We start from the raw sequence: 126,461 nt of genomic DNA on the forward strand, positions 1-126,461 counted from the left end.
AAATATTTTGACTCCAGAAGACAATATGGATGTTTTTACAGACCATGTCAGAGGAAACAAAAATCCAACATTTCCAACACATTCTTCACAGCTTTGACCTACATTCAGTAGTTTTGAAGAAATTCATATCTCTCGTGCAGCACATCCTGTTCTCTTCAAGTGACGACTGCTTCACCTGCATGAACTTACATGCAAACGCTTGAAACCCTTTGATCTGGCACACGGAGCGTGTCTTCCAGTATGGCTCCTTAACATAAACACAAGGAACTAAAACCAGAGCAGCATTTAATAACTTAAGTCACTGTTGCCGTGAGCCAAACCTTTTATCACTGTGTAATGCAATTTTCTCCCATGTCTTGAGCATAGCAGTCTGATATTATAGTCCTCAATTCATCAATATCTTTTTGTAACTGACACACCTCTAAGAGTTTCTTTGAGAGAGTTTCTGTGCTGTGGTAATTCTCATCTTCAGATGAGCAGCTCATTGCTGAAATTACAATAAAAAGACAAGACAGTTTAGGTAAATACACAGTTCAACACATCTAGCTTTGATTTAAATATTCCAGACAAATGTTTGTTTTGGTACATTGAAAAGAAAGTATGAAAATGTGGCACTTTGCCTTCCACAAATTGCCTTGAAATAATCACTTTTTTAAAATGTGGAAGAAAATTGTGTTGTTTTTTTTAAAAAATACTGGTTTCTTGCCAACAATGCAACAAGAATGGAAACATTCAGAAAGTGATTTTGGTTACTATTTCCCCCCTCTGAATTAACAACGCTGCTGCTCTAAATGTGAAGTATCCCTCTTAAGGACAAGGTTTACTCTACTTCAGATGTGGGTCAGAATCAATGTTGCGCCGACAGATGCAAAGGCACTCCCCTTCCTCACAGCCACCCAACCAATCTGCTTGAGAGGGTCCCCCAACCCTCTGTAGCAGATTCTTGGTTGTGTGCGTGTAAGGGTAAGTCCCATTTGCAGAAGCAAAAATCAGTTGTTCAGGTGAGGCACAACACCTGACTGCTTAGAGGCCACAAAGAGTTTTATGCACATTTGGTATGCTGTTGAAAAGCTTCAGGGGGCTTAAGTGAATACAGTGGTACCTCGGGTTAAGTACTTAATTCGTTCCGGAGGTCCATTCTTACTTAACCTGAAGTGTACTTAACCTGAAGCACCACTTTAGCTAATGGGACCTCCTGCTCCTGCTGCCCCGCCAGAGCACGATTTCTGTTCTTAAGCGGAGTTCTTAACCTGAAGTGTACTTAACCTGAAGCGTACTTAACCCGAGGTACCGCTGTAAGAGGATCAGCTTCTGAAAAGCTATTTTCCATGCACTGTTTTTAGCTCACCAATGTAGAACACCAGCATTTAGCCTACACAGTTGCTCTTACAATTTCAGTTGCTTTCTTTGAGATGAGCTGCTCTGCATACATCATCATCATCATCATTACACTGCTGTACTTCATTTACAAGGGCTGCAAGCTTTATTGGCATTAGTAGGTGAGGCTCATTTCCGAAGATTTTAGCTCCAGTGTGTAATAGTGAATGGAATAATAATCATGATGTATGAATCTGATTTCTTGAATTGCTTGTGTAAATGGAACTGGACTTTACCTTATATTTGCAGAGCTGTTCACTGCATCCATTGCTAGTCACCGCCAACCTTCCTCCATTTTATTATTTATGAATGTGTTAAATTTATACCCCACCCTTCCATAAAAAATGTACAAGGTGGCCAAAATAAACACACAAAAAACTAATCCACAAACAAATAAGCAATATAAAAATCACATAAGAGCAGACAAAAATAACAGCAAGTTTAAAATATAACTAATTAGGAATGCAGGGTGAAATACAGAGCAGCAAAGCAAATAAAACCAGTAGGCCAAACATCTGTATAAATTAAAAGGGTTGCCTGTTGGCAGAAGGCCATCAACAAGTGAGCCAAGCAAGACTAGTACTGAGACAGCAGGAAGGCGGCTTGTAGGGGAGTTATAAGGAGACAACCATTGTAATACGCCCTCCCGCGGATTCTGGAAGTACAGAAAAGTCTAATAATTCCCGCATTCTTTTTACCACCCATAAATGTAACCTGTCTTGTTTTATTTTACTGTTACAGTAAGTTCTAATCTTCAGTAGGTAAGAAGCAATTTTTAAAAAATATTGTGGTTACCAAATGCCAAACTGGAAGGTTTCTGTTTGGTTGTCAACATTATAACTATAAAGTACAAGTCACACCCTGCAAACTTGCTCTTTCTCCCTGGCCAAATTCCTGGATTTTACTTGTATAGATATGTCTTCTCAAAGTCAAATGAACGCATCATGTTATCTTTGTTCAAATCACTTACATCTGATTCCCAGCAGTAAGGACAGGTTAGGCTCCTTGCCCTGAGCTCTGTGGGTAAGAATACTGCAAAGTGCTTTCAAGTCAAATAAACAGTGAGACATTTCCTTGAACAACTGATCAGCCACAGGTAGTTTTTCAGCCACTGGCTGTCTGGACAGCTCCATCTGATGAATCTGTTCCCTCAAAGATGCATTTTCTTCCATAAATCTTTGGTTCTTAATTAGAGAGATAGAAAATAAAAAATGCAGACATTTATTCACTGGTTTTATTTATTAGAAAAATTATATAAATAACAGGCATAAGTTATTTCAGAAGCTATTTAATATCAAAGTCTTAAGTATGCATTCCAAAAGTTCAAGAACTTGCTATAGGATATAAAATATAGAAAAGCCTTCATTATTTAAACTTTAGAAACAACTTATCCAGATCCAGAAAGTGTGCACAGGGTCATATTTTTAGATGTAGATTTCATTTATAGATAAGTCTATTACTGGGATTCAAAGAGTGACACTGGGTACACCCAAAGATTTGGCTTATTAGTGGAATTTCTGACATTCCCCCTCCCCTTCAGCAGCAACACACAATGCTATAACATAAATTGCCTCCCTCTAAAAGTGAGTTGTCATATAGTCCTGTGGTGTGGGAAACACAACTCCTCTGTGAACAAGCAGGACTATCTGTCCAGTTTTTTGGTTCCTAGCCTAAATGTGTAAAAAGGCTGTTGCTGCTACATGTGTTGCAAGTCCTTGTATCCATCATCTTATGGTAAGCAACTGGTTGTCATTCTCCATCACCAGACTAGTGATCAGTGAGAACAGTGCCAATCACCTGTTAGGACTGGAATGTGAACACCATATCCAGACAGTATTTCTCCTTCAGGCGCAGATCAGCTGTTTGTGACAATGATTGTTATACTGAGAATATCACCACTTACCTTGTAGTGTCCAGAGTTTCTTATCTTTAAGAGAAATTATTGTTTCTCGTATTGTTACACCTCATCCCTTCTCAGGAATGCAATTTTCTGATGTACTTATAGAATAGAACAAAATGGTGACATGGTAGACAACTGGTTCAATAGATTTGATCTCAAAAACTTACTTCAAGTAGCGTCTTTTGTAACTGCTGTACACTCTTATCCTTTTCTTCAAGTTCACTTTTCTGTTTTTGAATTGTCACTTTTCCTTGCAAAAGCTTATCTTGCATAGACTAGGGGGCAAAAAAAGAGAAAATCACCTTAAAGCATGTAGTACAAGTAAGCTGATAGCTCAAACACTGTCAGCTGCATTTGCTTCTGCTTGTAACTTCAGTCTTCTAGGAGCACTTTAGGCAAATTTATGCTGGCTATTGTGCTGACCACTTTCTGGAGCTGAGAAGGCCATTTAGTCTAAGATGTGCAATTTGGGGGCCTTCCCTGCCAAGTGTAAAAATTTGATCTACTGGATTCCTGTCCCCTGCTGGCTTCATGGAGGCAGATGCTGATGCCTCTATTCAGCAGCAAAAAAGTCCCAACAACTTTTCTTGTGGGGAAGATGGAGGGGGAGCATTTTAGCTTCAACCAACACTAAATAAAGCTGGGGCAGAACCAGCAGTGGCTGCAAAAGTAGCCCTTTGCCTTTACTTCTATGGGATAGAGAGGCAGGGGATGTAAGGGCTTTAGTGACTGCTCAGGAAGGGCCATAGCTCAGTGGTCTTGCATGCAAAATGCCAGAGGTTTAACCGCCAGCTTCTCTAGGTGGGCTGGGAATGTCAGGAATCCTGGAGCACTGCTGCTAGTCAGCGTAGATAATACTGAGTTAGATGGACCAATGTTGTGACTTGCAACACAATGGTGTGAGGCAGATTCCTATGTTCTATGTACAGCAGTGAGGCTTCTGCTTCTCTTGTGAACGACAGCCAAAGAAACATGCACACACCCTCTCCCCAGTATCTTAAAACCAGTTTCCTTCCACAAACTTATTGGATGTACCTAGGCATGTACTTAAATAACCAGTAACAAGTGAACTTTAGTGATGTGCCTAAGCTGAATCATTTTATGCTTGGAGACCTGATTCATCAGAATGCGCATCCCGTAATAAGGATTCAATCTAGCTCTATCCCCAAGGTCTGCTAGATACCCATGAGTTTCACTTAGCCCTCTACAGTGTTTAGCATAGGGGAATAAGAATGGGAACTGCTTGGGTTCTATGGATGGGAGTGTTTATCCTTAACAGTTGTGGGATTTGTCATTAATACTACCCTATCAAGGAACGTCTTTGGCTTTACTTATGTAATAGCTACACAAAACATGCCTTCAAAGAAAAACAAATACAGGGAAATAAAAGAACTGGGCACAAATAACATCTAATTTTATTTTACACGTTCTTTTTGCATCTAAATTTACAATTGCCAAATGAGAAACTGAATGATGGGGAGTGAGAGGTCCTCTCAGTCAAGCACTGAAGGTCCAGTACCCATAGAGGATCCCTTAGGGTGAGATGGTCCTTTATGGCGGGTCAGCTTTCCACTCCCACCCTCAGTTTTTACTTCTGCAGTGCTCAAAAGGAACCAGGGCAGTCTCTGAAATCCCCAAAAGTGGGCTTAGTTTGCAAAGCCCCCTGGACACCTGGCAGGTAAAGGCTTTGCCTGATGAAGAGCACTTCTCCCTCACATTTGCAGCAGCCGTGTGCGTGTGGTATCTATCAATCATCTCTTGAAATCCAGGACAGAAAGTCTCAGAAGACAAAAGATCCACTCATCTGTCCAAATCATACTTTTTGAGAGGTTCAAATTAGCTGGAAAAATACCACCAATGAATTTTAAATAGAATTATTCTGCACTGTGTCTCAAATTATTGTTCAACACAATCTGTTCCAAACTTTTTTATTACATATCTTAACCACAAAATGTCAAATTTATGCTAATTTAATCCATGACTAGCAGGATGGAATTCTTTTCAAGTTTAGTTTCCCATTATTTAAAACAGAGCAAAGCTTCACACCATGGGATAGAAATACAGCTACCAATTCTACAGTTTCTGGCTTTTAACACTTTGTGTCCCCTCCCCTCCCCAATATCTCAATCTTTCTTGGCTGTGAATTAATTGTTTCATAGTCACTGACAGTTGAGCAACAATTAGTTTGGGTTCCAAGAGACTCAGTCAATCATGGTTAAGACTTCCCATCCCTACATGCTGCAGTGTCATGAGCCATGGCTGGAGTAATGCTGACCTCAACAGCCCTTGGAAAAGGAAATAGGAACTGATTTGCTTCTAGAACAAGGTCCCTCTTTCCCTTTAGTTCTTGCTTCTCTTCATGCTGTCCCTCCCTGCCCATAATTTCCTCTCAACATCTCCTGCTTGCTCTGAATTCCAGCTTCTGGCACTTGCTTGCCTACCACTGTCTGTTTAGCTATTCAGGTTCTTTCCCACAACTCTGCTCCTCTTCTCATCATTGGGCAAAGTGGCCATTTCTTTAACCCACAAATAATATAAATAACTTTTAAAAACAGCTAAACATCACTCCTACTTTGCATGAAGTGCTGACTTGATGTTTGCAATTGCTAGGTTTTGAGAAATGCATCCATGTAATATAATCATTCCTACTTTAATAGATTGACAGAAGTTATTTTTTTCTTCTGCTCAACATGTAGGTTAGTTAACTGCAATATCACATATATCCATGCTTGTGCTTTGCTGGTTTTATTTGGTTGGAATCTAGAGTGTTCAAATTGTTGCACTCTGGGCATTAATAAAAGTTAAGCTGCAAAGGATGACAAGTTCCACCTCATTCTCCTCTTGTAAAGCTTTCAAAGGGGATTTCCCCTACTTTATGTTATTCTCAATCCAAGCATGCTGTATTATTGTGCGCTGAGGTTTACCCATGATGACTGCATCCTTAAGCAAAGCCTAGCATCCATTTCCAATTGACTGCAATAAATTCCCTCTGAATAAAATTGGAGTTTTGTGCTATGATATTACTCTGTTCCAGGATACCATGTCTTGGGAAAGCATGTTCAGTTTTATGTTTCAGATTACCAAAAGGCAATGCCTGGGAGGGATTTCACATGTTACTGTAACATAATGACATTTTGGGAATATACTTTATGGGACATGCCTTATTAACTACAAACTCATACTAATTATCTGGCATTTAATAAAGGTCTACAATCATACCATAGAATTATGAAGTTCAATCTAAAAGTAAGGTGGAGCATGTACAGAAAACTTATATATGCTGTGTTATGCACAGATAACTTCACATTTAAAACAGATATGTAGGTGCTATGTGTGCAGTGCCAGCACATGGATCCCGGCATGCTAAACTGCATATTCATGCTCTCCAAATCCCATCATACTGGATAAATGTATTGTTGCAACTCAACTCCAGGGTTTCCTGGATGAAATAGATCCTTTTTTCATTTGGGTTCAATCTTAATTACAGGATACAGTGTGCCTTGGCCGTTCTACTGGACAACCTGTGTTGGAAACCAGACAGGAAGAATGCATTCCTTTTGCTTCTGCTGGACATTTCAATCACCTTCAGTACCACTGACCATGGTATGGGCTGCCTGGCTCAGGTGGGTCTTGCTTTGCTGTGCTCTAATCCTTTTGGCAGGAGAATTTCTTAGGACAGTACTAGTAGACTTCTGTTTTGCATCTTGAACATTAGCCTATGGTGTCCACAAGGGGATACATCTTCCACTATGCTGATCAACATCCATATGAAACCACTGGGAGACATGATTTGGGGATTTGGACTTCAGTATCATCAATACGTTGATGACATCTTACTCTTTCCAACAGACTCCGAGAAGACTGCTGAAGTACTCTTCCTACTAATGAAGCAACTCCAACCTGAGTCACACAGGTACATTTTTTTTAGAACAACCAGCTGGATGTTTAAATTGGTCTCATACAGGGCTGGGTGATGTATCACAAGGCAAACATTGCAGACTGGTGATACACTGTGATGTTGAAACAAGCTGCATTGGCCCCAGCCCCGCAAGGCACTTTCACCCCAATGCATTGGGGGGCTGGGGGCTGGTGCAGCTTGTTCCCAGCTTGCACACGAGGTATTGGAACTTCCTCAACTGAGGGGGGGGCGGAACAGTTTAACAGAGCCCCCACTCCAGCTCTGCTAAACTGCTTCGCTAAGGACAGCAGTTTAAAGAAGCCAAGAAATGAACAAGTTGCATCAGCTGTTGATGCAGCTTGCTCCTCTCTCTGCAGTATGAGGGGTAGGGCGTGATGGTGGTATATCGCAGGTGAAACCACCACCACTCACAAGTCCCTCTGCAGCCAGCAGAGGGACTCAGGAGCAGTGGCAGTTTCACCTGCTATATATATACCGCCAGATAAAGCTGCCATGGTGCTCTGCCCCTTATACTGGTCCTGGGTGGTATGTCACCCAGGCCTAATCTCATATCAGTGTACATGTTTCAGCTGTGCAAAGGAGCCATTTTCACAATAAATTCAACCTGAGATTACTTTCAGATTAATTGAACCTCTGAAATAATCCAAAGAAATCACACCCAAACAATTGTTCAAGGAACTTTAGTGTTTGTGTAATTTCTGAGTAAATCTTTTACTGTTTTGGGACATGGTCAATCACCAGACAGCTTCTCCACGTTGGTTTTTTCTTATTCATTTTAAAAGTAATATTTCTAACATTCCTTGTTGCATTTTATACTGCTTCCACTAAACAATTTGTAGATTATTAATTAAAGACTTGCTGATATATGCTATCGTTTGGTTTTAAAAAATCACTTGCCTCATCAAAACCTTATCATACTAACGTATTTTGCATGCATGCCTGTCTTGTCTGAAGGTTAAACCACACTTTGCCTTTATTATTTATATAATTTGTATGCCAACCTAGGACATGGGTGACACTGTGGTGTAAACCACAGAGCCTAGGGCTTGCCAATCAGAATGAGCTCCCATTGCTTGGTCCCAGCTCCTGCCCCCCTAGCAGTTCGAAAGTAGATAAATAGGTACCGCTCCGGCGGGAAGGTAAACAGCGTTTCTGTGTGCTTCTCTGGTTCACCAGAAGCGGCTTAGTCATGCTGGCCACATGACCCAGAAGCTGTCTGCAGACAAACGTCAGCTCCCTCGGCCTATAGAGCGAGATGAGTGCCGCAACCCCAGTCGTGCATGACTGTACCTAATGGTCAGGGGTCCCTTTACCTTTTTATGCCACCCTATAACCGGAGGTCTCCGGGCGGTTCACAGAACAAGATCAACATAACACAATATATATGTATATATAATCAAAATGAAACAACAACCCAATAACACCCCCCTTAATATTTTGTTCAGTTTGTAGTGTTCATACATATTTTTTCTGCTGATTTACGATTGCTGGAAGCTCTCTTGATGGTCTTATGGTATGAATAACGGGTGTATTGCTTCTGCTGCCTCAGCTTGTTTTGACAGCTGGATGAGGGCAGCAGGCCAATGGGCTCCAGTGGCAAAGAAGTGTTTCCTATGTGACACATGGTTCTACCTGCATTTTAAAGGTGGCTGAAACAAGCAAGTGCCAGATAGGCCTGGGCAATGTATGACCCAGGACCGGTATGAGGGCCAGACAGCAATGACTGTTTCACTCAGCGATATATCGCTGGTGAAACAGCAGCTGCTCCCCAGTCCCCCTGCCTCCATAGCGAATGCTGTTTCACCTGCAATATACTGCTGGGTGAAACAGCCCTCTGGCTCTCATACCGCCGGCAGACGGCTTCTTTAAACAAATTTAACAAAGCCCCACAGGAGCTTGAACAGCTGAGAAGTGGGCAATTGCAGCTTCTCAGCTGATCAACCCCCCCCCCCAACTCACACAGGCAAGCTGTCAGATAGGTAGCCCACCTGTGTAAAAGCAGAGGGAGCCCTGTGAATGGGGCCGACAGGCACTGCTGTCCAGCTGCCTTCGCCCAGGAGGGTGGGCTGCATCTTTTCTCCTGGAGCTGGGAGCCCTCCTCTCCAGCTGCATCACCACCTTGGCAGGAGTGGTGACCCAAAGCAGATTACAAATAGAAGCACAACTACCATTAAATAGTGTAGATTACTGCTGTCTCATGAAGCTCCTAAGGCCAACCCTTCTTTTCATGGAGGGGATACATCTTCATCAATAAAGGCTAAGATTGAACACCTGAAAAACACAATTCATTACCTGAATCTCTAAAGTCATCTCAGCAATCTGATTCTGTTGATTGTCTATGACCTGTTAGGAGAAGAACAAACAAAAATGCTCTTTGTATCTCTGATGTATCTGTCAAATTTTTGTGAGGTCAAGGTACCTAATTTGTTGTAAGCTTGGGAATGGATGCAAAGGACATGCACTGCTATAAAAAACACAACAACTTTGGATGCTGCAAAATCAGGAATGAAATTAGTAACAGGAAAAGCCTGGTATTATGCTGTGGGGGCAGTTATGGGGTAAGGGGAAATACGCTCAGAAATGGTTGGAAAGTGGTGGAGACAGAGTCCCCTGGGTGTGGATAATACTGAGCTAGATGGACCAATGGTCTGACTCTGTACATTACTATTTCGGGGGATATTTTATCCTCCCATCTTGACTGCCACCCAGTGGCACCTGCCCAGTGCTTCACCGGCTGCTGTTGGAAACATATATTGGGGCAGGGAGACACAACAACAGGTTGACAATATAATAACAGCGAACATCAATAAGAGCTCTTCAGACACAGGTAGATCATCTAACCAGTTTAATAAATGTACCTTGCTAGCTTTCTCATTTTTCTCTTTGAGGCTTTCGTTTTCACTCTGAAGCTGTTTTGTGTCCAACATAGGAAGGCGGACACCATCTTCCAGGCATTTTTCTACCTTCTGCTGCAGGCTGTAGTTTGGGATTTGAAAAGGCAAAAAGAAAGCAGAAATTGCATACCAAAACTCCAGAGTCAAATCCTGTGCAGGAAATAAGCTCTGCAAAAGTCAAAGATTCCATACACAGATTCATTCTCGGAAATGTTTTATGGTTAATGCATGCTATTGGAGTCGTTGACAGGTTCATTTTAAGAAATTTAAAAAATGATCCTGTAGACAGCCAATTCTTCCTCTGGCAGTGCCATCAGAACCTACAGCCCTTTATAGCAGCGATGGTACCCTCCAGATGCTGTTGAGAGTGCAACTTCTAGCATTCCTGACTACTCACCATGCTGGCTGAGGCTGATGGGAATTGGAGTCCAAAACCTTCTAGAGGGCACCATGTTGGCCACCTCAGTGTTACAAGAGATTAACTAGAATTGCAGCAAGATTTGGTGGATATCTGAAATCAGGCTTCGAAATGACTAGCTGCCTGGGGTCAGCAGAATTTCCCCAATCTCTGGTTACGCAGAGTCCTGGGTAACCTACCCCTGTCAACAACACTCAAATGCCCCGCCCCAGCACAGGGAAGAATCACAGTTCTGCTTCCCTCTGCCTCATCTTTCAAAAATGAAAACACGAATGATGACAATGACAATTGTTGTTTAAATTTAGAAACGACTCTGCTTCAAATATTTATAGACTTTCAGGAGACTGCAAAGCCACCCTGGTGGATTACACACTCACAAATGCAATAGGTACCAGATGTAAGATGGAAACAATGCACCCAGTGATCTGGCTAACTGTCCCAAATACCTAACCTTTCATCATTTGAACAAAGCTTTTGTGGCATGCACTTTTAAGCAACGCAGGGTCACGAACTGAAATGTCACATGTTTCAGACTACTGGAAATTAAATTCTAAAATGGCTTCCATTACCTTTATTGCATAATTTCAAATGAGTGCTCCTTTAGCTTTTACTTTTTAAAAGCCTTTTTATAAAACAATAGATTCTAAATAAAACAATTCTAAATAAATTAGTCTGTGCTGCAGCGACATTCTCTCATTTTAAACATCCATCTGGAATTGTTATCCTCCTTTCTGTTTCTTTGTAAATACAAATCCATTGTGGAACAGTTGCAGTTATAAAGGCAGCTCAGAGACAGTAACGTATCCAAAGCCATTCAACGAGTTAACAACTAAGTAAGGATTTGATCCCCAAGGCAAAACTAACTTATAGTAACCAGACTGCATTCTTTCTACCCATCAACCAGAATGGAATGTTCATTCCTTTGATTTCGCATTCACCAACCAAGTGGTCAGTGGGTTAATGCATGTCATGGTGTCTCTGCCCTCCTGATGCTAACTGGGGAAACATGCCACAAATGACACCTGAATGCTCCTTTGGTACTTGTTATGGTAAGGAAGAATGTTTCCAATGCACCATTAACTTTGGCTAGAAAGTCGTAGGGCATCTGCCTAAGACTATGTCAGTTGTAGGGACTGTTCATTCGGGAAACTGCATATGTGGTTGCTTGGTGTGATTCCCTTTAACCAGGAAACAGTAATGGATGTCTGTGTGCTCCTAAGCTACTGTGCAGACAAGTCCCCCTTATTTCCTCGTTTGTAGTTCAAACAGCAAAACTACACTTTGAATTTACACGACAGCTTTGACACGCCAAAAATTAAGATATAAGTGGTGGCAGGAATAGTACCTGAAGTATTTCTAATACCTTCAACAAGATTTCTGTGGCCAGATGGCATCTTTCTATGAGATTGATTTGATCCACAAGTTAACAGTTCAAGGTCCCTACTCTAGAAAAGTACATGATTAGTTAAGAAGACCTGAATCCTCAGAAACCAGGCAGGCTTTCTGTTACATCTTTCTCAGCTCAACCTCATCTTTCTCATTTTCAACCCTCCTTCACTAAAAGCATCAATTCAACAATGCCCAAGTATTAAAAATGATACTGCTGTAGTCTGACACGTCTTAATTGTGCTTTGCAACATACTGCATCATTGCCTTCTGTGTAGTGCAGTCTGGCATTTGACATCACAACAGAGTTCACGTGAGACTCTTCACCAAAACTGAATTGGCACAGAAGGGAACATAAAGATCCTAGAGAGTCATAAACGACAGATCATGTTAATTATTCATACCTCTGCACTGCTGTTACCAATTCTTTTTCTTTCTTCTTCTGACAAACTAGCTGCAAATCTTGTTCTTTACACTGTGTTTTGGACTCTTGTAGATCCTTTTCGAGCTCAGCCAAAGTAGCTTTCAGCTGCTTGTTCTTTTCTTCAAGAACTTGAAGCTAGAGAGTAGCCAAAATATTTTTTATATAGAAGCATATATAAATATTTTTATATAGAAGCATGTTTACTGTAGATCAAATAACCAACCAAGTGTTGTTGTTGTTAATTCATTCATACAATGCTTTCAAACAAAGTAATACAATACCGGGTTAATAGAACAGAATATAACTGAACTTCCTGATGTGTATAACAAGACACTGAATTGCCAGGTGCTTTGCAACCATATGTTGCTCTTCAGTAGCAAGTATTATAATAGGCAATGGGGTGCATTTTGTTTCTATGTGGATGGATATTCCACCGATGTATGATTTGAAGTATAGTAGATGCTTGGACACCTTTATCAGAGTATTTTTCATCCAGACCCACTGATGATTGGAAGATTTTATTTTTTTTAATCATATGCATAAGCCCTGATATAAACAAGACTTAAATACTACATAATCTGAATCCAGCTTTACAGTATTTGATTAGCAACTCAAAGTGCTGTTTGTCCATATCAGGTCGCTTAGTTGTATTTCCTCCAACCTTTCATTCAAGACTGTATTTTTTTGTTATTTTAAAATGATCCGTGTACTATGATACATTGAGTTATATTTGCAGTTCTTTTATTGTGTCTCAGTGCTAAATGATCATGAACTATTTCTTTTCCTATTTCTTGTCATATGGTATTCTTTAACATGCTTCAAGAATCATATTGTTTGCAAATTGGAGATTTCACAAAGGGTGGAGGTAGAGACTGAGGCAAGCAATGTTTCCATGACCTCTGAAGGTCATGGATCAATCACACTTTACCATTCTCAAGAGGTTTGCTTCGAGAAGCAGAAACAAACAAAAAGGGAGTCAAAGCTTCAACATGATGTTAGAAATGGAACAGTTTAAAATTTATTAGAAAATGGAACATTGTCAATGTGTTTCGGAATATAACTTTATTCAGGAGCAAAACCATTTAAAAATTGTATTCCACGTATTGCAGTCATTTGTTCAAAACAGGTTTCATCAAAATGGAGGGAATAGATCAAAATGCAGTAGGCACACTGAACTTTCAATAAATGGTTCCACTTTAAGCATGTTTCTGAAGCTTCATCTCCATTTTTTTGTTTCCAAGGTGTTCCTTTTTTGGGCTCTCGTTTTATAAAACATCTGCAATCATGGGTCAAACCAACACTCTCCTTGAATTTATTAATTACATTGCATTTTGATTTCTTAATTATGCACAACAATATTAGATATGTGTCTTATTATTATTATTAAAAAATCTTAATGTAAACATTGCAGCAGTGTATTACTATGCCAGTCAAGAACAAAAGATACCAGATATTGTTCTTCATAATTATTTGTTCCCTTAACAGAAAAGGAACAGAATATAGATGAAGAGCAACAAACTTAGAGTTCTGGCAACTGCAAATTTCTTATTAAATCATTGAGCACAATTCACTAGAACATTATGAGATCTGTGTAGGAGCTTTGGGGCAGCACTCAATCTACAGGGCTTATGCAGAGGGCTACAGGGCTTATGCAGAGATGTTACAGGCGGTCATGACCTTTTAATGTTTACCCAAGGACATTGTGAGCAAGTATTATGTTCTGCAATTCATAATATGCATTTAGCAAAAGCTCTAGATGAAACGCAGGTTACCTGTTTACTTTGACTTTCAACATCATCCAGCGTTGGCAGGTCAGCCAGGTACTTTTCAAGAGTTTCAATTCTTCTCTGTTTCTCTTTGTTTTGCTCTGATTCTTTTTGGCATTTCTTTTTCAGGCTGCTTATGTACCTGTCTCTAGTTTTGAGCTAGAAAGAGAGTAATATTGCATCTCATTCTTTGAGGTAGGAATCAAATATGCACAAGGTAATTTGAAAGATTTCTTTGATACTTAAAACTCAGCAGATTCTGAAAATTATTTTCTCAGCAGGGAGTAGAAGTGTTTTTATTTAAAAGATAAATGGATTGTTATAGGTCATTTATCTTTTTAAAAGCTAAGAGCTCTTGCTGACTATTTCCAAAGCTAAACATTTCTTTTCTGTTTAAAAGTAGTTAGATGCGTGTTTATCTAAAGATGCTTTTCCTTTATTTAAGCCAGCAGTTCGGAAACCACAAAACATATATATAAACACAAGTGATTGGTTTGCTTTGTTCTTTCTTCCAAAATAGAGCAATTAAAATTTTTGCTTCTGTGAATGTATGGATTTGAGCATTAGACCCATGGGCAGTTTCACACATAATCGCTACCAGTATCTTGTACATACAGCAGTCAACCAGTTTTTTGTGTCCCCCCCCCCCATATGTGGAAATGTGAGCAAGATCCTCTGTGAGAAAATGTCTACAGGATAAGTAAGCTCTGCTCATGTTATTCATTTGCTACTGCAAAAGTCTTGTAGACTTTTGGTTACTAGTCACTATGAGTTTGAAAATTGCTTCCATATTCTGTAGCTTGTATCATATTATATAAGCAAGGCCGCATGTGCAATATCCATGCTAGGCATGGCCTTTGAATGCATACATAAATACCTTTCCAGGAGTGGGGTTCAGCCAGGAATAGAAGTGAGAGAATAAATAGGGAGGAACTAAGGAATTGTAATGGCTACTAATGAGGCTCACAAACTTCTCCAAAATATGTTCTATGGGCCTATTTCTTGGGTGTATGACTGCCATAGATATAAGAAAAGTTTCAAATCTATACTCTTATCTAAACAGCACATGATCCAAAACTAACAACCATCAGAAGATTTCATAATAGCTGTTTTCTTAAGTTACACTTCATAAAGCACTCTTTAAGTCTTTAAAAATCATGTCTTCATTATACCTGATAATCAGCACCAGCAGATGTACATGTGCTGTTATAATGTAATGTTAACAAGGATAATGTTTAATGAATACAATTTAAAACACACACTCTAAAATTAATGCAACTGCATATAATTCTGATCCAGGAGCTTAGCAATTTTAGAAATGAGGCATTAATTTCATCATGAATGTGTGTGTAGAATATCTTTTTTCATACTTTAAAATGCAATATATATTTTGTGCCTATTATTTGTTACACAGAAGCATCCTTCATACTCAATATCAGCAGTGATTCAAACTAGTGAATGTGCAAAACAGCTTATTAGGTGATATCTGGAGGGCATAGGGAGTTAAGAAAAGCCAAGAACATGAAAACAAAGTAGGTTTTTTTGGGGGGGGGGGATTGTGCAGTGCATAACTCCTTTTCTTCTTCCACAGCTTGGGAGAACAACATTAGCAATTATTTGCTTCATTTTCATAATGTGCAGAACTGATCTAGTCTTGGTTCCAAAGGCTGTTCCATTAACCGCCATTGTGGCTTTTTTTAGTAGTAGTGTGGTGGTGAAAGAGGCTCCAATAGATAAGGTGAAATGTACTACAATTGGCACTGCTCTAAAATCTCTCAAATTGTACTTTTCATCAGTCTCTATGATTGCTGTGACCTAACGATTAAAAAACTAAGAACAATTGTAACATTGAAGGGATTAAGGTGCAAGTAAATTAAATACACACATTCACCCTGTCCCATCCTCCAAGATAATGCAGTGCAGCTGTAGTAAAAAAAAAAAAAAAGGAAAAAAGGTGCTTTCCCTCCAGAGGAATAAAGCTGTATATAATGTATATAATGTAGTATCAGCCCGGTGACTCATACAGTAAAAAAGATGCTATGGATCATTCTGAATCCTTAAGTACAGCCAGCTTGTCTGAGAAATACATGTTCTTGTCTCAACAATAAAACCATTTGGGAAAAGTCAATGCAACACTCACCTTTTCTTCCATCTTCTTTTTATCTTCATTAGATTTGTTTGCCATTTGTTTGAGAAACTCACTGAGTTGTAGCTCCTTACTCTGCACTGCTGCAAGCTTTCGTTCCAGCTCGTCCCTTTCACAGTGGGCCACAGGTCTCTCTGCAAATTGAGCCTGCATTGCTGTGCTCTCGTACTGAGGCTGCTTTGAAGAAGGAAAGGAGGGAAAGGGAACAGATGAGAAGATGCTGTTCTAAACCTTTCACCTGGATCAGAGTGGCCAACTCAGCAAGAGAACAACATATTGAATGCTATATTAAGTAATGAACATATAGAACCTGTTGTTTGTAATATTGAGCTATAGCACACATCCAGTTTCCAGCTGATATCCCAGCATATTCTTTGTATTGTTTTGTGGTATTTTATGTTTTGTTGTACTTGCATATTTTGTTGTATAGTGCACTGATATTTTATGGAGGGAACGGGGTCTATAAGTAGTTTTATAAATAAATAAAAAATATGCATCTGAGCATGAAACAAAAACGAAAATGAATTTGGCAGTTCATTTGTATGCAATTCAACATGTACAACGAACCATGTCAGGTCAACTCCCTCCCACCTTTAGTCCTTCCCTCCAAACACAGTGAAAGAAGTTTCACACAACTTAACCTTATTGGGGGGGTGTGGATAGTCATAGCCGTTTTCTCAAACCATATATCTGCTCTCAGCATTTTATAGACTGTAGTGCTCAGGCCTAATCTAGACAAAAAGGTTATCCAATGGCAAAACTGTTCATCAACAATAAAACCTCTAACCTACATTCTGAAATAGTACAGCTGCTCAGATTCTTTCATGATGCAACAAATAATTATTTCATTAATACGTTACAGATAGGTAGCCGTGTTGGTCTGCCGTAGTCGAAACAAAATAAAAAAATTCTTTCCAGTAGCACCTTAGAGACCAACTAAGTTTGTTATTGGTATGAGCTTTTGTGTGCTGGTATCTGAAGAAGTGTGCATGCACACGAAAGCTCATACCAAGAACAAATTTAGTTGGTCTCTAAGGTGCTACTGGAAGGATTTTTTTTATTTTGTTTCATTAATACGTATAACTCTTCACTTTTGTATCTGAGGTGTTTTAAATTCCAAGCTTATAAAATGTAATGAGATACTAGTTTTGAAATGCAAGGGGATAGTAACAACACATGCACTGAATTGATGTAAAACTATTATCAAAATATAAGACTGCTCCAATACGGTTATGTATTTTACCATAATTTGATTTGTCTGGAAGGCAAAAACATTTTTTTGCATTTCTCCAAATGTAATACAAGTTACTATGAAATGAATCAGGGCCTGCCCTTCATAATAACAGATGTGTGCAGACTATCCACATGATTTTTTAAAATAATAATTCATACCTGGAAACTACTCATGTAAGGGTCTTCACAATTCACAATATGCCCGAGCCTTGCTTGCTGAGCTCGGAGTTCATTCTCCCTTATTTTCTGATATAAAAGGTTAATTTGCTGGTTCTGCCTGTATTTCATAAGAGAAAGAACAGAAACAAAGAAAGAACACGTGACACTTGAATCATGCTTCCCAGTATTTCCATTTTCACCCTCTTCTCGATTCATCTCAAAGTTGTTCCACAACTTTGTATTAACTATGGAAGTTAAACTGCCATGACCTGATCAACATTCTGGTATGGGTACATTAGGTCTGGTGTGGATATAGAGGATTCCTGCCTGTGGGGACCTCCTGATTCCCTTCTGTGCATTTGGCAGCTCTTTGTGCACTGAAGCAGATCACTTGCGCCTTCTCCTTTGCCTGGTATGCCTTCACAGTGTTATTAGAATTCTAAATTGAAGACTTGGGACTGTATGTCACTTTTGTTAAAATATGATGGGCTGTATACAATCGGTGTCTATGCCAACAGAAAGCTGTTTGATTCAGTGAAGGCTTCAACCATCCCCTGTAATATGCAATGGCTCAATAAACGGTACCTGACTCTACTCCATTTTGTTATAGGTGAATTCAATGCAATATCTGCATAACCAACTGTTACTTGAACATATTAACGTATTTAGAACTATACTAAAAGTTGCTTGCAAAAAAAGAACTGCATTTATTATGCAGTTATATTTCACAGTATTATTTCTCACAGTAAATCTAACATGAGCTTTAAAAAGTTGTCAAAGTATTCGGAAAGGATGCCAAAATGGACTGCAAAAACATTCCCTACCTTACATATAATCCTATAAATCTCTGGAGTTATCTGGCAATAAAAGGCCTTGTGCCACGTACATTTCATTGCTGATAATGTTGTATGGTTGCTTTAATCCTTTGTTACTCCAACAGCTGTTGCTATTAATCCACTGTATAACCACACAATGATAGGGCTTTGCTTTTAAAAAAAGATAGCATGGTGATCTCACAAGCCTAGTCAGAGTGCAGCAATGGAAACTATATACTCGTCTGTCTGCCAGTCTGCAGGTAATTCTAACAATTTCCAAATACATTCCAGATAGTAAGACCTCAAGTCTCTGCTATGTAGTGATCTGAGTCTACATACAAAAGTGGAACCCTCATCTTGCAGTCAAAACAATATTTTTCTCTCTCTCCAACATTTGCAGTATTTCCCCTCTCTTTCTGTCTTACATTCTTCCAATTATCAGCTTCTATTCTTCCATCGTAATGGTACCTCCAGTTTTCAACCTCCTCATTTGAGCATTCTCCCATTTAACCCTCCATACTCCTACTTGTTATACAAAACCATCTTTTTTGAACTACAGTGGTGCCCGGCTAGACGAATGCCTCGCTAGACGAAAAACTTGCTAGGCGAACGGTATTCGTCTAGCGGAAGCCGCCCCGCAAGACGAAAAAGTCAATGGGGCTGCTTCGCAAGATGAAAAAATTTCGTCTTTTTTTTCCTTTTCGTTTAGCGGAACGCGGCTGTCATTGCCGCTTCGCTAGATGAAAAAATTCGTAGAACGAATTATTTTCGTCTAGCAGGGCACCACTGTATATGCTATATTTGAATTCAATATAGCATATAATTCAAAAAAGATGGTTTTGTGTAACAAGTAGTTTCTACTGTATGAGGGGTATGGAGGGTTAAATGGGAGAATGCTCCATAAATGGGAAGTCTGCCCTAAATACCGGTAGTTGGTAACAACAGCGTGGGTGCAATTGTGAACTCTCGGAATGCTTGGTTGGGTATCACTGGTCTGAATGTTTACTGGGTCATTTGATTCTCTTTCCTTTCTTCAGACATGTGTAAGGTGGCAACAACCAACAGTTAGCTTTTGTGCCCCATAATATAGTCTCATCACCAAAAGTTATACTGAATTCCTGCCAATAGTATTCACACTTTGAGTAATACTTGATCTGACAAAGTTGCAGAGTAGACTTAAGACTATGTATTTCAGTGGATCTGTTCTGAGTATAACTTAGATGCAGTCCTTTGCATCCAAATGCTTAGATTATATTTTTAAGTCAATAAATTTTTATAGTGTAAATAACAAGCCAAGCTGCGAGGAAGAATTACCCTTTTAGAAAATTAGTAAAGATAGATGAATACATAGTTCTGTATTGAATCTATGTTTAACATTGTACTCTATATTGCATTTTTTAAATCGTAAGTTGTTTCAAGACTTTTCTGAACTTTTCCTTTTACCGAACCAGTGAGCTGACAATGTGTATTGTCATTGTGGTGTGTATTCTGTCCTCTAAAAAAAACTATATTTTTCTTATCTGTATGAAAATTGACACTGAAAAATTACAGGTGGGTAGCCGTGTTGGTCTGCCATAGTCAAAACAAAATCGAAAATTCTTTCTAGTAGCACCTTAGAGACCAACTGAGTTTGTTCCTGGTATGAGCTTTCGTGTGCATACCAGGGAGTGGGGAGGGGTATTACTCAGAAGTTACCCTTCTGAGTAATACCCCTCCCCACTCCCCCACTATATTTAAGGATCTGGTGACTTCTGTTTCAGTGTATCTGAAGAAGTGTGCATGCACACGAAAGCTCATACCAGGAACAAACTCAGTTGGTCTCTAAGGTGCTACTAGAAAGAATTTTCGATTTTGTTTTGACTGAAAAATTAAACATTTAAAAATATTTAAATTGTGAAGCCATTTGTCACATTGCCTTATCTTTTTACCTATTCCAGTTTTAGTATCCCACAGCATGGGATTTACTTTAACTTTTACATATTCTTTGTAAACCACTTATCAGTTTTATGTAAAATTAAGTGGTATACAAATTCTGCTAAATAAATAAAACAGTACAATAAGCTTCAAAGGGACTCAGATTTTGTGAGACAGAGCAGTCACTCAGAAAAGATCCCCATTTTTTAAATTTGCTTTAGATATGCTTTTGATAACACTGTTCAAATGTTAGTGTAAGAACTAACATTCCTTCAGTATCCATAAACCAAAAAACTAAACAATTAAATATATGTTCAGTTCCTGTTTAGCTTCATTACCATTTTTAGACTTTCCACTTTAGTTCCAGATCACACTTTTTTTAAAAAAAAATGGTTCAGTAAAAGTTCAGCCATTTTGAATCTAATTTTGAGTCAGTTCAGAAACATTTTATATAGTCTTATTAATGTTGAACTTTTACAATTGCAGTGTAACTCCTGAAAAATAAATGCATGATAAAAGAAAGCATGTTTATACATGCAGTTTGCATGCACTAATAGCACATCTTCAATAACTCAGCCAGCCATATTTGACAGCTGTATGATCAAAATTAATTTTAGTGCCTACGTAGTCTTTCTACGTCAACTAGCATAGGAGGAACAGAAAACATAATTTTAGTTCATTTCAGGTATTTCAAGTAGATTGTCAGAAATATTTCTTCACATAGCATATAACAATATAATCCTAAATATGGTGATGGCCATGACCTTACATGGCTTTTAAGGATACAGTTGGGACACCACAACAACACATTGCAGTGCATACCTGCTTTGCATGTGCTACTTGAGCCTGAGAAGGCTGGGGAAAAAATAAGCAATGTGTGTTTTATTTCATTTGCAAAATGCATCTCTCTTTGTATCTCTCTGTGTGAATTTAAATCAGACTGACTTCTGGAATTAAGTTATACCCAGCATAAGGTTCTAACCCTTGTAATGAAACAGTATTTTGTTCATGAGACCCCAAAAGTATCCATTTCAATGGCAAGGGAATTAGTTATTAGTTAACCACAGTTCTAATAGTGGCAATAAGCCAAAGATTCAGCAGCTGTTTCAGGATTTCAAACATCATTTTGCCCCGTGGAATGAGATATCTTCCCTCAAATCCTAAGCTTTGTATTTACCTTCCCTTAAAAGCCCTTTGAGTGTCCCTAAGCTGTTTAGAAAAGAACGTAGCAATTGTTGATGAGTGTGCTATTATTTTCAGGGAGTTATGTCATACGTTTAGCATTTGGCATTTATTCACACTACCATTCTAGGCAATCCTTGCCAAACCAACACTGCCAGCCAGTACGGGCGTTGGAAATGCATAGCATGCAACGGCCAGTCAAGGTCAGAATAATCCAAGTGTTACAAGACAATAAGTTGTAATGTGTGTATGCTTTCAATAGAGTGAAGCAGCAAATATACTACATAAAACCATACAAGAATCCATTGCTCCCTCTAGTGTTAAAAATGAAGACTTGTGTTATTCAATATTTTTTAACTAATCAAAAGGAGTCACGTACAGCAAAATGAAACAAAACAAGAAATAACCCTTCGCTAGCTTAGACAGAAAGGAGTAAAATGCCTACACATTTGTTCAATTCTCTTTCTTTCTGCATTATAAAAACTGTAACTAGACTACCCCTAAAATAAAACTTAGTATTAATGTGAACTCCATATTCTTAAAGGAGCTCACTTATCCATCAAAGAGTCATGAACCTCTCTTTCACTGGACCAAAACACGTGACCAGACTGGAGTGTTAAAAATTTTATTTTATTTTACTGACAGCATTCTTATACCACCCACTAATTGTTAATTCTCTGAGTAATGCATATGCTCAGTTGCCACTCAATCCTACCTATGGGGAAACCCAGCCAGATGGGCTGGGTATAAATAAATTATTATTATTATTATTATTATTATTATTATTATTATTAATTATTGCAATTTCTGAGGTAATCATATTATTTTGGTAAGTTCTGAGGTAATCATATTCCTTTACTATGTGACTAACATGCGCAGTCGATCCAAGATGGCGGACGCGGACGACACCCCTCCCAACCGGAGCCAAAAGGTAAGCCTTTACAGCACAGCTATGGTGTGCGACGCCGCGTTTTAAAGCTGCAGCAGGCGAACAGCAGCGCTGCTCTTCGCTCGCTGCAGCCTTAAAACGCAGCGCCGCGCGGCTCCGGTGCCGGTCGGGAGGGGGCCTGGTACCTCGCCAGACAAATTCGTCTTGCGAAAAACAGCCATAGACGAATTCGTCTCGCGAGTCAACTAAAAACTCGCAAAAACCTTTCGTTTTGCGAGTTTTTTCGTTGTGCGAGGCATTCGCCTTGCGGGGTACCACTGTACTCATCTTTCATGTTTGTTTGTGCGAGGGCACATCTTCAACATTTTTGGAAATCAGTCTCTGGGACACTCACCCAATTTACAAGGCAACCGCCAAGCAACTGGAAGTAAGATAGTGTTTACTCACCGATCAATCACAATCTCTTTTTGCCTTAGCAATCCTTCTTTGATTTTCATCAGGGATTCCCAATTGTTGAAATCCTGAAAGCTTGCAGCTGGATAACTCTGATGAGATGATCCACTCAGAACCTGGGAAGAAATGTGCAAAAGAATATTGTAAAAGAGCAGAAAAACAAAACTTACCCACCCATTTATACATTTAAAAGTGCTTAGTTGAGAGAAATGTATGTTTAGAAAGCCTATTGGAAAGCGGTCCTTCCTTTGGTCTTCCTCTAGATGAAACAGAAACCTGGCAACCAGTAGTTCTGCCATTTATGAAGTCTTAATCTGCAACATTTCCTTGCTTTGTTCTTTGATGTAAGTGAAAGCTAACTGAAGTCTCACATTGGCTTCTATTTGTGTGATTTTTCACTGGTTTATTATCTAAGGGCACAAATAAAGCATCTTGCCTCACATCAGCTATGTCACTGACAGTCTCGGCTGCTTAGTAGGAGTCAGTGAAAGCAGATATTGTAGGATAATGCCATGGTGAGGCATAGTGTAAATGCACCAACAAGTCTACTGGAATTAATCTTCTGGTGCAAATGGACTGTGTCAAGTGCACCCCTTCTAGTAACTAGCAGCAACTCAGCTGCCAGGTGGTCAGGTAAGCACCTCCGCTCCACTCCACGATCAGCTGCTGCATTACAGACACCATTAAAATAATGGCCTCATTCTTCAACTTTACTTTGGTGAGAGTGATTAAAAAAGTAAATCTTGATACTTATTGAGGACATGAAGTTGCTATTTTTAGTTGCTATTTCAAAAGAATATGCTTATGCAAAAAAGTGGCCTGTAAATTGGAATTACACCACAATCCTTATTCATACAGGTTTAACTATATACAAGTGTTGTTGTTCAGTCGTGTCCAACTCTTCATGAACCCATGGACCAGAGCACGCCAGGCACGCCTATCTTTCACTGCCTCCCACAGTTTGGCCAAACTCATGCTAGTCGCTTCGAGAACACTGTCCAACCATCTCATCCTCTGCCGTCCCCTTCTCCTTGTGCCCTCCATCTTTCCCAACATCAGGGTTTTTTCTAGGGAGTCTTCTCTTCTCATGAGGTGGCCAAAGTACTGGAGCCTCAACTTCAGGATCTGTCCTTCCAGTGAGCACTCAGGGCTGATTTCTTTAAGGATGGATAAGTTTGATCTTTTTGCAGTCCATGAGACTCTCAAGAGTCTCCTCCAGCACCATAATTCAAAAGCATCAATTCTTCGGCGATCAGTCTTCTTTATGGTCCAGCTCTTACTTCCATACATTACTACGGGGAAAACCATAGCTTTAACTATACGGACCTTTGTCGGCAAGGTGACACTTCCTTATCAGTAACTGGACAAGCCACCACATGTTAAAAATCAATTCAAAACCCTTATAAAACATGTTAGTGGGAATTTTTGCTTTCAACCCAATAGGTACGTATGCTTGGAAGAAATGCCACCTGGGAACAAAAATAATGGCTTTAGGATATTAAGGAAGGGATTCAGTGAGTTTTAGGTTATTTTCTGTCCTAGGGTGAATAAAACAATATGGTTTTCTTTTAGCATATAAATGGGTAGCTATTGCTTCTCATAAAATCAACTGATGGACTGCAAGAGTTCAAAACCCCAAGATAAAATACTATTATGAATATGCAAACATGTAGAAGTTTTGGGGGAGAGGCAAGAACCCAAGAAGAAAGCGGCTGGATCAGAGCAATGGGCCATCTAGTTCCACATTCTGGGTGGGATTCACCTAAGGAGCCCCATCAGTGGAAGCCCTGCTTGACCTCTGCTTGCCAGTGGGGCTTTCCTCCCACTCCACACAATTGGATCTAGCAGGGTTGGGAGAATCCCCAGAACAGCATAGAAAGGGGGAGGAGAGAGGAGATTGTTCCATCTGGCAAGCTGAAATGTTTGTCGAGACAGAACATTCATACTAATGCAGCACTGAATTCACCACCTGTATTTGTGTTGTTTTTAAAGAAACTTTAGTGTTCAGACGTAATTGTTTTTGCTCCTTGTTCCAAAGCACACACTTGATTTTTCCACTACTTGCATCCAACTCTCCCACCCCTAGTGCTATAAATATACTTCCCTTGATACAGCCCAGAACAACAAAGGCACTCTTAATTCATATAGAACACATGGTGTTGAATACACCCAGCAGGTTCCTAAGCAGATTAAATTCTATGTTACTGAAAGACAAGAGTACCTGGTATTCTTAAATATTGATGTTAAAATTCTAAAGGATCCAATCAACTCTTTATTTATTTTTAATTGTGAAGAATTCCTAAAAAGATTACTGGAATGCTGGAAGCTACCATTCTATGTTACAAATACCCAAGTAGCAGCCAATACCACTCATAAAGAATGAAATATCACAGTCTTTGCCTCTATATAATGATAGAGAATTTGACAAACAAAACTGCCTATTTTAAGAGAAATGCAGACACTAGCGGAGTGTTCCCATCATGGGCTTCTAAATGACACAATTTTAGTGTACTGTTAATTTGTCCACCGATTCCACAAACTGAAAGAACACTGTAAATAGCTCATAGAGGCACTTGCACCTTCATTTTTGTTCAGTGTTACATAGTTACCCATTCTGCTTCTACTTTTGGGGTTAAGCAGTTTTCCAAGAAATGCCACCCCCGCCCCTCCAGAAGAAGAGTCACTGTAATCCTAGCTAAACTATGAGAGGAAAAAAATACTATTCTAATTCATCTTCTTTCATAACACCTCCTGGAGCCAGCACACTTCAGTCACAGCAGTGTCTCCAGCAGTGTGACTCATACTACATACCTATGGACCAGCTAAAAAAATTAACACATAATGTTAAAACAAAGAAAACAAAGAAAACAGTTCCTTCAAGCCAAGTAACACATTTGCCAGAAAGCGTTCCACTTATATTCTGGCCAATATTATGGACAACACTTCTAGGTGGCACTTCAGATGACGTTCAGAGCAAGTGTGTCTGGAATTTTCCAGAGATAACAGAAGGTCTGTCCTAAGTATAGAAGCACTTGTTTTAATAAGTGTTCATATTATCTTCCCATTACATTCAAATTCTCTAGTGATCATTACAAACTATCACCTTCTTTGAAATGTGTTTAGCATGTTATACAGCAAAACACCACGATCAAGGGATCTTAATAAACAAGAATGTATACCAATACTAATATTAGTAGTGATATAATAATCATCTGGTATTAGCACTACTGTTAACTCAAATATCAAGAAATGCCAACTGTTTTGGTTGACTGAAAACAAAAGAAATCTTTGGGTTGCCTGTGGCCTACATACATACATACATACATACATACATACATACATACATACATACAACATACAAATACACTTTAACGACAGCTCTTCTGTCAATTTTCTATAAGTAGTACTGTGAATGTATATGCCAGTGACATTTTAATATGTACTCATGTAATATAGCTGCCTGGTGTGCTCTGGTCCATGGGGTCATGAAGAGTCGGACACGACTAAACAACAACAACAATATAGCTGTATGATGTGTAACACAATGCCAAAGTGCAATGGAGGGCTTTCCAAGTGTTGCATGCACAATTTTGTTTTTTTAAATGACCTTAATAAAGATTCAGAATCCTTCAGATTTAGAAGTTATTTGTTGGCATCTGTGTGTCTTGGGAGACAATGGAAGAGTACCTTTCGAGGGTAAAGTCAAACCACTGGAGTTTTACAGCACCAGCTGTGGCTGTAGAGATATGGGAGAAACATGTTTTATTGCAGGTGGGGTGGATGAAGGCATCTGATTTTGCTGCAGCAGATGCACCATGGTGATTCTTCCCAGTAATCATTCCTCTGGTCACTGCTGTGGATACACAACCTGACTGTCACTAGGTACTGCGATAGTCTGTAGAGGATTCTCATAAGGCAGGGTAGATGTCAGCAGCATTCATGTCACGTTTGTAGATATTTTTGTGATGCAGACTTGGTCTGGCAACAGGCCTAGTGCCGGAAGCCATCCCTCTGTAGAACATGTCCTTGGAGATCTTGCCAGCTTCCATGGCATATTCCAGATTCTGTGGATATGACCAAGCCAGTGTAAACGTGGTGAGAATATGGGCTTGAGAGAAGACATCTTTGTTTGAGACTCTGTCCTGCTATGCGATGCCCAAAATCTTCCTAACACAGCACATATGGAAGGCATTGAGGAGTTGCTCCTGGTAGTTGTAAATTGCCCAGGATTCACTTTCATAAAGCAGGGTGCTCAACAAACAAGCCTGGTAGACCAGATACTGGTATTGGATGTTAGCATCACATTCTTCCATACCTTTTTGGAGAGGCAAGCCATTGCAATAGCTGCCTTCCCAATACCCTTGTCCAGCTTAGCATTGATGAAAAGGTGGCTGGTTTTGGTGGAGTCCAGTTAGACAAAATTGTCTACTACCTCAAGCAAAATAATAGTAACAATGTTATTATTTGTACCCCACCCATCTGACAGGATTCTGTCCTGTCCTGGGGCTTTACCACATGCCTGAGAGTTGATGGCATTCTTCAGCTCATCAAGGGAGGGAGGCATATCTAGCACTTTCAAGAGAAGGGGAGAGCCTAGATGCTGTCAATTGCAGTTACTTAAAGAGCAGGATTCTATTATAAGTATAAAGTATAAAAAGGATCCCCCAAAAAAGAAAAACACATGTCTACCATAAATTCAACAACAGCAAAGAATCAAATAAAATGTAGCGTTTTCTTAGGTAGACAGGAAAACATAATGAGGTCTTGATTACAGATTAGGCATGTGGAGCACTATGACAATCAGATGAAGTATTCCTTCAAGAACGCAGCAGGACTGGTAGGGAGCAAATGCACAAGGGGAAGGAGGACCCACCTGCTACCAATGTCACTATTACCATCTCAAAAAGCAATCAACTTCTTAGGCTCTGTAACCATTGTAATTGCAAGAAGGCCATGAAGAAAATGGAAAAATTGTCAAGTAATTTATTGTGGGGAATAAGTGAAAGGGCTTAACGATTTGGCTCTGTTCCAAAAAAAACCAACAAAAAAACCCCCCTAACCTCTACCACTTGACACCATGAAGGGTGCTTGAAAGGACACTTGACTTTTAAGTCAGCAGCTTGATAAAGGCCATCTGAGGAAAACCTGTGTCTACCATCTTTACAGGAATTCGAAGGCTGCCTTGCACGAGTAGAAGTTGTGCTCATGAATGAAAATCCATGAAAATGTAACAGTGAGCATGAGAAAACATGTAACTAGTTCAAAGACCCTTAAATGGCCAAAGTGGCTGTGTCATCCACAGGTTTTCTAAAACTGGATGCCTGTAGAGTCTCATTTTACATGTGCATGTTTGTAGACATGGATGGGAACTCTTGGTGGATTCCACTCTTAGCAGTTCTCTATACATATATAAACAAATCATCAAAATTTCACTCAAGCTGGAGTTCCGCACTGATTGTTTTAATACATAAGAAAGGTCCACGCACTGAGCCGAGTAACTTTAGGCCAATCAGCCTGTTAAATGTCATTGGGAAGATCTACTCTAGGTATTTGCTAAACAAACTATCAAACTGGATGGAGAACAATAATATCATTGCAGAGAAACAGGCGGGTTTTCGCCCTGGAAGATCTACAATAGACCAAATATTAACCCTGAATCATCTGGCTGAAAAGTATGCTGGCAAAGCCCCAAAGGTTCTCCATGTGGCCTTTATTGACTTTAAGCAGGCCTTTGACCGAATTTCTAGGAAGCAGCTATGGACAAAACTGGCAGCCACAACAATTGATCACCGTCTTCTTTACCTGATTATTAATTTGCATGCAAACACCTTTCTGAGAATCAGGCTAAATAATAACGGCCTAGTTTCTAACCCTGTTACCACCTCGAGGGGGGTAAGACAGGGCTGTCTGTTGGCACCAGCATTGTTTAATTTTTATATTAACTCCCTGGTGGCCCATATGGCCAATAATGCTTTTCACCCCCCTAAATTAGCAGGCCGAGCTCTGAACATCCTTTTGTATGCGGATGATGCCGCTCTCCTAGCTAGATCTCCCATTGGGGTGAGGAGAATGCTCCAAGCACTGTATGAATACGGTAATCAACATGAGCTTCAACTTAATTATGCCAAGACCAAGATTATGGTCTTTTCTGCCCGACCGAAATTTCACCTGTGGTCGATGAATGGTACTACTCTGGAGCAGGTTAACTCTTTCAGATATCTGGGTCAAGTAATTCAATCAAACAGGTCTTTTCTGGCTCATAGAGATTATATATCTACAAAGGCATCTAAAGCAGCCATGCTGATTAGATCTCTATATGCTAAGAAACAGGCTCAATCAGTGAAAGTAGCCTTGAGACTTTTCCAAATGAAAGTCCTTCCACTACTTTTGGTGGGCATCTCCCAGGGTTCCTGTAGGGATTTTCTGAGACTGGAATCCATCCAATCGCAATTTCTTAGAGCCATCCTCAGGATCCCCCCTTCCGTAGCGGGTGCGGTCATGAGATTAGAGGTGGGCTGCCAAGCTTTTCAGTATGTGGCCTTGAAGGCAAAGCTTTGGCTATGGCTCAAACTATGCTTTAAACCAGTGGGTATGGCCCCCTTGATACTGAGGGATGATTTCCAATCATCATGGGAAAGGGAGATCATAAATGAAGTACAGGCCTGTTGATTGTCACATCTTTACCTGGAGTCTATGACATATAGTCAAGCCAGAGCTGTGATCTCCCAGAGACTGAGTGATATTGCTAGACAAGAGGACATAGCCCTTGTGAAACCAGGGGTGTTCCTGGGGGAACAGATCTATCAGGTTACACCAGCTCCTTATCTCGCTGAAATCCACTACGTGGAATAACGTAGACTCCTCACAGTGGCTAGATTAAATGTCCTTGAATCTGCGGTATTATGGGGAATGTATAGGGGAGTCCCATACGCCCAGAGAACTTGTCATTGTGCCATGGGAGAGGTAGAGTCCACTGAACATATTCTCCTGAACTGCCCTTTCTATACAGATTTCAGGCAAACTCTTATAGCCCCACTCTTATCTCAACTTAGCTCTCTAGCCAGAGAAAGACAGGTTTTATATTTGTTGAATAATGTTACAGTAAAAACAGCTTCCTTCGTGGCCAAATTTCTTTTTCTAGTTCTTAAGTGTCGTAAGACTAAAATTGATTGCATTGACATGGGTTTATCTGTATAGCTTCATGTTAGTGTTGGCTATGTTTTATTCTAAAGTTCCTCTAGATGTTTTAGATGTTTTAATTTTGTATGGATAAATGTATTTTTTTTCCTGACTGACGGTCAAATAAAGAATGATGATGATGATGGATGGGAACTCATTAAAATGCACTCCTCATTTAAATGTGTAAGAAGCAGTTATGGTCTAGATCAGTGGTGGTGAACTGAGATCTCCAGGTGTTGCTAGACTCCAACTTCACCAGCCCCAACAGGCCTGTGTTAAGTATGATGTGATTTGTTGGAGGGCTATGGGTTGGCCATCCCTGGTTTATATAGATGTTTCTTATAATCATGCATGTTGTTGTTGTTCAGTCGTTCAGTCGTGTCCGACTCTTCGTGACCCCATGGACCAGAGCACGCCAGGCACGCCTATCCTTCACTGCCTCCCGCAGTTTGGCCAAACTCATGTTAGTAGCTTCGAGAACACTGTCCAACCATCTCATCCTCTGTCGTCCCCTTCTCCTTGTGCCCTCCATCTTTCCCAACATCAGGGTCTTTTCTAGGGAGTCTTCTCTTCTCATGAGGTGGCCAAAGTACTGGAGCCTCAACTTCAGGATCTGTCCTTCTAGTGAGCACTCAGGGCTGATTTCTTTGATACTCATCAAAGAATAATCATGCATACTAAAGGTTTTTAACATGCAACAAAAATGAGAGGAGGAAAAGAATATATTTTGTTCACTGACAGAGAACATAATCATTAATCTGTCTACTTGTGGCCAAAAAGAAGCCCAAAAGATGACATGGGAAGCAAATTAACACACATTGCTAAACCTGTCTTACCATACTGCCTCCTAGAATCCTGTCCGGATCCATTTATAACAACTGCATCAGCAGTTAATTCTGATGTTTCCAAAAATTAGACTTGATTCTCCAGTGTGCCTTTATTTATTACTATTTATATCTGAGACATCTGGGATGTGCCAACATGAAGGAATTCTGCAGAAGACACAAACACCAGAATTCCTTTGCATGGGTATTTATAGTAAATGTGGAGGAATATATTATATACTTTACTCAACATAGTTTTCACTCAAAACACAATTTATTGGAATATGCATCACTTATTTACTCCAAGTCATAAGAGAAGCAGGGAGGAATCTATGTTATTTTAGAGAGAAATTAGGAAGATTCTCCACAATACCGGGAGCCTAAAGTAAACACTCACAGTGCAAGTCTATGCACATTAACCTGACAGCTAAATCTAATTAAACGCAACAGGACTTACTTCTGAGTAGACATGCAATAGGATTGCATTGTCAGATTTTTTTTTTATTTAGCATTTTGCTGATTACTGAATGGCAGAAAGGTATGTTTGATAAAGAATGCAATCTAATGCATACTTATTTGCTAGCAAGTATACCCATGTAAATGATCGGGATGTAATTCCCACAAAACATTGTGGGACTATTATTTGCATAAACCAGCCAAAACCAAACTCTAATTGAGTTATGAAATTTCATTGCTTTCAATGGAAGAAACAAACATGTAGATCTTTTACTAAAGTAAGTGAAGCTTATAGTTTGTGTACTTTGGCCTGGATTATACCCAGCATTTAAAAGGAGATGGGAAAATTACTATGGGGTTTATTTAACTATAATGAACAGGACTTTGAGCACAGAATTCCTACCACCTGCTTGGTAAACAAGTGTTCCATGACTCTTAACTGTTATATCCATCTCTGTAGCTAGCATCGTGGACATACTGCTTCTCTGTGTAAAACTCTCTCATTTGATGATGGCCTATGAACTATTTATGGTCATTAACCAAAAATATTAATAGATCTATCATACGATTCCTTCAGAGCCAGTTTGGGATTCCATAGCTGTCTCAAACTAAACATACCTCACCACATGGGACAGACCAATACAACATGATCCACAAACCTAAACATCCTTGGAACCATCCTTTTTGTGGCATCAACAAAAGTAAGTTTGCCAAGAATACCATGCATGATTGGTGGAATTTGTCCCTCTTGGTTGCAGATACTGTAAAAGGTAAAGGGACCACTGACCGTTAGGTCGAGTCGTGGACGAATCTGGGGTTGCGGCGCTCATCTCGCTTTACTGGCCGAGGGAGCCAGCATACAGCTCTCGCGTCATGTGGCCAGCATGACTAAGCCGCTTCTGGCGAACCAGAGCAGCACACAGATACTGAACAGCCCTTTTATGAGGTCTACATGTTTATTTATATGTATTAAATGAGGCACTAGAAATTAATATACAACTGCCATTAAAAAACAACAACAACCTGTCCAAATCCACAATAAAGTATGACATATGCCCACATTGTGATGGCCTTGGCTCTAAGCAAAACATTCAAACTCATTCCCTAATCTCCTAACCAAGGAAATCCTTTGTGAAGGAGGTCTTTTCTAGCAAGATTTCATGGAGAAGAGTGCTATAAATGGCTACTAGCTATTATGGTCATGCTGTGCCTCCAGAGTTGGAGGAGGTAATGCTTCTCAATACTAGTTGCTGGAAATCAAAGGAGGGGAGAGTGCTCTTGTGCTCAATTCATGTTTATAGGCTTCCCACAGTTAACTATAAGAACAGGATGCTGGACCAGATAAGCCATTGGCCAGAACCAGCAGGCTCTTCTTATGTTATAAGATTCAAACTACTAACATAGCCTCAAACCTTTCTTTTCAAAAGAAAAAGGGAGGTGAGAGATTGAGATCTATACTTTGAATGAACCAAGAGGCAAATTGTAGGCACCCGTCTCTTCTTTTACAACAGTCAAAATAAAAAACACATTTTAAGTTTTAAAAACAACCTGTCTGTTTGTGTTAATTGGCTGATAATATAAAAACACAATTGAACCAATCCATATTATGCATGTTGTTGCTTCTCCATAATTATTTCCATTGGCGTCACATGGATTTATGCTCATTGGTAGTTTGGCTTATAGTACTCATATAGTTATAGTACAGCACTCATTCACCAACACTGAACAACAAATGAGAGGAAGAGTGACTTCATGAATGTACCAAGAGGTAGATGGGCCTGTGTCCCTGAGGTATGCTTCTTTTCACTGGTTAGCAGTGCACAGTATGCAGTGATGACATCATCGGCTTATGCCCACCTTGGGTGCTTTTAGCTGCTCCTTACCTCCACTCCCCCACAACATCTGTAAGGAAATGAAGTCTGTTTTCCAGCCGCTCGCCCTCCCACTCAGCAGCAGCTGAGCACTACAGCACCCTCACAACCTATTTTTGTAGTCACAGGCTTTCATTAATATCCCTCTTTCTCCTGACCCAAGACTAGGCAGACCAGTAGGAAAGAGTGAACTGTACATACAGAATAGACTTTAATGGGGAGATTGAGACCATTGCTGCTTAAACCTTGAAAGGCACTTTTCTAGGTAGTTAAAGTAAATTCTACTTCATTATACTTCGTACAGAGCCAGAATGCTCTCCTTGTAAAAATGTAAACTACCGTTGAAAATCTTAACAGCTTGAGTGACAAATGTAATCTTTGGCCTCTAGTCTGTAATTGCTGCTAAAGTAGAGATAATCCAGTACCAGAATTCTTGCTTACTGGAACAGTACCTCAACTGGCATTTCAGCCTTTTATCTCTCCTTCATATGCCTTTGCCTCTGCATTCATCCAGCACTCATAACATGTCAAAGAACACAGCTAATCTTGGTGCTTCTTGGAACAGTTTATCAGAAAAACACTCAGTACAGCTCCGAAGTTACAAGACTCTTAACACAAGAGCTGCTGCTGCTGTTTATGCCAAATAAGTAATGTTTTCTAAAGTAACATGTTACATGGAGGAAAAAATGATTATGAATGCACACTGTATGGTCCAACCTAACAACCTAGTTTTTAGATTTGTTTCTATAAACCTTCCAAACAGGTCAAAATGCCAAAGAAGTGGTTTCTTGCCCTTAACATTAAAGCCTGATTGACATGTTCATGACTATAGGCCTTACAGTGCATGACCAAGGAGGGAAATATAAAGGCTGACCATTAATGTTAATGACAACCCAGATATTCTCTGCTGTTGTAAAGGTTCTACTATTCCAAGAGGAAGGCCGGGGAGGGGAGAGATATTGATGGTGATTCTGTGGGCTTAAAATATTTTAGAGTTTTCTATATGATATTAAAACTAATTTTCATTCATAGGAACAATACAAATACTTGTTTTCATTTTGCCTTATTAAATACCAGTACTAGTGTTTACAAATTATTAGGACCACTTCCAGAATACATTTCAGCTCTGAATATCCGCAAGTTCATTCATGGGGACAAAGAACAGGGTACAATCAGCAGCAATTCCCAATATCATTATGGTTGAAAAAAGTACTGCCATTGCAACCAGTCTTTAATGTCTATTCCCAACTCTGCAAATCTTTTTTTATTTTGTGCAGAGGTAAGAAATGTGGTGTCCACTACATCATCGTTCAACTCCCTTGAGACCAATCCAGGGTGCAGAAGAGAAGGAACTCTCAGAACTGAATTAATAGCATTCTCATGCTCTATGTTAACATTCTAAATTTGGTCTTATTTGTTATTAGTTAAGCAAACTTTCTGGTTTTGTTCCCAGTGAATAGTTTCCTTTTTCTAAAGCAATAAATTGTTTTTAATAAGAAAAACAACTTCAAATAAGACATGGGTCCCAGCAAGAGGGCAAGTCTAAAAAAATGCCTCAAAATCAAACAAAATAACCAAACAAAATAAAACTACCCCTCCCAAAAAGCAAACTGGCTTTATAATTGCTTATCTCTTCTGAAGAATGTTTCTACAGAATATCACAACAATATACAGCTTTGGGTCAGATATTTCGTTTGTGTGCATACATACATTAGCCATTTCCATGGTATGACTTGAATGTTTTCCTCATTACAGGCATGTAGGCCATGTCCTCCTTACTGTGCTGTGTATGAGATGTAATCCCACAAAAATGCATTTATGGATATATTAAACTGTCTCATGTTGGTTCGGCCCAGTCTTGTAAGTCCACAAAAGTTTACAGTACAACACAACATAACGTAACACAAGCCTGCTGGGGACTGGCAGAAGAGGAATGGAAAGCTCCATCCCTACTCTGCTTGCCCACCCACTTCCTGTGTGGGATTCCATTGGCATGCCTGCTAGCAATCCTTTCTTGCCCAAGGCTACCTGGCTAGTGATTAAATACAAGACTGGGGTTTAGTCCATTGGTCCTTGTATCTCAGCACTGTCTGTAGCCTCTGAGAAAGAAGACTTTTTCAAGACACATTACTAGAGATTCTTTAACTGGAGATGCCAGCAATTTAAACCGGGACACTCTCCATTCAAAGCTTCCGCTCTGCTTAATGATATATGACCCCTTCCACAAGCACATAGGTTTGCAGCAGCATTATGCCTCAACCATGGCTTAAAATGTTTTTGGCAGTCTGGTTAGAAAGGCAGCTCTTAGGCATGCAGTGGCAAACCAACTGCACCATGCTAGTGCACTGTCATAGCCATGGTTGCTCATGACCTTTCAACTTATAGCCAACCTCCCCCCCAAAAAACCCCCTACCAATTAATCAGGAGGGGGGAAACCAAAGAACTCTGCCCTAAACAGGTATTAGGAGGTTACGGTGCTTGTAAGATCAGGCTGTTAAACACTTCATACAGATGAATATCTTTTTACAGTACAAATAAAGATATACTTAGAAATAAGTAGATAAGAGATCAGAATTATTTCCAAGGTATACATTTTTTAAAAAGCAAATATGTTGCTACAACAAAGTATAAAATGTTTCTCTCCTTAGATGTGAGCCCCAAATATATATATTTTTTACATCTCTATAAACAAGTAAAGAGAAACATGCTCTGGTCGTAGGTTCCTAATCCCTCTGGAGAAAACCCAGATCATTTCCATTTAAGGCCATGTAAGCAGCAGCTGCACATTTTTGTCCCCTGAAGAAAATGAAAGTCAACCCAAAGCTTAAATACATGCTTTGCTTTTTTATGTGCCAGTATTCCAAGACATCAATTATTTTCAGGTTCCTCTCATGTAACCTAGAAATTAAATAAGGTGTATTATTTCATCTGTGCATGACTGACATATGTCCAGAAGGTGCTTCAAACTGTTTTCCCTCTCTTCCCAGGACATGTGAGCATATTCACAAAGATATGTAAAACTTACAAGTATCAAATACAGGGATGGATCACTTTTATTTGCATGGCACTTAAGAAATTGTGTCTAGAAAAACCATAAAATTAGATAAGCTGGTGACAAAGCTTCTAAGATTGGATATGCAGGTGTGATCTCGAGGAATGTTCACAAACATTCCAATTCTACAGGAAACAAAACTACCATTTTTTTCAAGCCCAGGAGATAAGGAAGCAGAGGGCAAAGAAGCCACAGGAAACAGTAAGGATGGACGGCAAGTTAGCTCATAATCAAAGAAGCGAGACAACAGTAGGTGATAAAACAAGGGTCTGAGGAAAGGGGACATTGATGAGACACAAACTGAGAAAGGAGGATCATGAAAAGGGCTGTGAAAGGATATGAAAGATAAAAAGCTAGGAGCTAAATGGCACATTAAACCTAGGTTATGGGTGCAACAAAGGAATGTCTAGGCACACTTTTTAAATAACAAGAATACAAAGCTGAAAATGAATGAACTGCAGCTACAATATTATGTTCATTTTTCACATGGTCTAGTCCTTCCCCTGCCCAGCCCCCTAATATTCTTAAGAGGGTCTCTTCTCCAGTCTTCAGAGAGTAGCTGGAAGTGGGGAGGCAGAAAAGGGGCCCTCCTTTCCTTCTACTCTGCAGTTTTAATCTGAAATCTTGGGCACAGAAACTGATTGCACTAATGAAATATTTGAGAAGGTATTTCCTAGGTTCACAGTATTCTTTTCTGCACTGAAATGATTTTTTTAAATACAATTTCTTCTAGTAATTGTGGAAGAATGGTCCATAAATATTAGAACCGTCATAATACAACAGTCATAAAGCATATTTTCTAAACTCATTTCTATGCTATAAACTACATATATTTAATTATCAAAATTTCACTGTTAAAAACAAGTGGTATCTGAAGAAGTGTGCATGCACACGAAAGCTCATACCAGGAACAAACTCAGTTGGTCTCTAAGGTGCTACTAGAAAGAATTTTCGATTTTGTTTTGACTATGGCAGACCAACACGGCTACCCACCTGTAACAAAAACAAGTGTGTTAAATAAAACTCAAGATGCACCTTTCAATAGCCTGTATTCTATCCATGTGTAAGTGATCCCATTTGTAATCGCATGTGGTAAAAAAAAAGATGGCACCTTCTTTGCAATTGACAAAAGTTCTTTTTTTAACTAAAAATGTATTTTTCTTGAAAGCCTCTATCACCCCAACAATAATGAAGCTCTACACTGTTGATAAAAGGAGTGCTACTTGCATCACTCCTAAAATTGCTAATTTGATACAGTACAAGCATCATGGTATGTAAGGGGGGAAAGTCACTTGCACATGCGTGAAGTGCGCAGAACGCTTCTGCGCATGCGCGGATCGCACGCACAGCGGGTTACACTTCTGAGTTACGGGAGTACGTAACCCGAAGCGTACGTAACCCAAGGTACGGCTGTGATTTCAAAAGCAGTGTGTGGCATGAGAGAGATATGTTTAGATCAAATCCAAAGTAAGCATTACTAGGGTCCTGATCACTGGAAAAACTGATCATTAATATTCATTAGCATGTGCAAAATCAGAATCTTGTGTTTCAGTTTTTCATTTTTTGTATACAGCTTTACAAGAAAGTTACCGAAAACAGTAGTAAGTCCAGTTGGGAAACAGCAAGAGATTTTGTCATTGGAAAGTGATGTGCACTCACTGTAAACTTGTTATTGACTAAATTCACAAGTCAATAATATTTGTAGACATGTGGAGTCATCTCTAACTCTCTCCTCTTACTATATAGCTCAAGAACAAAATATCACTTCTTTAAATGATGTAAGCTGTGCAACGTCCCTGTTCTTATAAAGCCTCTTCTACAACCAATCACTAGAGTTAAATTCCTGGATGACATCATGAGCCCTGCCTATGAAACTTTTGTTATTTTTTCCCTCCACCAACTTCAGTTGTTCCCACAAACTCGGTGACGGAGAAGCCTTGTAGTTTCTCAGAGCATATCATCACATATTTCAGAAATCACTGGCTACTGAGGTAAGGGAATATGTTTGTTTTTTAAGAAAGAAAAATAAAAAATGTATAAGGGATTGTGGGTTTCTAAATTAGCTATCCTACTTGAAGAGAGGTCTGCAGCCTTTGTTGAGAAACATTAGCTTGATGCAGAACTCCAACACTGGTTGCCTTCTGCATCTTTTTAGGGTTGTTTGATAATAAATGCAGGTACAGCAAAAGCATTCGTATATAGAGGGGACAGGGCGTACGATTTGGGAAGAAACATTGTAAAATAATTCGGACAGAAACAAGCTATATTTCAGTGCTTTGTGGACAGCAAAGGATCCTGCTGTCACTGTGTTAGAAATTTTGTTATTTCCCCCTCCCTTCTAGAATCTCAATTTTCTATTGAAAATGTTACATTATTATTATTATTACTATTATTATTATTATTATTATTATTATTATTATTATTATTATTATTTTGTAAAAGTATCTTATTTGTAGTGTTTACATTGCAGATTAGCAGTTAAGCAGTTTTAGTACGAACAGGTATACTTGTACATGTATTTTTTTTACTACAGCCCAGCAAGCCACATCTAATACTAATATTCCCTGCTACCAGAGTATTTATTTAAGGAAGCCCAAGGGTTTCTGCATAGCCAGTGAGAATTACATGACACCCCATGCCATATCACAAACTGATTTTTCAAGTCCTCGGTGTTTTAAAATGGTTTGTAATGTGGCATGGAGGTGTTCCTATTTTTAAAAAACCCCACCAAAAGCCCAATGACATGTTGGGCACAAATTTAGTACCCTGATTTCTTGCATCCTAGCCAGCAGCAACAATCCTACACAGTTAAGGTCATGTAAAAACACTGGGATTTAAGAAGCCTAATCTTGTGCATGGTCGTAGCCACTGTCATTAACTAGGTGTTTATTTCAAGCAGTGTTAATTTACAAGTAACATGTAATGTTTTCAACCACTGAAGTGTTTTATTAAAGACACTCAGAATAGGCCCACTGAAATCAATGGTCTTAAGTTAGTCACCTCCATTCATTTCAGTAAGTCTACTCCAAGTATGACTTAGTTGGATCCAACCCACTGTCATGCTAACAACACACACTGAATTTAATGGGGCTTGTTAGTAATTTCAATGGGTCAGCTCTCAGCAGGACTAAATCTAGATCCAACTCACAATTGTAATCATGAGCACATATGCAAAAAGCAGAAAAAGAAGCAAATAAAATCATTTTACCGTTCGAGAGAGGAGAGAACTATTTATAGAGCTGAAGGCAAGATTTACTGTACCATTTTTTCTCCATCCACTAATCACAGTTTTAATTCAAAATGCAGTCCCCCCCATGAACTTGGAAATATGTTCTGCTGTGTTTCCCATGTAAAGGTGCCAGCAAAAACTAAAGGTGTTGTTATTGTATCAATAAAGACTTAACCTTGTTGGTAGAGGGAAGTTATATTTTCACTAGAAAGCTGTTGCTATTTGATTAAGTTTTGCATACTCAGAATTCCTTTTTAACATTGTAACAGAAATATATATTAGTGAGAACACTTATTTATACACCAAAACACTTATTTATACAGAACAGAACTCCCCATTTTCAGAGTAACTGATTTTGTAGTTTTTTAATACTACCTAATTTCTATTATAGACATTTTTCAAAGCAATCAGTTGCATTTTTATTTTTGTCCAAAAGAGGCCTTTTTTAAAACACACACACACACACACACACACACACCAACAACCCAGCAACACAGAATAACAGCCAATTCTGTTACATTATCACAGACACAAAACACTAGCTTTGGGAAGAATCTCAGAGCAATTCTGCAACATGTTAGGATAACTTCCTTCACCAACTGAAACAGCAAAACTTGATCCATTTCACTGTGTGTTCTCAAGTGGGGAAAAGGACATAATAAAACTAAGAAAACTTTTATTATTGTTGTTATTTTTTTAAAAAAATGGATGTTTGCGCTTTGTGGTTTTTTTTTTTTTTTTAAAGAACTTACACTGGAAGGAGGAAAATCTCAAAACACGCTTTAGATGCCCAGAAAGTTCTTTTCTGCTTCGTTTTCCTTGCAGGCTAGCTAAACATTTATTTATCCATTACTTTTAATATGTCAAAGTGATCAGTTCACTCTTATGTTTTTCTCTTTGAAACAGCTTTTGTCATTGGTATCAAAGTGAGCCTTTTCTCTGTGACTGAAAATATGCACTTTCTCCTAACCTTTTTTCTTAACATTCTATAATCCTGTTTCTGTTTCTCTTATTGCCTCATCTCACCATTTTCCTAGAATCTTGAGCCAATTCTATTATTATTATGCTTTATTAAATTTCTATACCGGCCTGCATGTTTATATTGGAAACCTGGTGGTTTACAATATAAAAACACAAAAATGCATACCATAGTAACAAACAAAAATAACCCAAACAGTTTAAAAGGCCACAGATTGTTTAATTAGCCAATATATATGTGCTCTTCACTTCTTTCGCTTAGCTTCTTGGGCACCACTATTCCTCCTTTTTCCACACTGTCGTTTCCTGTCCTTTCTCACCAACCACCCGTCTCCTCCTCTCAAAAAATACATTCATACCACATATATTTATCATTCTTTTCTTGTTATACCTGATGGTTGACACTGCTCATAATAAGATTATATGATGCAGATCTGCCCCCAGCCTCTTAAACGAATCCCAAGATTGATTTAAGTGGGATAATGTAAATCTCTTCACTTGCACAGAAATTACTGATTAACTGCTGCCACCAACATTATCAAAACTATTTTGGGAGAGGGACAATAGAAACTGACTCCCAGCAGAACAGACTTATTCCTCAAAAATGTTGTGATATTAATGGTCTCCCCCTCATTTATAAACTGTCCCTCCTGAATTAACTTTCAAGAAGGGGAAATCAGCAGTAAACTGATGACCTCTAGTGGACTAATGAAGCAACACTTACCATTTTCTTTTTAAAAAAATATTTAGAAAACAACGAAACAACAACTGCTACTGCTCCTCTTCCTCTTGTCTATCTAGTGGATGCTCATCTGTAATCAAAGAACCCATTTTTATTCTGAATCCTCCACTTTTTGTGTACTAACTACTTGATGTTTGAATTGACAGCAGCAAAACTTTAAATTAAATAGAATTGAGTCATTCAATTTTAAGAACTCATAATATTCTGAACAGGACAGAATATTTTTTTTAATGATTCAAATATAAATAATTATAGACCAGACTACCCCAATGAACAAAGTGGGATTTAAATGAACCTAGGCTTACCATTTTCAGGTCTAGTACAGAGATACAAAACAAAACAAAAACAAAAACAAGGAACGGAACACTGGTGTCCTTCCAATGTCTTCTCCTCCAATTTCAGAGCAATAATGACAGGCAACAGTATTCATCTAGCTATATGTATTGCAGTGAAATGAGATCACAGCTGTTTGCTTATATGTTATGATTAATCATCAAGTCTTAACTCTTTGAAAAGTCTCATGTTGACAAATGCAAGTTCTTAACTACAGAAAAAGCCACAGCCTAGCTTGCCAAAAATACTGTTCTATCAAGAAGTACGTTGCTGACACTCCCAGAGAGTGAAGTTTTTCCATCAAATAATTTCATCATATAATATTACATGCAGGAAGAGGGCATCTGTGCTTTTTTACTCAGTAACAAGAGAGTGATAACTATTTCCATCAGCTACCTTTGTGATATGTCTGTGAAGTGTCATGCCATATTTAACAAAGGTGTTTAGTACAAATCTGTTAGTATTTAATTCACTACAGCTTGCTTAGAGTAGAATAAACACTTTAGCATAAGTGAGTCCTTATTTGGCCAGAAGAAGGAACACCATTTTTACAAGGTCCCTTGAGTTGTCTTGTGCCTGCCTTGTGTTATTTTGTGTGTTTGTGTCTGTGTGTTTTAGAGTATCTACCCTTGTCAAATGTAAACCGAAAAAAGAAAAGAAAAAAAAGAACTGAACATGGAGTCAGCCAAATATTTTAATGGCTAATAGTCTATTGCCCTTCATTTATACAGAATCAAACAGAGCTAAAAAGTAATGGAAAGTCAAGCTGAGTTGCAGAGTGTATTTATATAAAACATTCCTTTGCAAATATGATCTAAGCTGAACAGAGCCCACCAACTATGCATTTTGGACTGCCAGGAGCTTGACAGCTTCACTGTTTTTGCAGTCTTGGGCAGGCATTAAAAACAGAAGGCTTAACAAGCCCTTTGTGAACCACCATACATGGCTGGTGGGCTACGTTCAGCTTTATGGGTCACAAGTCACACCTGGTACGGCAAATGAACCACATATCTCAGGATTGCTTTACAAGATATGGACGTGCTTGCAGCATGTCCACTGTATGATGAATTGCAAACATGTGTACCCAGGAGGTGTATTCCAGCCACATATTAAACACATGACTCTCTCCTTCAAATTGTTACGGTTTTAACATAAGAGTACATGGTAAACCTGCTGCAAACAGCTCTTTTCCGTATCATATGCAGTGGTCTTAAGAACAAGTTTGGTATGTGTGGTATTATTGAAAGGCAGATCTGGTCTTATTGTTAAGATTTGTTTTCTATGTATAAATGTCTCACACAGTAAAGAAATATCACATGCTTGTTTCAAACATTTTGTTTACTTGCCCTGGTCAATGCACTGTTTGTTGTATTTCTAACACTTCACTTTCCTGCTTTCTCCAGCTCCACAAAGACTCTTAAAACAAAGCAAACAAGAAGATACTAAGCACTTTGCACTGCCCTTGAAAACCACTGCTTCTTAAAAATCTGCACCCACTTCCTTAAATTTTGCGCTTTCCTGTTGCCATGGAGAAGGTCCAGTACATAACCCGCTCTGCTATGAGGAGAGCCTCAACTATTGAGGTGAACCCACAAACACGCCAAAGGCTTCAAGAGCTCTTTGTGAATTTTTGTCTTATCTTAATATGCCTCTTGCTTATCTGCATCATTGTGATGCTTCTTTGAAGTCTGGCTTCTTTGATTGATCTTCACGGCGCTGTGCAAATGAGGAAAGCAGCCAGAGGGAGAAAAGAACCAAAGAGGAAATTTCCAGCACAAGGAAATCCTTGCAAGAAAGTCCAGCATTCGGACTAAACAAATTCTAACCAGCTGCACTATTCACTTATTAGCCACTGCAACCATGTTAAAAGCTCCTGTACTGAACAGTGATTTGAAACGTATTGTTAAGTGTTAAGTGCAGACTTGTTTTACTGAATTGATGTGTTAGTAAAAATAGCTATAAAATGTCCAATAGCAAGTTTTACATATGACCATCAATAAGTTTTAACTATGGCTCTGAAATGGGTTCACATTTGAATGGGTAGGTAGAGATCGAGGCTAAATGAACTGTTAACAGGTACACTTAGATCATTACATAGTTTAGAAAATATTCTGCACAGCCTACTTTCAAATCTTGAGTACTTGGATTGTTTACTCAAACTATTATTAAGCTTGCCTTAGCGTGTTTATGACTGAAACTTTGAAATTAATGTTAAACCATTACACAGTCACCAACTTTCCGGTCTAAAAAATAAACGTATTCAATCAACCCATAGTTAAATGAAGTTAATTTTCCGCCTGATATGCCTATTGCACATTTCAGCAATGGCATTTGTCTAGAACAGCCTGAAAGAAGCACTGAGACCCAAACTGTGGCCAAATGTAAATAAACCTTCAGGCATTAGATATATTTGCAAATACTGCATATCCTCGCTTGTGTGTTAAAGTAAGGGTAATATGAAAGTGGTAGAAGACACTGGATGTAGATAGAGTATGAAAAGTAAGAGTTTTGTGCACAAAAACCCAAGTAATGAAGTAAAACTGTTATCAATACTTTTCTCAAACGTAAAGGTTGAGATTCAATGCAGCACTAAGAAGATTGTTCCATCAGTGCAAGCAAGCATTTCCTCTTGCCTGACATAATCTCCCCTCCCTTCTCTGCACACTGTTCTGAGGGTTCTCCAGAGCGGATTATGGGGAGGCACAGGGGGTGTAGTGGGGGTGGGGAGCCCTGTTGTACTAGCACTGGTTTCCTCTAGCGTGCCAGATCAGTTGAATCTAGCACTAAGTATGGGGAAAGTACAAGGTCAATGCTTTGTATTTTGGCAATGCTCAGTAATATTTAAAACAGAATAAATGCTTCCATACAGTAGTAAGGAAAAAAAAAAGTATTGATATAAGCAGTTTGTCCTTTGGTTGTGTGTGGGTTTTTTTAATTTCACGCCTTAAAATGACATTCAGAGATCTAAATATTTGCTTCAATGTACAAAAAAGCCAAAACATTATACTATGGATGTCTATATATATTATATATTGGGGGGGTATAGAGTCGAGTTTACTCATGGATTGGGCATATATGCTTTCAATTTCTTACCTTGGTTAATAATTGTGAATGGAAGAACTACAGGATTTAATACTCCCCAGGAACCTTAACCATGGTCAAAGCTTTTCTAAGCACTGACCCCACCAATGGTTAAAAATGAGTTCATAATGTTTTGAACCCAAACTTATCATTTCTATGAAGTGTACATGTGATCATTTTAGCTGAACTGGTAAGGAGCAACCATGTCTAATGACTCATTAAATTATTATAATTGTTTCATACATTGAGAATGTACTCTTCTAATTATGTTACACATGAACTGACCTTCCTGTGTTGAGAAAAACACACACATTAGGTTTGGTTCCTTCTTAAGATAAAAAATAAAGGCTAATGGATTGGTAAGACATTTTTTTGCTTATTTCTGTTTATTTCAATTTAAAACTGGTAAATAAATTTGATCAACTTGAATAAATTTAACAAAGTGAGGCCCACCTGTATTATACATTTAAAACAGTATCACACCACTTTAAATAGTCATAGCTTTCCCCCAAATGCTGAGAAATCCATATAACCAGAAATTTTGGCTGGCTTTGGCAGCTGTCAAAATGTATGGTTGGGCCCTTGCCCCTCCCATTCAGAGTAATTCTATGAATGCTTACTCAGAAAAAGGCCCATTGTGTTCAGGTGAAGCCACATGGGGTTATAGCATTAATTCCTGATCTACCACTGAGCCTCTGCAGGAAGTTGGGAACAATCCTATTGCTCTATTCTCCGATTCCAAACTTTTGTAGCTGTGGAAAGCAGCAAAAGTCAAGCCCCAATTTTGCCCCCTTGCAGCCAGGGGGAAAGGTTGGGATCATTTTGACAGAGAGCAGGAAAGGTGTTCCTTGAACTACAGCTATCTGCTGCAAAAACAGCTCTCTCAATCTTTTCCAGAGCTAGAGCCTTGTATGGCCACCAACCCCAAGACAGTCTCCAGTCTTTCCTGCTGGAGCCAGGAGAGACTAAGATTCTAAGTGGCTCAATCACTATGCATTCACATGACCCACCTCAACTTCTCTATCCTCAACTTCTCTATCTTGGAGTAGGCGACGGAGACAGTCAGATCAGTGCAGATGTGAAGATGACACAAGCCTCCTCAAAGCTCCAACTTAAGAGATGGTGGCAGAGTATCCAGGCATCCTTTCCCAAGTTTAATTACCCACTCGCCTGCCAATGACCCACTCATCAAGGTGGAAAGCTGCATATAACATACCATATTTTTCCATGTATGATGCCCCCATGTATAAGACGACCCCTATTTTTTAACCCAAAATTAAGAAAAATGAAACCCAAAAATAGAAGTGTAAATCTCGATGATTGGCGGTGGCAAGTTGTTGATCTTTTGGGGGCCATCGCCCTCAAAGTTTCCAGTATGAGGTGCATGCAGTGTACTGTGGTGCAGAAGCAAAGGCAGCGTCTGGTGCACCACACGCTCCCCTTCAGTGGCAGCTGCTGCTGCTGGAAAGCAGGCTCCCAAGCAGGATGCCAAGGAAGAGCCGGGGGAAGGCAGCGGGCGCTCTGCATCGGACCATGCTGTCGAGCAAACTGAGCTGAGGAAAGTGGTGAGCGGGCTGAGGGCAGGGTGGGAGTTTGAGAGGGAAAGAGGGGGAAAAGGAAAGAAGGGCAAGGAGAGGTAGCTGAGAGAGCTCTCAGCGGCGGCAGTGGCAGCTGCTCTCGATTCATTGGTCGAGCCAGCGGGGGCCTTTGGAGGCGAGCCAGTCGCCAGCATGCAGCCTGGGGGGGGGGGGAGAAAGGGGGAATGGCAGCAGGAGGGACCGCCTCAGCCCGCCCAAGCCAAAATCTGGGACATATGCTTAAATATTTTTAAAATTCCCCCAGATACCCATGTTCCGTGTACAAGACGACCCCCAATTTTTTTTAAGCAAAAATCCTCGTCTTATACATGGAAAAATATGGTAACTAAGATGTACTACAAACAGTAGAAGCACCCACAGTGCATAGTATAAGGACTTTTTGCAGATAAGGATTCATTGATTTATTAATATTAAATTCTAAATATGTTTTGTGAATAGATGATTTAAGAATGAGAACAGAGCCAGATGATTAGCAACTTGGAGGGCAGGGTTGTATTTTATGACTAGTTATAAAGGTAAATGTGCATTTTATTGTACAACGTCACCTGCTGTTTGGAAAAAAAATACTTTTCTACTTGGCATGATAAGACAGAAATGTCCCTTAGTCAAGTCATTCTGCGCAAACCATGCCACTTATTTAAAAATTCTCTGCATCTCCTTTCAAGGGTGTTTTGGAGGGCGGGCAGTGTGTATGTGGGACTGGTTTTTATACTTGTTGCTCATCAGCCATTTTCTCTTAGGTGCTGGACAGCAAAAGCTCACAAAAAGTCAAGAACTGAAGATGTGATATACATATGTCAACCTTAATTCACTGGAACTGAAACTGAAGAAACTCAAAACTGTGATCACAAATTCTGTTGCACACATAAAAAGTGCAAGAGATGCCTACAATGGATCTTGCAGCAAACAGAGGCCTCAACCTCCTACTCAATTTTCTACTTATTTTCCTGGTTCTTGTTCTCATGTACATCCTTGTAAAGCTCATGTGAATTTTTCATTTTGCTTGAACATTTACTATTAATCCACTATGGTTACTTGAAGCTTCAAATTTTGTGAACAGAAACACTGACACAAACAAAACCCAGAAAAATCCACAACCTAAAAAACTGAAGATCGGGGGAGTGTTGATTTTATTAGACAAATTAAGAACATGGATTTGCTGATGTGCATTATTTTTGCAACAGAACAGAGCAAGACTGTACTTCACAAAAACTACCCCCTTACAGTATAGAATAACTGCAACATGGTCACCAGCGAAAATCATCAATACTATATATTTATGTATCTACCGAAGAATGGTTAGACTGTGGACTTTTGAGATTACAGACTCTACAAGTAGGACAGAGAAAAAAACTTAGCCCAAAAGGTGCATCACAACAACCTGAAATACTGAAAATAAAAAATGACATGCATCTATTGTTTAAAGGAAGAAAATAATGATGGCACATTTATTTGAAGCAAACATGGAAGTTCCTGTGACTTTTATTTGGGGATGAGGGCAAACAATAATTAGAGGAGGTAAGGTGGCGGGGGTAGGAATACAGCCAAACTGTTTGCATGCTTATTCAGGAGTTAGTATTTAAATGTTTGATGGGCCTTACTCTACCCAAACTTACTAAGGAATAAGACCCATGAAATGCAATGGCACTTACTAGCGAACATGCATAGGTGTACACTGTTAATTATTCTGAACACTGAAAATGGGCCAATGTATTATTCCATTATAATGTGTTAGTCACAACATTTTTAGCAGACCAATATGCTCCCATTTAGTCTCTAGCTCCACTGGTCTTTCAAGCCACATAATTTCTAAAGGACACACTAGCCTATAGCAGTGGATTGATATGGCTAGAGTTCCAGAGGGATAGCCATGTCAACCTGTGGCAAGAAAAAACAAAGAAAGAGTCTTTAAGATGACACATGACTCTTAGATGCTTCTATGATTCTTTTACTTGTGATGCTCTTTGTTGTGAATATACAGTAATGTGGAATCAAATTTTTAGAGACCTTTATGAAATTCAGAATGCATACATTTCTTCTACACTAACTTTGCCTACAGATCTGTTTCACAGAATGAACGGCTGAGTGAATTTACTGTAGGAACTTTATAGGAACGTGTCCTGGGCACCTTTGTGAGATCGGTCTGTCTGTCTGCATGCCTATCAAAGGTAAAACAGTCACCTTCGGAAGCAGAATGGCTGGCAAGAACTACTACATTAAATGGAATAGCCAATGGAAGCTCAGCAATTGCAGAGATTACAGTATTCAAATGTCTGTGATACCACATATACAGTGGTACCTCTGGTTACGTACTTAATTCATTCCGGAGGTGCGTTCTTAACCTGAAACTGTTCTTAACCTGAAGCAACACTTTAGCTAATGGGACCTTCCGCTGCCACTGCGCCGCCAGAGCACAATTTCTGTTCTTAACCTGAAGCAAAGTTCTTAACCTGAAGCGTTATTTCTGGGTTAGCGGCGTATGTAACCTGAAGCGTATGTAACACGAAGTACCACTGTAATATATTAGAAAACAACTATAGATGTCTGTATACATTTCAGAAATCAGACATTGGCAATCACAACAAAAGAGATTGAACAGTCTGTTGCAATACCATTTTATTTAGATTCCCATATGTTTTCAAACTTGGAAATATTTGCAACAGAAAGACCATCCAACCCTGTAACAGTAGAATAGAACTTCTGCATACTAGTATAATACACTAAAAGCCCTAATGTCCTCCTGCCCTTAACATTGAAAGCATTTTACCTATGTGTTTAATTCTTTAAAAAAACATACTGAACTTCTATTGTCACCTTCCTGAGAATTCAATTTACCCTCATCATTCTTAGAATTCTACCACTTTGGTTCCCAAGATCTAGTTTGCAATCCAACTCTTATCTATGAAGGCACAAGCCAAAACATTTAAGTGCTCAATTTTAAGTCTCTCTTTTGCTTTACCGGTCACTTATTACAGTTTATATGCATTCTGGACAGGTCTTTCCACCTTTCTGCATACTGCTGAGGTCCTCTGAGATTGATAAAAAGTCCATATTTAGTGGGAAAGCTACACTCACATGTAATATATACAACAGATATCAGAATGTACTGATAGTATTGTATCTTACCAGTGTTAAGAATTTCACTAATTTAAATATACAGATATATGTATCAAAAGTTTAATTTTGCTAAAGAATGAAAAAAGATTGTTCTTTGTTTTTTCCTTTGTACCTAATTGAGACATACCCAATAAATCTCCAACTGTAGCCTTGTTTTTCTTTGCATCAGCACTCATTGAATAATGAATGCTCTACTATCACTGTGTCACAGAAGTGCTCTATTTTGCATTGACCTTGAGGTTGGTATTTGCTATCACAGCAAACCATAGAACTGGTTTATGATTATTTTGGATAACCGCAGTTAAGAAAACCAGGAAACTAAAACAGATAAACTCAATATACAAATACCTGAAAAAATATTTTTAAGTTGCAAAAACAAAACAAAACAAAAAACCCCACCACCTTTTGCTTTTGGAGAGCAATTCAGAACTCCCACCAAAACACATGGTTCTCACTTTTGGAGTTGCAGGCACTGCAAAGTAGTTGGCATCTGTGTACCATCTTCATGTGCTGTGGTCAGGGCACAGCTGTAATAATGAATGAACTGGTTACACAAGCGACACCTGGCTACAGAGCTGGGAAGGACGTACAACTTCCAGACTGAGCTGCATACATGGATGAGGGCAAGGAACAGTCTGGGCAAGTGTCTCGGTCACCTAAAAAAACATGTAAGGCTTAATTCCGCAACAGCAGAAAATCTATAACTAATTCAGAGCAAAATTTGACTCTAATGAATTGCTACAATCTAAGCAAAAAGAAAAGGGAAAGAAGCCTTGGTTCCACAGCATCAACAAAAACTAACATTATATAAACCACTGACTCAGGTATTCCAGACATTCAATATTCTATGAGATGCAGCACAGCATGCACGATATGTCTATCGATCAATATATATATATATATATATATATATATATATATATATATATATATGAGAGAAACTTCACCATTTTTAAGTGCAATGAACTACTCTGTCACTCAAAATGTATTCATAGCATACTCAAACAGGTGAAACAGAAAAAACATAATTGTATTCTCTCAAAGTTTATTTTAGCAAAATATGTTTTTGAAGATAGCAAGGTGTGGTAACTCAGGTAACACATCACCCCAAGAAACTGAGTTATTTACCTTAAATATGCTAATGACATACAAAGCCTGAAGTCAATGGTCCCTAATTCAACACAGAGTTAGGCATGGGTCAATTTCTTTAACTTTAATGAACCAAGTAAGCATAAATGTAAAGGTGATTATGGTCGATGTATAGAGCTAGATACAGTGATATTAATACTTAATTGACTTGCCCACCCATAAATTCCCAGTTCATTTCAATTAAAATCTTTACTATCAAAGACATCAGACACATGCTACACTATATGACTGTAGAGGACCATTGCTGTCATTTGATGTCATTTCTCTTTCAATCCACTTGGTGGCAGCAAAAACTGAATTTCTGCTCTTACCTGCACAGGATGTTCACTTCCTGTTCTAAGTTCTTCAAGCTGCTGTAACTGCCAAGGAGATAAACTGTATGGCTCTTCAGAAGGCCTGGGCTCTGGAGGGTTTGTATGAAATTGTTCTGTAAGCCATCTCTGAGTCCTCTCTGAGGGTTGAATGGGAACCCCGCTCACAGCCTGCGGTCCCAAAGTTATATATCCTTGATGAAACACCTCGCAATTGGATGTGACAGGCTTGCTTTCAGGTAAGGCACTATAGGTCATATCTAAGGCATGTCTCCTGTTTGAGGGATCAAGAACACCCAAGTCTTCCTTGCTGCAACTTTCAAATTTGTATTTGCAGTCCAAGGTAGAATTTCTTTTTTTCCCAGTTTCTCTGTCCTCCATCTTGAGTAATTCCATGCTGTTGTGCAAACAGCTCGTCCCATTTATTCTTAATTGTGGTGACACAGTGCTGTCTCTTCCTAATTTATCCATGCTTGTCCTGCACTCTGCTGAATAAACACCCCCATCCTGGCTACAGGTAATGGGTGCGCTGAGTTTAGACAAAGATGACCATTTCCTTACAGGCCTCAAGTCCTTCATGTCAAGAGAACTGTCCAGGATGCCCTGATGCCTGCTTGCGGCGGACCTCAAAAGGCTTGCACTCCATTTTGAACAGTCAGACTTCAGAGGTTCCCTATGCTGGGATAGCGAAGAGCTGGTATTAGACGGCATCACATGGGCAGTAGGAATCGAGACCAGTGACCGGCTGGGCTTAAATGACGAAGTACCACTTGAGGTGGAATGATCTGGGGAAAAAGATTTTCATCATGTGAGTGAACACAGCGCAAATAAGAATAGGTCAAGATTAAGCATCACAAAGAAATTAAACATAATGTGTTAACACAGATGAGATTATTTGACACATACATGGTTTTTAATTTGGGAGAGGCCTGTCTATATTGCAGTACACCAGACACAGGCAACCTGTGACCCTCCAAATTTGGTAAGACAGCAGCTCCCATCATCCCCTACCATTTGCTGGCTAGAGCTGATGGGAGTCAATCAAACAACATCTGCAGGGTCACAGGTTTTCTCATCCATGTAGTATACTAACAGAATTCGTGGAAGAGATACAAGATGGAAAAACTATAGTTCGCTATATACACTAAAACTACACAGGACTGAACTGATCTCTGAAATTTTCAGGAAGAGCCTGCAAAGCTGCATCAAATGTTTTGTTTTTCTTTTCTTCTGTTCCTCATGCTTAAGGCATTCTAACGTAGAGGACTTATAAGGGGACAAAAACCGCACATGCATGACCAACACAGACCCCCAACAAACACCTGCCTGGCCGCACCCTATATATATGTTTTAATGACCTTAATATGTAGTCATTTCCCAAAAACAATTCTGGGATAATAAGGAAGTTACACTAAACACTAATGAAGAAATAAAGGTTTATTAGTTTCCTATTTAGAATATCCACTAGTAAATCACATGGTTTTGCTAATAAAATCACTGTACACCTTCAAACATACAGGTAGATAATACTGTATACTGGAACCAAATGTGCAATTGCACAAAAGAAAGGCATGTTTATTTATGCAAGGAGGTGGGATCCCCAATTTTGGACAGTTTTCCTTTGGTGTTGTGGCCCCCTGCAACATATGCCATGCTGCTCAAAAGAACCCCATAACTCCCAGAATAGGCTTTTTTGGGGGGAGGGGGGTGTTCATGCAGAGAGATGTGGGAGGTAGAAAATCTGGCTGATGGAACAAGAAGTTAAGATTCACGCGTTTGTATACTGAAAAATAACACAGTATATAGCAATGGTATATTGCTACTGCCTCGCCTCTTCCATTCTGGCTCTATTCACCATCGGAAATATCAGTAGGCGTATAGAAAATGCCAATGTGCCAATGTTTCTAGACAGACAAGCAAGTTAAAATTAACAAAGGTGAGGCAGAGGTTACTGGAATCTGAGTAGCAGCTCTCCTATGCCTAGCAACTGCTGCTTTGCATCAAAGCCTGCAGACTACCAAAAATAAGCAGCTAATCCTGGCATTAGAATCTTAGCCTTTACAACGTCACGTGGCTCAACCTTCCCCCAAGCTGTTCACGTTGCTGTTACACGGGAGGCTTTTTAAAAAGTCTTACTATTTGTTCTTAATCATCGTGATCTGCTACAGTTACAATGTATGGCTTTGGGGGAAAGAACAAAACAATTCCAAGACTTCTGAGTGCTCCATGCCATTATGGTTTTCCAGGAGAGTAATGCTTAGCAGAATTCAGGTAAATCACGTTAAAGGCAATTTAATCCTGTTCGGCAGCTCTCCTCTTATGGTGGCACAGAGGATCAGACACACAGATCTCAGGAAGGAGCGGGGAAGGTGTCATTAAATATGTCATTAAAAAGCCATATTGTACACAATTGTGTTATGGAAGGTACAGTGCTCCAGAGACCAGACTGTATTTGACTTGCAAAAGTATGTTACTTCTCGCATCACATTTCATTGCCGTCTCTCTTAACTACGATGGCCATAGTCCAAAGATGTATGAAAAATCTACCATACTGAATCATATACAAATAAATGTACATACTCCAAAATGTTGATAGATCCTTTTTGAGGACTTTGAAAGAAGCTGGGCAATTCCTTTTATATTTATGACAACTTGCAAATTAATAAATAAAGCTACATGTCACAGTGAAGGAAAGAATGACAATATTTAATACAGTGGTACCTCGGTTTTCAAAGGCCGAAAACCCGAAAGTAACTGCTTCTGTTTTTTAATGTGTCTCGGAAGTCGAACAGGAAATGTGGCTTCCGCTGAGTGCAAGGCCCTGAAGCCTAGCTGTTGGCTATTGAGTTTCGGTTTTCGAATGTTTCGGAAGTCGAACTGTCTTGGTTTGAAAACCAAGGTACCACTGTATTTTCTTTTTTGTTGGTTCTGGGCCTATAGAACATTCTAAATTGGAGTAAATTCTGAAGCCATATTGTACACAATTGTGCTATGGAAGGTTTAACAGTGCAATGCTATATAAATCTACTCAAAAGGCTGTAATCCTATGCCTGCAGATGTTACGCTGTGCACACTTACTTGCTAGTAAATCCCATTGAATTCAATAGGACTTACATCTGAGCAAAATACACACTGGATTGCACTGCAGAAAATGTACTGACACTGACTTCAGCTTAACACTGACACCTTCAGCTTCCTGTGGCTATTCCTGTAAGAGGAGTAACCATAGCAGTTTCACTCTGAATGCCAAACTATTCTGGTAGCTTTGCATGCAAACTGAAAGAAAAGGTCATCTTTCAAGTTTCTTCTTAAATCAAAACTCTGGGAAAGGAAGGGTTGTGCTTCTGTGTCTCCTACATGGTACTGGGCTCTTTCAGAGTCCAAGGTCCTGAAATCTTTACTGATGATCATCATTTTCACCAATTAAGCAGGGTGAAACATGGAATGTTAATCTTTAATTAAAGTTTTAGTTGATTAACCACAGTGATTAATCAATTAAAGCTAGCATCTTGTGCTCCCAATTTATAGCATAGTCAAATCTTGTCTGCTGAAACAAATAATAAAAGGTGGTTTGCCACGTGCATTGTTCAGAAGTTCTGTTACCGGGTTATTGCCATCTATTCAGCCGTAATTAAATGAATACCCCTGAGAAAAGAATGAGTAAATGCACACTTGACTGGTTTCATTCTAACTGAACTGTACACACAACAAGACAGTGAAACCATTTTTACTCAAGGAGTTGTCTGCCAACTTATAACTGTCTACAAGTTATTTTTTTCTATTTGAAATAAATATTTGCTTGCAGATTTTATTTTTCTTCCCAAACCCTGAGATTGGGTGTGGGTTCCTTTTTAACTTGTGCCATTGCTTTTCAGTGGGTGGCATTCAACCAAGTTTTACTTGGAGAAAATGCACTAAAATTAAGCGGCATGACTAAGAGCTCATCCACACAGCCACTTGTCCTGTGCCTAGAAAGAATGGATGTGAGTAGTTTTCCACTTGGCCCACGCTTTCTGCTTCTTTCCCTGGGAAAACCCACTCTTTTGCTCTAAATTGGAACAAACGACAATCCACAGAAAACCCAAAATGCTGTTTGCAGTGACTGAGTGCTAGAGAGCAGTTTTCCCCAGGGGAAAGCAGCAGGACAAGAGGAAGTGTGGATAAGCCCTAAGTTGGGTCCATTAATTTTTATTGGTATCCCAACCAATGTTTTCAAATTCTTTACAAGAGGTTTCACAGCAAAATGTGCTGATGATTTCAAATTAAACAGTACAGTGCTTTTTAAACAGTACAAGCTCTCTTGTGTTTCCACAGCTATAAGAAAAAACAGTATACTGTGATGGCAACTTTTAAAGGCTACAAAAGACAGACGCCAAAGCAGCTGCCATGGTACTATGCTGCACTTCTTCAGCCTAGGAAACAACACAGCACCATGGCAGGACCTGTTCCTGGTAGCCCCTCTAGACCAGTGTTTTTCAACCTTTTTGGGGCAAAGGCACACTTTTTTCATGAAAAAAATCACGAGGCACACCACCATTAGAAAATGTTAAAAAAAATTAACTCTGTGCCTATATTGACTATATATAAAGTAATTTTTCAATTTTTTCCACGGCACACCAGGCAACATCTCGCGGCACACTAGTGTGCCGCGGAACAGTGGTTGAAAAACACTGCTCTAGACAACCTATTCGCTGAGCACTCATCTTGATTTGCTTGCACAAAGTTTATGCGGAGGGTAGATTATATCCAGCCTTTACTGAGCATTCGTTCCAATTTGGTTATATGACAATGAGCATTGACCCTGCATTCATCCTGATTTGCTTGTGGGGAGTTTATATCCTTTCCCATAATTCATTTGTTCATCCCTGTTTAAAGTAGGTTTGTTGCAGTAGGATGCAAGCCTCATTTTCCAATGTGCCTGAATCCCTCCCGCGAAACACTGACAGTCTGGATAAACCCTAACCCACTTGCTTGGCTGAAATGGCAACTTGCATAGCATAAGCACTGCTCTGCTCTGCTGGATCAGATGAATGCTTCCAGGGAGTTCACAATCAGCCCTCCTCTGTTGTCTGTTCCCCAGCAATTGGGAATTCAGAGGCATATTGCCTCTGAACATTTAAGTCCTATTGTCTTCTATTTTTGACTCCTTTTAACTTCTGTATGAACCTTGCAACAAAAGCAGCAATGAACTGACTCTTTCAAAACATGGGAGAAATTTACAAGAGCAAGAAATATTGCAATTACCCTAGCTGTACGCCTTCTACAAACCCTTGCGACTGTGATCCTGAAATTCCCCGATTTTACGATTTGCATTGTTTGTCTACAATGTGATTTACAATTCTACATGTCTTAGGCAGGATTTAATGCCAGTTCTTCTGGCCCCTTTTCATCTTCTCTCCACTCTACAGCAGATATCTTTGTATATCACTACCACACACATGGTCAGTTTTGGTAGTGACCACATGTGGGGTGCCTAGAATCAAAAGGAGGTGCTCAGAACCCCTTTCTACAGCACTGTGACAAATGCCACACAGAACCATAGTTGGGAATGCAAGCTACTTCATCCTTTGCAATGTATACTTCTGCACATGTAGAACCTGATATATAAAAGATATAAAAGAATGATTCTGAACTAGAAACCAGCTTCCACATACAGTGCTTCCTTGCTAGATCAAGACAACTATATTCTCTGAAACAGCTGATAAATCTTGCAAAGGTTGAGGGAATTTGTCTGGGGTTATAGTTCATTGCAGTTCTAATTTTGCATTATCAAGAAACAGTTAAGACTTCAAGTGCAGAATGAAGACAAGTTAATAAATTACTACCCAAAATGCAACCCATTGTTTTGCTGGCATAATGCAATTGAAAGTACCATATTTTTCCATGTATAAGACTAGGTTTCCCCCCCTAAAACATAATGTCAAAAATTAGGGGGGCGTCTTATACACGGATAGTGCCGAGGGTGGACTGGCGACAATCTGAGTCCCCAAAATAGGGAGCATCTTATACATGGGGGACGTCTTATAGATGGAAAAAATACAGTATTTTACTCTATCTGCTTTTATTTTCACTGAAATTCCTACTGCCTATGGATACAGTCAAGTCACACAGTAAGACTGATCAGAAAATACTGGGGCCAAAATCAGCAGAACATAGCTTTATTGGGTATAAAGTCCACAACAATCCAGCTGCAAATTCCCCAACAATCCATTCCATATGCTTATGGGGGTTTTTTAGGTGCCTTTTTCCTTTTTTTCCTTTTTTAAATTTAGAATACACTGGAATAATCTCCCCACACCCCTAGAGCCACATGGGCTGCCAATCTTATTTAGAAATGTGAATTCAAAATTGAGAACTTTCACCATTGCTTTGGTAGCAATTCCATTAAACTCCAAGATGCAATGACATAACAACATTGTGTTGACTACTTCAAGAGCTGGAATAACAATGCAAAAGGAACATCCAGAAGTAGCATGAGAACAGCTGACAATCCACTCAGGAAGCCCAAAGAATCAGTTTTTATTCTGAATTTATAAAGCTTTTGTGTTCTAGGAATATAAGAATAACAAAGTCCTTCATGTGAGATTAGCTTTGACTTTCAGCTCAGGTTGTTCAAACCCCTTCAGTATGTTTAATTTTTTGAAGAGTTACTTAAATTAAGTGAGGGGAGAATGAAGGGTAAAACAATGTATTTGGGCAGTTTGCCAGTAAGTGTACCACATAGCTGATGAGCCAGCAAAAGGATCCACAGCCATGGATGAATTGTGCCCCGCAGCAAGACAGAATGTCATTTGAGAGCAGAATAAGGTGTCAGAAAACTAGTAAGTGGGGTGATTGTGTGGATGACATGTTTATTCAGATTTATACTGAGAGCATCACCTCTTACATGGGTGGAAAAAGGCCACATCAAATCAGTTTTTAACTACTTTTAACCTTGCCTACTCTCCCCTACACCCGCCATCCAACTCCCGTACTATGTGGGACCATTATTTAACTTTGGGATTATTCTCACACTACATTTCATTTGTGATGCTGTTACTTTACCACACCGCCAATCTATCATTAGGGAACAGTTCAAACCACAAAACTATTTACCATGTGAATTACTGCAGGATATGTGTTGTGTTTTTCTCTCTCCAACTCATTTGGAGGAAAAATGCAGCTACCTAGTCCAGATGAATTGCATTTAGGACAACTTCTGAAATATAATGCTGGTTATTCTAGAACTTTCCATTTACCTCACATACAAAATGACCTGGGCTTGGAGATCAAGGAGGGGAAATAAGATTCTAGTATAATAATAATAATAATAACAATAACAATAATAATAATAATCTAAATAAAGCATCTCGTGCATATCCATGCAGAGCAGGGGGCCCTCAGAGGGCTAAGATGTTCAGGGGCATCCGACAGGGACTGGCTATTTTTTTGTTTGAGTTTATAACTTTATTCTAACAAGATTCCTGCCCTGGGCCTCAGACAAACTCTGCACAGGCCTGATCTCATGACTGTTACAATGAATTTTTGAAAACAAAGATTCAAGGCAGACTGGATGCTTCCAGAAATGAGTTTATTGTTGCATCAGTGTTGCTAATGCACAAGTTTTTTGCCGTGTTGACAAAGTGTTGTCATTATCCAAATGCCTAAACGTACTTATTTTACATTTAATCCATATTTCTATTTACGACAGAAAACCCAGTAAGTAAAATGGCCCATTATTTATACAGTCAAAACTGGTGTAGAAGCTTGTTGAAACATTTATTTGGTTTGTGGGTGGTTTGTCACATGTCACTTTGGTGGGTGGTCTCTGACACCCCTTCTATTTTCTCTTCACCTAAGCACAACCTAGTCATTTTGTTTCTGGTAACCTAAATATTACAAGCCAGGCTATTTCGACCAGTTGCTACATGCTGAATGCACATCCAAATGTTAATGACCCAGTTAGGAGTTGTTCTCTGAAGATGTCCACAAAATACACAAGGATAATTATCACATAGATTGTAATAACAATACATACAAGCAGGGTTTGGCTATCAACAGCAACAGCAAAAGGCTTTGGGGGGGGGGGAATGCATGGCTGATTTGTTAATGGATACGGGGTACTTTTAACTGGAGGGAGGATATTGTCACCCAAACACATTCCTGACAAATCAAACAGCTCATATAGCTATGACACTTGTGTAAGATCTCAGTATTATTATTTTTTAAAAGGCCTACGGTGAAACACAATTAAGGGCTATTAACGTATGTTCTTGTGCTCCTGTGCACTTTCAATGGGATTCTTTTCTAAATCTGGTTTCATACGAGTACAGAAATGTCTGTGCACATGCTCAGAGTGGAAAAGGTCAGTGGAGTGACTGAAGGGGAAATACAAAACACACCAGAGCACAGATCTATTCAACCAAGCTCCGCCCACTGGTGTGAATGGCAAAAGGATGAATAATAATCAATATGCACAAATGAAGAAATGGAATGTGTAGAAGCTTATTTGTGCACACATCCAAACCAGATATGAATAACCCATATGCAGTATCAAGTCCCCATGTGGAAGCACCCCTAGTACCAAAAAAGTGTAAGATTATTTGCACAACTAAGGCAGACACATTATTCTTGAATTTAACACAATGCCTAGATAAACCACAAGTTCTTGCACCCCCCTCTTCTTCTGAAATAGTTGAAAACTTTCACTTGTTTTTGCTTAACTACAGCTTATTGTGTCATCCAAACCAACCAATTGTTAATACCCAGGTATCATAGTGACTGATTACAACTATGGCTTGTTTGAAACAAACCAACTCAAAGCCAAGATGGAAATTACAAAATTCTTAGGCAGTGTGCTCACTGTTGTATGTTTCCTAATGTGAAACCATACGTTTTAGGGCACAGGAATCTGCTACGGATAAAAAGTAATTGCCTATAAAGCCAGATGGTAAACTGAAATCCCAATATTATTTATACACCTTTATTATGGGCGGCAGTATAGCCTGACATTTTCATTTGATTAAAATACTGGCAATAAAACTTAAATTCAAGGCTGCAAGCTCCATAGGCTACACAAGAGTCTATATCTTCTATAAGTTTCTACAACACATTGCCTGTCTATTTTCCCCTAGATAATGAAATTTAATGAGACTGTTTTATCCTTCATATACCCATACATTTTCATACTGCTGATGATATAACTTCTCAGGGGTTCTTTTTATTTTTCCTCTCCAGCGATGTAGAGACTTACATTCTTATTCAAAGTTGTTATGAAACAGCAATATTGTTCTTCAGCACCCAAGCATTGCTTAACACTATACAAGATACAATGAAGGCCAGGAACAACCATCTCTGCCAAATAAACCCTTCCACAATGCCCAATGTTTCGCTAAAACATCAGTTCCTAATAAACCCTAGGAACAGAGGCAGCAGCCTGGACAAAGTTAAGCATCAGATTTTACTAAAAGCAATGTATAAAATATACCTAACTGTACATATACACAGCATTTTAAATGGAAACTGTTCTCCTTTTTTGGTAAATCTACAGCTCACAAAGGGACGCAGGTGGCGCTGTGGTCTAAACCACTGAGCCTAGGGCTTGTCAATCAGAAGGTCGGTGTTTCGAATCCCCGCAATGGGGTGAGCTCCCCTTGTTCGGTCCCTGCTCCTGCTAACCTAGCAGTTCAAAAGCACGTCAAACTGCAAGTAGATAAATAGGTACTGCTCCGACGGGAAGGTAAATGGCGTTCCCGTGCGCTGCTCTGGTTCGCCAGAAGCGGCTTAGTCATGCTGGCCACATGACCCAGAAGCTGTCTGCGGACAAACGCTGGCTCCCTTGGCCTATAGAGCGAGATGAGTGCCGCAACCCCAGAGTCCTGCGACTGGACCTAACGGTCAGGGGTACCTTTACCTTTATCGTTCACAAATTTAATGTAAAGTGTGCTATTAGCAATTCCAGAAAAAAACCTGTCTAAACGAACACAAGAAGGTTACTAATAAAAGCTTTTCTGACTTTCATTAGTGCTTGACCTAATACTACTCTGTTTTAGGGGGGAAACATATATATCAGCAATAGGCGCTGGCTCCAGGGGGCAGAGGCCTAGCGCGGAACAATATAGGGACATTGTGCGCCATCACACTGGACATTGATTGGACCCCCTCAATGTTCTTTGTAGGATGGAGCCTGTAATGGCATTCTTAATCTCCGTCACATTCAGCAGAAGTGAATTATATGTGTTCCCCTACCCTCCTTATGTTTTCCTCCGAGTCAGGAATGAGACATAGATATAAGACAGCACAATTTTCAATATGGCTGCATCAGAGGAAAAGAACACAGTAAATCACACTCCATCAGATCAGCTGGGACTAACTGCCATTTTGCCTCCTCCTGTCTCATAACCGTATCTGCTATGGCCATTCCAGCTAGATAAGATCTAGTATGTAACTTTAAGAATTGGTTTGGTTTTCTCTTCCTTCACCATTCTTTTTCTCCTTTGTATTGTGTCTATTTGACTGCAAGTCTGGACTTACTTATTTTTAAATCTATTTACAGCAATCAGATTTTTTTAAAAGCTTATTACAAATTAATACATCATCAATACAGTAATATTATTATTAAAAACCTCTGTGTGTTTTTCCTACCCTCTACTGTCAAGTTCACCAATAGCCTCAAACACCACATATCCTACATCTCTGATACATACTGAACACCATTTGCCAGCCTCGCATGATAGATCTGTTGCTGGATGACCACTTTAGACTGCAGGTATGGGTTTAAATCAGGCACCCCCAAAACTTGGCCCTCCAGATGTTTTGGGACTACAACTCCCATCATCCCTAGCTAACAGGACCAGTGGTCAGGGATGATGGGAATTGTAGTCCCAGAACATCTGGAGGGCAGAGTTTGGGAGGTGCCTGGTTTAAATATTTGAATGCTCCCCACATCTTAAAAAACAGAAACTATTTTAAAAAACATATCTTGCATATTCAAGCTAGCACACCAGGGTTCTAGCCTACACTAGCCTTTCCTTGACATGCTGGCTTTGAATGCTCAAAATGTGAAATAATTCAAACCTTCTATCCCATTTGGTCTGAGAAGCTGCTGACCATGTTTAAAGTGCCTCCACTGAAAGAAGTGCGACAGGTAACAAACCAGGCAGAAAGCCTTTTCAGTAGTAGTACACTACTAGTTATGCAACATTATTCTCAAAAAGGTATGTCTCGTGTCATCTTGGGGTCTTAACAGCTCCAACTGAAGACTTTTCTGTTCACTCAGATTGTTTTTTTTTTACATGACTCATGAAGTCTGGTCTTAGTTTTTATATCTTTATTTAACTTTGGGGCTGTGGAAAGTTTTTATTATTGTTTGCTTTGTATTTATATTGGCTTTATTTATATAGTTTATGCTTTATTTTTATTTATATTCTTGTATTCTTCTATACTATAAGCTAACAAGAGAATACTATGTTCAAATGTTACCAATAATAAAATTAAATTTCATGCCATTATTTTTTAAGGAAAGTAAGAGTGGTGAAATTCTCATGCAGTGCAATAATAAACATGTTTACTCAGAGGTAAGTCTCCCAGAGCTCAACAGGGCTGGCTTCCTAGTAATTAGGTATCTCCTTAGGACAGTCATCCCTAAAACTAATTTTGAGTTTGGTGCGTCTTAACAGAAATCAACTAGGTAAGCTATAAACACGTAAGCAGCTTCAGAATGAAGGAGAGAAAATATCAAATACAAATACGAAAACCACCTCCTCAGATAACCTATCCAGAGGTACTTAAAATTATTCTGCCTCCTGCACCAAGTTCACTAAAACAAGCTATTTCAGGCTGGTTTACTGACATTAATGATTTAAAGTGTTCTGGACCCCTAGGGGAAGGACAAGGACAAGACAGAAAACATACAGGGAGCTATTTTGCGCACTGCAGCTTCTTATGTATTTTTATGTGTCACCAATAATAACAGCAAATCCCATTTGCAATGGCATCTGACCACAGCAATGCTACTGGGGTGAAATGTGAAACCTAGCACGTGCACACCGTTACACATCAACACACACAGATACACAAACACGCCCACACCCTAGTGATTTTTAGAAGCCACACAAACAGTATTTTATATCATCAATCGGGAAGAGAGGTGGGTACTGAGTCTCAATGTTTTGTTATGGCAACAAAAGGGTATGAAAGTGGGCTGATAAACCAAACTAAGAAGCTTACAGAAAGAAGGACTGAAATTTTAAAGTACCGAATTGTTGGTAGAAATGTAAAAATATATACGGTATATATTTAAGAGAAATAACTATTCTATAGGTAAATATGGAAAGTTTTTAAAAAAACTATTCTGGTGTTTATGCTGTTAGCAATACACGTGTGCAGATACACACATTTTCCTTCAGTTTGAGTGCACACTTCCATTAAAAATAAAATGAGCTGGTATGAGACTGTTATGCTCATAAACAGAGAAAGCCTGTAACACTTCCGATGCCAGTGTGTTTCTGGTGAAATACATTAATTATTGTCTCCATGAAGTACCACAAAGCGTGCTTATATATACTGTGCGTGTGTGTGTGTGTGTGTGTGTGAGAGAGAGAGAGAGAGAGAGAGCACATTACATCTTGCTTCTATGATGGAATTCCAAGGCAGCATATCTAAGTTCTCAGCCTTCCATCCAGACACTGATTAGACCAAGACCTGCTTAGTTTCAGGGCAGCTGACTGCATCTCTATATACAGGGGCAGGCAGAAGGTAGATTGCCATCCACGGGTAGATTAGCAAGTGTGTATTAGAGTCCCATGGACTGCAAGAAGATCAAACCTATCCATTCTCAAAGAAATCAGCCCTGAGTGCTCACTAGAAGGACAGATCCTGAAGTTGAGGCTCCAGTACTTTGGCCACCTCATGAGAAGAGAAGACTCCCTAGAAAAGACCCTGATGTTGGGAAAGATGGAGGGCACAAGGAGAAGGGGACGACAGAGGATGAGATGGTTGGACAGTGTTCTCGAAGCTACTAACATGAGTTTGGCCAAACTGCGAGAGGCAGTGAAGGATAGGCGTGCCTGGCGTGCTCTGGTCCATGGGGTCACGAAGAGTCGGACACGACTGAACGACTGAACAACAACAATTACTCCCAATAATTTCAGAATGGCAATAGCAAAAAGGCTCCTCCCTCCCTCAAACTTGATTTCTGACACAAGGAAAACTGTCAAGAAACTAGGGCCAGATGTTTGTATGACTGGAATGTGAGTTCAGTTCCTGTATCGAAAACTAATTCCTCAGCTGAGCACAGAATTAGTTTCCTGCTCAGAGACAAACTGTTTCTTAATTCTGAGGACATATCTGTCCCCCTGACCCACTACTGTGCAGCTGATTCTGAGTGGTAGACCTCAGGATTCTACTAAAAAACAAAGCAGACTCGACAAGTCTAAAATTTGCAAGCCTTTCACCTAAATGTAGCATGAGTGTAACATCTGTCCTGCACCGACACTGGGCTGGTACTGAGGTAGAATTTCTCAAAATAAGGGAACACTTTTAATTTGTTATTTGAAAACAGTAAATAAAGTAATCCAGATCAAGAATATTCAGTTCTAATCTGGGACTTGTTTCTGTTCCCACTTACACTAATGGATTGCTGCAACTAGTAATAATTTGCCTCCACACACTGATGCAACATTCACAGAGCATCAAGCATCTCCTTAAAATGCCAAAACCTTTATTTATTTATTTTTAAGCAGTTAACATAATAAAACATACGAAGTGCATAAGCACTGAAAGTGCTGACCATTTATAAGCTTTGCTGCAGAGGACAAGAAAACAAGTCATAGCTGGTTTTGCCAATCTTGTTATAAAACTATGTAAATCAAATTTCAACTCAAATTTTATTAGGAGAACATTAGCTGGCATCAAGAATTCCACTGCTTTATATAGCCTAGTGTCTGGACTTGGACAGTGTAAGAATTTTAACCCAGTGATGACTAGTGGATAATGACCCTCTGCAGTTGTAAGGGTAACGACTATAAAGTGCTCCACACATCAAGTACTGTACTATGAACATGTCAAAACCGACACCTTATCTTATTGAAATGCCTTCAAATGAAATATCCAGCTGTCACGAGTCTCACAGTGTCAAAGGGATCAGGTTTGAATGGGTAAACTCTGGCACAGGAGGAGAGAGCGAGAGAGGTGGGAGGAGAGGTTAAATAGTGAAAACTTGGGCTGGAGGAGTGGGGTGCAGGGGCGTCGCTAAGGGGGTGCGCCGGGGGTGGTACGCCCCAAGCGACAGGGGTGACAAGCGGCGGCCCCTCCCGCCACTCCCCACGCAACGCCGGTCACCCTGGGAGGAGCAGTGCTGCACGGACGGGGTGCTCCCTCGGCCGTGCGCTGTTGCTCCCCGGGGCGACGGAGCGAGCGGCAGCGCATGGGGGTGACAAGCGGCAGCCCCTCCCGCCATTCCCAAGTGCTGCCGCTCCCTCCGTCACCCCAGGAGCAACAGCGCACGGCCGAGCGAGCACCCCGTTTGTGCAGCGCTGCTGCTCCCGAGGTGACCGGCAGTGTGAGGAGTGGCAGGAGAGGCCGGTGCTTGACACCCCCATGCGCCGCCGCTCACTCAGTCACTCCAGGAGCAGCAGCGCACGGCCGAGGGAGCACCCTGTCCGTGCAGCGCTGCTGCTCCCGGGGTGACTGGCCATGCGTGGGGAGTGGCGGGAGGGGCTGCCGCTTGTCGCCCCCACACGCTCCGTCCCCCCGGGAGCAGCAGCGCACGGTGTGTGCGGTGCTGCTGCTCCCGGGGCAACAGAGCGAACGGCGGCGCGTGGGGGTGACAAGCGGCAGCCCCTCCCACCATTCCCACGTGCTGCCGCTCCCTCCGTCACCCTGGGAGCGGCAGCACACAGCCCAACGGTGGAGTGCGCCTGCGCAACATTTCGCACAGGCGCACTCTGTTGCCGGACCGCTTCCACAGCCTCCTTTTGAGCCACAGAGCTTAAAAGGGCGCTCTTCGGCTTAAAAGGGGGCTGCAGAAGTGGCGGCGGCACTCCCGGAAACGCCCCGGGGGCATTTCCTTTGCCGCCCCGGGTACCGCGGAGCCTTACTCTGCCACTGGTGGGGTGACAGACCTCCCCTTTCTGCACCAACTTCAGCTACTTCAGGAGGAGGAGCAGGGATGCCACTTCCCCATCCTGCAGAATGTAGACGGGGGGGGAGGCTTTGAGCAGCTGCGGCGAGAGATGGAACACAAGGCAACAGCGACTGAACAGGAACGAGAACAGGAGGGTGCAGTCTTGTTGCCTAGAACCAGGTACCACCTTCACAGATGGGCACAGAGCCACCAACCCCAAAGGAGCATGTGCTTGCAATGCCAACATTCCTGCAAAGTGAATACTGTGGGTGAGTATGCCATGCAGCGTTAGAAACTCAGATATGTAAGTTAACCACCAAATGCCACCTTAAACCCAGGTTACGGTCATAGAATCATAGAACTGTAGAGCTGAAAGGTACCCCCAAAGGGTCATCTAGGCCAACCCCCTGCAATGCTGGAATCAACGGAATGTCTAGGAACCTTTTTGCGGGAGTATATCATCATCTTCTCTATACCACTTAATAAGTAAAAAAAATCTCAAAGTGGTTTACAACACATTAAAAAATCAAATAAAAAAATCCAGAATAAAACAAATTCAAGCTTCTAAGAAAATATTTCAGATCCTTCTCTGACATTCTGCTTTTATTTACCTACTTAATTTATATCGCTGCTCCATAGCAGAAGTACTCTAGGAAGCCAGTGTGGTTGGACTAGGGATCAGACTTCAAATCCCCACTCAGTCATGAAGCTCACTGGGATGGCAGCCTGGACACCAGCTCTACATATTTCCCCTCCTTCTATTGAGTGAATGGCTTCCAACATCATTAGTATTCATCCTTCCAATGGAAGCTTAATTAATTAATGGTTCTTGCCACTGCTAAAATTCTGATATATCACTAGAGGTACATTTGCCAAACAACCCAAAGGCCTTGATATGAAACAAAAGCAGCAACATATTTTGTTACTAGATTGCAGTCACTTTTGAATTCCAGAGTTAAAAACACAATTATGAGGAAATGATAAAAAAGCATACAGAGCATAAAGTCAGAAGAGGCTGTTAATGAGAAGAGGTGCAGAATGGAAAGAAGCAATGAATTTCAAGTATTGTTTTTAAAAAATTCTTTTCCTGTAGGTCTCCAATCAAAGGGAGGGTGCTAATAGGGAGGGTGCTAATAAACACATTTCTGTGTGGTTTTCAGTTCTCTTAATGCAGCTCCTTACATAAAGTACAGAGAAGAGATAACTTTAACATATATGGCAGATATCATGTTATCAACTATTACCCTGAATTGGTACAACAACAGAACACAGAGAGAAACAAACCTTTATAAAATAAAACAAATGGGTTTAATATGCTGCTCTGTATTTCATTCATGAGAGCTTTCCCCTGGCCTGCAGAGAGTAGTAAATGCAGCTGCAGACCACACAAAACAGGCAGCCAGCTACCATGCAATAGGTTATACAGATTTTTAAATTGACGGTTATTTCTGTGCTCTTGTAAAACTGTGTTTCTGCTTACCTTCTCTAATCTATGTTCCAAATTGTTTTCAGTGGGATGCTAGTCTTTATTTAATAGCCAGAGCCCAAGGAGCCAAAGCAAAAAATTGTTAGTCTCCTGATGAAGAACTTAACCTTTGCTTAGTAAGAAGAGATCAGTCCTCCTTCCCTCATCTGACCCTTGCAATAAAGGCAGTCACTTTAACACTTTGGTTCAGTGTATGAAATATTGCAGGAACCACCCTCAAGCGCATTTACTATTCTTAGGTATAATAAAAATTGCTCAAAATACATAATAAAATTCACATTTGCTAAACACTTGCCCTCTGTTTTGATCTGTCCATTGAAGTTTCCACTTCTAGTTGAAAAATTTTAAATAATACAAATCCCTAATATCTGAGTACATACTCATTGACAAGGTGTGATCATGTGTTAAAAGCATTCCTATTTGCTCTGACGTGTGTACTCTAAAAACTGGGCACTGGTTTTAAGACTGGAAATTCTTTCTTTTTTTCCTCCAAAGAAACTGTAATTGACCCAATATAACCCTGATCTCTTAATGAATTTACTGTCAAGTTAAGAGCACAAAAACTGCAAGTTCATTAGCTGTAAATGCAGAAAGCCAATGGATTATCCTAAGGATTAGAGGCTTTTTCACTGGAGGGTCGTTCCAACTTCAGAAAACTGTGAAATTAATCTTGCTGCATTAGGGTGCCTGGAGTTGTTGTAACCGTAAACCTTCAATTACATCAACTACTCTTCCAGAGACGCCACCTAACTAGTCTGTTGTAGAAACAACTATAGTGACAAATAAATATTTAGTCAATACCAGTGACATGACTTTGTAAACACTGAACTAAGTGTGGGCAGTCCTACACAATCTAATAATAATAATAATAATAATAATAATAATAATAATAATAATAATAATAATAAATTATTTATACCCTGCCCATCTGGCCGGGTCTCCCCAGCCACTCTAGACTTGGGAAACAAAATTAGGACATTTAATAGGACTGCCTGCTTAACATTCAGGTACTATGTGGCAAACCTTGAGTCTAAAGTAAAGTGGAGCTTATCTTATTACCAGTATACACTAGCCCTGGGATTCTACAGCTTCAAATCCGAGCATTCCAGCTGCTAACTGGGCATGGGTATTAAATGTTCCTGCTCAACTAGGCTTGCTCAACCATAGCAACTATTTTAGTGGGCCTTCTGAATGAATATATTATCTACTATAACTCTCCCAGACATTGCTGGCTGCAAAATTTATTAGTGGCAAACCAAAGGATCACTGACATCACAACCCACATGCACTGAGTATTGGGGGGGGGGTATACTGACGGTTGAAGAGCCCTGCATGAGACATCAGGCCAAATGAGTTGACGAGACTTTTGTGCTCACCTACTTCCACTCAAAGAGAGCATTTATCAGAAGGGCAAGTTTGACATGAGGGTTTTTTGGGATGCTTTCAATGACAAAGGCATAAACCCAATTTTCATGGGGACCTTTCATGGTTTGCCACTAATAAATTTTGCAGCCAGCAATGTCTGGGAGAGTTATAGTACATAATATATTCATTCAGAAGGCCCACGAAAATACTTGCTATGGTCGAGCAAGCCTAGTTGAGCAGGAATTTACTGAAATTTACTGTGATATAAGGAATTTGTTAGTCTTTAAGGTGCCACAACTCTATTGTTTTTGCTTAACTCAGTGGGACCTCAAAGTACTTAACTTCGGCTGGGTCATGCCCCAAATTTGAGGCCCTTTATTGTCCAAGCCTCAGCCTCACATCAAGTATATGGAGACCAACAAATCTATGTATTTCTTTGTATTTCTATTTTACATTTAGACACAGAAAAGGAAGATTTTCCAAGAGGCACAAATGAAAGCTGGATGTCCAAACCAACCTGATCAATCTCTCTGTTTTCAAAATCTCCCACTAAACTATCAATATTTGATTAGGCTTATAACAAGTTAAATTATTTTCTTTTTCTCTTCTATGCCTTAAAAAAATGCCTTGGTAGCCTTAAATATGATATGCAGACATATATTTGTATAATTCTCTTTAATGCTCCGTTGCTTAGCAACACTTAAAAGCAATGCAAGAAATGGGAGGCATCTATAAATTCAATCTAATCCAAAATGAGCAGGTTGGTCTACAAAGACATTTTTGATTTACAGCCAGCTCATTTTCCAACTAATTGCAGTCTTCTGTTACAGAATCCTAGAGACTTGCGGTCTCCAACCTAAAAATCAATACAATATGCTGCCAGGAGAATCGTCTCCTGAACCAAGTGCATTAGTTGGAAGGAAGAAATCTGGCTACAAGCTTTTTGCTTTTCTCCATGGAATTCCACCCGACATCAGGATACTCTACTTTCCTGCTCTCACATCATTCATCTGCCTTCTTGCCATCTTACCTTGCTACTATCATTCAAACTATACCGGCCAATTACAGTTTGAGCACTTAATGCCACTAGATAACTAACATATTATGTAACCACTAGTAGATAATCAATATACCCTTTGAACAGATCAGATAAACTTTTATTAGGGAAACTTCCTACCAGCTCCCTCAAATCATCCTGTGAACCCCAAAAACCAGAGGCATCTTGATCAGGGCTGCTTAATCAGCAGTTCTATAATTTTTATTTTTCACGGGGATCCACAGTAATTATCATGTTTAGTCTTGAATAAACTCTTCCAAAAGTAGTTCAATAGTTTACAATATATTTAGTTGTGAAACTGCGACTAAGGCAGTGTTTTTCAACCACTGTTCCGCGGCACACTAGTGTGCCGCGAGATGTTGCCTGGTGTGCCGTGGGAAAAATTGAAAAATTACTTTATATATAGTCAATATAGGCACAGAGTTAATTTTTTTAAACATTTTCTAATGCTGGTGTGCCTCGTGATTTTTTTCATGAAACAAGTGTGCCTTTGCCCAAAAAAGGTTGAAAAACACTGGACTAAGGGACAGTGACTTGTCCAAAGCTTAGTCCTTGGCTAAAGCAGGCAGGATTTGAAACCAGGATTCCATTCTCCATTCATATACTTGCTTTTTGAATTGGAGAAGGGGGTGCTGGGAGTTAAGATCAGCATAAAGAAAATATTTCTGTTTTGGAGATGCATCTTAAGACATATGTTGCTTCTTTTGCAGGATTCCTCTTCGTTCAGCACCTCAGATTCCCACAGGCAACACAACATGCATGCAAAATCTTTGCTGGAAAAATTCTCAACTCAGATAAATGATCTTTTATCATGCTATTTACACCTAATGGCAAAATGTGAGGACCCAAATCAGCCAGCAAAGGACATTGCTTGTATTTTAAGAGTATCCGTACCATTATATAAAAACAAAACTTTCTTGTAATTTTTAAGCACTTGAAATACTGACAAGATACTTGATAGAAAGAAACTTTTTTCCATTAGCAGAGTAACTGTTGGCACACCTCTCTGCAACTTTTGCTTTCACAAGGGAAGGGAGCGACTTAAGCTTCACTTCCTCTCCTGGCAGTTTAAACACTGCTTACATTGTTTTACGGTTTCCATGGGAAAACAAATCTCAAGCAAGACCCAATTCATGGTCTGGGAGTACTTGAGGCTGAAGTGCACTGTTGAACCTAAGCAGGTGGGGATTTGATCGGAACTTTGGATGGGGGACCAGACTACTGGATGCCCCCTGTAAGAGCAGGCATTGGTACATTAAAAAAGCAAATAAGAAAACAAATCTCAAGCAACAAATTTAAGTGAAATCTTTTCCACATCTGGCCATCAACTGCAGATCATATAGTGTACCCTGACATTTTTAAAAAAATGTAAGCAAGAACAACTGGGCAAACTGTAGTATGCACGAGAACAGAACTACTAGATGTCCAAGCCCTTGCTATGCAAACACAGTGAGGAAACACAAAACACATCGCATAAGCATGCTTCCCATACACATTGTGCCAAATTAGGAGCAGTAATCTATAAGCTGCATCCACACACTCATCACCAAGGGCTGCCTTCTGAGCTGTGCAAACATCAAAACTGAATCAGTGATTGTTAGAAGCAGACAAGAGGTATGGGGAAGGAAGAAGGGAAAACAGCACTGCCCTCTGCCCACTGTCTCCTGAAAGGCATTATTGCAATGACACAAGGGGCTGGGGGCAACAGCAATAGCTCTCATACAATAGTGACTCATTTCTCAACTTGGGCTGCCACAGAACCTGTGAGGAGACAGGATTCAGCTGAAAGCTTACCGCCTTTTATTCAATGGGTCCTATGTCTCCTCACTAGACAGCATCTTAAAAAGCAGAGGCATCGCCTTGCCGACAAAGGTCCGTATAGTTAAAGCTATGGTTTTCCCAGTAGTGATGTAGCTGGACCATAAAGAAGGCTGATCACCGAAGAATTGATGCTTTTGAATTATGGTGCTGGAGGAGACTCTTGAGAGTCCCATGGACTGCAAGATCAAATGTATACATTCTGAAGGAAATCAGTCCTGAATGCTCACTGGAAGGACAGATCCGGAAGCTGAGGCTCCAATACTTTGGCCACCTCATGAGAAGAGAAGACTCCCTGGAAAAGACCCTGATGTTGGGAAAGATGGAGGGCACAAGGAGAAGGTGACGACAGAGGACAAGATGGTTGGACAGTGTTCTCGAAACTACCAACATGAGTTTGACCAAACTGCGGGAGGCAGTGGAAGACAGGAGTGCCTGGCATGTTCTGGTCCATGGGGTCACGAAGAGTCAGACATGACTAAACAACAACAAAATGTCTCCTTACAGGCTCATTCAAAGAGATGTAAGCATGCAAGAAATATCAAGGCTGCATACACTGATGTTTAATCCTTGAAACTGCAGCAGCAAATGGGTTTATCAATAATTTATAAATACCTCTAATGCAGAACATTTCATAGCCTTGCCTTTTCATTCATGAATATTTAATAAATCATGCCCCACAGAGAAAGGGGTCATGTTAGGTATACAGAGGGGTTTGAGGTCATTGTTTACAAAGGGCTCACGGACTAAACTCAAGCCAACTTGGCCCAGTAATCATAATGTGGTAATCTGTGAACTGCCCCAAGACCTCTGGGTATAGGACAGTAAATAAATTCAATTAACAATAATCCTCATGATCTTCTTCATCCAATTCTTGTGAGGGTCAGGTAGATTGCACATTAAAGATACTACATACACTGTCAAGAGCAACCAAGCATTTGTGAATGAGTGTTCTAGTAGGTTGGAGAGAGACAATGCTCCCTTGTCTCCAGCTCATGATTTCTACATTCTACTTCCAGATTTTGACACTGCCCTCTGTGCAAGGCCCTATGGGTACATATAAACACAGGTAAAATGTTCCTTATGCCACTACATACAAGAATGCTTACAAGGAATTGTTGAAAATTAAAAGTCCAGGGGCACCAGTATCATAATGCACTGGCAATAGCTATAATGATACAGCAAACATCATAAATAAAGATTATTTATGACTGGCATTTTATTTCACTGATTCCTTCCTTTCAGAACTGTTGGCTATGATATGATACTTTCTAATAGGGCATTCTTCTTGCATAAATGAAAGAAAACACAATAGACACTGGAACTGGTGGCATCTTGGGACAAGTCTGCTTTTAATGAAAGGAGCTACTTCATTCCTTCCTTGCATATTCTGAAATTGCCAAGCAAGAGGAAGAACAGGATGGTGCAGAGAGAGAGGAGGGGTGAGAAGGGCAGCAGTAAAGGGAAGAATTCTCCTCTCACTTAGCTGCTCTTCACACTTGAGCCACTCTTGGTATATCTGGCAATATACCCCCCATGCTGCTTGAACTGTCCTGTGGGAGTGGAAAGAGACACAGGGGTGTGTGAGCAAGACAGCTCATTCCTTTTGCTCTTCCTCCTGAATATCGTCAATACATTTCAGAAACACTGGGGGGGGGGTTGTTTGCTTGATTTGCTGGGTGAGGGAAACGCAGAACCACACCTGACAACATATTGATCCACCAACAACACTAACGGTATTACTAACAGGAGCCCATTACATGACTTAAAATAAATGGCAATGTCCTTCTGCCTGTCTCTTCTTTCTAAGCTATCTCACCCAAAGATACATTTCTAGTTGCACACAGATTTCTCTCAGGTGTTTGGAAAGAGACAAATTAGTACATGAATTAAAAACTAATACCATTTTTTTCATTAAAAGAGAATAGTTAATTGCTCTAAAATCAGACATAGACGAAAGCAAAAGAGACAGCTCTTCAGCATCCATTCCTTTATTGCAGTTTTCATTGGTTGCAATGACCATTCACTTATTTAAAAGCAGTTTACTGTGACAGACTATTTTATTCCTTTCATGTTGGCAGCGTAAATCTGTGTCTGTCTGGCTGACTGCAGAGCACATATTTATGTAACTGACATGCATGAAAAAAGCATAGTAGCAACATTTTCCCAGTTTGCTCTGTAAATCACAGCAATATTTTTATTTTGTTTGTTGCAAATATAGTTTATCATTTGACTCAGTAAAACACCATTCAGAAGGAGATTAATACATTTCCTACCACGTACAAATGAACTGCAGCACTCACATTAAAATTCCTGTCTTCTGTTAGGTCCCATAAAACAGTTATACTTATTGGTATCTGTTATTTGAGAGTGATTCACATAAAGACACAATTCTGAGTGCCGGTTCCTGGCTTAATATTAGCAGAGAACCTTCTAGATCTCACAATTAGGGATGCTTCACACATTAATTTGTACATGTAAAGCATTTTATCTGAAACTTTAAAAAAAACCCAACACAAACATGTTCACACAGCAGAACCATATTTCCACAGCTTATCTGCTGCTGACCTTTAAATATGAGTTACAAGTAAGCTTTGAGATGGAAGCAGGAAGGGACTGTGACTGCGACTGCATGTGAACCACTTGCACAGGCAAACAACCATTTCCTCCTTCAAGGGCCATATCTCAGTTTTGAGTGACTAGCAAGCTTCCTCATAGGCAAGTACGACTATCGTGTAGCATTCCCCAACCTGAGGCCAACCAGACACTTCGGACTACAACTCCCAACAGCCTGAGCCAGCATGGCCAATGATCAGGGATAATGGGAGTTTCAGTCCAAAACATGGACTACATGGTCCAAAACAGGGAAGGAAAGTGTATTGTGTTCCTTTTACAGCAGCAGTGGGGTGTGGGATGGAGTGCAGCCACCGTCCCAAGACTGGTGTTTCTGCTGTTGAAGCAAGGCAAAGTTGGGGCTGCATGGTCATCCTGCCCCAGCCTGGGTAAGCAGCAGCAACAGGAGGGCAGCTCTGCCCCACCATATGTGCCACTATTGCTTTATTGATGAACAGGAACTGCTAGAATCTCATTTAGGAAGAGCAACACTACTGTTAAGTATCAACGGAGCAAGCTCAAGTGGACCTAACTTAGATATACAGTAATTGATCTAAACTGAATTTGGAATCACCTAACCTGGCCAATAATTTTCCTTTTGGATATGAGGGAACAATATACCTTTTCAATGGTTGCCTAGGGAGTATTTATTTATATTATCAATCTACTTGCATTCATTATTTACCATGAGACATTTAAAGATGCTTGAAACAAGTACAGTTTATTTCTGCAGACTGAAAACCAAGCAGAAAAGTCACTAAGTGCACATATGAGTCCAATTGTGGCGAAGATGCTGTAGTTCTTGTATTGGGAGACTGCCAATGGGGGGGGGAGGAGAGAGAACTATGATTTTTGTGATGATTACAATGTTGGACAATTGCAATTTTATAGTATATGCTTTCAGGCTAAACATATAGTTGTATTCCTGGCCAGAACTATGGGGAAAGAGTCTCTCTCAGCTGTTGCGTGTCGAGACCCCAAAGCCGCCCTCCCGGGGATGAAATAAAAGCACCTAGACACAGAATATAAGGTTAATGTTATTGGGCAAAATTTGGCCACAACTTTATTGGTTACAGAATGTGAGCGGTATTGGCTTAGGCTCGTGCCTCTCCTTTTGAAGGGGAGCCCCCCCCCCCCGGCCACGTCAGCAAACAGCCGGCCAATCAGACTCCTCCGAGCGGCGAAGGACAAAGTCCCCGCCCAACCGGAAGTGGGGAGAGCGGCTCCGCAGCCCACCGCAACTCCTCCCCACAGGGAAGTGGAGCGGACTTATCATTGTTACTTGTTTTTGTTTCATCTGTCCTCTCCCACCCTTGGAGTTTTCAGTTGTAATAAAATATTTTGAATTGACACGGAAGCGAACACTCCCATAAGCATTCGTGGAATTTTGAATAGGCAAAAACTTTTTGGTTACTTACTAAGCAACAAGAGGCAATGCTCTTACATTACTGCAAATCTTTAAGAGGCCTGCACATGTAGCCTAACTTCACTTACAGCAAAATCTGTACTTTCATCTTAATGAGAAAGGAGAAGAAATTCTCTCCAACAATGCTGAAAATCTTAAGAAATGTAGGAAAGCCATCAAACTACAAAGAGCTTTATAGGTCAAGTAAGAAGAGTATCAGAGTCAGATTGCAATCCAATGACACTTACATGGAAATAACTCTGATGGAAAATAGTGGTACTTGATTTCAAATAATGATGCACTGTGGAGTCAGATAGATAAATATGTGATTATACAATATCTCAAATTCTACAGTAATTGGCAACAGTCTTTGGGCTAGTCATAAAAAGAAAGACAAAGAAAAGATTTTTCTGTGGCACAGACACCTTGGTGGTCTAGAATAGTTCACAACCCTGATTTTGCTAGTTTCTGCCAATCTATTCAAATAACCTGGGCATGTACCCTGTATGTAATCATTTATCAAGTCTACATACCAGTTTGCTAGAGGGAAGAACATTAAAGCAATTCTATGTGAAGACATATTACATAGCAAAGGCTTAGTTTTAAATATTGATAATTAAGAATGGGAAAGTACAATAAGAATCAGACTGGTTCAGTGCTGAAGCTGACAGGAACTTCATTATATTTATTAAGCTTGGAAAATGCCCCTTGCTCAACATCATTTTCTACCATCAGTTATGTAAGACCTGCCTTCTCAGCATTGCAACCGAGAACAGGCTAAGGACCAGCTTGAAAATAAAGTTCTTCTTGGCAGCCTACCTAGATTTCGTCATGAATTATGCTGCATCCTAACATTTTCTTTAAAAAAAAGAAGTCTTGCCTAAAGTCTAGCCAGTACTGACAAAAATGCAATCCAATGAGTTCAGAGCGAGGTTCCTGTTTTGCTTCATAAAATTTTCCTCTTCCCTTGAAAAACAGCCTCGTGCATGAATTTCAGACAGGAAAACAGCAAGATGATTTAGAACAACAGTGTGAAAACAATGTAGATAAGTGACATCAGCAGATCTAATAACATGTCTTTTATTTCCAATAAATACAGGGCAAGGAAAAACAGAACAAAGGGAGTGCTAACAAATAAAAGTAGGTACAACAATGCTATCAGCTAGAGCTATGTAGCCCAACCTTGTATTTAGCGACCCGCCTGATGGCCAAGGTAAGGGCAATCAAGAATTTGATGTAGGCACATGAGCAGGCTGGCAAAGGAGGGATTGCTCCACCACCAGTCCATGGAAGAAGTAAACAAATTGCAGGCCAGATCTAGGAAGAGCCATAACTGGGAAACCAGGCAGAGCGGGACACGGGCACTACTCCCCTATGCAAATTTAAGTTTTTCTGTTGCTATAAGTGTTCTTCCAAATTAAGATTTTTACTCATTTAGGTATAGTGGAAGGGGAAAAACAAAGAAACACTCTTGAACATCAGCATCTCATGAAGGGTATACTCAGTAGGTCTTACATATTTAACATTAAAAAATTCCTTCCAGTAGCACCTTAGAGACCAACTAAGTTTGTTATTGGTAGGAGCTTTCGTGTGCATGCACACTTTTTCAGATACACACGAAAGCTCATACCAATAACAAACTTAGTTGGTCTCTAAGGTGCTACTGGAATGAATTTTTTTATTTTGTTTCGACTACGGCAGACCAACACGGCTACCTACCTGTAACTATATTTAACATAAGTTACCTTTGACCAAATAAAAAATAAGGCTGCAATTGTATGAGCACTCACTTGTGAATAAGCCCCATTGAATATGGTGGGAATTACTTCTGGAAAAAAACATGAATCTCTCACGTCAACGGGGGGTGGGGGGGGTTAACTTGTTCTCTGAACAAGTCACATGCTTCTCTGTATTTTATAGAAACTCCGTCTCAATGTTTCAAGACCACCTCTTGCCTCTGCATTCCATGAAAGCATCAATGCCTTATATTAAGCAACTCTACTCACCTTCCACACTATCAGAACAGGAGGTTCCGATTCCAGTGTCCCCACTGTCAGAAGCTATGCTGTGTCTTCTCAGGTGGGTACTCCGACCGCTCGATGAACCAGTTGTGGCTTGCCACAGTGGATCAGTACCAGGTAACCATCCCGACGAAGAATATTCTGCGCCTACCAAGAAAAAAGTATATTTATTCAAAGTCATCACCACACAGTTCAACAACAAACTGGATTTTAAGGATAACATCCACAGAATAAAATTAGGAAACATCAAAATCTGTAGCAATTTGTTCTATGGTAATCTAATGATGTAGTTTATCACAGAAGTTGCATATGAATGCATTCAAACAAATGTCAGTCTCTTGTTAAGAAGATATTGCAAAATACAGTTTATTTTTTGCTATGTAAGCTGGAAGTCATCATACATTCTGACACACAGAAAATTTCGCTCAGGATTCTAAAAAGCTAGTTTTCCCTAGTTTTTATTTTACTTAAAATGACCCTTAAGAGAAGTGTAATTAATATTATATGAGAGCTCGACACCAAACCACAATGTCCTCAAAAGGGTTTTCAACAGCTTCCTTCCAGCAGACAAAGTTCCATTTGTCTGACACAAAAGACCCTTGGCTAGAGGGCAACTTTTAGCAACCACTTCAACCAAAGACACTAAACAACTGCATGCTATCTGATATAACAGAACAGAAATACTGTATAGTAAATATAGTTCAGCTCAAGTCATCAATGGATTTCATGACCTTACAGCATGTCACAAGCCATATATTCAGGTCAGATCCTGAACGAAAAGCCTTAAAAGCCATGAAGAAATACAGATTATATTAGTTGTGACATAGCGTAGGAGAGGCCAACATTCGGAAAGTGCAAGATGCACCCAATTCCAAAAAGTAAATTAATTAAATAAAATCACAATTTAACAATCAGCTAAAGGGGAACCTTGAATAATGCCAGATGCACACGTGCATGCACACTCGCATCGATAGACACTCATTGTGATTTACTACATCATAACTAAACCAAGCAAAGCAGCAGAAACCACACTTTAAATTCACCTAATAAGGCATTTGTACTTTGTGCCAACCACATCTATTCAGGTTCCTTGATTCCCATCCTCTATACTGCTGTCGCTACTTATTACATCTTTACACTTTCAATTCAGTTTGTGGATTCCAGTCTATGGAAGGATAGACATTTCCACTCAAGCTGCCCCCTCTTCTATGTCTGCACACAGCCAATCAGCTATGCTGGTGCTACTGCTAACACACACTTCAGATACAGTAATAAGCTCTTTTAGTAAATTACAAATGACATGCAGTGTGGCAGGACAAACCTGACCCACTTGCATTGCAGAGGAAGCTCATACCTTGCTTGAAGTATTCATGTGTGCATGTCTGTAGTGCTCAAATTTTAAAAAGAACTGCAGAACGTAATTTCGCCAATTGGTATGCACCAATCCCATCAGAGTTTTGCTAATTCCCATCCCACTTCAAAGTCCTTCTTTTACAATGCAAATATCAAATGTATGTAAAAGTCAGGGGACTGAGCCAAGTATAACATGGGCAGATGATGCACAAGCATGTCCATTATGTCCTGCCAGGTTGCCCTCATTATCCTGCTGTTCTTTCTTCATTTTTGCCAATCAGAACAGACTGCCAGGCCTACCCAGTTTGTGAGGAGCGGGGGAATAGTAGAGCAATACATATGGATGACAGGAGACATTGGAGCAAATCATGCAACCTGTGCCAAGGCTTGAAATGGGCAAATTCCCATTTTTCTTAAAGGATCAGGAAATTACAACTAAAATTTTAGTTGCATGTAAAATGGACTCTGTGATTACCAATGAATTGTATTATTCCCCTAAGTTTTATTAAATCAAAATATGGACACAATACTTTTTTTACCAGCAAGTGTAGTAAAATGATGGCACAGAAAACTTTCATTCTAAAGTAAACTAACATTCACTGAGATATGCATTCTGCACATTAGCATTTACAAAACAAAATTCATTAAGCATGACAATCAGAGGAGACCGCTTTGAGGCAGCAGCTACACTTAATTATAGCAGAATCTATGGATTTTATGCAGCTACACATAAAGCAAAATCTGGTAAAATTTTAGACACGCAGCAGCGGAGAAGAGAGTCACGCAAAAGATTGCCTCTTTAAATTTTCTCGATGCCCTGAATCCTGCAGACTTACAAAATGTATTCTTCATCATCATCATCATCTGCCCTTTGCCATGAAGTCTCAAGATGGGTAACAACAATTTAAAAATAAAATATTGAAATAATTTAAAACAAATGATGGTTAAACAAATAGGTCGGGTCTTGAAATACAGACCTTGGGTGTCAAAGACCAGGTTAAATTCAACATAGGACAAAAACTACTTAGTAAAGGTGACAGACACACCTCAGTGGGAAGGAAATTCCATAGCTTAAGGGCTGACAAAGAGAATGCTCTCTCCTGGAACACCACCACCCAGAACTTTAGGGCAGTGGAACTACCAAGAGTGCATAATGTATGTATAGTCCGATATAAGGAAGACATAATATGAAAGAAGGGAAGTGAATGGAACTGAAATTTGAATGATTTGTGTGATATAACTTTTTCTATTATAATTTTTATTTGTAAAATTTATTGTTATAACTTTGGTTTGTACCTAGTCAAAATCAATAAAAATTATTTACAAAAATAAATAAATAAATAAATAAAAAATGTATAGTCCACTGTTACAGTTAAGCAGTATAAAATCCTTCAATATCCTGCCTGTAGAAAATCGAAATGATGTAAGGGGAGGAACTCAGAATAAAAAAATGGTAGACAAGATGTAAGACTATAAACCTTGGATTTCCATCTTCCAGATTTGAGGACTGGCGTAACAACTCCATTAAGGCAGTATTTATATTTTTTTAATAGAAATTTATTGGATTTTCCAAATTAAACCAATTACAAATACCCACACCACATATAAAACAACACAATACACCCAATACACACAAAACAACACAGTTACTTAAAAATCTTTCACTTCTTTTAAATCCTAAGCTTGGGACCTCCTCACGCCCTCTCTTGTGCGTTCATTTCTATTCTTCTTCAGTAACTTTGTAACATTGTAAAATTTAGTTCCTTACAACTAATCTTAATCTTGCAATTATAATCAACAAATCTTAAATCATACAGCTTATTCTTATCAAATAAAACATCACATTCCAAACCTTAGCTTCTTATATCCTTTCTTCTCTTAACTCAGTAAAACTGTTGCTCTTATTACTTCTAATTCCAACTTCAAAAATATTTTAATCAACACATTTTAATAGTAACCTAAATATTTCTTCCATTCTCCAAATGCTAAGGCAGTATTTATAATATGGTAACTATAAAAAAGGTAAAGGTAAAGGACCCCGACAGTTAAGTCCAGTCGCAGACGACTCTGGAGTTGAAGCGCTCATCTCGCTTTACAGGCTGAGGGAGCCGGCATTTGTCCGCAGAGTTTTTCCGGGTCATGTGGCCGGCATAACTAAGCCGCTTCTGGCGCAACCAAACACCGAAACCAGAGCAGCACATGGAAACGCCATATACCTTCCCGCCAGAGCAGTACCTAATTATCTACTTGCACCTTTTGGGGGGCATGCTTTTGAACTGCTAGGTTGGCAGGAGTATATACTACATAGTATAGTATATACTATATACTATACTATATGGTATATACTATAGGTAGTATTAATTTACTGTCCTACTTGTAAATAACTTCTACACTGACTGCATCTTATACTGTAATTCTAAATTCATAGCTGTAATTGTCTCTAACAGCTGGTGAAATAGCTGACTTATACTTTTTTACAAGGCAATTACTTATCTTCAATGGATCAGCAGTAGGCCACAACAATTTCTAAAACATAAAAATACATAAAATGGGACTTCACTAAATTAATGATATTCAATGTAAGCAAGAAGAGAAGAGCACAGGGGTATTCTGAGAACCAGGCAGAGCTGTGTAGGTATATACACATAGACGCACGCAAGAATGGAAGGAAGAGGAAGGTAAGCAAAAGTTTCTCTTTGAACTTTTCACTCAGCACTTGCAACAAGCAGTCGTCATCATTTCCGTAGTGGCACATGGCTGCTGCATAGTAAGTTACAGCCCTAGAGGGCTTCAACTGTAATTAGAGTGACACAAGTGAGACAAAGACAGCCTATAAACAATCTACTTTAGCACAATAAGCTCTTAAAGCTCATGTTTTCATTCAAATGCATTGTGTAACACATAAAACCAGCATGGATATCAACTAACAAACTTTCAGGGCCTTTGTGGATTTCATTTTAATCAGGGACTATGGAAACCTGCATGACTCCAATTGCATGGAATATGGCAACTAAAATTTATTCCTTTGCACACAATCTGTTTTCATTTTAATGTTGCAAGTCTCTATCCTACATATTACCTGAGCAGGCCGGAATATAAAAAAGGGAATGACCATTTTTCCTTTAATAGGAATTCCAGTAACCAGAGAAAGGTCCATTTGCTAAGTGCAACCAGCAGCCATTTCTCATGGCAAAATCACATTTTCTTGGCCTTAAAATCCATTTTCTTCCTTTACACACATACAAATTGAATGAAACATTCCAAATTCTGGAAAACAAAAATTCCTCACAGAAACCATATGTGAAATTGTACAAATTGTATGAACTATGTAAAGTTCATTTATTCTAGTTATTCCACTTGCAAAACCAAATCCTAGTATTAAAAAATTGGACAAGGGGAGTTTAGAGCTGAGTTGTACAGCCCTGCCGATTAGCTATTTTGCTCCTATAAAGTCTGTTAATACACAACAGAAACAGAAAACTGAGCTACAGATGTTTCTTATTTCTACTTTGGCACGCAAATGCAATGCATTAGCTCATGCCTTCTATTGCTGGCTCACCTCCCCATCCTCCTAACCAATGCACTCTTCACCTATAGTAACTATTCCTCTTTTACACTCTCTATTCAACCAAATTATTCCATCTGGGGAGATTTTGTTTTTAAACAACAGCCAGAGTATAGTAGATTTACACTGCTTTGTTCTAAGTTGTTTTCAGATCAGAGTTTTACATTGGTTTGCAAACAATTTTACTGCTTATAATCAAAATATAGTGTTCGCATGAGTTATGCAGCAACCACCAAAAAAAAGTTTTTTAAAAAGAGAAATTTAACTAACAACAGTCGAGCCTGCTCTGCATAACGAAAGGACTGTAGAACATAAGGCAGGGCTTGGCCACACAGTAAAGCAGAGGTGCAGGTTTGTAACAGTCAGGCCTTAGGGTGGAATGACAGGGATATGTGTTGACATATTCCTGCAACCACTTGGAATCTAAACGCCATTTGTTGTACAAAAATGCATTTTACATTGTCATTAAAAATAGCATTTCCTGTGATCATTTCAATGATTTTTTTCCCCAGCTATACAGCCGTACCTTGGATCCCGAACACCTTGCGACTCGAACGTTGTGGCTTTCGAACGATGCAAACCCGGAAGTGAGTGTTCCGGGTTACGAACGTTCTTTGGAACCCGAACATCCAACACAGCTTCCGATTGAGTACAGGAAGCTCCTGCAGCCAATCAGAAGCCACACCTTGGTTGTCAAAAATTTACGGAAGTCGAACAGATTTCTGGAATGGATTCCATTCAACAACCAAGGTACAGCTGTACCATGAACTTGAAGTAAGAAAACTGTGATCTTGGAAATTTTGGTAAGCAGGAGCAGGAAGATGCTTGATTTACTGAGTAATAGGAAAATGTAGCTAGCAAGGTATCCATACAATTAGAGCTGGGTAGGGTCAATACTGCTTCATTAAGTAAGGGAAGGCAGTATCATCAAAGTCACATTGTCATTTCCCTCTCCAACACTGCACCCACCCACTGCCAAAGTAATGTCACAAAAACAAGTACATGTGATCCAACCTTCTATGTGTTATGAATATTTTTTTCAGCAGCTACACTGTGCAATAATATATGAATTGAGCAACAGAGAGAAACTGTTATCTGTGTAATATTGTGTAATATTTAAGTAGCCCTTTAAATTAACAGTGAAAGAAAACTTAAGGCAAGAGGGAGCAGATTTATGTACTTATGCACAAGGTAATTATGGAAAAATTCAGCAGAGGACTCTTGAGATAGCCCTTCATGACTTCACTTGCCAAGGTCCTCTAGCCAGTGATAAAAATGGGAAATGTTTGCACCTTTGTTCATGGGGATGTAGCTGAAGTTTAGACAACCAGCATATGTAAGACACATCAGTTTCCAACAGAAGCAAATACAGCAGTAGTACAATGGGTCAAACAGTGGCCAAGAGGAAGGAAGCTCCATGCTACTAACTGGTGGAGCGATTGCTCCTTCCAGTCATTGCTCAGCATCAGTCTCTTCCTATACATCACACTCCCTAGCCACTGCTGTCAGTTTCCATTGCCTACAGAGGCGCACAAAGCTTCCTTTTGGTAAAGAAGAAAGACATGCATAACAACCCCCGTCTTTCAGTATAACACTAAGCAACTTGCAGAAATGTGGTGTAGAAAGCAAGGTAAGATTGACAAAGAGGCAGTCCTGATTGCTGCAACAAACCCAAAGCTTGAGCACCATGGCCTACTGTGGAGCAGGCAATAGTAAATAAAAATACTGTATGATGTGTGTAACTCCAATCTCTTTTCCACCCTTCCTCCCAAAGGATCCCAGCTTATATATATAAGCTTAGAAGAGGAAACAAATTGAACTACCTTCATAACTATATTCTTCTGACATCTTTTGGAGAATGGTCACTATTACTCCCATTTTACAAGTAGGAACCTGAAGCTGCAAGACAGTGATTTTCTCAGGGCCACCCTGCTCAGCCATGTACTTAACAGGGAGCTGAACCCTGAAACAAAAATAAAATTTAAAATGTAGTAATCTTGCATGTTCAACAAATGTAAGTATCATTCTCTATTTAGCTTAAGCTTACTTAAAAAACAGCCAAAGTGTTTGCAACTTCTAGCTACAGTAAAAACTACAAGTGTCAGAAAATTCTGTTTAAAATGTCTTCTGTTGTCATTCTCAGGTCATGTAACAGAAATTTCAGAGTGCATATGTCACTACATAGCAGTCATTCATTTCTCCTCAAACAAATAGATGGAACCAGGAGAGCTGACCCAGTACCACAAATTAAAAAGCACAGCCTTCCACACCATGCAGGAGAATCATAGCGTAAAGTTAGGTATACAGTAAACGAAATGATTCCCCCGCCCCCAACTCTGTAACAATGTTCTTCTGAAGCCTAAGAATGCTTGCTGCTTGGGAACTGGAAGCTTGGAAATAATCAGAGAGCAAATTTCTATTAAATGTTTCTCACACTCATGGAACAATGCTTTCACCTAAGACTAGTAAATCCCAACAAAGAAACTATATGCAAGCAGTCCTTGGGCTATTCACAATCATACAAAGATTGCCCAAAGAGAGAAAAAGACATGTTGCATGAACAGACACAAAACTACCTGTAGGCAATTAAAAGTTTCAGAAAACTCAACTTATGAAAATCCTAGTCATAAATTACCAATCCCTTTGACTCATTGAAATTCTCATACTTGGACTGCAACCAAGAGATCAGAAACATTTACAGTGACCTAGACATGGTTCACCATCTACTTCTGCATTTTTTCTAGTCCTAATTACAAATATATGGTAAGCAGATGCTTATGCGGCCATAATGTATTCAATGTGACTATCCTGTGGCTAAACAGAAGTTCCTAATCATGGATGCATGAGGACTATTCCTGTAATTGTGCACTAGTTAAGATAAAGGAAAACATACTAAATTGGGCTTATTAAATAAGTACAATTTAAAGTTTGTTCATCAACAGTATGTTTTTATTTTTGTTTCTGAGCAACGAAGCTTCACTTGTTCAAAAAGTAAGCAACAACAAGACAGCACACATTCTGCAAAATACACACAGCAGCACCCCAATCCTAGTCACAATTATATGGGAAAAGTTCACATTGCCTACAACTGTGCTTAAACAAACTGTGCAAAAGAGGAGCAGAAGCTTTCAGAGTGGGACTTAGTTGCTCACATAAGTTTTCAGAACATGGAATATAGACCTTTTATAAGAATCAAAATGTCTTCATATGTAAAGTTGTACAGTAAAGGATACCACTGTAATTAACAAATAGCTTGTAAGCTCCTGAAACTCAGGTTACAAACCAAATATAGGATTCTAAAGTTATGTGGAAGAGGCAGAACAGTTGATACTGGAGACAAGTGTAGAAGCAGCCTTCCTCCTATTATAGCTTATCAGCAACAAATGGGTTTTTCTTCAACAATAGCTGCTAAGACATCTGCCACACACATTAAACCATTTCAGGATCTTGAGGACTCCCAAGCAATTGCAGAGATTTGTCATCTGCTCAATTGGTTTACTACTGTGCACAGAATATGAAAAATGTGTACATTAAACTTAATATTATCAATGAGTATGCACAAATAAATGCTTACTCAGATAGACTCTTAAGAGCAGAGGTAGGCAACCTAAGGCCCGTGAGCCGGATGCGGCCCAATCGCTTTCTCAATCCGGCCCACGGATGGTCCAGGAATCAGTGTGTTTTTACATGAGTAGAATGTGTCCTTTTATTTAAAATGCATCTCTGGGTTATTTGTTGGGCCTGCCTGGTGTTTTTACACGAGTAGAATGTGTGCTTTTATTTAAAATGCATCTCTGAGTTATTTGTGGGGCATAGGAATTCGTTCATTTTTTTTCCCAAAATATAGTCCGGCCCACATGGTCTGAGGGACGGTGGACCAGCCCACGGCTGAAAAAGGTTGCTGACCCCTGCTTAAGAGTAACTTCCATTACCAAGTAAGTGGCATGCAATTGAGAAGAGCGTAGTCTTTGTTGGTTCATATTGCATAATGAATGCCCTTTTCATTCATTGCTATTTCATAACAATCCTGATTTTAATTTGCAATAAACATTTTAAGAATGCATCTTTACCTTTTTTATAGTTCTGGATTATGGATTATGAAATCTCTTCATCTGCTCCTTACTGTAACATAACCAATTGAGTGAAGATTGCAATTTCACATAAACTTCAGAAACCACCCATTCATTATAACAGTTAGGTGAGAATAGAGCCAGCAGTATTTTTGTTCCCTCCCTTTATGCTATTCCTTGGTACGAAAGGTGGTGCTTCACGTGAGCCTCCATCTGTTGTGAGATTTATTTTCTCTCTTGCTTGTTCATTATCCAATTGTGCACCCATGCATATTTGTTACAGCATGCCCGAGAGCACAATCCCCAAAAGAAATTAAAAAGGTCAAATGTAAAGACAGAAAAGCCATCTCACAAAGGGACATTACAGCAACCCCATATCACAATGGAAATGAAACAAATAGGAAGATAAGATATAGGAAGAACAGGAAAGGGAGCTGCTAACAAAAGGCAGAGGTGCTATATAAGCCTTGAAAATCAAGGTCACACAAACCAAAAAGAGAGAAAAGGCAGTATAGCCTACTGAGTTCATCCCTGAAGGCTCTAGGGATGCCAGTGCTACTACACAGACAATTCAGAAACTCACCATTACTTCCCCTTTCAAAGTCACACCCGCATCCTTGGAGGCAAGTACCACCATTGCATTCTCATATTCAGGGCTCCAATTACTGTTTTGAGCTCCAAACAGATATAAAACTACTTGATCTTTCTCCCCTCCCCACCCCAACCCATCCCACACCTAAAAGGCAAAGAGAGCTTAGGTTATCCTAGCCAGTTCTTCACCTATAGTATGAATTCAACATTTGTTTCATGTTTTAACATAACCAACCAATTCAGGAGACCCCCCCCCAAAGCTCATAATAAGATTGTGATCTCACCACACTTGTTTAAAATTCAATTGTGACATTGCCTGTGAGGCTGATCACTCTCATACCACCTAAGGTTAACATTTAGCAACCTTGTTCAGGGAAACACAGATGTTGTCAACAGATCAAATTTGTCCTATATTAATTCAAGACCATGTCTCAGGAAATTATTATTAGACAAGAAATAACTATAACAGCCTAAAGCTTGCCTTCGAGTAAGTTAGTGAATCAAGGAACAAAAGATCGCTCTACTATTAATTATCCTGCTTGGGATCATAGGAAGATGCCTTATACTGAGTCAGATGAATTGTCAATATAGCTCAATGTGGTCTATATTAACTAACAGCAGCTCTCTGAAGTTTCAGACTGGGGACATTCACAGGAATACATGAAGAGGCCTGGGACTGAATATGTGCTCTGGTCCATGGGGTCACGAAGAGTCAGACACGACTAAACAACAACAACAACAACAACAATTGTGCAATCAGAACTAAACTAATCTCATATTGGGTCAGATAATGGTTCCATTCAGAGGCTTCAACCAATCAAACTACAGTATCAAATAGTCAATAATGGTACACTCAAAAGCAGCCCTAGTATTCTAGCACTTGGCAGGCATAATCACTGCTTCAAGTGGATGGTATAGATTTTAGTAAACATACTAAACTGAAATGAAAAAACATAATGGCGCAAAGATTTCCAGGTTTGACAATACTGTAAGGGTGTCACATTTTGTCCAGCAGCAGGATACTATTATAACTAGCAACATTCTTTTAAATCAATCTATTTTATTATTCACTTCTGTATTAGCCTAGCAAACTAAGTATACAAACAATATTGATTTAACAGAAGAACATGCTGGGAAGCACTTGTCGATTCTTAATCACATGTGTGCATTTCTCACATGTTTCTATCCAGATCTGCTGAAAGTTCTGAAAGACTTGAAGTTGATTATCTTCCCCACTTGTTTTTCTGTGCATTTTCTTACAGAAATGGGTAACTGTTGTTGTTTCTGGACAGTGGGTTCACCTCTCAACCACTCTCCTCAGTAATACTGTCTAACACGTGAAAAGCCATAAAAATACTTACAGTATGGCAGGTGTGTTCTTTTTAGATATTACAACCCTATTCTTTAAAGCACATACTATTGCTTCATTTTACTATGGATACAGTGCAGGCAAACAATATTTAAAAAGCTAAGCATACTTTGCTAATGTTTGTGTGATGCAAATAAATTAATAGTTAATTGTAAAAATTAAAAAAGCCCTCAAGCTCAGTAGTAAAGCACATTCATTACAGGCAAAAGGTCTCAGTTTCAGTCACTGGCATCTCCAAACATGGTTGGCAAAGACCCCTATCTAAAACCCTGGAGAGCCCAGCCTTGCCAGTTAGTGTCAACAATAATGAGCAAGATGGGCCAAAGCACTGACTTGCTCTAAGGTAGATTCCTATTTTCTTTTCACTTTACAGCAAATGGCATACATACAAAACGGAATAGGCAGCTGTAAGTCTTGTACCAACAGTGCCTTGGGGGGGTAGGGGGTGGGAATCAGTGCTGTGCTTATCCTAGACTAGGAGAATAAGGTAGAGTTATCTTCTAGAGAAACAACAGGGTTGGTTCATACTTGAGTCGTATACAATTATTTTAGTAAACCAGTCACAAATTCTGGATTTTGTTTCTGGAACTGCCAAATTTAATCTGTTGCTTCAACTTCTGGGTGGATTAAGGAATAGGAAATTATTTATGTACAGCAAGCCCTGATCATTAATTTAAAAGTTAGCAAATGAATGGTATGCACATTAAACAACAGAATCTGCGCAGTCTATTTAATAGTTCTCCCCTAGAACAGCTGGCAACTTAAAGCTATAAGCCATTCCTCACATGTAACAAACAGTTCAGTAATTCATAGTGTTACCAAAGAATGGTAATTTATTCTAAAGTGCTGTGCAGACAAGTACAGTTTGTTCTCAGGCACTGCAAGAGAACTACTGTACAGTATTCAGTATCAGTAACAGGAGCTGATGGCTAAACACTACCTAGTTTGGGGCCATCGGTGCAAGAATATTCAACCTAATCCTATATTGCAAGGTTTAATTATGGAGATAACTGTATGGTTTGATTAATTAATCAATCAATCAATCAAGGATGTGCAAGCTACACAGGCCCAACTGAATTCCACCCGTTTTAACATGCCTATTTCAACAGCAGCATCACACTAGAAGCCTCGACAGATATACACAGTATCGCACTACTGAGCTTTAAACCTTTCCTTCCAAAATAAAGCCCTAACCCTGAGCTATCACTACTTCCCGGAAGCAGAGCATACGCGTTCTCTCTTGAGGAAATTGGGCTCCATGACTGGGAGACGAGACAAGCACACATTTATTTATTCCAGGGCCATGTGCAAAACCGGGCAGCATTAAGGTCTTCTCCCCACCCACACCCACCCCAAACTCGTATCTGGGAGCTTCCAAAGAGAAAGAGAAAAGCAAGTGTGGTTGGTGATTTTGTTTAGTTTGTTTCCCGCAGGGGTTTGCTTTTCTTTTCCTCTTTGGATTAAGCCGCGTTCACCAATCCTGCCAGGTTTAAGGGTGATTAGGGGAGAAAGCTCTAAATATAGCCGCGTAGTAACTAATTGCATTGCTTTCGGCAGCTTTAATGGCTCCCTGAAGCGGCGGCGCCCCGCTTCCTTTCCCACCCAGGCTGGGCTGCAATCTGCATCGCCGGGCGGGCGGATTTGTTGCAGTGACCTTCTTCTTCTTCCTCCGCTCCTCTCCCCGCAACTCTCCCCGACACCCGCCCCGTCTCCTCCTCCCAAATCACTAAACCAGATGGCGACGCGCGTTAACGAACATCTGAAGCAGCTGTAGGGAAAGGGGAAGAAGCCAGGCACAAACTGAGGAGAGAAGAGACCTTCACCGAGAGCGCCAAAACAGAGGGGAGAAATCTGGCCTGGAAACTGAAACAAGCGAGTGACGCGAAGAGAGAGGGGGGCACACTTTGTGGAGGCTGGGCGCTACAAAACCCAAACCCGGTTCGCTTTCACACGTTTGCTACCCGAAGAGATGGGGCCGGCCTCCCCCCCCCCCGCCCCGGGCCGCTACCTGCTCTGTAGTCGCCGTTTTGGCCGATCTCGGAAAGGAGTCTCCCCCACATGGCGGGGCCTCCGCGGGCGGAGAGAGGGCCGTCGAGGAGGAGAAGCTCCGGGGGTCCGCACGGAGACCCGCGCCCGCGCGCGGCCTGGACGGCAGAGGCTGGAAAGGGCAGCTGCTGGTGGTCGCTCATTGCCGGCCCTCCGCCGCTGCTGCTGCTGCTGCTCCTGCCCTTCGCGCTTGGCAACCCGACTCTGGCCTGAGAGGAGCCGAGGCCATGGTTGCTGCCGGCCAGTTCCTTCGCAGGACTAGCAACGGAAAGGACAAAACTCGCCTCCTTCCTTCGCTGCTGCTGCTGCTGCCCACACACTGCAGCTTCCCGTCTCTTTTCTTCTTCCTCCGCCTCCTCCCGCTGCTCGGTGCCGGGCGGGGACAGAGGCGGGAACTCAGCAGATGCTGCCGCTACTCTCTGAAGAGAGGGGAGTTGGCAGTAGAAGCGGGAGGGGGGCGGCAGTCAGCACGGAGCCCGCCAGGGGTAACTGGAGAAGCGGGCGAGGAGGAGAGGGAGGAGTGGTGAGGGCTGTTTCTTGGAAAGTAGCAGGAGGCAGCCCGGGAACGTGGGAGGTGGATCCGGCCGGGAGCACATGCGAAAGGGCCTCTGAGCACGTGCAGAGAAGCCAGTGGGCCGGACCCCGTGCGTCTGACATCGTTAGGAGGAGAGAGCACGCGCGCACACACCTGCGAGCCGTTGATAGCGTGGTCACCAACGGTGAACTTTGTAAAGATATGGTGGTCCCACTCATAAGGCAGTTTTGAGAACACACTGGTTGGTTAACCCTGGACTAAACCCTATGGGAGTTACTGTACTTTACACAGGGCATAATAAGGCATGGAGGCTGCCAAGAAATGAAAACCTAAGCACTTAAATGCTTAACCTGGATAGCTCAGTTGGTTAGGATGTGGTGCTGATAATGTGGGTGCTGAACGTGGTTTGCAGGTTTGATCCCTGCATGGGGCACCTGCATATTCCCGCACTGCAGGGGGCTGGACTAAATGATCCTCAAGACCGCTTCCAACAATTCTATGATATGGTGGTAATGTCTGTATCTGAAGGCCTTTTGTTCAGAAGGATCACATGGCACTTCCTTGTGCAAATGCAGTATCTAGCTGTAGCTCTGTAGCTGTAGCAATGTGGTGCTCTTTGATGTGATGTTGTGGATTGCAGCGCCCATCAATCCCCACTAGCATGGCCAGCAGGAGAGATGGGCACTGCAGTCCACACTAAATGGAGGGCGCCATGAAGGCTGTCCCTGCCAATGTGTTTAAATGATTGATTTTGGGGGGGGGGGGGCTGGAACTGAGCCAAAAATCCACCTATATCTGTAATCAATAAAGTTGTGGCCATTTCTAATCCAGTCATGGTCTGCTTGAGTTGATTAATTACATCCTGGAGTGTGTGTATGGCACTGCGACTGGGCCCGCAATAAACTAACTAACTTTGTGTTGAGTTCCCCCACCTTTCTTCCAGAAAGAAAGCACTGGTCACAAGGATAATATGAGAATCAGGCCACAAATGGCTTCCCACAGAGGTGGATTTAGGACAACGCAACTGGGCATAGTGCACATGCAGAATGGAAGGCAAGAGGCAGGGGGGCACCAAATTTTGGCCTCTCACAGGACGCCACTGAAATTCAAAAGACCAAAGTCCACCCCTGCTTCCTTCATAGATAGGCTCCCTCACCACAATGTTTGTCTTTTCTGCAAATTACAAGTAAAGCTGTCCTTATACTGTACAACTAGTTTCTACTTGTTTTACATCTTTGTCTCAGGACTTTTAACTAAATTTTAACCTCTTTTGGATTCGTAAACATATTAATAGAGATCAGTGCACCAAATATAAGACTTGATGTACGGTATATGGTTTCTAGATCATGCTAGGACCTGTCTAGATACATCCAAAGTTTGGTATTTGCCCAAAGCAGGAACATTGATCTATACTAGATATACACCTCTCTCAAAAAAAGTTAGTCAACCTATTAATCACCAGCACACCTGCAGACATATATAATTTGTAAAGTACAAGCTACATTTACTACTGTGGATTTCTGTGTTCTGAATACACACCACATAGAAGCATGACTATGTTGAACTTGAGAGACTAACTGCTGAAATCGTGTATATGATGCAATGACAATCACTCTCATATTGTCAATCATGAGCTTATGGTGTTTTTTTCTTAAGCATGTTAAGTCTGAGAGATATTTTGATTAACAAGCTATCATTCAAGATAGAAAAGGAGTATTCTTACAAAATCTATAAGAAACAAAAACATCAATTGTGTAAGACTCAGTTTTCCCCCACTTGGTGTAAGTGTAAAAATACCATTTTCAGACATAACATTGCAGGTCATTTGCATTTTGTGCATCTTGAGTACAAGAGTATATGTCTTGAGTACATTTTGTGCATCTTCAGGTGTTCTAGACAAGTGTGCACTAGTGGAAAACATTACAGCATCACTGTAGCTGCTATGTGCATAAGCAGCAATAAGCTTCAGAGTTACACAATTCCCCCCTCACCTTTCATTCGCTAGCTTGACTATAATAAACAGATAGAAAGCTTTCATATTTAAACTATACAAAGTTATTCACTATGCCTAAACTCAGATAAACATTTTCAGCTCATTTAAACTATGATTTGTTCAAACAACTCAGAATCAAACTGGTTTATGAGCTACCTTATTAACAAAACAGACTAACAAGAGTTCACCCTAGTTTGTATATAACAATTTAGAAGCAAATGCTTCCAGTTGCTGCTTGTGCATTTAATGCTGAACCATAGTTTACTGTTATGTCCAAAAAGGATCCGTAACTTACTGAAAGGTGGTGTTTGAGTCTGTAGCAGTGAAAACAACATAATGTATTACTTTTTTTAAGTTGCAGATTTATTCTGATACGATGAATTTTCATCAGTTGACTGGTGTGTGTGTGTATGTAAAGGAAGAAGTTGTAAACTTCAGTAAAATGGTAGTTAAATGGAAAAAGCAAGTCTGAGAGGCTTAGAAAGTGACCATTCCCTACAACAGTAACTGATGATAATATAATCATATGATATCTGTAAAGGGACAGGAAATCATTCTCTTGATTCAAGAATAAACATAAACATCTTGATAAGTTCTAATTCAATAATTTCACAATGGAGTTTCCCTCTGAAATCCCTTTGTTGGCAAATGGCATTATAGAAATTGGCCCTTATCTTGATTTGTCATTCTCTTCTGTTTCACAAGTGTCTGATAAACACTGCATTACATTATTCATTGAGTTACAGCCTCTCCAAGACTGATGCACACTCCTGGTAAACAGTGTGCAACATTTATAGTTTGAATTTCCATTTATAAATCCTGCAGTCTTCTTAAAGCAACTACAGAATAAACAAACTGAATAGCAGCAAGCATATCAGTCCCTAGACAAGTTTAATTGGGATAGAACCAATGGAAGGCAACTGACCCAGAAAAGCAAAATTATAGAATTTTGTATGCTTTGCTGCACCGTGTATTTCACTGAGCAGAGGGAACAGTTCACGCCATTGACACAAACACAAATTTCTTAATTATGTATTGTCCTTGATTGTGAGCAGAAATTAAATTTACCCCATGACGTGTTAATTTAAAATACAGTCATGCCGTGGTTATAGAACTGAGGCTTCATTATCTCCTGTTTCTTAAGCCACACACAATAAATCTAACTGGAAAAACAACAATAATTTATTAGAAATATGCTTTACAGTTCTTCACAAGATCAAAATATTGAAAAGTAATGGAAATGAATAGAGAATAGATATTTTCAAGGACATAACATAATCCCTTCCCCCCCCCCCAAAGTCTGCTGCACTTACTCTTGATCTGCTTCAGGATGCAAAACTTTTTGTTTACGCAAACTATTTAGGGTGAGCAGGGGATTTACCGGTAATAGCTGCCTTTTAAAAGGCTGTGTTACACTGTATTTCTATATTGCTTTCATATGTTGATAATAGGGTCAGGTAGGCCTAAGCAAGTGGACCAGAGTCAAAGATTGCGTTTTCAGTATTTTGAATATAATACATAAATAAAATCCGGCAATATCTAACCATTAAATTAAAAAAAATAAAATGTTAACTGGATGTTGTCATTCATGAAAAAGTATAGTTTAGCTGAAAGTTCCATAATCTCCTTGATCTTCTGAGATGATTGTGAAATAAAGGATCCAAGTTTGGATCTGCACTGCAGGTGTTTCTTGGTTAACATACATTTTTGTCTTACTCTGTACTATCTTGGAGCGAATGATCATGTCAATTATAGTCTATAGTTATCTCAGGAACGCAGAGGTGGATGGAATTCAAAATTCACTGCATTGTTCGTGGGAGGCTTGAAACAGTCTTTTAATATCACATTTGTTGCAAAGTTAAGCAGAACATGTGCAAAGTGTCTATAGCTCAGATACTAAGCTAATTGATCCAAAGAAATAAGGTGTGCATCTCCCCTTTCAAGCTTTAGAAGTTCGTGTATTTTGCACAGCTTGCAAAGGGCCAGATTCAAAGCCAGCATGTGGCTCCTGCCAGCGCAGGAGGTCCCCCACCTTTCTCCCCTGGATGTGCCACTGCAACTCCCCCAAATCTGCTCTGGAGGGTCAGGAGATTCCATACCCTCCCTGAACAAGCCTGGAGGCAGGGCAGGAATATAATTCTGCCAGGCAATCAGAAATACCTGCATTGAAGTAGTGATCTTAGCACTACAGTGAATATAACCCTAAATTATCCTTTAAACTCAGCTTAATATATTGCACCATTATTGAAGCAAATTGACTAAAATGGGGTGTTTTTCCTAGAAAAAAATTATTTACAGTTGCTGCTAATTTGCATATGTTAAGACACATATATTATTCCAGGTCAGACTATTTCTTCATCTAACCAACTATGATCTAATAATAAGCCTTCTGATATGAAATTAACTGAAGTTAAGAATTGGCCCCAAGGATACTGCTGGACCAGGCAGCTGCAAGAGAGATATTAAAGGCAGGAGAAACAGGATCAAGCATATTTGGACTGTAGGAAACAAAACTGCACTCATTTTCTTGCAGCAGGTCACCAAGAAAATGTACAGGACCAGCGCTGACCTGACCAGGAAGCAGTAGATAAGAGTTGCAAATCATGAATTAAAATGGGTTTTTTTAATATTCATGACTGCTTTTAGAGAGGTTGTGTAAAAGATAGGGGCCTCTATTTTTATTGGGATGGCCAGCTGAACAAATTGCATTAAAAGTGAAATTGTTTCACTGTTGCGTATTTCATTTGGTTTTAAATTGCTTTTGTATGTTGTGAGTTACCATGGGAAGACAGTATTTTGAAAGGCGATGCAGTCAGTAAGCAAGCAAGCAAGCAAGCAAACATTGCCCCCCTTTAAGTAGCCACTTAAAACACACTTGTTTGAAAGCAGTTCCAGTTGCAAAGCCATTTGTGTGCATGTAGCTCTGGGGACATCAGTTAAACCATCACAAACCCCTCTTTGCTCTTTGCATTGCTGCGATTTAAGGAGAGCCACATGGGGAGCTAGCATATACACACATTTTGCCACATGGAGTTGTTTTCAAGCAGCCGCCACACTTGAGAGAGCGAGCAAGTATCAAATAGATCAGTGACATCCTCCCCCCCCCCCCCCGAGGAAGCAGAGATGGTTGTATGATTTTACTGCTTCTTAATCCTTCCATTCTAACGGAAACACTTCTTCCTCTAGACCTGGGCTCATCTCATGCTTGGCTTCTGAGTCCTTGGTTGTGCTGAGCTAGTAGCTGTCCCTGATTGGGTCAATGCAATGCTAGTGCTAGCTTGATAGATAAATATGTGTGCTTGCTTCATATTACATATTACCAGTCCTTTTTTTTCTTGGGGTACGCACACCCCTAAACATTTTGTGAATCTAGGTTTGGCCTCATTGAGGGGCAGTATTTCAATATGAGTATGAGAGTACCTCTAAAGATTTTTTAAGAAAAGAAGCACTGCCTATTACAGTTCGAATGTTTCCACACTTTCCAGTTACTGTCTTGTAAGCCTGTGAGGGGCATGCCACGTGTGTTCATTAGCATAGCAGGACAGTATCCTAGTTATCTGACAGTTTGTCCTGTTTTATTGCAGGTACATCAAGTGGTCTTCAGTCGTGTCCGACTCTTCGTGACCCCATGGACCAGAGCACGCCAGGCACACCTATCCTTCACTGCCTCTCGCAGTTTGGCCAAACTCATGTTAGTAGCTGTCCAACCATCTCATCCTCTGTCATCCCCTTCTCCTTGTGTCCTCCATCTTTCCCAACATCAGGGTCTTTTCCAGGGAGTCTTCTCTTCTCATGAGGTGGCCAAAGTACTGGAGCCTCAACTTCAGGATCTGTCCTTCTAGTGAGCACTCAGGGCTGATTTCTTTGAGAATGGATAGGTTTGATCTTCTTGCAGTCCATGGGACTCTCAAGAGTCTCCTCCAGCACCATAATTCAAAAGCATCAATTCTTCGGCGATCAGCCTTCTGACACAGTGTACTGTTATATGGTACACTGTGTTATTTTTCTTACATCTTTATTGACATGCTGCTGTCTCCTGTTTCATTTGCTATGGCTGCTATATTTATTCTTATGAGGCCTAAAAGTAGCCGAGAGAAACTTTTTTTGGGCACTCAGTCATGAGGATTTTGGAATAGCACAGAAGGGATGGCTATATATGTTTTGGAAGTGCTAAAAGGGATCCATCTTCTCTTTCTCACACGCTACTCCTAAGCATATTACCTGGAAGTGAATCACGACTGGTTTCAGTCAGGCCTACTGCCAAATAAACAGGGTGGGGATGTGTCACAATATAGAGACAGAGAAAGAAGGAGAGAGAGTTTGAACCAAGTTTTCACTAATCTTTGGCTATGGATTTCATATACAGTGGTACCTCGGTTTAAGAACAGCCCTGTTTATGAACTACTAGTGCTTTAAACCCATTAAATTAACGGGCGCTAGAACATTCCTTCCGGCATGTCTTCTCTCTCCTCCGCCGCTTCGCTTCCGCCCGTGTTCCCTCGGCTACCTTCCGGTCTTCCGCCCGGCCACGCTCACTGCCGCCATGGGTCCCCCCAGCTCCCTCGTCGCGCAGCCTTTCCATTCCGCCTGCCGGCTCCCTCTCTGCCTCGCCTGCCATGCTTCGTGGCTGGGCCGCCCCCAGGAAAGAGCCGCCTGGGGGTTTCTGCTGGATCCCTCGGAGATCCCGGGGCCCCTGCGCTCCCTTGCTCCCACCTGGTAGGCGCCGTAGTTGCTCTCGGGGTCGCTGAGCGGCACGCAGCGCCCGAAGTCTCTGCGTTCCAAGTCCCAACGGCTGTCCGTGGGGCACATGCATAGTAGCGCAATCCCACGGACACAGGGACTGGACGCAGAGACACTTGCACTTTATTAGTGTAGATGGTACGTATTCGGTTTATGAACACTGCAAAACCAGAAGTAGTGTCCCGGTTTGCGAACTTTACCTTGGTCTAAGAACAGAATCCGAACGGCGGAAGAGCACCAGTTGCAGAAGGCCTCATTAGGGAAAGCCAGCTTCGGGTTTAAGAACGGACTTCCAGAACAGATTAAGTTCGTAAACCTAGGTACCACTGTATTGGGACAAGCTGCTAGCTGCATGAACAAATAAAGGGGGAGAGTTTTTGATCAGGCAGGAACTGCTCCTTTTTTTCTTCCTTCACTTGGTAATCTGCTCAGCAGGTAAGATAAGGACAGGCCTCTATGCTGATAACCACCACCAAGAGATAAGCTGCAGAAATTCTCTCCTCCCACTCTCTCAATTATAATATCGGCAAAGCTAATATAAATTGAGCTCCCCTGGTTTCCACCTCTAGAAGGTCTGAGTTGACACATAAAGGATTGCGTTATTAGAAACAGTAACGGTATTGTTCATAATCCAGCAAAATTCAGTTGTGATGTACTATTGAAATCATTAAGGCAGGGTAGTCACAGCTAAAACTTATTCCACTACTGTTACTAATACTTAGTTGTGAGTAACAGTGGTTGAATTCTGCCAATTCATCTATTCCAGCTGCGGTCTATAAAATAAAATCCCACTGAGTTCAATGTGGTCTACTCCCAAGTAAACGTGCCTAGAATTGCAGCAGTTTCTGCTTGCTAGAAAATGATACCCTGCTCCCCTGGGCAGAGGAGAAGGGTACGTGATGTACCACCATAGGAATGACAACTCCCACTAGTCAGCTTATAATGCAGTGTTGACATATAACCTGAGGAGATTGCTTATTATGACAGAGTAAGTGCTTCTAAAGCTGTTCAAATGGCCTTATATTTCAAAAAGTTGACGGAGGAAACAAGAATGACATGACAAGGATTGCATCATAATAGAGCCTAGCTCTTTATTTCTAGCTAGCTACCGGTAGCTAAGCAATAAAGGGGGTAAATGGAGGTTTAACATAACAGATGGCTGTAATGTTTTTGCTTAAGAACACTTTCAGATACACACACACCCATGATAATCAAAAGATTTTTTAAAAATCTCACAAATACATTGGTATTAGTATTTATGTCTTTTGCAATTCCAGTGGAATTGCTGTTGGTTCTGTCTATGTGATGAGAAACCAGAAAACACATCAACAGGGAGTCGATTGTATTTGAGTTCTAGTTTCTGCTTGGAGCCAGACCTGGGAACTGGAACCAAATCCTTGGTATCACATGTTACATGTTGACATCACAGCAGTCATACTTAAGGTGGAACCAGCCTCATCACTGTTAAAGCAGAGAAACAAGAGACGCATGAAGCATTGCTTTCATGTTTCTCTGGCTAACCACAGGGATTTAAAAAAAGATCCAAAAATAGTGCTCATATCCTTCTAATCTCAAAGGAGGCTGGGCACAGTTCCACTGTAGTTTATTATGATCCGCTCCCAAAATAACCAAGGGTTGTTCTTAAAAATTAAGCTATTACGGCATAAGCTTTCATGGACAAGTTCACTTCATCAGATGTATGAAGTATAATCCTCAATTGCAGCTATTCAGTATATTCACAATGGGGATTGGTGGGTGGAGGAATTATAAGCAGATCAGAGAGAAATTAAATCCCCAAAATTACAGAGACTATTCTATAAGAGCTAAAATGTATGCAAAACAAGAACAGTGACGCTTTACAACAACAGTGATAGGTGATAGGAAACAGCTTTGCAATGTTGCATTAATTAACCCAGTGTAATGGGATGGGAAACCATAGACCCAAATGAACAGAATCAAACGTCTTAGAAAATTGCAATTCAGCAGGAGCCGCTTTGCCGCCTGGGGCGGAAAACGCGGGGGCACCCCCTGGGGGCGGGGCATTGCTCCCTAGCGCGTGCACGCCCTGACATCACGGCGCGTGCGCAGCATAACTATTAACTTCCCAAGTCTTCTGAGTGTCCATCTCCCCCAAACCTATAAACATCCCTGGGTACAGTCTCCAGACCAATTCCTACACTGCTGCAATAAGAGCAACCCAGAAATGAAAGAAACATTCCTTGCATGAGCATACAGGAGGAAAACAGGGAGCATATTACTCTGCAGCAGGGCTCCCTTTTTCATAACCATGGTTTGGAGGATTATTTGAATGGAGCTTGTGTATTCTATTATATAAGAGAACTGTGGTCAGTGAAATTTCTTGTTGAAATGTGAGTTATGAAATAAATCATTTAACTGTAACTCTGGCATGTTTTTGACAGGTCTGGGTAGTTGCTAAGTGTTTTATTTCAGTCAGCTCCACAAACTGGCTATCCCTTCCTGATAACATCATCTGTCTCTATTCCTGGACAGAAGATTAGCCCTATCTACTATGAAGGTACAGTGGTACCTTGGTTCTCAAACACCTTGGTTCTCAAATGTCGAAAACTTGGAAGTAAGTGTTCCGGTTTTCAAATGTTTGTCAGAAGCTGAACGTCTAATGTGGCTGTCGGCTATTGTTTCCGGGGCATCTGCACCAATCAGAAGCTGCGCCTTGGTTTTTGAACATTTCAGAAGTCAAACGAACTTCCGGAATGGATTAAGTTTGGCGCTTTTGTTTCTGCTATTTATTTTGCGTTTTTGTTTTTGAGGCTTTTTCAGTTAATTTGTTTTTGTGACTGTGTGGAACCCAGTTCAACTACTGATTGATTGATTGATTGATTGTGTCCAAACAGTGACTATCATCAGTGCAGGTAAGAAAACAATTTAATTTTAATTTTCATCATCTACAATACTGTCTTATTTTATAGTACAGTAGATTATTGCTTTCATTTTATGGATCAATGGTCTCGTTAGATAGTAGAATTCATGTTAAATTGCTGTTTTAGGGGTTGTGTTTAAAAGTCTGGAATGGATTAATCCATTTTGCATTACTTTCTATGGGAAAGCGCACCTTGGTTTTGGAACGCTTTGGTTTTGGAACAGACTTCTGGAACGGATTAAGTTTGGGAACCAAGGTACCACTGTATTTCAAACAACAACAAAAACCCCTTGCTGCAGTTTCTGCAGATTGAAATCACAATTCAAGCAACATAAGCCGGACTGCAGCAAACAGTGGTAGGTTTAAGTCAAATTCATGCAATGGGAATCAGAAAGATAACAACTGGCTTGCAGCATTTTTCACTGCGGCTTGTTTGAAAACTCAGCTGTCCCTTTCTTTCAAAAATGCTTCTTGATTTCTCCACGCTTTGCAGTTTTCCTACCAGCTTTCACCCTTTAGAACACAAATTATTTTGGTCACAATAAACAGAGACACAGATCTACTGAAAGCACAACAGCTGACTCTCATCATCACTGGCAACAGCATGTATTTCTCAGAAAGAGGAGAAACAATGATTAAAGCAAAAGGACTCTGATTCAATAGTCCAATTTCCCTCTTTGGCCCCTGCTCTTTCCCCCTTCTATACGTATTGTATGTTTGATCCCTTTCCTTCCATGCAATTAATTGCAGGTTTTAAAATAAGGAACAATAGAAAACAGCTGTGAAATACACTGGAGGTTTCTTTTTGGGTATTATTACTATAATGGCACCTACTTTCATTACTGCACTCCAGGATCTAATCGGCACTGAGTGCACTATAAACCCATTTCCAGACATTTACAACTCCAGCTGCGCAAAGTCTCCCTGGACCGAAACTTCCAACACAGCAAATCTCAGCCTGGAAATATATTATTTATTTATCGCTCAGAAAGGACCCGTGGGCCACCATCGATTAGGCCTTGGAGGCTTATGAAGGGAGGCCCATATGGAAAGAAGCCATTGTTTCTCTCTCACTTTTGAACACAGGACTACTCGGTGTTTGTGTGACTTATCGATCCCCCAGAAGTCTCTACTGAAATGGTTGGGTTGCAGGGATAGCAGGAAGTGAGCGAGGCATCCTTGTTATAGAACAACTGTGTGGGGCTGTTTTCAATCAACTGCTGATCCCCAACGCGCTTATCTAATGGTCCTAAATCTACTTGTGCTTCATTTCTAGGGGCTCAATAGAAAAACATTATTTAGATTGGAAACATTGTTTGATGAGGACGAGAACCTCTGTCCCAGTGTTATACAGGAAATGGAAGGTGCTCAGATAGGAACGCAGGATGGGCTGGAGCGTTTCAACTAAAGATATGCTAAGAAGACAGGATTGTCCATGAACTTTGGGGGGGGGGGGGTTGGTCTTTAGGCAGAAAATAGCCTTCTGGCTGTTTGACTAAATGGTTCTTTCCAATGCCACAATAACATTGTGTCTGTTTTTGCCTGTTTGTTGGTGCCCAGGATCTCAGAAAAAGGTCTTTCTCTATACCTGCTACAAGATACCAGGGACTGAATTGAGGAACTTGTGCATGTGTGGGCGCGCACACAGGTTATACATCTTCTGTATTATCTATTCATAATGCTTAATCATTTCTCTCTTCTGGTTATTTTGAATCCTCTTGCTCCCAAATTAGTGTGAAGCTCTTTAAAACACTAAGGTGCAAACATTTGTTTAAAATGCAAGCTGACCAAAACGCCAAGAAAACAAAACCTGAAGAAAATGTGGGGAAAGATGAACCCGAGGTTAGTTGGCTTCCTAAATCCACAGAGGGAAAATAAATTGTTTATTAATGACTAAGCATCATTTTTTGAGCAAATTATCCCGGTCTTCCTGTGGCTTATACAATGCAAGTGTTGAGCCGCACTGTTACATTTGGCATATAATCTGTTGTGGTGGCACATGAGCCTTGGTGCTCACAGCACAGCTATTGTCTGTGTGACATTTAACCACCAAAAACAAAAGCTGTGTTTAGCATTTTGCAGCCAATGGGACTTACAAGACATCTTTGCAGATTTCCTAAGACTCTCATTCAAAAAGCCGTGTGTAGAAATACAGTGCGGCGGAATCGTGCCTTGTGAATTTAAATTACCCAGACTATAGAACTGACATATATACACACACATATAATCTCCCAGATACACTCATGCACAGGCAAAACCAGCAGCCCCTACCCAAGTTAAGCCTAACTGAAACCTTCTGCAAATTGAGTGAAGCCACGTTCAGCTATTGTTTCCATTGTTTGGAAGGAAGTGATGGGAGGCCTGGGAAGGAAGAGCAGAGGCCCATTCAGTTTATCAGACAAGACAGTTCAGTTTGGAATTCTCGTTCTTTTTTTTTTTTTTTTACCCTTGGCATTGCAAGATGTTTGTAATGATAATAATGTACCGTTCAATCCTGCCCATGTTTATTTGGAAGTGTCCCTTACTGCAGCCTTCACCAACTTGCTGTCCAGCAACTTTTACTTGGTTTCGCTTCCTCAGAAATTGCCTCCTGACAGATTCCCCTTCTGCCCTCACTTCCTAATTTTAAGAGGGTTTTCATCCAGGTGTGTATGATTTTTTTACATTATCTGCATTAGGTCTCACAGGGTTTCAAACCAGCACAAGACGCACATGCAAGACCCAGGCTAAAGATCCCTTCCGCAGCCTGTACAGAAACTGAGGGCGGAGAAGACTAATTTTACTAGCGTCCCAAGATGGATTGGCTACAGATAGGAAAGGAAGGCATGAGAAAGGGGAAACCCTGTCCTCTTCCCCCCTCCTCTCTCTGTCACTCTCTCTCTTTTTCCATGAAGAGGAGCTTGTGTTGCACCGTGTTAATGCTGGTTGTCACACACAGCACGTTCCACAACATGTGCTCTGCATGGGGCAGTGTTGCCCCCCCCAAGCTTCCTGTGAAAAGCAACCCCCAAGAAACATAAGCAGCGCCAGGAGGGAGTAAACAGCTTTCTAATTATAGTGGATCTTTCCTGGGAGGAAGAGTTAGCAAAGATTTCAAGAGGTATGACATGTCCATTGGATTAGCTGTGTTTTGTCTCCTGTCGTGTCTAAGAATTGTGCACAAAAGCAATTACAGTGGTACCTCTGGTTAAGTACTTAATTTGTTCCGGAGGTCCATTCTTAACCTGAAACTGTTCTTAACCTGAAGCACCACTTTAGCTAATGGGACCTCCCGCTGCCGCCGTGCCGCCAGAGCACAATTTCTGTTCTTATCCTGAAGCAAAGTTCTTAACCTGAAGCGTTATTTCTGGGTTAGCGGAGTTGGTAACCTTAAGCGTATGTAACCTGAAGCGTATGTAACCCAAGGTACCACTGTAATGGAAAGCTGTAGTGTAGCTGAGGAGGGTCATTCAACTTTGTAATGTGCGTGTTGAGGCTCCAGTACTTTGGCCGCCTCATGAGAAGAGAAGACTCCCTGGGAAAGACCCTGATGTTGGGAAAGAAGGAGGGCACAAGGAGAAGGGGACGACAGAGGATGAGATGGTTGGACAGTGTTCTCAAAGCGACTAGCATGAGTTTGGCAAAACTGCGGGAGGCAGTGGAGAATAGGGGTGCCTGGCATGCTCTGGTCCATGGGGTCACGAAGAGTCGGACACTACTGAATGACTGAAGAACAACGTGTGTGTATGGCTATCCCAGGAGAGAACAGAGAGGAACCCCAACTAGTCTTTCAATTAAACAGCAGGGTGTTAGAATTACCCCAAGCTTCCCTCCCTTCTACCCATTATCATAAAACTGTTGTAATTCCCATTCCACCTTAACAACAGACTGAGGATGGGAGCTTGTCACATGTCTGTATAGTGTTCCAGTGTGCTGCTGGGAACTTCCGTTCCTCAGTCTGTACTTTCTCTTTCGTTTTCCGAACATGGAGGTGACTGCACGTATGCTTTCTTTTGTCCTCATGTTCGCCTAATAAATGCTTAACTATAATGCTCATACCAGCCTCTGTGGTGCATCTTCTGCTGCTAAATGGACAGAAAGAGTGCCTGGCTTTCTGAAGCTAGGTCTCTGGTTTCTGCTGCTGTTCCAGGGCTTTGAAGTTCGACCGGCAGTTCGGCCGGGGGTGTTTGGGCCAGCAGGGAGCATGCCCGTTGTTCCCGTTTCCCTGGACAAATTACAACAAAAACTGCACTCCCTCATTCAGCTGGGTAATATGTCATTAATGTATTCAAACATTTATATACTAGCTTTTATCAATAATTTCAATGGGTTTACAAGATATCTGCAGCAGCAGAGGACATTGCCAAGTTATTAGCCTTGGGTCCTAGAACGGGGATAGTTAGCTAAATGGGGAGGGGGGTGTCTACACATGAGTCTCTCGCCAAGACAACACTGTCCTGTTGTTTCTCAAAAGAGAGACTACCTCCCCCCTCTCTCCATATTCCCAATTCCATAAAGTGGGAAGTTGGGCTGTCTTGAAGAGGGTTGCATATCCCCTGGAAGAAGCAGGACCACAGCTTGGAGGTGCTCCTGGATTCAGCTTTGTCACTGGAGGCTCAGGTGGCCTCACTGGCTAGGATTGCTCCAGCTGGATACTACCCATTTTTTGACAAAGACAGTTTGTCCACAGTACTCCATGCTCCATTGACTTCCAGAGTGGGTTATTGCAATGTGCTCTATTTGGGGCTGCCCATAAAAACAACTCAGAAACTTCCAAAATACAGCAGCCCGATTAATGGCTGGGGTTCCATTTAGAACTCATATAGCCCCTGTTTTAAAACACTTGCATTGGTTGCCGGTTCATTTCTGGATTCAGTTTAAGGTGCTCATGCTGGTGTTAAAAACCCTAAACCACTTAGGCCCCAAATAGCTGAAACTGACCACCTCCTGCCCTACAAGCTCTCTTGGGTGTTAAAATCGGCACTGAGGCCCTCCTTGTGGTTCTACTATCCTCAGAGGTTTGGGGAGGGGAGAGGTGACATGAGAGAGGGCATTCTCTGAGGCAGCCCCCTAACTCATGGAACTCCCTCCCTACAGATGTGCACCTGGCATCTTCGTTGTATAGCTTTCATCATACGCTGAAGACGCACCTCTTTCCTCTGGTTTTAGACACATATTTTTAGGTCCCAATCTAGTTGTGAGTGTGATAAAGTTTTTAATGCTGTATTTTATATGCTGTAACCCACCCTAGGACTTTCTGTTGAGGGGCAAATAATAAATCTAACAACAATTGCAGTAACAATAACAATATATATAGCAATCCTCCTGCTCACTCCGCTTGCAAACTCCCACCAGCTCCATTTGGATTCACTCTGCTTTGGCCTCTCTCCTCTTTTTCAACAGCCCACTCCACATATCTCAATTTGAGCATCTCAAATGGAGGCCCGAAGAAGAACAGCTCCACCCTCCACTCCCACTCCGCTTGATCGGCTAGGAGACATGAGATCAAGAGCCCTCGTGCCCACTGGGTTTCTACCTTGCCACCCTGACCATCCACTGCCATATTTCCTACCTCCCATCAACTCCCTCAACTCTTACAGTCCAGACACAAATCCAGCCATTCCACTGCCACCACATCACCCCTCCTGCTCTGAACTACACAGGATGGAGAAGCCCCCCTGATGCCCCTCTTAGCTCCAACACTGGTATAATTCCAAGTTAAGGCCCAAGCCCAGCTCCAACCTGCACATAAAGTCTGCTGCCTGACGCAGACTAGTCCTCCCTGTCAAAAGTCTCTTATGCCCCACCCCAATCCCACTTTCCCTCAGAGGGATCCAACCTGGCATGCATTTGGCACTGCAGCCACCTCTGCTCAGTTAGAAGCCTCTGCCCACCTGTGCAGGAAGCCTGTCTTTCCCAACTAAGGTGGTAAAGGTAAAGGGACCCCTGACCATTAGGTCCAGTTGTGTCCAACTCTGGGATTGCGGCCCTCATCTCGTGTTACTGGCCAAGGGAGCCGGCGTATAGCTTCCGGGTCATGTGGCCAGCATGACAAAGCCGCTCCTGGCGAACCAGAGTAGCGCACAGAAACGCCGTTTACCTTCCCGCTGGAGCGGTACCTATTTATCTACTTGCACTTTGACGTGCTTTTGAACTGCTAGGTTGGCAGGAGCTAGGACTGAGCAACGGGAGCTCACTCCGTCGCAGGGATTTGATCCGCCGACCTTCTGATCAGCAAGCCCTAGGCTCTGTGGTTTAACCCACAGTGCCACCCGCGTCCTAAACTAAGGTGGAGGTTAGGCTAAAATTTAAAATGTACTCTCCCTCCCTCCTCCATTTCTTCATGTCGTGGCATTTCACGCAGCAGCAAGGCTTGTTTGATTCAAACCTCTAGCTCAGCTTTGTACCTATTGGCGGTGGCTGTTGTTAATCAAATCTTCCCAGTGCACTGCAAGATGACAAACTAGTGCAAATATAGTATAGCAAGAAACTCCAGCAATTAATACAAAGCTCACTTAGATAAGGTAAATTAAACATGCTTCAAAGACCTTACTGAACAATTTGAACAAAATCACTTTAAATGGAAAATCTAAAAATGCTGGATGGGTCAGAATTGTTGGTCTGGATCAGGGACATGCTGAATGCACTAGATTTCTGCCTAAAGAAGGTGCGTACTTGGCAGGTACCCTTTATTATCTCTACCTTTACCATTTTGGCTGGGGAGCAGATTTTTTAAACAGCTAATTGGAGAGGGGATAACAACCAGAGTAGCATCATCAATTAGCCAAATAGTTTAAATAAGAGCATTGAAAAGTATTAGGGAAATTTACAAAACTAATTCTGCCTTTCCTACAGTTAATACAGTAAATTTCAAAAAAGCTAGAATATTCCAAGTTTTTATCAACCAACTTCTAACATGCCGATTGACAGAGTCTAAAAAGTAACCCCGCCACACACACATACAAACAAACAACACACACATGTCTAGTTGAAAAGTTGAATATAGCATTTCCGAATGACCACACAGCACTTTTCAAGAGTCACAAAGCACTTTTTGAGTGTTACAAACTGTGTAGGATAGGCATGTCCAAAGTCTGTCTCGGGGGCCTAATCTGGCCCACTGGTCGGTTTAATCTGGCCCCTGTGGCAGTCTACCTCCTGGGGTAAAATCCTAAAAAAATCCTCACACATGTTCACTTCATCAAATCTGGCCCCTTTGAAAAAAGTTTGGGCACCCCTGGCATAGGATATGTAGATAACACTTTTATCTACAAGTGAAGAAGTAGCATTTTTTAAAGAGACAAAAAAGAAATCCCTGTTAAATAGTGGTATCTGGCAAGAGAAGTGATTATAAGAGTCTTCATGCTATTGAGTACACTTGAGCTTCAAAGCCCTGCATCATTTTGATAGCATTAATGGCTAAATTAAGTATGATTGGTCAATACTGTGCTTCTACACATGTGCAGTTTCTGCAAAATAGTGCCCTCTGCAGGTAAACCTACAGATCCTATGGACAATATGCTTGCTACTTGATTTTTTTTAAAAAAATAAGAAATTGAAAGGAACATAGAGAAGGGCATCCTTGCTTGGTCCAGTCCTACAATGCCTTCAAAATTATGGAATGCATTCACTTTTCCGTATTCCTTTTGCCACTGACTTTTTATTTTTCCTTTAAGTAAGCATGCCTAGTTAATTACTACCCTACTGCAGGTATGGGGAACCTTTGGCCCTCCAGACATTGCTGCAGAGGCAGATTTAGGGCAGTGCGGCCAATTCCGCCACACTGGCCGCCGAGACTATGGGGCGCTGTAGGGTGTTGCAACAATGACGTTGTGAATTTAGCAGAAAGGAAGAGGAGAGACAGGGAGCTGAACTAGAACTCCCACATTGGCCATGTTTGCTGGGGCTGATGGGAGTTGTAGTTCAACAACATCTGGGGAGCCAAAGGTGCCGCCCCCTACTGTTCTTTTTGTCATTAATTTTTTTATTGCTATTCAATTTCATATAGAAGAGGACTTAAAAATGAAGACTGCCTGTTCTGTCCAGAGTTTATATGAAGGAAAATGTATATAGCCTTCTCAATTAGCATATATAGAGCTAACATAGAGAGCAAATGCCATGTGTTTTGCCAAATATGTTTTCTTGATGTGTGTGTATTTGGAAACAATAGTCCTTTTTTAATTGCTACTGCAGTGGGTACAGTACTCTGAAAATTATTTCTGAAACAGCAGTAGAGAGGTTTTATGAGAATAGGACTTCTCCATCAGTTCCAAAAATATTACGCCTGGGCCATTCAGATTCTATTGTCAGATACTGATGTTTTGTTTTGTATAGAGTATCTCTTTTTCACCAGCTTTTGCAAGGATCCATGCAAATATAGTTTCACAGACAGCTATAAATAGTCATGGTGATGCCTGATTTGATGATCATTTGCTTATTCATTTGAATACTTTTTTACCCCTTGTTTTGTTGTTTGCTGTTGTTTGCCCTTGATCCTGACTGTGTTTTTTGTACACAGTATTTTCAGTATTTATATTTTCAAATGTGATTTGTTGGGTCCCTTTGAGCCTGTTTGAATTTCTGCAGAGGTTTTTGGTCCTAAGCAATAAAAGTCTGACCTGACCTGACCTGACCTGACCTGGAACTGTTATTTCCGCTGTTGCTAAAAGAACTAAAGGCAGCAGAGCTACAAGCTTTAGGGCATTTTACATTGGATGATCGACAGGGCTTCACCTTGTGATCAGGAGCATTTCACAAAAAGGTGTGTGGTGGGGAGCATGTAGGGAGCATGCAAAAGATTACAAAAAAGTTTCAAATTCCGTAAACTAAAGGCAATGAAACCATTTTTATATTTGTGCAATTATTATTCCACGAAATGACTGACTCACATTTCAGGGAAAGGTTTCGTAAACAAAAATGTATCCAATAGACATTTATCACAGACCATGCCAATGGTCATTTTCTAAATATTAAAATGCTAGGCACTTCTCCAATTTCAGTTAGTATCTACTTCCAGAAGGCTGGAGCTGCAACACTAAAAGCCCAGTTTCTAGTACATACTAAGTGCCCCTCTGGAGCATGTCCCATCTGGGACGCACAGTTGCTAGGCAGATACATATAGCACAAGGCAGCCCTTAAGGTAACTTTCTCCCAACTTATTTAGGGTTTCAAATGATGAAAGCAAAACCCTGAACCGTGCCTACTGTTAGCCAGTGTAGCTCCCTCAGCATCTCTGGAGATGGAAGTGGAGTCAGACTTACTCCCAGTGATCTCCCACAAATAGGAGGAGGTGCTGGAAGCAGCTCCATAGCAGGAGTTGTTGAGCTAGGGGTGTTTGATATCATGGAATGGGATGCACCTGCTCAGTCCGTCTGTCCCCCAGATCCATATCTCTATGCCCCAGACTGCTGGACCCCTCCAGACACTTATTATGGTCCTGATTCCACCTCCCCCATACCATCAGAGCTCTCCAAGCTCCTCTGATTCCTCCTCAGGATCCAACCATCTCCTCCATGACCTCTCCATGGGGCTCATGACAGCTTTCATCTTGCCTGGATTTAAACTCAGTTTATTGGCCCTAAGCCAGCCCACTATTGTGTTCAGACACTGGTCAGGAACCTGCATTGTCACACCTGATTCAGACGTTAAAATACAGTGGTACCTCGGGTTACATACGCTTCAGGTTACATACTCCGCTAACCCAGAAATAACGCTTCAGGTTAAAAACTTTGCTTCAGGATAAGAACAGAAATCGTGCTCTGGCGGCGTAGTAGCAGTGGGAGGTCCCATTAGCTAAAGTGGTGCTTCAGGTTAAGAACGGACCTCCGGAACGAATTAAGTACGTAACCAGAGGTACCACTGTAGAGCTGTGCGTCATCGACCGATGTTATGCATGAAACTAAACTTTCACTATATTCTGCTATATTTCTGGAAGTGGCTCTTCAGTTGTGCGAAAGCTCAAATATAATGCGAAAACTAACAATCAGGGAAACGCCAGGAAATGGAATAAACTGACGTGTGAATGCAACTAAAGTAACACCCAGCTGCCACTGGCTTCTGCCTGTGGAACAGGAGGGATAGACAATCTTGTACCTCCTCAGGCCACCCCATGTGGAATTCCGAACCTTGTTCTTCAGAGCAAAATATGGGTGAGTTGGCCTCAGAAGCAAGCAGCATGAAGAGGAAGAAGAGGAGCAAGTCAGTCCACAGAAAGGTAGCATCTGGAGCACCTTGTCTCAGGCAGTGAAATATCTTGCACTGGTTCTGAGAGAAGAGGTGGGAAAGCATCGTTATGCATTTGGACTTCTTTGCACACAACTCTAGATTCAACAGAGTGTCGCCAAAAGCCAAGTGTGATGATTGAAAATGCTCTTTCTGGACCTATCAAAGCGACTTCTTGAAGCGCAGTTCATTTTCTTGGTCTTTTGATCAAGCTTGCATTTCCAGTTCAGTGACTGAAGAGCTTACAATTTTCTGAACTGCATCAGCGTATTACCCAGGGGCTGTATTTTTCCCTCTCAGTGTTATCTCAGAAATGGAAATTAGTTCCAATTAGGGAGGCATCTGCCACAAGATTATTATGGGGTGTTTCTGAGCCCTCTCACAAACTATTAGGGAATCTCTTAGGATCCCTGCATTGCACCAGATCCAGAACTATGATTGATTTAAACTATTGTTTTGGATTTAGGAATAAAATTCATTGCAGGGCCAGTCTGCATGAATTCCTTGGCAGTTTTCAATGTGGGCTCATTGCCTTTTATGAGGATTATTGCTGTCATATGATATTCTCAAAATCAAACTAACTGTGGCGTCTTATACCTCTATCTTTCTATTATTTATGGAGCACATTTATAGCCTGCCCTTCATCATACTAGACGCCAGGGTAGAGTACAGTACACACGTTAGAACAGACAAATTACATAGAAGAATTGATGCTTTTGAATTATGGTGCTGGAGGAGACTCTTGAGAGTCCCATGGACTGCAAGATCAAACGTATACATTCTGAAGGAAATCAGCCCTGAGTGCTCACTGGAAGGACAGATCCTGAAGCTGAGGCTCCAATACTTTGGCCACCTTATGAGAAGAGAAGACTCCCTGGAAAAGACCCTGATGTTGGGAAAGATGGAGGGCACAAGGAGAAGGGGAAGACAGAGGATGAGATGGTTGGACAGTGTTCTCGAAGCGACTGGCATGAATCTGACCAAACTGCGGGAGGCAGTGGAGGATAGGGGTGCCTGGCGTGCTCTGGTCCATGGGGTCACGAAGAGTCGGACATGACTAAACGACTAAACAACAACAATGTGCTTTTAGGATGCCTCCATACCTCTCAGTATTCTATGGGATGGATTTGTGCAGTTAAAGTGGATTAAAGCACACACACGGCCTAGTGCAATAAATCCTCTTTTAAAAAGAAACAGACCTTTTTTTGCGATTGGAAAGTGAGTGAGGAGTGCATTGAAAAGTGTGGAATAAAAGAGTGGTGATCTGCAAAGCACATAAACACACCACAAGCCTTCCATGGAGGGGCTGAGCCAGCTCAAGATCTGCTGGACTACTACCCTGGCTGACATGTGGAACATGAGTCTGACCAAACTCCGGGAGGCAGTAGAAGACAGGAGTGCCTGGCGTGCTCTGGTCCATGGGGTCACAAAATGTCGGACATGATTAAACGACTAAACGACAACAACAAAACGATCAGTACATATCTCTAGACACCAGGCAACAACATTCCTCTTCTCCCAGGCCTTTGGCTAATTAAACAATCTATGGTCTTTTAAACTGTGGGGTGGTGGTGGTATTATTTTGCTTGTTTCTATGTTATGTATTTTGGGGTTTTAATGTTGTAAACCTCCTGTGATCCATGGATGAAGGGGAGTACAGAAATTTAATGAATAATATCAATAACTAAAAGTGATCAAAACTATAAATCAACAAGTTAGAATGCACAAATGATGTAACATTAGCTAAAGTAAAGCAACGGAAGATATTGGGTGAGACTGAACTCTGCATTCACATTACTTTTTGACTGACGTTTACTTTCTTGCACATCAGAAAGGCAATGGTTCACAGACCATAAAACAATATGTATTGGAAGCAGAAAATTCAGATTCTAATGTCTCCCTTACAACCGATGTTAGAGGTTTCAGACTCAGATCTTGGCTTTTCGCAGAGCCGTTGCAAAAAGAGCCACCCTGATGTCACAAAGCTTAGGGACCAGATTTGCTTCACTGTTGCATTACAACGGCACCAGCGCCACTCCAAGCACTTCTTCCTATGCACATAAAGGCAGCCTTGCAACATGAAACAGAAAACCAAGAAGTTGATCAAGATCAGGCTCAAAATGGGTATTGCTGGGACATGTGGAGGTTCCTAGTAGTAAATTACAAACCTTGGCTTCTTCACCTGGATTTATGATACCTAGATAGAATCAAATCCAGCACTCGCTTATGAAGGAAGGAGCAGCAATGTTACAAAGGCATGCAGGCATTCAAAGTTTCAGGGCCTTGCGTTTTTTCAAAAGCCAATGAAAACAGCCTTCACGTCTCCCTCTTGCCTGCCCCCCTCCCCTGCTTTCCACGTTGCCAGTGAAACAGCAGCCCAGAAACTCAATTTTTCTCATAGCATTTCCTCCTCCTTCAGGAAAAGGGGGGGGGGGAACCATTCTTTTATTGTTGCTCAACCTTTGGGGGCTTTTTTGAAATATGGTCACAACCTAAGTGCGTTTATGAAATCGAACTGCAACGGTTGAGAAACCTGCCTCTAAATGGGTTTCTATTGAGAGCGTCTCCCTGCAGAGCACCATAATTCAATGTGTGGGGAACCGGTTATCTGAACTGGTCAGGCGGTGGATCTGCTTTGCTTTCTCCCTCCACCCTATTTCCTGTTACAAAGTCAGGAAACCATTACCATTAAGCAAAAGGTACAAATATAATTCCCTTCATACTAAATGAGCTGTTTTATGACTAAGGTTAGGAGGAGGTTGTACTCCAGTAGTGCATAAAGGCCTCATTAGAAGGCATAAATAATTATCGTCACCACTTTGAGGGGGGAAATGCCTGGTTAATGTGTGTGCAGCAGCATGAGGTGGTCAAATCCTGAGGTGGTGGAATAAACTCCCTTAAGGCAGCAAAAAGGCTTTTAATGTCCCCAAATGTAAATTGGTTTCTAGCCCTCCCTGTTGTTTCCAGTTGCAGGTAATTTTTTTATATATATCATTCCAGTTTTCAGGGAGTTTTTATAGTAGGGAGGCATTGAAAATGTAATGCCCACCTGCAGACTGAAGTAACAGAGTTCAGTTTACTACCTCAGGACTGCATCGCTTCACTAAGATACATATGCAAACCCCCAGGCATTAACATTGGGGGGACAAAAGGCTCCATTTGCTTATCCAACGTTTTAAAATGTACAAACCAAATGCAAGCAGGGTGGCCCCCAAAAATAAAATGAAAGGGGATGAAAGAGGATACTGGTTTGCATAAAATTGGCATGTGGTGATTTGTGGGTACAGATGCCAATTTAGAGATGATTATTATAATTAAAATGGAAATGCAATCCATCTCACTTTAATGGGAAAGGCTGTGACCAGTGTGTCTGCTGCAACGCCAAAGCCCAACCTTTCTCTTCTGGTATTTTATCATTAAACTGGACTTGGACCAGACAGCCCTTTGAGCAGAGGACCCCTTGAAACACAGGACTGTCCTCTGACGGCCCTCCAAAACAGAGGAGTGCCTTCTGTAAAATATGATACCTGGCCACCTAAAAATACAACTGTACATTCTGAACCCTGTGCAGGGCAGGAGGGGGCTGCTTTGCACCTTGTCACCAATATAACATTTGATCCATAGCCTTTGTAACTCTAATGAACTCTGTAGTCAAGGTGCTCTTCAATGTCCATGAGAGCTAGAGTTGTAACAAGCAGAGCAAAGAGAGAAGAAAAATCTGAATCAAATACCTTGAAATTAAAGCTGCACCTTACTTGCCTTACCAACTTCCTCTGAAGCATGTTCGGTTGTGATGCTGTTGGCAGGAAACTGTGGTTTTCGTCTGGCACAAATTGTGAGAACACGTATCAAGAGAGCAAAACCACATGCTGCAGTTTGCAGGAGCAAGTCAGCACTGAGCTGTGAAACACCTCTGTCTCCACTTTGCTTGCACTACACAAAACCTAAAAAGGCACACACAAAAAGAGACCACTGATATCACAACCTGCTATCAGATGGGTGAAATTTTTCACTGTTAAGGGGCATCTATTCGGAAGGGTTAGCACTTACACTAATCTCTAGGCGATCTACTTATGAAAGTCATCATATACTTGCTGAGTGCTGTTAAGTACTGAGTGTAAATAACCTGTCTTATCTGAGAATTTCCACATTTGCTGGAAGAGACACTGCATTTTAAATAAAATGTTAGGATATCTATCCTACATCAGTTTTGCAGAGCCAGATTAGTCACTGACCTTTAAAAGACTTGGTCAAGCCACAATCTTCAAACTAAAGTGTGAATTCACATAGTATTTTAAAACTCAGGACTTCATGGCCACCATGACAACCAAACAGCTGTCCTAAAATGCCATTGGCCTGATGTGTGATGTGGCACCCTGATTTTCTCGACTGGGTAGGAGTAAATGTGATCTGAAAGTGAAGGATATTAACATCAGTCCCTTGTCATGGTCAAATCGCCTCCTGTTGAATTTTAGGCTTTCAGCAGTCCCCCCCCCCCTTCTGCAGAAGCAGGGGACCTATTAAGGTGGTCCACTCTCAGAGGCTGATGGATTCAACTGGTTTCCAGATGGCCCTGGGGGATATTTTAGCTAATATGACTGGCACTTCTGTTGAAACTCTGGCCAATGTGTGGGTGGAATATACAGTCCAGGCTCCCTTGGATGAACCCAATTTTCTAGATCCATTTCAATTGGGGTTCTGATAAAGTAGAATATATTGCTGCAAATATATATATATTAAAAATTCAGAAGTACAGGAAAATAAATAGGAACCATCCTAGGAACCAATAACGCATCATAAGTTACAGCACAAAGGGAACTTCATAAGCAACTTAGTAGTTTCCGCTATCTAGGAACATATGACTATTCAACTATTCAACACTATTCTCATCTCTCTGAAAAGCAACAACATTCCTCTCATTAATGATGGGATTTTCTATTCAACCACACCTATTTATTATCTGTATAGCAACTAATGCAAATGTGGCAAGAACAGAAAGGAATTGGGCATTAACGTCTCTGCCGATTAGATTTCGTGCTGCCTTATTTTGTTCCAATTGCATCTTATTGATCAAGAAGGAATGAATGCCAATACATTGTTGATAAGCAATTGTTTAAAGTGCTATGCCCAGTTTTTATGGTGAGTATTTAAGTCGCATATGGGAAATGAAAATCAATAGCTGAGCAATGAGGCATGCAGGTTGGAGAGATGTGAGTGGAAATGGAATACTGGTGTTAAGCAGAACTAACAGGGCTTATAATTTACGGTTGAATTTGGTTTTCTTTCTTTAGGAGTCAGAAAAATAAGTTGGCACATTTTCAGCCCCTTTATTTATCATTTGGTATTTTAAGGCAAATATTTAGGGACTGTATTAAAAATGCCACAATTCATTTTTCCATTCTTGAACCTGGGAACTTCTGCACATAAAGCAGGCGCTCTGCTACTGAGCTATGGTCCCAACCCCTGCGTCCAGTGGGGCTTACTCCGTGTAGGACTGAGTTAAAATATCCTTAAACTCCATATCTAACAACACTTACATTGGCCAATGCACCTGACCACCTTTACAGGGCTGCTTGAGTAGAAACCATCTGGTGTGGTTATTGTGGAAACTATTCCATTTCCCCTAGAGAAACAGTTGTGGAGGCTGGGCAGTAGGATCAATGGGTTTATAGGCTAATCCAGTTTAGCAAATCCTGTGAAATGCTACATTCATGGTGTGTGTGTGTGTGTGTGAATAATAAAAGAAACCTCTTCTGAATATCACTGAGACCACCACTAGTGATAGATCCATTGGAGAGTCAAACAATTAAAATGCAAAGGTTTCAGGATGCATGCAATCCAACAGCCTACATATTAAGAATGATCAGAAAAGGCAAAAGCAAACAAAATGGAGTAAGTGGAGGGGTGGGGTGAGGTAGGTGCAGGAGGGAGACAATCCCTCCATAAGCCACTGCCACAACAAACAATATACATATCCCTAAAGATGCATACTAAAGAGAAAGGCACAATACTTTTCTTCCATTGCAAAGACTGTCCTTGAGCCCAGCTCCCCATGGGGTGACTTAGAAGCTTTTGAAAGGGAGTTAAAAAAAATGAACGTGAAATAGGTTTCATTTGAATATCTATTTTTTAAAAAAAAAAAACAACTGTTTTGATGTCAGTTTATAGACAGCCCCATAAAGCTGTCTGTCAAGCGGCGACCCAATCTGGGTGAGAAATCTGTTCAATTAAAAAGGAAAGATCACTCCAGATGGAATTGGCTGGATGAACAGCCAGCTACTCAGAGATAGGATTCTCTCTTCAAAGGGGAGATACCAGGAGTGCAACAAAAATGTATAAAAATGCAAGTGCCAACAATTTCTGTGTTATTTTGTTTGGGTTTTGTATGAAGTCATGACAGGTTTCTCAGCCACCTGAGCCTCATTATTCTCAGGAGAAGGAATGGCCCTCAAAATACCAGCCTCTACAAAAAAGAGGCCTGACTGGCTAATTTGATATTTCTCCACCATTAATATTAATCTTTTCACTCAAGTGACACCAAATGCGACCTGTCAGATTTACCTCCCCTGCTGCTTTCTATTTTGGTTTGAGAAAGTCAGGCTGAAATGGCAGCTTTAGCTGATGCAATTCGCAGATCATTGCTATTCGGAAGCAGCTTTTGTGTAATGAGATTGGAAACTCAGGCCATCTAGCCTTAGCCACTGATTTCCTAGAGAACCTTAGTTGGTATCAGCCTTCAGTTGGTCTTTTTGTCAGCCAATTCTATAATTATACAAATTTAAAAGGTAATGAAATGGGATTCAAAATTTAAAGGACAGTAAAATGAGTGGCACATTTTCATCTCCCAAGATGGAGCCAGAATGAAACCATCTCAGTATGAATTCATAATCCAAAATGAAGTTATCACACAAATCAGTAGAGAACTACATCTGGATTGTGAAACCAAAGACTAATATGAGGAGACATTCAGCATATCTGGTCTTCCAGTTGCTGTTGGACATTCCTGACCACCTATTTTGTTGTCCGAGACTGATGGGATAACATCTGGAAAGTCACAAGTCCCTCATCTCAGGCTTAGGAAACACACCTGTAAGGAAGCCCAACCAGAACGTTGTTGTCTCAGAAAAACAACAGGGACAACTGGACAAGATACAACTAAGTCAAGTGCCACCTAGTGACTAAATTATATAATGACAGACACCCTGATTACAAATACCCTAGGTTTCTGTACATACGTATAGCTGTTCAGGATGCATGATGGCAGAAAGTAGCTTTTCATATGGGCCTTGACAGGTTTCTACAAGAACACACAACATTTTGCAACTGATCAAGCAGGACTATTACAGGAACCCTATGCATGCTTCCTCAGAAGTAAGGCTTTGTCTAAGGCCTAATTAATATACCTAATTAATCTGATTAGGATTGCAGTTTTACAGAATGACCCCATTCAGTTGAGTATGACTGCATTACCCGGGAGTATGCCCATGGAACTCAGTGGGGCTTCTGAGAAGTCATATATACTGTATAGGACTGCACTGTAAGGCAAGCCAGCATCCATTTGGGTACAAAGCAGTATTTACTTTGAAGTAAACATTTATAGGAGGATTAACACGGCCAGTTCCACTAGGATGCAAGATATATTTCTATATCCAACAGACGTAGTTTAAGGAGAAAGCTCTTGGCTGTTGCAGCTGGAGAAAAAAATACTGACATTGCTAGGTAACTAAAAGTGATAAATCTATTGTGCTTTCTATGAACACATGCTCACTATGCACAGATTTTGTGTGTGTGTGTGTAGCATTTCAATATTTATCTAGTGTAAATCTGATACAAACACACACAATATTACATTCTTACTAAACATTGCTTCATATTGCTTAAAAAACCCCAATCCTGAATCAACAATTCAAGCAGGGGAATGTGTGTTTCCTGTACATACATGCTAAAATCAGTGAAAGGCAAAACTAAAATGAAAGAGAATGACTGAAACGCCAAGAGTTATAGGAGAATATCAAGGCTTGGGGAAATGACATAAGCCAGGAAGCCAGGAAAAGGTTGTGGTTAGTACCCTCATGCAAATCAATCCCTTTGTCAATGTCCGCAGCACATCTCTTTGAAGGATGAGTCACTTGATTGAGTCATAGGTAAGTATACTTAATTGATTTGATAAGGGTGAGTGGGTGGGAAATGGAACTGGGGGATTATCTTTATATTTTGTACAGTTATGATTAGCTAGCAAAGAGTTCCAGCTCTAGGTGAGTCATTTGCTACAGAGAAGCAAACTGAATTCAACATTCAGACTAAAAAACCTACGAACAATAAAAGGGATTAGCAAAATTAGGAAATTTCCAATTTGGAAAAAAATGCCAAGAAAATGACAAATACACAGAGAGAGATTTGGAACTATATAAGATTTATCTTAAAGTCCTTCTGCAATATATTGGCATGAAGAAGGCACACACACACAAAGAGTGGGGGAGAGGGAGAAGGAGAGGAAGAGAAATATTTATCAGGGGTGTGACTGAAAATTGATGAACTGGGGTCTTGAGTCTGAATTTCAACACATAACAGGAATGTTGAAAGCACCGCTGGAATAACCATGAAATAGGATAGCCCTTGAAGTAGTTCTGTGGCAAAATCTGAAGTGATATTATAATTGAAAGCAGTTGACTTGTATTATAGCAGAATATATTAAATATACATTTATGGAATTTAAGGCAGCAATATACTTACCTAGGAATGAGTCACAATGATTTAAGTGTGGCTTACTTCCAACTAGATATGTATAGGATCATCACACTATAAGTTTATATGTGAAAAAGCGACACTGAATTCCAAATAATACCCTAAAAATGCAGCAACTGTGAAGTACCATTAAATTACCAGTAAGCAATCTTTCATACTTAACTTAGAGCTTTGATTTCAGCTAGAACTGGATACATTAATATAGTTAATCATTAGATTAATCAAAGATAGCTTTAACTGCAGATTAATACTTGGCATTAATTGCATGTTGGAACGGAAAACAAAGAAAACTCAGTTCTTTTGAGAGGCATGCCACTGCATATATGTCACAGAGGCCCTGGAACCTGCATCAAATTTGACTTTTAAACAATTCCCTCTCCTAGTTTATCTGTTTAAAAATGGGGTGTTATTCCCCACCCCCTCCCAATGGCAAAATTAGGAATTTTCTATTAATAATTTGAAGAACCACAGGCTACTGAAGTAGACAGTGCTCAGCTGAAGTATATGTACAACGTATACCCAAATATTCCACAGTACCAAAGGGTCTTGAACTTCTTGCTTCTCATTCTATTGTGATATGGAATAAAGAATATTTTCTATGACATTGAAGCAATTTTGATTCCCAGTCTATTGCAATAAAAAGTGAAGAATATTATTTATTTCAAAATTGATAAATAAAATATCTTTAAAGAGGAGCAGTTGGATTTTATTTTTCAGGCTGTAAATTATTGGCCAAGGTTGCAGGTTCGATCCCCATAAGGGACAGCTGAATATTCCGACCTACATTGCAGGGGGTTGAAATAGATCATCCTCAGAATCCCTTCCAACTATGTGATTCTATGATTCATGTACTTGGGGCTGGTTCATACCAATACAGTGGGTATCTGTATTGGATTTGAATGGATTTTCATAGAGTTTGAAGGGACCCTCAAGGGAGCTTCCCTCAACTTGCTTATACTTCTTCCTTGGGTGCAGATGGTGTTGTTTTGGCTACATAAGGATCAGCACCCAGAGAACTGAGTTCATTGTTGTCTTGAGTTGCTGCCACAATGCAGAGCAGCCCCCAACGCCAACATAAAAAAAAATCAAAGATAAGCTTTCTGCACACGCAAGTGATTTCTCTTGATCAGAATCTAATGGGTTAATAATTGCATGCTGAAAAACATTGAGGTGGCTAAAATGCTGGGCAGCTGCAGACATGCTACACCAGAGGCATTAAAGCTTAGTACTTCCTTCAGATGCACAATAGACGATGCACACTATAAATCAACCTGCACTTATTATGTCAGCTCAGGTTTGATTCTGCTTTTCAGTTTGTATTGGGGGGAAACCAAGATCTATCTGGAAGAAGACTATTTACTAACCTCCTGCCAGAGGCACTAAGGAGATACTTACGGTACTTATGAAAAGAAGTGATTTTGCTTTTGCTTGGGTGAACATCAGCACAATGGTATGTTGCTTGCTAAAGGCTTTTAGTTTAAAAATACCTAAAGCAAAAATGGTACAAAAGTGAGTGTTCTAGAAAGGGTCAATTTAACACAAAGGGCCTTTCTCCAGAAATGTAGAGATTAACATCATGCCAGAAGCAAAGTTCAAATACGGTATATTACTGTTGCTTGAATGGTGCTTTGGCTGCAGTTTCCTTCTCTGAGTCACAATTTCCAGCTACTTTATCAAACTACAGTTCCCACGATTCTTTGGGGGAAGCCATGTGCCATAATGTGCATTGTATGTGCATTAAATATTTGTTGTAGATCTGCCCAGTATTAGTTGTGGTTCTCTTTCTGACTCTATATGACTTCCCAAATTGTTTGTCTATTTTTATTTTTCACACAGAGAGACACCTGGGTGACATCACCTCCAGCCATGCTGGGGGCAGGGTGGTGGTGAAGAAAAACATTCCCTCTTTTCAACAAGGCTTGTTCTTCTGTATGTTTGGTTGCTGTATCTTTAGCAATACCTTTCAACAGTTTTTACTGGAAATAGGTTAAGCTAGCCAGCCTGCAATTTCTAGAACTCTGCTGGATCACATTATGGGCAGGTTATGGGCAAGTTACATATTTTTGTTAGAAGATCAACCATTTCACAATTCCCACCCACAACTCCTGGGTGAATGCCATTGAGGTGATTTGTCAGTTTTTATTTCTTCAATAAGGCTTAGAACTTTGTCACAACTATTTCCTTCAATTCCCCCCTCTCTCCTAGAGTTATTTCAGGCTCGGGAATCGGCCCTATATCTTCTGCTGTGAAGATAGAGGCAAATAATTCATTCAGCTTCTCTGCAATAAATTTAATAAATGCAATAAATGGTATTTAAATATGTTGCTGGTGGTGGCCGTTATGCCTTTAGCAATGTGCACCTCAAATTCCTTTTTAGCATACTTTCTTGTCTGTGTGCATTTTCCTTTGCAGTTTGTGTTCCTTTTTGTTCTCATTATTTTGATGGAAGTATCGCCTGTAGTAGCTTCTCTGACCCTCTTGTTAACCACAGTGGCATCCTCCTGGCCCCACTGGTACATCTCCTGATCTGCCATATACACTCCAGTTGAGCTTGGAATATTGTATTTTTAAAGCATTTTGGAAAGATCAGACCCTCTCGACTTTGCCTTTTGACTTCCTTTTTACCAATCCCTTCATTCTGGGGAAGTTTCCCCTTTTGAAGTTGAATGTGATGACCATCTTGCATGTTCTTGGCAACTGGCATTTTACATATATATTTAATTTAATAGCACTATGGTCACTGTTCCCAATTGTTCCAGTAGCACTTACATCTCACACCACATCCTGGGCACCATGTACAAGCTCAGAGATCTGGCCTGTGGTTTCTCTTTTGGGCTTCTACAGGTCTTTGTATCACTTGTACTGTTCGCAATAAGATAGCTGTCTGGGAAGAGCTTTTCAGTGCCCTTCCTGTATTTCAACGTTTTTTCCATCCTCCTCCTCCTCCAGTCTTGGGAAGTGGGAATTCATCAAGCTCCACAGTGACTCGAATACAAGGAGAACTGAAAGTGATCTGATGTTGGAGAAAGTGCCTCAGATTTACTTGCCTCAGCACTTTCTGCTCCTTCAGCACGAAGGATCTTCTTACATAGGCAGAAGCAAAATAAATGTCATTCAATGACACGTTCTCCTTGGACAAAGCAGACAAAGGGAGGCAGGGCGAGGGAATCCTTTTTCTCTTTTCTTTCCCAAGTGGCTTTACTTGAAGGAATCCAAGTTTAGCTAATTAGTATGCATGATTAGAAGGCAAGGATCAGGACCCTTTCCAGAACTTACACAAGGAGTCGCCGTATACTTGCTCATAGGAAGCTACCATATGCATTGTTCCATGTAACTCAGTACTGCCTACAATGAATGGCAGCATTGGTCCAAGTTTTTAGATGGGGGACATTTTCATCCAAACTTAATGCCGGGGATTGTACTTGGGACCTTTTGCACATGCTCTACCTCTGAGCCACATCCCTCCTATCTAGTCCAGTATTGTCTACAGAGGGCTGGCAGCTGCTTTCAAGGTGAAGGTCTTACCCAGAAGCCTGTGTGAGGTGAGTGGTGGTGGGGACAGCAGGGCTGGGGAAGGAAATGGCAGGAGAAATGGTGGCTGCCTTCTCTTCTGCTGCAGCGGCAGAATTGAAAGCATATGAACGTTCTTTGGCTTGCAACCTTGTCTCCAGAGGAGACGAAATAAAATATGCAGGCAGCTATGCATGTATTAACTGCATTATTAACACAGTTGCCTGCATCTATTAAGCTAGAGAGACAAGAATAACTATCCAGATGATTGTTGAAGGCATCCTTTGCCAACCTGGTGCCATAGAGATGTTTTGGAGTCTACATGCCAGCTGGGACAGATAGAAGTTGTAGTGTAAAAATCATGGAGGTTGGCAAAGGCTGATCTGTGAATTCTCGGTGAAGGGTACTGGAAGTCATTTCTCCCTCAAAGCCAAGTGGGATGCTGCATGAGTGCCCTGCGGTTGCCAACTTTTCAACTGGCTCCATTTGGTGTGCCTTTCACCACTGATTTACAGACCTTAGAGGGTGGAGCAATGCTCCATGCTGCGAAAAGTCTTCAGCTACTGGCTCCTACTTATCAAATGACTCTTAAGAAGTCATCCCTGCTGGGCAGGGCCCCAGCTCAGTGGTGAAACACCTGCTTTGCATGCAGAATGTCCCAGGTTCAATCCCCCAGGCTGAGAATGCTGTCTATGTGAAACCCCGAAGAACCACAGAACCATAGAGTTGGAAGGGACTTCAAGGGTCATGCCAGTCAGTGTAGACAACACTGAGCTAGTTAAGACTAGTGTTCTGACTTGTTATAATTACTACAACCTAAAGGCTCCCTCCCCTGCCCCCCGCAGCTGACCAATCAAGTGGCAACCCAGGAAACACATGTTCCTTTTTACAACACAGTGGCAGCAAAACAAAGGCAACAGTGCCCACTGGCGTAGCTAGCCTCAGTGCTGATGGGGGCGGCGGCAGCGCAGAGGCACCCCCCTGGGGGAGGGGCACGACGCGTGCGTCGTGACATCATCATGACGCCACGATGCACGTGTATGCAGAAAGGGGGAATTTCCCCCTTTCCGAGGCTTTTTTTCGGCGGGGGGCGCCGACCAGCTAGGAGGGGGTGGCAAGCGTGACACCCCTTCCTCGCTGGTCGGCGCCTCCCGCCAAAAAAGCGGAGGAAAGGGCAAAAAGAAGCAGAGCAAGCGCTTGAATGCGCCTGTTCTGCTTCCTTTCCCCGCCCCCCCCGCGGTTTTTTTCGGCGGGGGGTGGTGGCCAGCGGGGAAGGGGTGACATGTTTGACACCCCCACTCGCTGGTCGGCCCCCCCCGCAAAAAAAAGCGGAGGAAAGGGCAAAAAGAAGCAGAACAAGCGCTTCAATGCGCCTGTTCTGCTTCCTTTCCCCGCCCCCCACCGGTTTTTTTCGGCGGGGGGTGGTGGCCAGCGGGGAAGGGGTGACATGTTTGACACACCCCCTCGCTGGTCGCCCCCCCGCCGAAAAATAGCCGCTGGAAGGGGGAAAAGGCGACATGCCCCCCCTTCGGGTCCGCCCAGCGGGGTGGGGTGAGAGGGGCCGGCCAAAGTGTCACCCCACCTCCCCTTGACCTAGGGGCGGCCCGCCCCCCCCGCCCCCACCCTGTGATGCCCCTGACAGTGCCTTCTTCCTTTCAGGAGCGGTGAACCTCAGGTCTGCTAGTGGTCCGTTGCTGGGTTGCAATGCATCCTTGAAGCGTGACAGCGCCTCTTGCCTTTTCTGAATGGGAATGGAGAGGATCTCTGTGTTCAGAAACCCCAGGCTTGCATGCGGCTGGAATGTGGCCTATTTGTACAAAAGTAAGAATCACACCCAGTTGTTTCACCCACTTTTTGCCTCTTGCCCTGCCCACCGCTGCCATGCAACCCCTGCTAAAAACATTTTTGTTTGGATAAACCTAACCAGATATGTAGAATGATGGTGTGTGCTTTTATCTTATCAATGACTTTAATTATTTTTGAATGTTTTAAAATAGCGGTTTTTAACTCTCTTTTTTTTACTGATAATTTTATCGTTCTATTCTTTTTGTAAACTGCTTTGAGGTTTGTAAACAAAAAAAAACCCCAAACCCAAGCGGTATGTAAATTTTATGGGGGGGAAAAAAAGATTATTTATTTATTCATTTCCTGCCTTTCACCCAAAGGTCCCAGGGTGAGTTACAGCATTGAAACCCAATACAGTGGTACCTCAGTTTATGAACTTAATCCATTCCGGAAGTATGTTCTTAAACCAAAGCATTCTTAAACCGAGGCGCGCTTTCCCTACTGAGGCCTCCCACCGCCGGTGCCCTTCCGCCGTTCGGCTTCTGAGGCAAAGTTCGCTAACCTGAACACCCACTTCCGGTTTTGTGGAGTTCGTTCACCGAATAGTTCATTAACAGGGCTGTTCGTAGATTGAGGTACCAGTATATTAAAAGCTAACTTTTAAAACAACTTTTAAAACACTCACAGCAAAACGTTCCGGCTAGAAAATACTTGAAAATGTTCAAGTGATATTTGTGAGCATGCTCAAAATGATATCCAGCTTGGACCAACAGCAGAAAACAGAGTGGGGGTGGGCGGGGTCTGGCTCACCTGTCTGGCTTGTTGACTACCTGATGGGCCACTGTAGGGAGCAGGATGCCGATCCATGAGAGGAAGAAAAGAAAAAAGGAGGGTTTTGTGGTTGTTTAAAAAAAAACAAAAAACTTTACAGCTTGAATACTAACAGAGAAACGACCTTTCCATGGAATACTCTCAATGGCTGCAGAAACGAGCTGCAAAAAAATGCAGAGGAAGACTTTAAACGTTGGAGAGTGCCCTCTGGTGGCCGACACCAGAAACAATACTTCGTAAAACAATATTGTTTCCAATATTGGGGGAGGGAGAGCGAGAGCGAAGCCCTTGCCCAAGGCAGTATTATGCTCACCAGGTGCTCTGAAAGGCCTCTCTGTAGCGTTTGAGCTCTGATTCTAGTTTCATACGTTAAAGTCATCCTTTTGATGTCGCAGTTTCAAGGGATGAAAAAACCATGGGTAATGCAAAGGTATGCCATTTCCATCACCACCACAGCCCCAAATTGAGAGAATATTTGCATCTAGCAACATCTGACCAGGTATGCTTTTCACTTATACTAAACCACTTTCAAGAAACATTTTTTTCAGGGAGAGGGGCCTTTGTAA

At 40.7% G+C, this 126,461-nt stretch overlaps 2 protein-coding genes across 3 annotated transcripts; one reads left to right on the forward strand and one right to left on the reverse strand.

Annotated features, from left to right (window-relative positions):
• Window positions 1-268: 268 nt before the first annotated feature.
• Window positions 269-90,979, reverse strand: CEP85L (centrosomal protein 85 like). Of its 2 annotated transcripts, none has more exons than XM_033143685.1 (13): window positions 90,620-90,979; window positions 77,649-77,810; window positions 50,796-51,580; window positions 22,870-22,991; window positions 17,623-17,740; window positions 16,225-16,404; window positions 14,091-14,243; window positions 12,299-12,453; window positions 10,055-10,172; window positions 9,489-9,539; window positions 3,445-3,552; window positions 2,348-2,561; window positions 269-487 (listed from the first exon to the last, which is right to left on the reverse strand). In XM_033143685.1, the coding sequence occupies exons 1-13, from the start codon at window positions 90,798-90,800 to the stop codon at window positions 327-329; spliced, it is 2,508 nt and encodes an 835-aa protein (XP_032999576.1). In that variant the 5' UTR covers window positions 90,801-90,979; the 3' UTR covers window positions 269-326. The 2 variants fall into 2 exon arrangements, with proteins under 2 accessions (XP_032999576.1, XP_032999575.1); XM_033143684.1 differs by having other exon boundaries at window positions 16,225-16,407.
• On the forward strand, window positions 38,063-43,890 carry PLN (phospholamban). The gene is made up of 2 exons (XM_033143686.1): window positions 38,063-38,248; window positions 42,943-43,890. Exon 2 carries the CDS (start codon window positions 43,066-43,068, stop codon window positions 43,222-43,224), a length of 159 nt encoding a protein of 52 aa, XP_032999577.1. The 5' UTR covers window positions 38,063-38,248; window positions 42,943-43,065; the 3' UTR covers window positions 43,225-43,890.
• Window positions 90,980-126,461: the final 35,482 nt, after the last annotated feature.

This window comes from Lacerta agilis, chromosome 3, assembly GCF_009819535.1.
Source record: "Lacerta agilis isolate rLacAgi1 chromosome 3, rLacAgi1.pri, whole genome shotgun sequence".
Lineage (NCBI taxonomy): Eukaryota > Metazoa > Chordata > Lepidosauria > Squamata > Lacertidae > Lacerta > Lacerta agilis.

Excerpts from the sequence above, each read along its gene's own strand:
- PLN (XM_033143686.1), top strand. The coding sequence starts at position 43,066 with ATGGAGAAGGTCCAGTACATAACCCGCTCTGCTATGAGGAGAGCCTCA.
- CEP85L (XM_033143684.1), bottom strand. The coding sequence starts at position 90,800 with ATGAGCGACCACCAGCAGCTGCCCTTTCCAGCCTCTGCCGTCCAGGCC. Across the intron at positions 77,811-90,619 it reads AAACGGCGACTACAGAGCAG|GCGCAGAATATTCTTCGTCG; the intron begins GTAGCGGCCCGG and ends TTTTCTTGGTAG. Across the intron at positions 17,741-22,869 it reads AAAGAGATTGTGATTGATCG|GCAGAACCAGCAAATTAACC; the intron begins GTGAGTAAACAC and ends TATGAAATACAG.